Source organism: Calonectris borealis, chromosome 11, assembly GCF_964195595.1.
Source record: "Calonectris borealis chromosome 11, bCalBor7.hap1.2, whole genome shotgun sequence".
NCBI classification, from domain to species: domain Eukaryota; kingdom Metazoa; phylum Chordata; class Aves; order Procellariiformes; family Procellariidae; genus Calonectris; species Calonectris borealis.
The window spans coordinates 4,123,093-4,243,257 of record NC_134322.1 but is presented as its reverse complement, the minus strand read 5'-3'; the positions used below and the strand labels follow the sequence as shown (position 1 = coordinate 4,243,257).

Here is a 120,165-nt window from a genome sequence, read left to right as displayed (position 1 = left end):
TACTAATAAGGGAAACTGTTGACTTAGAACACTCTTAATAATGTTTTCCTATTTCTTTAACACCTCTCCCTTGAGCACTCTCTCCTCCCTTCACAGCGTCTTGGCCAATTACACTCGCAAAGCAAACAGAAAACTCAATATTCCCACAAGCAGGGATTACTGGGGGTCAGGGGCCCTCGTCAAGCGGGGGCTCCGAGGTGGGTCACGGCACAGAAGCCTGCTCTCCTCCAGCCAGCAAAGCATTTTCCCATCCCCGGAGAGGGGGGCCCACAACCAGGCACTGCAGGGCTGGGGTGCCCCTTCTCACAGCCCACTGGAGCTGCAGGGCCATGAATTGGGGGGATGCACCAAGGTGGAAGGGGCTGTCCTCCAAGCACAAGCACCACTGGATGGTGGCACAGAGCTGAAGGACTGTGTCCCGAGGCCCCCAGCCCTGCTGGCCCCCCAGCCTGGGTCTGCAAAACACCCCTATTCTCTTGTAGAAGTGAAACAGTCCCAAGCCCATGTGCTCGGGTTATCATTGCTCTGGACTTCTGTTGTCTAACCCTTCTTCTTTTGTCTCATATTCATGCTGCTCCCAAGCTGCCCTCAAAGCTCTGTTAAGCCATTTGAACTAATTTTCACACAAATTCATCAATGAAAAGCCTCCACCTTTTATCCATGAGCAGTGATAGGGCCAACAACGCAACAGCATTCAGAGTTACTTTTCCCCACAGAACCAATCCTTTACCCAAGTTTGTGCAAATTTGCCTAGTTGCTCCCATTTTGGATGCAGAGCTGTGCAGAAGCATTATTGTAACGCTACTGTCAGAAGCAGTGCAGAGTTCACAGCCCAAAACCTCTGACTGCCTGGAGCTTTAAAAAATTAACAATACAGTTTTGCTAGCCTTCTCCCCAGACTTGGCTGCTCTGCAGTTCCCCCCCTCTGGACCACTCAGTCTTCGTGCTCCCTCTCCATCACCTCCAACTGAGTCAGCAAATTCCCCAGCGCTGTCCCAGGAGGACAAACACCCCCAGCAGGGAGGGAGCTGTGGGCAGTAAGCCTCCAGCACATGCTGTCCCACAGCCTTTAGTATGAGCTCCATAGCCTGGAGATGCGAACAGGGACATTTGGTCAACCGATGTAGCGTATCTATGTTAGTTGTCTAGCCTAGGGGTCACTTGGAGCACCTACTTGGGGAAACAGCCCCACATTTTGGGCTCTTGAGCTGACCTGAAGCAGCAAAAGCATCTTTGTTCTCACAGGAGAAAGGAGCAGGGCAGGCAGGATGTGCTGTGACCATTGCACGGCCACATCTGTAGCGCTGTGCGCTTTGATAGAGTTTGTGCAAGTCACATTCTTCTAAGAGACAGCAAGGACTGCCTTTTCCGCCACAGCCAGCAAAGAAACCTGGCTGCCCACGCCAGCAAATCTGCTCGGAGTCACTAGGTAAGAACCGGCCAGATGGAGGGCCAGTGCGAGGTCTGGAGGGAGCAACCCTTCTGAGTCTGAAACACATCCTGCTCTTTAATCAACAACAGCCACCAATACCTCATCCCAGTCCATTTGGGGCCAATATTGTCATTATTTGCAAGGTCATATGGTGAACCAAGAACAGAATCAGGATCATCCTCTGATGCTAGATCCTTTCTCCCAACAGAGCTGGCAATTGACTTTGGCTTGGTTGCAAGTATTTGTTCATAAAAGCAAAATATTAGCGTCACTCTAGGACTCTTATAACTGCCTGCTTTCAGGCTTTCTGGGCTGGACACCCAGAAGAAATGAGAGGAGATGCCTTTCAGTTAACCTGCTGGCAGTAAGGAGCCCCACCGGCACCGTCTGTGAGCTGTGATGGAGGAAACTGCGCCAACAGCTGGGTACCAGTCCATGGCAAACCCCAGGCACAGCGAGTGCCAGACAGACAACCTCGAAGCTTCAATCTCTGCTGGGACAGTCAAGTCAAATCCAGCTGCTTCCTGGCTCTGAAAGAGAAACCTAGAGAAGAGCTGGGGTCAGATGGGAACCACAGAGGTTGCCACCCACAGTCTACAGCTTCCGAGCGCCTCCTGTTCATCCACAGCCGTGCATGGAGAGAGCTCAAGGAAACACTTCATCCCGCTATCAGAGCAAATCTGTTCTCAGCTCTCTACACAGTCATAGCTGAGCGCAGCCTGACAACAAGGGTTGTGCCAAATGGGATTAAAGAAGCTTTTTTAGATCAACAGATCCCTTTTTCCTACTGACACTCGAGGGGAGTGTGGGAGTGCGCAGGCTGTTTGCTTGGCTCAGTGGGCCATTTCAGCCAGGGTTTAGCACAGCTATGGAGCCGCTGGGTTCCTCAGCACACCTTTCATGGAACACGAGCCCAGACTTCCTCCCGGCAGGAACCAGCCACAGCAGCAGTAAGGGAGGAGGTATGCACTGTGCCCCCCACTGGACCCTGAGATGTCCCTGGGGGAAAACTCCTAGAACTGCTAGATTTGGGTCTTAATTTTTTGTCTCTCTGCTCTGCATTTATAAAAAGCCCAGTTTGTCCAGCATTTAACATTGCTTAATGAGTGCTTCAACCTGGGGCTGCAGTGACCACTACTTATTTGCATTAAAGAAGTTTGGGAACAGCTTTCTATAGGGAGCACTTTTCAGTGGTGCCTCCTGCCAGTGCGCTGTGGTAGTTTTGGAGGTGTTTTAGGGCAATGTCCTTGGGGAAGCACAAAACCCAAAGCTCAGTCTGTGCCCCTGCACATCGTACCTGTCAGGGCGATGCAGCCCCCATTCACTGAGCAGCTTGCCTTGTACCTCGTCTTTTCCAGCACATAGCCAGCACCCAATTAATTCATCCTTCTGCCCTTGTAAAAGTTGTTGGTAGGGGGATGTTGCCAGGTGATGCAAGGTGGGCTGTTCACAGCCCTCAGCCCACGAGCGCAGGTGTTCCTCCTCTCTCTGGTCGACCTAATCAGCAGTACGGTGGTGGACCGTGTTCTGGGGACCGGCTGTCCTCGGGCAGCTCCCGTCCCCCCTTGATAACAGCACCAGGCAGGCAGGCTGAACACAACTAGGGTTAGTGCGTGGGGTAGGGTGCCCTCCCAGTGCATGCTCACAGGTTTTTTTCCTTACACAAAGCCACTTCTTGGCATTCTCAAATCTTTGGGTTGCTCTGGCCATAATGCTCAGCCCCTGTTGGATTTAAGGGATTTGAGATGCAACTGCTCCTCAGTCTCCATCTCCTTTTGTGTTTGGGACGTGATGTCCCACTGCTCCCTCCCTTGCACACGCACACACTGAGCCTGGCCCAAACCCTTCTACCCTTAGAGCTTTGCTTTATTGTTGGCAATGGTGTAAAACAGAGCAGCTCATATGCTTGGGGTGGAGAGTCAGTCTCCTAAGGTGGGATGACAGTGTAACCCTCATTGTTCTGAGAGTTTTATCATCCTTATTTGCATTACAGACACTAAAGATCTAGGTGAGAATGGGGCTTCACTTACTAGCAGCTGCAGACTCTCTGGCTTGATAAATACATGGTTTAAATAGTCAGTACAAAAAAGCAGTAAAGCTGAGCCAGAGAAGATTTAACATCCTTTCTTCCCCAGCTCTTACCCAGGTACACCAGGTACAGCTCTGGTACCAGGGCAGTCAGCAGGAGAGTGCTGCACCTCCGGGGAAAGGGTCACTGGTGACACCCAGGTAGATACCAACCATTGGGACACTGACACGCCGGTCCTCTGGACTGGTACCAAACGCTCGCTCTCAGTAAAATCTGTAGTGCTTTTTTACCGGCGATGTACCAGACACTTGTTTCACAGTTAGAGACCGACAAAGTGGAAATTACCAGTTGCAAGCAACACTTTTGCACCCCAGTCTTCAATAGAATCTTTTTGTTTTAAAGGGCGAAAAAATGGACACAAATGCTGCATGGGAGCCGTGTCCGAGCAGGGAGCAGTGTCCTGCTATTGCCACCTCGTGGGCCCTTGCAGCAATAACCAGGTAACTAATGCACCCGTTTTTAATGGCATAGGTACTCGAGCTTTCTCATCACTGCATGCAGCACGTACAGACCAGCAGTGCTGCTCCGGGCTTTCTGAGGGCAGCTGTCAGCCAGAATTGGGGGGAAGGCCCGAGGCACATTTACTTCCCGTACGTGAGACATTTCCGCCGTGCCCGGTGCCGGCTGCCTTGGTCCGGAGACCAATAGCACTATTTGCTGCGCGTTCCCACTGGCACCCACGGTTCTACCGTGCAACAGGACAGAGGAGCATCCATTCCCTCGGCAGTCAGTAAAATCCTCTCTGATGTGTAAAATGGAGAAACCTAGAGGTTTCTCTGTTCTCAACATTGTGTAACAGAGCAGGAATTTGTCTTCCTCTCACTAACATTCAGTGAAAGGAGTGTGGCTCCTTTCCACGGCCCAGAACAAGGATGCTCAGCTGCAGGCTGGCAGCTCCACTGCCTTGTGGAGCTGCTGGGACCCCACATCCGTCAGGATGCAGGACTAACCTCACAAGCCGTGGCTAAGCTCTGACATTTGCTTTGGGTAAGTCTCTAAACGTTTAAAAAAAAAAAAAATTGCCCACAAGAGATGGAGCAGCCGTATTTGCAATCCGCAGCATAGAGATGTGGCGGTGCTGGTTTACGGTTTTCCTCATGTCGGCCATGAGTGCCAAGGCAGGGGAAGGGGTAAGCATCCCGGCTTCCCTCTTGCTTGGATTTTATGTCAGAGCAGAATCACAACTGCGTGCAGGAGGGAAAACTGCAGCACAAAAGTGGATGTAGGGGCAATTCCCAAGCTCAATAAATGCTGTGCATGCCCTGCAGTATGGTATGGATTACAGGATAGTCCTCACTTCAGGCAAAAGGGACTATTGCTACAGTGTCCTGTTCTCTGCCCAAGTGCTATCCTTGCAGGATTCAAAGGATTCGAAGGGAAAAACAAAGCTCCAAACATACAACCGCTCTGACCTCACTGCTCCTTGCAATAGGGAAATGTATGAAACATTCTTTGGTTGCTGAATAATTCCTCCTTTAAAATAGCAAAGGAACTAGGTAGGATTTGCATAGCCTGATAAGATTTAGCACAACCTGATAAGATTTAGCTCCTGCTTCCCATAGATTCTTCTCCTGAAATACTAGGACTTCTCCTGCATTGTATGCAGCCCATGACATAACCAAGAAACTTACCCATACGTGCTAGCACTAGAAAGGCCTTTTAGCAGCTTTCTTCTGCTCTTTGTTGTAGAAAGCAAACACACAGATCTTCCAGGAGCTCTTCTGGGACTCTTGGGGAGTCTCAGTCAGCCAGGAAAAGCACAAAACCAACGCTGAAATTCAAGGGGGAGTCAGGCTTGCCCAGCAACTGGAGGTGAACCACAGGGTCATTGCCACAGCTGCAGGTCTGCTGGCCTCCACTTGTGGCTACCCTGGCCCGGCCCAGCTGAGTCTCTCCCTGTCCCCTCACTCGCATACTGGGAGCTTTCTAAAGGAAGGTTTCCCAGATCCTGCCGCCTTTGCTCCTGCCTTGGGAACTCATCTGCTGGGCTCAATCTGAAACTGCTGGTGCTCAGGGAAAAGGAGTTGTCCTGGCTACAGAGTTCATCTCAGAGTCCAGGCAAAGCTGGCTTCTGCTGCTTGGAAAGGGCTGATCCCCAGTATTACTGAACTACCGTCTTTTTCCTCCTCCTTGTTCCCTTGGGGCTTTTTTCTTCCTAGCCTTGTTACTGCTTTGCTTTGTGATTCTTGGTGATGTTAGTTTTGTGTTTAGACGGTTGCTGTGTTGCCCCAGCCATTTTGCTCCAGTTTCTCTCTCTGCTCCCTTTTCTCCTCTGGCTCAGCAGCCCTCTCATGCACTCACACACTAAGGTGATTGTGATAACCACAGCTCGTCATTTGCCTCTTCCTGGTAAAGTTGGCCTTGGATCGCAGGCTTTAGCATCCACAACCCAGTCTTTGCTGAGATTTTGAACAGTGCAGAGGACAGGAGGCAGACTGCTTGCTGAAAGTGAAGTTTCTGGCTTGAGAGGGGAGGGACGGCGTTCCCAGGGATTTTCAACGGATACATGCCCAGTAAGAGCAGAGGCAAAGGCAGAACTGCATTCAGGCGAGTGTCCTGCAGACAGAAGATCTCATTTTCTGGGGAAGATTTTGCCCTGGGCTATAGGAGGAGGAAACACTGGGGCTGTGCCCTGCTCCTGATGGCTGGAGAATGCAGTGCCATACTGTCCTTATCATTTTATCTGGTCGCTTGAGGTCTGGATCCAGTTCTCATCAGCACCATGGGAAAAGCTCCCCTGAATTTCAGTGGGAATTTAATCATCTATTTCACTGCTCAACTCTAACTTTTTTTAGACCAGCTTCTTTTGTGGTAGGAAAAATATGGACTTTTCACCACCTGAAACAACTGCCTGGGAGCTGTTTCTTCCCACCCCGGCTCAAAGCAGAGTAATATTCTATGGCTACAAGGACATGCTTCTTGCACTTCAAAGTCCCTGTGGATAGGGTTTATACTTGTTATTCCACTTAATGTTTCTGACTTTGAAATGATTATGGGGTCTCCTCTGAATGCTTTATGGGGTAACAAAACTCCAGAAGAGCAGGGCTCTTTCCAGCTGAGTAAATAGAAGATATTTTCATAAATCTTCGGACTATTGGAACATCAACAACATTATCCTACATGGGTTGTTATGACTTTGTATTTGCAGAGTCGTATGTTGAAGCTTAGACCTGTGCTTTCAGCCTTGTCTTCTATTAAGCTAGAAACCTCAAGTAATCCCACAGAGGGTACTTCCGTTAAATAAACTCTCAGAGCCCTACTTGAAGTTCTCTGTAGTCAGCTAGGGTGAAGATTACATTGCTTTGATCACCTCCGTTTCCTGATTGGGAATCCCGTTCTTTGACAAGGGATTAATGTCAGGGCTTTACCTTCTCTCTTCTGCTTAAGATCTTAACACACTGTGGATGACAGGACAGAAAGTGAAACTATTTTTTTTTCTGCAGGAGTCCTAGTTTTCTGGCCAATGATTTCCCCTCTCCCCCGTTATGTCCCAGGACTCTGTGAAATTTCCCCCTCTCGTGTGTGATGTACCAAATAGCTTACACTTCAGTAGGCAAGGGTGCTACCTTGGGATTACGTGCAAACACGCTGCTACTACAGGTTGGAGCAGAGACAGGGCATGGAGAAATCTCTGCTGGTGAGGTTAAGCAGCAATGCAGGTGACCAAAAACCTGAGTGGCAGGATGGCAAACATAAGCTGAGCAATGGGAATTCAAAGAAAAGAACCTAAGGTTGAACTCAAGGGTCCTCACTCAAGGTGTGCTCAACCCCTGCAGCACAGAGCAGCTGGTTGTGGTACACGAGTGGCAAGAACGTCTAGAGCTGCAACCGCTCATGGTAAAACCCTTCCTCCCCCAAAACACGTTTCAGAGCTTGAACCTACCTCTGCCTCGTGCCAGAGTGGGAGAGGGATTACCCTGGGCTGCTGGTTTGGTATCCACCTCTCAGGCTTTTGGTGCTGGCTGCTCTCAGAAGTGAGTGATGACTGCTCTGACCTTGTTTGGCAACTTCTATAAACCAAGTAGCATCATACAGAAATATGGAGACAGAGTGAAGAGAAAACACTCCCCACTAAAGAGCCGGAGAAAGCAGCCTTTAAATGAGTCTTTCACACTTACATCTCTAAGAAAAACCTGTGCGATGAGTTGGCCAAGCCCTCTGCTGACTTTTCTTCTCCTTATTCACGAAGCTCTGCTCAGGAAAGGTCAGCTCCCTCTCTGTGATGCTGGTCACTCACAGTCCCACCTTGCTGTCTGACACACGCTGGTTACTCTCTGTCTCTAAAGCATGAGCTTCAAGCAGATGTCATAAATTTTGTAAGCAGAAATCACATTCTCAGTGGGAATACAGGTGTCCTGTGTGACCTTCAACAAGTCAGAGGTGTTTATCCTCCTCAAGGTCCACACCTTGGGCAGCCAAAGCTCAAACTCTATAGGCAAGAAGCAAAACCCTGGCTCCATATGGGAGAGCGGGATGGAGCCCATAAAACTGACTGGGAAACGGGAACATTTTCAGTGATTTTGAACATGACCAATGAAATCAGCTGAGAGGTACATTCTCGGCTCATTTGCTGCTCCATACGGAAAGGCTCCCCAGCTCTCGGGCAGCTGACAGCCATCAAACCAACTCTTTTTGGCATTTTCACAACTGGGCTATGTTCTTATTCTCAGCGTGGACTTTTATTTCTGCCCACTGGTTATCTGTTGTTCTTCAAATCCACAGCTGGGGGAAGTGCCTGTGGAGATGGTGTTTTTCTTTCTAAATCAGCAAGTTTTTTTTTTTTCACAGTTTGCAAGTTGTTTGTAGCCAAAACTCACATATCCCTGTTCGATTTGCTTTCCGTCTACTTTATTCTTACTCATAGGCTTAAAAAAATGAATTCAGATAATAAAACAAAAGTATTCTGCTACAGTTCATTATTTGGGCTGAAACACCTTCTCTTATGTTTGTTTGCCCATGGGGAGAGATGGTAAGTCAGAACCTCTGTGATCTTCCCGACTAGGGAGGCAGAAATGGAAAGAATAAGAAATATGGAACGGCTTTTCAGCCGATACCTATCGGCACAGCTCCCTGGTTTTCAGCAGAGCTTTCCTGCTTTTGCCAGCTTAGGAGCCACGTCCAGGTTGCCTCAAACGTGCTTTTATGACGAGACATTTAGGTAACAATCCCATGGCAATCTAACTGGGCAATAGCACCTCAGACTATGTATGAACATAAGCACTCTCAGGGAAAAAATAATTATCTCTGTATTTGCATATTATTCTAACATTCCTCAAATACACATAACTTCATAACAAACCCTAACATGCACAACAAAAACCAACTGAGTAAAGATACAAAAATGTGTTGGCGTTCTACAGTGAGTAGTCCCCAGCGTACGTAGGACTACTTTCAAGCACTTTAGTCAAAGCATAAATCTTGAAAAATACAAATGATGGATGATGCACCCATTAATTTTGCTTCCGCTCCATTCATGAATTGTCCAGGAAAAAAAAGAAAAGTTCATTTACAGCAATCGCTGTTACCTCTTAAGAAGGGGGTGGGTCATCCAGCCTTTTCCAGGCAAGGGAAAAACTTGGAAGAATAAGGAATTAGTTCCTGAACGGGCCCTCACTGGAAAGCTGGGAGGGAATGGAAAGCAGAGAGGAGGACACTGCAAGGCAGGGAAAACAAGGAAATCCTTACATAGATACCTATTTTTAAAAAATATTTATTTATAGTGTGTAGCATAACTGACCAGACAAATTCAGTGGCATTAAGAACAAAAAAAGATAATTGCACTGAATGATACGAATTGACAAAATGAGTTCTGTGGAGTAAAGGAGATCTGTAAATCAAATCCAGAGTAGATTGGTAAATCTACGTAGTAAACAAGTAGAGAGGCAGCATAGTATACAGGGACAGGAGGACCTCACCAAAATTCAGAGCAATTAAATGGAACAGAAGAGTTTCCGCCGATTCCAATGGACTAAGATTTCATTTCCATTCTATAATTCTATCATAAATACTTTGGCATGGTCCGAGTGACATAGCAAAACCAGATGCACAGTGTCCAAGCATTAAACCAGGACCCATTTTGTGAAATGGTCAAAATAATGCATTGAAGTGTCATCTGTGCTCATACACGACTTGCAATTGTTCTGCACTCGCATTTTCAGACTCTTTTCATGATAACATTAAAAAAAAGTTAAGGGCTTTGAACAGACTGAAAATCTTGAAGCACCGTGACATTAATTTCTTTAGCATGACTTTTGTTCCCCATGACCTCAGCTTCTCGTTTCTGAGTTTCTATCGGTAAAAAGTGGAAAATGAAACACATGTAACTTCAGGAATGACAAATCTGATGTTAACACAGGACATGTGTCCAGTCCCACTGTAAGAATCTGTTCCCACTTCTTTCTGTGCTGTGGGTATTTATCCCCAGTACCTAGTGGTTTACGTTCAGAATTTTTAGGTCTCACCACTTTGGTTGGCCATGACAGTAACCCCCTGGAAAGGCCTTCCTTGGCCTGCCTTCCTTCCATCCCCTGACTGCAATGTGATGTAGTTATTTGGTTGTTTACTGTGCTTAGGCTTAATCTTCACCTTCAGGATGTTATTTTCTTCCACATTCTTCTGCACTCACCCAAAATTTGTCTCAACATTTTATGTTTGAATGTACTTATCTACCTCTTACTCTTCTTTAGGACCCTAGTTTCACATCAATTTAAAACAACAGGTCTTGTAATTAGGTTGGATAACTGCAATCCAAAATTTTTCCTAGGCAAAACTCCAACAAAGTTAATTGGCTTCAGTGGGAGACTTCTCTGAGTAGGAAGGGCAAGATTTGGCCTCAACGAGACTATAAATTCCAGTTTAAAACTCAGTAGTTGTTCAGAGGCTCGCTCCTGTGACAACATCATTCTTCGTGTTTCCTTCCCTGAATTCCTTTCCCAGTCATAGCAGGAAAGCTTTCTGGCACCAAAATCAAATGATAACGCCCTGGCCGACTCCCAAAACGCCGTTATGTCTTGTAGAAAGCATCGTTGTCTCCTCTGCCCTCAAAGGGAGTGTAAAGCCTTCAGGACGCCGGGTTTCTATGTTTTGTTAGGAAAGGCCAGCTCTTTTCATGTAGGCAATAAACAGACCCCGATAAGCAACTGTGACCCTGCCAAACTCACCAATTCCTTTAGATGATGTAATAAGTACTTACAGTTCCAATAAATCCACACTGCAGTATTTAAGGTATTCTCTACAGCTATGTAAGGAAACACACTGCTACACAACAACTACCGAGGGAATTCTGCCCGCTCAGCCCGAGCAGCACTACTGAACTGCAACCATGGGTTCAGGAGTCCTGTCCCGCCACTGTACGTTTCCCATCCTTCTCGGAAGCTGTAGGCCATACTCCTTTCTCAGTGTAACTCTCTTTCTGGTAAAACATAAACATTTGGGGTATTACATGGTCCAAAATATAAGTAAAAAATTAAACACAGCCAGCCTAGTTCAACAAATCATATGTAGATATTTTCATGCTACCAGCCTCTGTAACAAAGTACTCCTACACTTTCTTGTAACTGCAGAGAAAACACTTCTTTCTTCATATCTGAGCTCCCAAACATTTCCCATTCGTTCAAACGCTTCAGTCGCTGAATGATATCCCCCTTTGCCAAGGAAATCCTGAGAAAACAAGTCAGCCGTATAGTGCTTCCTGTAGGTCACCAAGTTCCTGCCTGAGCAGCCTTAAGGGGAAAAGAGCCTTTCCGAACCAAAAGCTCTGCACTGAGGCTGTTTTAGCAGTGGTCTCCCTGGTCTCTGTGAAGCTACTGCATTTAGTTCACCAGATGATCTCAGCTACTGTAGAACCACATGGAGAGCTTCTCACCTCTAAAACTTATGACACAAATCATTTATGACCTTGTGAGCTAAATGCATCTGGAAATGAGACTGGTACCACCCTGTTTAAAAGGCCCAGCCTCTCCTTGGAAAGCCCTGGGGCTAAAAATGCTGCTGCACTCTGCACTAGCGTTAGAACAAAAGTGCATCCTTAAGATAGAGGCAATTTTGGTAAGAGGCGCTGATGAAACATCCACTGTTCCTCCACTTCTTACAGCGCAAACAACGGTATGTGGCCTAAGTCACATACTCACATCCAAGTTTGGCTCTAGCCGATGTGATTCCCGATTTTCAAAAGGAGCAGAGATGGAAATACAGATCCTGACACCAAAGGAATACACAGCACTGACGATGTGACATTCCTTGCTAGTCCCATGCTCCCCCAATGCCCAGATACATGCAGGGAACACAGAGGAGCCCCAAAACAGAATTTAGCAGACTCGCTCCTGAGGGAGCAGGACAGCCATCCAACGCTGCTGTGTGAGACAAGCTCACAAGAACAGAATGGATGAGATCTGTTTTTAATCTTCTGGGCTGTAGATGTGTCAGGAGCAGGGGGTGTTCAGCAGTTTTGAAGACAAATAAGAAGTGCAAAAGAACCTGTGAGAAGACCCAATTTTCATTCACTGTCTTCCCTCCCCACTGCACCTTCTGTTCTAACACTGGGCCAAAATGACTGAGATGAAAGACATTTGTGAAACCTGGAGCTCAATGCAGAATCGGGACTGAGTTTTGCTATTTTAGCAGTGACTTCCTTGACAGGTAAATCTTCGAACACAATATTTGATCTATCTATCATACAGCGTATTTTGGAGAAAGACTATATTTCTGCAGTGAAGCCAGGTCTTCACAGGCAAGTAATTTGACTTCCTCCATGTTAGCTTCCACTGGTCTCCAGGAAATGAAATCTAACTCACAAAAAATAGCCATTCTGATGAGGGTTTAAACTGAAAAGTAAAGACTAAAATGCTAGTCACTGTACACCACTGTCAAATTTTTCCCACATTGAGTAATTTTAATTCCTATTGGAGTTCACACTACCTACCTACCACAAAACATCTGTGAATTAAACTGTTTGGTGAAACATATCTTATATCAGATTGAAAAACAACGTTAGAATCAATGGGACACTAAATGATCTGACGCTCTTGAGCTTTGACCTTGATGAACACTGTCAGTCAGTGTGTCCAAACGTCTTTCCAAACACTTAGCAACGATTCAGAAAGTGGGTCAATAACACATTTTGTCATGTTATGCAATTTTCCCCTCCCCTCTAAACTGGGCTTTTTTCCAGGTCCAGTAGCCAACAATAAATCAATCAGAGTCTCTCATAAGCCTTTTGACTTAAATTCTATCCTGTAGGTTGGGTTAAAAACAGAGCAGAAATCACTGCAGGAGGTGAGGCAGGAGGGGGCTAGTGGTGACTGCTGTTTAGGAGATGTTTGCTTGACCCACAGCCATTCTTGTTGCCATTCTTTGTGGACTCCTCTTCATTATCTGTAACAGAATCTTCCTCCTCTTCATCGCTCCGGTCATCTTTCAAGTCCTAGGGAGAAGAAAGCACCGTAAGCATATTCTATACTTGCAGTATTTACTGTCAGATAAGTTACCGGATTGCTATTATCAGTACAGACCTTTCAAAAAGGCCTACGGGTGCTAGACAAGCAAGTCTTTTATTTTTAAAGCGAACTGGGTATCTGGATCTTTGCAATGACTTTGAAAAAATAACCAATTAATTTCATTAGTCAGGTGCCCCCATTTGTAATTGCAAAATGAAAAGATGGTGCATAAAAGTTCCAGAACATGAGACATTCTCCCTTCTTGGAAATTCCCCATCGTCCTCTGGAGATAAAACTCCTCTGTCCTCCATTTGCCTTAGAAAAAAAATGTGCTAAAGGGAACAAATGAAAGGGGAGCTCTAAATACACTAGACAATATCATAATTGCCCTCCAGAAACACCCCAAAATGGAGGCTGACATCCAAGGACAGACCAGTTAACAACACTTTAATCTTGCAGAACGTAATGTTCTTTAGACAAAATTTCTTCCAGGACCTTGGCCCAGTCATTTGACCTCCTCTTGCTTGTTTCCGCTTTCCCTTGTAAAGCGTTACTAGTAATCCCTGAGTGCCGTGGGATTAATTAACAATTGTGAAGTGCAGGGAAGATGAAAAGAATATTGTATAAAAGCTAATATGATAAGTACACTTGCCCAAACATAGGAGTTGAGAGGCTGCCTGCTTCTGACAGGTGTAAACTAAACAGTGACTAGTTGTGCCAACATCTTCCAGTATTCCCTTTGCTTAAAGAGACTTACTGACCCTGAAATATTCTTCCCTACTTGATGGTGTATACATCACGTCAACATTTGCAAAGGGGAGGCCATGTCTATACAGCTATCATATACACCTTGCGTATATCATCCTGCTAAGGGAACTGCCAGGGGGGAGGGGATGGCTGCTCCATTAGCAGGGATGGAAGGGGTCAGCGAGACAGTCTGCCCTTACGAAAATCCCTTCCCAGTTCTATAGGAACAGCTTCTAACATTTGGCAATCATGCTTCAGCCCCAGACAGTCAAACATGGCACTTGCTAATGAATGTTTCCACCACACAGAGAAAAGACATTGTGTCTACCCAGTATTTCACAGCAAAGCTTAGGGAGAGGTAAGACAATTCTGTGCTATTTGTCATGGCACATAAAATATACCATTAGTCTCTTATTTCTCAACTCCTACCATAATCCAAGACCCTACAATGTGTTCAGAAGTTTGGTTCAAACAATCGAGGCTTTGGCATTAAAACCAATTTTCCCTTTTAGTGCAACAAGCTTACAAGAGCAGTACCTGCCTCCCTGGAAGGACTTTCCATACCAACTGATGACCTGCCCTGCAGACTCCGGGTAGGATGCTCTAGTTAAAGGCGCAGTAAATCAAGTAAACACTTCCTTCTGCCTAAGCGGTGGCTGAGATCGGAAATGAGATCAAAGCAGGCACCTAAGAAACTTCTTCACCTCCAGCAGTTTCCTGTATGATCAGCAGCCGCCACTGGTTGTCTCTTCCCGTTACTTGGAAGGTGCCTGGTAGACCAGATGCCACCTTGATAGACTCACCTGACACCCTCTAGTTCTTGTGTTGGAAGAGATGGGCAATAGTCATTCCCTCTCCAGCACCTCATGCTTTAGTAGACCACCTCTCACTTCAAACCAGGAGTTTCCCTGTAGCTGAGGGTCAAAACCTGGGCCCTCACACTGTGGCTGACCATTTACCCATTAGCACCGGAGTCTCTTGTTTGTTAATGGCAACTCCCAAAATTTAACAGCCAGATAGTTGGTGGTGTCAATGATCAGGTACTGAGGACTGCAGGTGTCCTGGTGTCTTTTCGTAATGCAGGGGTGTTTGGCCTGCAGGAGTGTCTGCTGAGGGAGGCCTGAGGCTTCTCTTCACAACAGAGTACGTTGCCTCCAGAGCTGTGTGCTGGCTGGCAGGCGTGTTAGCCCCGGTGCAGACGATCTGCTGCCTGTACAGCCACACCGGGGACCGCTCCATCGCGGATAAATTTGTTCTCCTTGTCACCCGTCTGGACCTCAACTAAGCAGGCAGAGACTGCACGTTCTTCCTGCTCCTGGAGTGAAGTGCCAAGGTCAGAGATGAGATGCAGAAAGCAGAAATCAGTGTTTGTTCCTGCCCATCCGCTATCTGCTCTCGGAATGAACTAACACTTTCACTTTCTTAGCCTGCTGGTCTGAGGTCTTTCTTAAGCACCAAATTCATACAGAGAAAATAAATGACAGTTCAGTAATAAGTCACCCAATTGCAACATCATATCCGTTTATGTATTACACTTCTAGTAAAATCTATAGGACTAGAAAGAAAATTAAAGCCTAAACTCTGTCTCATCAGAAACTATAAACTTGCTGGAGATTTTCTTTTGCCTTTTCCCTAACAACGTACAAAGGGTATCAAAACAAACAAATCTTACTGTAAATACTGTAAAATAAACTTGGCATGCAATCAGTTAGAGAAAAGGAAAGACCGCCTTTCCCCTACAAACAATTTATGAGGTTCTGCCTCTTTCAGATCACCTCTCTTGCTCCTGGTAGTTTTGCAATTTGTATTTGCAGTAAAAGACAAATGTTGAGGGTGTGGGGGGAGGCTTGTTACTTTTTTGCCACCAGAAATGTTTCAGAAAACAAATGCAAGCTAAACCTAAGCACAGTGTCTGATGCAGAATCTGCTAGATTCACTGGAAGTACCCTCATCTTCCTGAGCAGACTCCGGCTGAGGCTGCAAACGTGGGGAGCGACAGGGGAGGAGTGCTTTTGTGCTGACTGTGAATAGACTTGAGTCAGTCAAGTTCGTCAGTGCGTATTTCACTTTGAGTACCTCATTGTGGGCCACAGAAGTTGCTGGTACTCAAGCATATGCTTAAGAATAGCTGGCAATCTGCTTTGCTTCGAATGATAGCTGATACGTGACAGATTCCTGTTTCCTATAGGAATAAGCTGGCATTTCCAGCATGGAACTGGAAACTTGGATAGGATTTGCTTCCCAGTTTTAATGCTGTCAAGCTGGATGCTCTGATTAAAGGCATAATATGTAGTAATTAAAAAACATGTAAATGTTTTTTCCAGCACACTGGAAATCCCTGCATTTGAGATAATGTCTTGCATATTTCAAAGCAGAGGAATTAAATTTCTTTGTATTCTGATGCAACCGTTGCAAATTTGCTTAATTCTGGGAAAGAGTACTACTTCCGAAATTGTAATATTAATCAAGAAAAAATGCTGCTAAATCAAATCTACAAATACTTGCTTTAGAAGAGTCTGGCCATTTTTGTCTAGCTTGTTTAAGTGACAGAACAGAACTTTAAATAGCAATAGCTTCATCTGTAACTAGAAAACCAAACAAACCTGTCTTTGCAAACGGTTTAAGAGACCATTATAAATATATCAAGATATCGTAAGTGAAGTTTGTGCCTCTTAACTTTGACCTTCTAAGAATAACAAAAAACGTAACATTTCTAGGATTTTCCCTGCTTTAATACCAAGATGTTTTCTCTGAGCCCCTCACATCATATATCTTAGTTGTGTTTTCCAACTCAAAGACTCTGCTCTTACTGTCCCTGAGCAACAACAGATGAATATACTATCAGAAACACAAGAGCTGGCAAACTGTAAATACCACAACTGAGGCCATCATTAATACTCAATGCTTTGGTTTAATGGCATCAACTACATTTATTATACTTCAGATGGTTTAGGGTAACAGACAAAATGGATGTGTATATTTTATGTTCTGGATGACTAACCAATTTAATCTTTATAAATGGATGAATGGTTTCAAGGTTTATGAGAAGCAACACTAATGCTATAAAGTCTGCAAGAGAGCCATTTGTAGTGAAGCCAAAGCCGCAAACTTTTATAATCTTTTTTCCTTTGTTTAACCCTTCCACCTGCTGCTCAGTCTGCCTCTTTTAGTTAAATGAACCGTATTTGTTAAGGTAGTTTTGGCTTCTTGCATTTCACTGCTGTTAGAACGTGTATCATTCAAGTCATTAGCACCACATCTTATTAAATGAACAGTAAAGGACCTTCCAAGAGATTTTACCAAGGAAAAAGACTTCTTGAAATTAAGAGATGAGCAAACTTCATAGGCCACTTCCCAGCCTCTTGTAAGCAGAAAAACATTGGTCAAATCCCCATCTAAACCAACAGAGAATTTACTCCTAATTGTGCAAGTTTGTCTCTCAATAAAGCACTCGGAAATCACTTCCCTCTTGACAAGCTCTTGGCACTGCGCTCTTTCTGCTGCAGCTGATGACAGCATCAGGAGAAGGACACGGCTGTGCTGGAAGACAGATGGAAGTGTGGGTTTCCTCCTCCCATGTGCTGGTGGAGAAGCACAGGAGAAGCGGGACTGGGCAGACACCGCCCGCCTCTCCTGGGCACATGGCATCTTTGTCCACGCGCATGTTGAGGTCCCAATGCAGCCACGGCTTTGTATCTGCTACGCAGCAGTTAAAGTGGAAAGTGTAAGAGCAGAGGGAAAGACAGTGCCAAGCAGCATAAAAAAGAGGCAAAGATGTATTGTAGCAACGTGGATTGATCCTATAAACAGTGAGGAAGCCTTAGCAACATGCCTCCTGCTTTCTCAGAAGGGGAAGGGCACTTGGTAGCAAACGCACCATCGGGTCAGCGTGGCTTACTGCAGATTGTCAAGTCGAGGTCTCAGAATGTAAGCTGTTACTATAATGACATGCTCCGAAACAGAAATAGCCACTGAGGCAGCACGGAGAAAAAGAGAAAGAATCTGGCTGAGAGACATCTGAGCAGAAGATGTTTCTGCAGTGAAGTTCAGTTGCTACAAGATTTTTTTTCATGAATCGGCTTCCGATCCAGCTTCTCCCTGACATACTTTTTAAGAGGCATGCAATAACTTCAGCTGGCATTATGAAGGCAATGGTGTAGTGTCTGCTTCACAAATTCATGGTGTGAGTTTGGGAGTACAGTCGTGGGGGGATGTTTGTTTGTTTGCTTTTTCAGCTAACCAGCTGAATGAAAGAGAGGATGAGACAGGCTTGCTGTGCCTTACCACAGGCAAAAGCAGGCAGGATCAGTCCATATCAGTTCAAGCTCTTTCTCACTGGGGTGGGAGATGTACCAGGCCTCACTCAGCTAGGGGGATCAACACCGACTCGAGCTTCTCAGCAGCATAAGGAGATTTCAATTTTGCCCCTGCCTGGACAAGACTAAAACCAATTAATCTTTTAGGTTAAGCATAATTTACGTCCACACAGTTAGCTGGATTTCTTCTACCAGGTACAGATATATAAAAGCAATTCACAGCTGATTCTGGAACTTTAATTATGTGTTTTCTGATTTGGTGAAATTTAGATTTTTGGATTTTCAAATATTTATTCTTATCCTTCACTGGAATTTCCTGACTCTTAAATGTATCTTATATTAAAATCAGAATGTCCTAAATCTTATACCTTAATTCTACCTTAAGAATATTTTCATTTAAATATCTACAAACATATTGACTAGATCTTGATTTTTCAATGTCAAGACAATAAATTCCACAGCACCTGCACATATGGAAACAGCTTACAGTACAAAGATGAAAGCTATTAGTCAGGTCAGCAACCACTGACTCAAATAAAAGAGATAATAAACAAGAGAGATAATAAAAAGTCAGTCCAAATAGATAGAAGGGGGTACTTTTCTAACAAATAATACTATAAAGTTGATGAATCTCTGAGTTCAACATGTTTAATTCAACATCAATAATTCAACTCAGCTGACATATGACTTAATACGTCTTTACTTTCCTGTGGAGACTAAGCAATATACATTTGGATTCAAGCAAACTGTTCTATATTTCCAGCCTGGAAGATTTTATTGGAAAAATATATTTCCCTTTTCAGCTTATACACACTAGGCAACATAAATAATGTTCATCTTACATGGAAGATGCGCTGTTGGACTCTGCTTTCTGCCGTTTTTAAATGAAGATGCAGACTTTCTAGATTAATTGTATTGGACATCTTGTGGCCAAAACTCCTCTTATTTAATCTCTCTTCTATATAATACCCATTCCCCAAGCTTTCCACTGAGAGTTTTCAGATGGAACTCAAAGATGATGTGTGAAAAACAAATTAAAAGAAAAGTTACACTAATTCCACTAATATTGAAAAGAATAGTCTCATAAAACTATATGTTACTATTAGAACATGTCCCTGATTTTGATTGAAGGAATAAATTTAACCTCAAAAAAAATCACTTGTGTTGTCACTCAGCATAACACACCTGTAACTGGAGCTATAATACCCTGACTGTTCAGAAGAAATAAATCGTTTACAGTTAAACAGGTACTCTGTGGTCTCAATAAAGTCTGCTAGCTGTGTTATTGAAATCCACTAACTAAACCTTGCACTCAAGTGCATGTGGCTTTACGATAATGTCAAAAGCCCAGGAGGTACCGAGTGAGTCATAATGTCCCACTGCTTTTTGAATTATTCCAATTTTAAATCCTCAGTTGGCAAAGAAACAAAGAACAATATAATAGGCATTTGGTGCTGTTCTCTATAGTGAGCTTCTTTTTACCCTAGGACAGAACTTGCATTAAGCCAAGGAGTTCAGTGGTATGAACTTTTATCAGAACATGCACTTTTATTCCTTATAAATGCTTTTTTGGCAACAAAACAGCTGATCAGACACTCGTGCTTTTCTCAGTGAGGTACGATACTGCACTTAAGATGAATGTTTTGAAACAACACAGCTGCTAAAAAATATTCCTACAGAAGCCTTATAGCACTATTAAACTAACCTGAAACCACAAGGTATACAGCCATGTAAATGATAGGCACTTCTATGTAATGCGTCCATTAAGGTGCTCGTTTCTCTGTTGTCATTGTTAGGAGGCATTCCATTCCTTTTGTGATGTATGTAAAGGTTAAACATTATCAATCTAATTTTCAAGTCACATACCTAACAAGTAATGTCTTTTCGTTTAACATTCGTATCGCAATACCTAAAATCATTTCAATACAGTGTTTCTGAACACCTTGATATTGAGGCTGGATATAGAATGCTTTAAGTAGCACCTAATGAAGAAAGTTTCTTAAATAGCATTAGAAGTCCCTGATATTTGTATGCTTAAGTCACTTGGTGGGGGATTTACTTCACTGAAGTTCAGCATTCTGAAAGTCAGGTATCTACTCACAGATGGTTATCTAGGACTGCTCTATAACCAACAGAAACGGGTCTCCCCAGAGGGTCACCTGCCCCAGCACTGCTGGGGTGACAACACGGGACACAGTGCATTGCCCACTGCAGACACCACTCTTCCTCCGCTCAGTGAAAGTAACCACAAAATCTCCAGTGAAAGCTTTTCCACAACTTCCCAGTCCCACAGAGTCATGAAATTGTAACTAACTAGATTATCATTATCCTCTAAAATATATTACTGCTTTTAAAAGGACTACTTGGAATTAAGGCAAAATATATTACTGCTTTTAAAAGGACTACTTGGAATTAAGGCAAGCACACCTCTCGGTCCGTTTTATCAGCATCGTGATAGCCATTGGCACAGTACAGGCTTAACAAAACACTTAAGTAAAAGAGGGATCCTTGAACTTGAGCTAGGCACAGCTGAAGTTAGACAAGACAAATCCTGCCCTCACGTGCTTCACACCCAGCACTGCCTGATTTAGACTGACGGACTGATCAGGTTGGTTGGTTTGCTTGCTGATGATGTGAACTCTGCAGCGTGCTGCGCCCGGTCAAAAGTTATTAGACTTTTGTTATGGAGGGGAGACCGGTCCTTTTAAGATTTCCTCCCTTCTTCTCATGTAACAAGGATCATGGAGCGCTCCTAAGTCCTCCTAGGGAAACATATTTTCTTTAAATACAAGATAGGAAATTTTCCTTTCTCAATTGATATTAATCCATCATTAACTAGCTTTATTTCAAGCTTTTTTTTTTAAAAAAATCAATTCAGCAGATTGAATTGAAACGTATGAGAATTACTCGCCTCATAACAAAGTCACAATTGAAACCTCTGCAGCATATATTAAAAATAGTAAATGAAGGCATCAGAAGTTCTATAGAAGGCCTAGGGTTTGCTCTGTGAATTGATTTTTGGCAATTGAAAAAATAAATACATACGCACACTATTATATGTATAGTTTTTATATAGGTGCATATATATATAAAACTAGCAACAAATGGAACATTTCATAAGTATCCTGCTAGAAAATTAAGAGATATGAGCAGTTAACAAGGGAAGCCAGAAAAACTGTCAGCAAATGCCCTTCTGTGAACAGCAAGGTAAATCAATTAATTTTAAAGCAAAAACTTTACCAACATTTGTCTTTTATCGGAATTAGGAACTTTCACATAAAAAGAGTCATTTAGACCAGGGATTTACTGAAAGTAGAGTTGCCTTGTGCCAGACATACACGCAGAGAGAGGGGCGGGGGTGCTTGTTTAGCCAGATCCATTGCTGGTGAAAACTAACACAACCCCATTGACTTGAAGTCGAGCCGTGCTCATTTATACCAGCTGAGAACCTGGCCCTGTATCAACACTGCAGACTTCGGCTGAACTGGCCAGGGCAGGAAGCTTTGCTTGCAGAATTACATATAGTTTTGATTTTCTATTCTTGGAGGCAGTGGTCATCTGCAGCTCCTACTGAAGTCAAACTCGGCAACTTTGGGAACAGTAGACTTTTACTGCAGCACATAAGACACCTGCACAGCCCCATTTATGGCACAGCTAACATAAGGGAGGCAAAGGGAGCATCCACACACCCAATTTATTGGACTATGGTGAGAGGACCGAGTCTGCTCTTGCATAGTTGTGTGTGCATAACAGGGCTGTGAAAGGGTACTTTGTCCTAATGCTCCTCCCCCAGCGTACCCTCACAAGCCCATCTATTCCAGTCAACTGCTCAGAAATTATCTTCTTTAGTTTCTTATTAGTTCATTCCTCCATAATGGTCATAACAGTCCTTAACTTAAGTTCTCTAAACAGAGTTTGTTTAAAAAAAAAAATTAAAATCAAAATTCCAGCAAAGAGCATTGTTGCTGTTTTGAAATCTGAGTATATTTTAGCATATAGTATAACATACCTCCCTGGAAGTCATTGCTCAGCTGCTGACCCCTTTCATGATCTGGAGTAAAAAGTAAAGATTTAAACAGCAATCTGCCTTTTAACTCACAGTGCCAGGAAATGAACTAGTTGAGGCAAAGGAGACCAGACAGCGCTCTTGGATTGGCACGCAACGTTTGTGCAGTAGAGAAGAACTGGGGGCTTTCCTCTTTCACAGACCCTGCTGAGCTACACACCTTGACAATACACGTTACTGAGGTCAGCCTTGACGTCGCATCCCCAGTAAGGGCAGGGCTCCAGAGCTCCCCAGTAAGGGTAGGACAGCAGCTTTTCTCCTTTTTGCCTATCGTTGTAAATACCAGCCAGCAAACCTCTTACTCTTTTACGCTTTCTTCTGCCTGCCTCTCACCCCTCCTCCCTCAGATGAATTTGGCAGCATAAAGTGAGACGTAGCCAGGCTCTGGGTTTAACTAGATTGCTGTAGCAGAATGGGAAATATGCAGATGAAAGAAAGTCATAACAGGAAGTAATTTCCCTTTACTAGGGCATGAGAGCCTTCACGCTGCTGACCTGGCTGGCTAGCTCCCATCTCCAGGCTATTAAAAAGCTCATGTCCCAAAGGCAATAATTTGAATCAACTGGGAAGGCTCCCAGATAGACTGGTTTTCATCTCTAAGAGGGAAAACTTCCATTTGTCCTATTTTGTTCTCCTAATAAGCTATCCTCACGAGTAAATCTGCTATAAATATTTATCTGTTGAGAACCAACAAATTCAACTTCTCCATAATCCATTTTCCTTTAAAATGGGGAAAAGGCAACCCCTACTAATCTAGCAATCTGTCTTGTGTTTATTTTAAACCTTCACTCAGAGAACTCAAACTCCAAAGCGGGACATCAGTGGGTACTGGCCCTTCCCAGTCTAGAAAGTAACCACAAAATCTCCAGTGAAAGCTTTTCCACAACTTCCCAGTCCCACAGAGTCATGAAATTGTAACTAACTAGATTATCATTATCCTCTAAAATATATTACTGCTTTTAAAAGGACTACTTGGAATTAAGGCAAGCACACCTCTCGGTCCGTTTTATCAGCACCGTGATAGCCATTGGCACAGTACAGGCTTAACAAAACACTTAAGTAAAAGAAAACAAAACTTACGTGCCTCTAGTTTAGAAAACTAAACCTTGTCCTCTTGTTTAACTCCTGTAGAATGACATTTTTATGAAATGGAGGACTTCTCACTGAATGTGTTAATACTCATTAAATTTCATTTTCTGATTATAAATGTCCTGAAAACAGATTTTTTTACTGCTTCAGAAAGAAGAAAAAAAAAATCAACTGGAAGTCTGACTTTTTAGGAGTCCAATAAACTGCTGCACATGCCAAAACTGAATATACATTTCATTTCGTGCTTCATTTTCACATCCCAGTAATTGCACAGCGTACAGAAGTGCAGCACTGTTGTGCGTGATCAGGGCCACGTGATGACCCTTCACAGCTCAAGTTAAAAGTCAGAGTTTGTTAGCTGGGAGCGATCAGGCTCAGCTCACCTATGGCATGTCCAGCGCACACCGAACAGCACACAGCTCAAGCACATGAACATTGGATCCAATTCTATTTGCCACAAAAGAGATTTAAAATGTAATCTTAGGCCATTCTACTTCCATGTTACATAGAGCTTTTTTCCCCTCTGTAGTTTTAAAAATAAGATTTCTGTTTAGGATTAAATATCTCAAATTATTGCACAGTTCAATGATAAAGTCAGTGCTGCCTCAGCTGTCAGAACAGCTAAGTGTTCGCAGTCACAGCACTCCTGGGTGAACGGAGGCTGAAGAGTGACTCGTATTTAATAAAGGTAAACCAGTAGATTTTAACCACTTTGGATCCATGGTCTTATTCTAAAGGATATAGGTCTGATTCTAAAGGCAACTAAGGAAAGCAAAGCAAGTGCTAGGGGCTTAAATTTGTCATACAGAAGTCTCTGCTTCCATGGGGAAATATTTAAGGACCTGCAAACCAAAAAAACCCCATTGCTTTAAACAACGTGCTGTGGGCCTGTGTTTCATGAACAAGAAAATTCTCACCCAAGTTCAGCACCGAAATTCCATACTCCCAGGACCCATGTGATTACAAAATAAATATAAGATTCAAATGAATTATTAAAAATAAAAGCTCTGCTTGATGCAAACAGATCAAGCACAAAAAAGTAAGAGGAAAAATAATAAAAGGATCCCAGGGAAGGAAAGTTCTGCAGAAGCTGAGGCGAGTCTGAATAGCCTCAGACTAAACTCAACTAAAGGCATCTGTCAGGAGCAGGTAGTATGGCCTCTGGGAACTGTGTAACTTAATTTAAAAACTTACACAAAGGGTTATAGCAAGTCTCTAAAGAGATAAATTCACAACAAGAAAGATAGAAAGTAACAGAGTCCAACACCTCTGCAGGTGTAAAGTATCATTATTCTTCAATATAAGTAGTGAGGGCATGTTTTATTAGAGCATATTATGTCTGTGTTCCAAAGGACTTTCAGGCTTTGCCTATACATTAATAAGAAAACGTATCAAGTATTCTAGTCCATGGGCACACTTTTAGGGATACAGTTTTAGTAGTATATCTTCTTTTGATACAGAAAAGGGAGTAACTGATTTAAGGAGTCTTTATATGGCTAACCACTTTTCATGGCAAGGACTCTACTGGCATCCCCGTATCAGTATATAAGAAAGAATGAAGGAAGAAAAGTTAACTTGAACTGGCAGAGATTTCTCAGTGCGAGAGCAATCCTCAGACAGGACAAAATGCTGAAGTAGAAGAATGATTGCTGAAAACAGCAGAAGTATCATAAGTATTTCACGGCTCTCATTTCAACCCCAAAATAGTATTTTCTTACCGTTTTCAGCTACCCCTACTCTGTCATTAGTCATTCTTTGAACGCTAACTCTCACTGTTCCCTTAGGAATTTGGACCAAATAAGGAATGAACAAACCATGGACAAGGATACGCCCAACCAAAATCTTTAAAAAGCCTACTTACTCAGTACAAAATACCAAAGGGATATTGAAGATACATAGGTGGCACCAGCTAATTTTTTTTAAAGAGTGACAAGTCCAAAAGCCTGCTTTACAGCCTTGCAGGGTCTTTTCTGCTTCAGGAAGAGGAAAGAACCACAGTGAATCAAATAAAACTGCAGCTGATGACTCCTAAATAATAGTGACCATTAGTAAGAAGCTCATTGCCTTACCTGAAGGCAGTCTGACGGTGACAAAACAATTAAAAGAGGAAGAAAACATATTTCTGGTCACATTACAGTCCATTAAAAACCTGCCATTACCTTCTGCCATTGATGGACTTTGCATCAGCCCTGAAGTATCTGAGTCATGTGGACATCATGCCCATTTCCTACAACTTACACATATTTTTCAAGATTTAAAGCACTGTAGTCTCAAATCCTTAACTCAGTGTGTAATGGTTTTAACATATATTTTACATCTTAATTTGCCATAATAATATGGCTATAAGCTGCTGTCATTCGCTCCCTTTTTCTGACCTTGGAAATAAAATGTTTAATCTCCATAGGATTTTCCTGGCGAGATATTTTAAATCAGTGCATATGTACATACTTCTCTATATGTTTTTTCAATTTTCCTAAAATATTCTCATATGTGCAGACATGATGACTAGACATGTTTCAATGGTGCTTGAAACTTGATACAAGTGGGTAATTTAACCATGTAATTGAACAATATTACAGAAACACACGGAGTTTCCTAGCAACCAAAGGCCTTGGACATCAAGATGGCAGCCAGCAGCTAACATTGCAATTGCCTGACCTAACTTGAAAAGAAATTACGCTGAAGAATGTCCTTCTTCCTCTCGCAGCAGAACTGATCTAAGATACATGGCTACAGGTCTGACCTTGAAGGGCTTTTCTTACATGCATATGCCTTACTCAAATACAGGGTCACAAAGGAGAAAGGACATTTGGGTTCCTTTTTGAGTATTTTTATATTTTCCAGAAGTAAGAACAATCTTCGATTTGAAAAATTTGATACTCCTGTCCCCTCAGGTTCATCCCCGTAGAAAATAAAAAGCTTCTTAAAGCAAAGTAGCTGAGCACAGCTTAGCTTGTTGATGCAGATTTCCCCCTTGTTAGGGCATTTCTGGAGGACTGGGCCAGGAGAAAGGAGGCACAAGTCCCGTGAGCCTGGAGACCAGTGCTGCTCTGTGCTACCAGCTCCGGTGCCAGAGACTCCCATGCCTAAGAAAATAGGACACAGAGGGACAGAGCAAGATCATCTCTTCCCTTCTTTCCTTCTTCCTCATTTTTATTCATCTCTGGCTGCAGTATTTGGGAGGAGGGAAATTGCAAGATTTTTAGTCCAAGTTCTTCTTTGCTGAAGCAAGTCAGTCAGCTGAGCAGTTACCCCAGAGGACTGAGGATAATTGTCCCCTTTATTAGTGCAGAGGGGAGGTGACATCTGAGATGAAGAGCTCCTGACCAGCCAGCCTCAAACAAAAGCCATCTCTTCCTGAGGGGGAAGAAGCTTCATGAGGCTGCAGTAGTCGATGTCATTTCTGTATTAATTCCTGCCTTTAACAAAGCCTCCTGCCACAATCTGAAGATAAGAGTACTGAATCTAGACCCACAGCTCTAAGCAAGATGTGACAAGCTCTGTATAACCCTTTGAATAACAGCAGAGGGGACTTGGTGGGTACGTGACATCCTGGAGACTTGGGTCCTCCTGTTTACATTCCCCACCGAGTCCCACCTTTCATGTCTGATGCAGACAAGTCCTCTAACCTGTCCTTCGACAAGGGACAACAGCACTTCCCACTGAGAATAAATATATTCAAGCCCATTGACTTTCAGAGAGTGCGATGACATGGTCCAGAAGGATACAGCCAGGGGAGACACCTGCCCCTGGATGGATGCTAGGAGCTGTTAACTGCTGCACTATGGTGGTTTTCACTGGTGACCCCAACAACCCAGGGTGGCTCAAGGCACAGAGGGTACTGAAAAATTTCCTTACACCCTTGCTATGCTCAGAGCTTCCTTCCGTTAAACAACAACATCAGTCCCTATTCCCAGTTACATCATGACTTCATTTTTCCATCTGAAGTAGCTAACTGTTGCTTCAAGAAAAATGTCAAAAATTGCCTGTTTTCTGAATGAAAACTTAAAAGTCTTGGGCAGAGAAACAAAATCCTTCTAATACAAGGATGATGGTTTGCTGGTATTTCACTAAAATAGCAACAGCTATTTGTGTGGAGTCTTGTCTATAACAAGTATGTTGGTATAAAAATGCTGCCTTGCAAACACCATTCTTTTCAACGTTGCCTTTACAGCTTTGGAGGCGCTGGCTGCTTTCACAGCCAAGTTTGCCACCGCTATGGAAAACAGGCTGCACATGCAAGCCAGCTGAAGTCATGCAGACTGAAAAGGGCTAGGGCTGCTGCTGCTACCACTGTAAAAATGTTGTTTGGAAACCGCCTTCTCAGAGAGCTGTATAAGGAATCAAAAATCCATGGTAGGGATGCAGGCTTGATGCTTTTCCATTTTTTAGCAATGACTAAAACAAAAAAACTCTTATCTCAAAATAAAGCATTTCTGCCCCTTACAAAGGCATGTAAGCAGGCAGGGCAGAATGGCCTTATATAGCTGGCCTAGTAACGTCCTCTTCACCACTGTATCTGAAGACCTTCTTGCATTGTAGTCCCATAACCTCAACCAATGCGGATGGAGAAGCCTTCCTCTTACTCGGCTGGAAGGCAGAGGGATGTCCCTCTTGATTTCATCAGAAGAATTGTGCTTGTGCGAGAACAGCGCAGAGACAAGGCCAAAATCAAAAGAGAAAATGAGAAGTAAACCATTTTAACGCTCAATAAGCCAGGCCAGAAATAGTTTTGTAATTAATCTAACAGAGGAAAGTAACGTGCAAGAACTACAAGCTTTTCAGTGTCTAAGGGAACATAGGAGCATGTTTTAGAAGTTGTTTCTTCTACAGATTTGTCCCTTACGTACAGCTGTTTGCTGTCTATCAAGGGTTGCGTTTGTAACTGCAGTTTTCTTCTAGAGAAGACATTGGGTCTCCCTATGATATCCAGACGTCTATTTGCATAAGATTTGAAGGAATCCAATAATCCAAGAATTATAGGATGGTTTCTATTATCAGTCAAGCAACAGTTAATAAGGGTAGAAAGGAATACTTCTGTTTCCTGAAGATGCTTCACAGCATTAACTGCTTTAGATAAAAGGACAGAGTCAGCTCAATTAAGTTTTTGCATCTTGATTCCCCCCAAAATACCATTTTTCAATAGCACAACTTAAGTTTCACCTTAACTAGCAAAATACACCTGTCAATGCTTACGCCAAATCTTAAGAGACATTCTCCAAAGTCCTTTTCTAAATGCTTTTTGCTAAATGTTTTATCTGCAATCCACCACACGGCACACTTCATGACAAGAGACCTTGTGAAAATGTTACTGCTTCAGGCAATCAAACAAGACCTAAATGGCAGCAAAGTTGTCTTTATAGCTTTTTCCCACATGAGTTTTCTCTACAAGGTAAAAGCAGATTATGGCAGCACCAGACTTGCACTGTTTCTCTACTCCAGTTGAGTATGACAGTATTTCATTGTGTCATAATATAACACCAGATCAGCTTCATATGGTTTTCTTAACCCAAAACCAGTGTTCAAGTATAGCTGACCACAGATTTAGACAAACCTGAGGAACTCTGACTACAAGTTTTCTGCAGTATTTAAAGATCTCATCACTCACCTCTCCTCTCTTTTTTTGGTATGTCCCTACAAAGTCCAGTGAGAAAAGATTACTTTCACTCTGAACACAGAAATTTCTAAAGAGTTCTGCACCATCTCAGGGCTTCAGTTTTTGGGAGAGCTCACTTCTCATTTACTATCAGAACAAAACATCAGATACAGGCAAAAAAAGGCTCTAGCTGAAGTTTTGATATATTGATCTATGACCTTAGGCGTGACAATGAGAGGCAGAAAGCATATTTAAACATCTCTATACTTTGTAGATCCCTATCAAAAATGCTGACACGAAAGTTCAGGAAAACAATAATAAATTCCGAGTAAATCTATTGGAGGTATTAGCATCTGTTCGATACTTCACACATCTTTCTGCAGAAGTAAAATTGCTTACCTTTAAGAAAATGAACCTTCTCAAAATCTTGAAAATTAAGTAGCCCCAATATAAATGCAAGCCTTGAAGGATCAATAGCTGCCCATTGAATAAAAAATATGCTATGACAGGAGTCGTGGAGTAGTATGTAGGCTGATACAACGTGGCACGAAGAATCCTAAAAAACAAAGTCACTGTTATGGTGCAAGAATCCTTCTCTATGCTTAATTTCACATTCCAAACCAATTAACTATTTCCATAAAAGCTCTTCAAAGAAGAAAGATTAATTAACAAGTCCTGTCTTAACTAGATTATGCATCTCTATTCAAATACAGACTTCAGAAGATGAGAAACTTGAGTCTTGCATGAAAGCATTCTAAATAAGTGTGTCAGGTGAGATGGAGTTAATTTTCCCATAGCAGCCCTCATAGTGCTGTGCTTTGTACTGGTAGCTAGAAGGGTGTTGATAACACACCGGTGTTTTGGCTACTGCTGAGCAGTGCTCACCAGTGGGCTGGGGGTGGGCAAGATCTTGGGAGGGGACATAGCCAGGACAGCTGACCCAAACTGACCAAAGGGATATTCCATACCACGTGACGTCTGCTCAGCAATAAAGCTAAGAGAAAGGAGGAGGAGGGGGGGCATTCGTTATTACATTTGTCTTCCAGAGCAACCGCTAAGCATACTGAAGCCCTACTTTGAGTCCCTTTAATCTCATCATGTTTTGCTTCCAAGCTCAAGAACTCAAGAACAAGAAACTCAGTGAAGCAAAAATGATTGGAGATCACTCGTATAGTTAATCAAAAAATAACAAGAAAGTAAAAGACATCAGCATTTCTGAAAGAAAATACTACAGGAAATTAAAACCTTGTGTTGATCAATGTTCAGAACTATTAATTTAACCAGCTTGAGTCTCTAAGGGTTTGTCCACATGCAGGGAGGGGCATGAAGGCAAACTAGAGCAAGTCAGCAAAACCGTGAATGTGAAACATATTAAACACTTTTTAAAAGCTAAACATTTTAAGCATTAAGCACACTAAGCACCCGTGTGGATACCTCAAAGCAGATTAAATCATAGCACTCCAAAGTCATGCAAGTATTTAGCAAGTTATGATTTATTTGCATTGACTTCATAAATTAATTGGTTCATCTTAACTTTTCTGAATGCTCCTCATGTAAGTGAGTGAGGTGAGGCACTGCCCAAGAACTAGGTAGCGAAAAGAAGGCTCTACAAAAAATTAACTACAATCATATAGGAATTACACTGTACTCTGACCTTGCAGCTACAGCAGGAGGGTTGGAATGAAAGGGAAAATGATTTCTCCTAGTTAAGTAGCTCAATCACCTCAAAAATGCAGGAGCTCATAGCATTTAACTAAAATTTATAAAAATAAGTTAAATAATACATAAAAGCCCTTATTTAGGTTAGAATATTTTCAAGAGGGTCATTTAAAAACTATTTTTACTTAAATTAAATTTTTAAACAAAATGACAGTTTTTGTCAACTCTTCTCACTGGCCTTTAGTAGCCAACAGTAATGAAAGTTCTGTTTCTGCTCTTTAAAGTACAATCCATTCCTTTCCTTTTCCCATCACAACCAATACTAACCCCTCAATGGAAATTAAATAAAAGCCTGTGACTACATTAAATATTGCTTACCAGAAGGGGAACAGGATGATTCTTGTGATGAAGAATGCGATAGAAAAGATGACAAAGAGCATATTGCAGGTTTTCTCCCAGTGAGCGTAATTAAACATTTTGGCTGCCTGCATTGAATAAAAACCATCAAACATATTACAAATATTCTCTGAAATAAGTTCCTTTCTGCATTTTCATAAACAAGGACTCATCTTCCACCTAAGCAGGAAGAAAATGTCCTCCCTGTTTGACATGTAAAGCAATCATACAACTGACACCTAATAAAGCAGTATCAAAACAGATTCTTTGTTTATATTTCTCCTTTCATCTTAAAGGAAAGGACTCTGTATCAAAAGCCTAAAGAACAGCTCTCCGATCAGAATATAAAAGTGTCACGAAAACAAAAAGTGCTCTTGAAAACAGAGGTAATCCCTCATTTCTGTACCAGATTCAAAACGGGCTGAGTCAAAGAGAAGCTGCTGGCCACATCTGCACGCTCAGGAGCGGCAGTGACCCCATATACACAGGCATTCTGGTGCATGCACGTTACTGACCCTTCTCTGTGCCTAATTCAGCTTCAGTTTTCTCCTTTTTGAGAGCTGGAGATCCTAGCATTGGTCTCTATTCCGCTAATAAAGATTACAATTACTGCTTCTCCCCTAGCTGAACTGTACAACTCTCCATGCTTCATTTAGGAATCACCCTGGGCACTGCTGAATGAAACAGCTGTTCTCAAGAGTGAACAAAGCTTCAGGTGCCAAGCCTAAGTTTTAAACAGCAGTTTGATGAACTTTTGAGTGGCAGGGCTGAATTAGTTATTCTGGTACCCAACTTCAGTTTCCATCTGAGTGCTGTCCTACCAGTTGTCAGCTCAACTATTTGTAAGGCCACACAGTTAATTGGACCACAGAGCAGTTCAGGATTAAAAGTAACCCAGCAAAATCTGTATGTATGCGTTTAATCTGGACCAGTTCCAACTGCATGACGCCCAATTAGTTGTTCCAATACAACGGAGAGAGTATCAGGAGCAGAAATTAACAGCAACAGACAACAGCCTACAAGGGCTGTTTACACGGGCACTGCCACCAAAAGAGGTGATGAAACTATGCTCTTCATCTTGGTGTTATAAAACCAGGATAACTCTATTGAAGGAAACACAGTGTGCATTTGTCTTCCAAGAAACCCAGCAGCAAGTCTATGACCACAGTGCTGTGTGCAGAATAGGACACTTCTTCATCTTAAACATTTCTAAACATTGATATTTAGTTCAGGGAAGGGACTTCCCCTTCAGTCCAGGGGAAGAAACTTTTATTCTGCCAGTAGATACCGGTGATATCTTGTTCAGGGACAGCTTGAGTGTCTCCAGCAGAAGTGTATAATGTAGATGTACCCCTTGGGTCAACACAGGGATGTGAATGCTGACAAAATTAAGCCAGTTTGGAGAAGTGGCCAAAATTTTGGCTGCTAAATTTGCTTGAGAATCGGTACCATGACAAGCTGTTCACAGGCTAGCCGACTGGGTCTGATTTAAAGTGAAACAAGAACAATCCAGGGAGGCAGTTGTATTTCCAGTCCCTGTTCTGTACTGAAGAACTTCTCTTTCTCATAATGGATTCTCATAACAGAGTATCAGCTTAAATTATCTAGAAGCTCTTTTTTATCTTACAATTTATGAATCTGTGAAGCCGTGTCTCTGTGGGGATAGGAAGGGATCGTATGAAACTTGTGGCAAAAAGATTAAAACGTCACTGAACATAACCTGGGCAACCACCAAAAAAACCCCCAAAAAACACTGACAAAAAACCCAAAACAAAAACAAAAAAAAGATGGAGGGCAGGGTTACCTCGAGCCAGAAATCTGCAGTATCGTGTACAAACATCACCAGTGTTCCAAGACGCACGTAATTGCCACACCAAGAGCCACTCATCAGCCCAATGGCTGCCAAGTGATGAACGACATGAGCCAGAAAATCCTGTGAAGGAGAGAAGAAAAAAGGTAGAGCCAAGCAAGTCCAGCCCTTGAGGGTCTCCGTGCGGATGAAGTGACAAGCAAGACTCCTCACACACAGAGAGATGCCCTGGCAGCCAGGAGAGCGCGGTGCGCGCAGGTGTGCCAGGGATGGACTGATGCTGCCCTCATGCGGCTGCACCAAATCCAGCATCAGGACAGTGCTTTTCCTCGTAAACGTTTTTCCCCTCCCTCACAGAAACGGAGGTTCTGGCTACAAACAAGCACGGCCACTTGCCTTCCTCTTGTTGTCAATCCCAAGTGTAAATAAGAGAGACCAGTAAAAACTAATCTCAGCCATGTAGTACCAATATTGGGATGGCAGTAGAGTCTGTAATGAAGAAAAACACAGTTAACTCTGAGAATAGCAAACGGTGAATGCCAAGTGAAATTACTTCTTTTTTCCTTTCCCCACTTCTTTTGCTCCTCTGCTGAGTCTTGCTTAAAAAATTAAACTAAACTAAATCCCTGTTCTGGGCTTCATTAAGAAGGGTGTTCTGGGAGCCAAATATTTTAACCTTTACTCAGACCAAACTCTCAGTTTCTGCTGTTCCTCCCCCAACTCTGAATTTTAGCATGCTTTTTTCTATGGTTTTGTCAGGGAACTACACGCAGAGTGCTTCTGCATTTAATTACAAAGAACTTCAAATAAACGAAGCCCTCCATTTTGGTGAACAATTAACATTTTAAACATTTGCACATCCCATGACTAAAATGTCAGCTATTTATGCTAAAATCCTATGCATCTGCTTAGGGCTAGATGCTGAGCTTGGCCGCTCCCTTGGTTCAATACGTTTCCAGGTGGCAGGAAGAAGGCTTGGTTATCAGGTCCCACGGGTAAAAGAAGCTGGGAAAACTCAGCTGGGAGGCAGGATTCTTTTTATTACTGGCCCCTGCCTAGGACAGGAATAAGAAGGCAGTGTGATGGGCCACAGATTTATAAAAATAGGAGGGGGAGGCACACGAGAACCTCTGGTGGGCAAGAAGGCAGTTTGCTTGGAGTCATCTGTTACCGGACTGTTAATAAAATATTTTAGGAAGAAACGAGAGCCTTGTGACCCGTGGGAACAACCAGAGTATTGAGCAGAGATCCCCAGAGCAGGGACTCATATTATGCCAAACCAAATCACTGCAGCACTCCCTCCACCCACACTACCGAGCAATAGGGCCCAGCAGGCACACAGCAGTCTGGCTGCTCGGCATAACCCCCTGCGCAACGCTATTCTGCCCTCGAAGCATCGTCAGGACTGGTGCAACCTTAGAGGTTCTGCACTGAAACCCATAATACAGATAGCATCTACTGTGTGCAACTGGTAACCTGGGATGGGTGGAAATAACAGTGGTCTGGCTGGAGGGCTGCGTTGCAGCACAGGCAGATCATGGAAGAGTCCTGCAACAGTCAGCAGGAGGTACAAAAGAAGGGCAAAAGGCTTTGGTGCCACACCTCTCTAGGTGGCGCCCATTGGGAGGGAGAAGCGCTTCTGCGGATTAGCCTTTCCAATGGGGAAATACCTGGAACTCCTCGAGGCCAAGGGCCCAATGCCAAAAAGCTCACCTGAAACGGATAGCCAACCCACGTCTGCCATATGTCGTAAAACCACGGTTTCTGAGGAAGACAGATGATTCAGAGACTGATCAGCTGAGCAACAATAAGTCGTCTTAACTCAAAATCTTCAATATTAAAACTTCTCTAAGTGGAGCAGGCTAAGAAGCTATAGTCTTGATAACTGTTCTGCACCAATTTCTAAAGGGATCTTACGTCTCAGATTTATTATATTGGTCCCAGCTTTTTGGCTTCTTTTCAGGACACCTGAAATGTTCCAGTTCATCATTTCATCATCCAAAGCAGTGGGTGTGTGTTTTATTACTGCAATTACTCAAGATATGTTGCCACAGTGATTAGATTTTGCTGTGTTTACCAGCCGCACACATCACTGGTTCATGATGATAAACAGTGTTTGGGGAGAAGAGCCAGAGGAACGTAGACACGCTCAGAACTGTTCTGTTGCTCAGGAGAAGCATTAATGACACCCCAGGCAGTGCTCACAGTTACAAGCAGCACTCTCGCTGTTATTCCCAACTTCTGACTCAGCAGCAACACCTCAATAAATAGCTGTGAAATACACCATTGTTGTGACCCCCAAAAGTGCTGCCAGAAAAGGTTTATGGCCTCCATGGAGAAAAACATGGCCATGTGATGCATTTGTAGGTGTTAACAAGACATGTTGTAAAACCATCTGTGTGACTTCTTAAAACTTGCCTTAAAAATACTGATTATTCATAAATTACTGTAGCATAACAGTTCAAAAGATAATTTAAAAATTAAGTAAAACCTCAGTGCATATTGCAGCCTACCATCTAGATTACATACATCAAAGATCTGAACCCAAAGAGCCACTGAAACCAGTGAGTCTTTCAATGGACTTCAAGAAGATCTAGAAATCCGTCCTCATTTTGTTAAAAATAAGAATATCAATCCTTCAAAAAATTAACTTACATCATACAGAAATATAAATCCAGCAATGGAGGATGTAAGATAGAATGAAAATCGCCAGCTGCAAAATTAAAATGAAAAAATAAGAACAAAGCATTATGATTTTTATAGGTATAAAAATTCTGTCCTCAGCCAGAATTACTACTGCAAATCATGGTATATCACAATCTTCACACAAGATGCCCTCACACTCTACATCAAGGGTTGTCACATATGAACTATCTCTGAATTATTAATATTTAATATCTGTGAAATATTGACTACAATTTAGCAATTGACTAATTGCTGAAGTAGTAACTTATTTTACATTATCACAATACAGATATCTTGATTGTGATTACAGCAGTCATTTTCCAGCCAGGCATGAACTGATCAAGGGAACAGTCACAGCAAATGTAATAAATACTGTAAAATTAATGTTTGATAACACCAACCTTTACCACTGTATCAATCCCTCCAGAATATTCACGCTGGACTAAGAACATCTCACAGTTCCCTGACTCGACGTCTTTCAGCCACGTGGCACATACTTCCCAATCTGATCAAACACTGTGAAAGCTGTGAGCGCCAACAGTGACTTGTTTCAACTGCTGTGTTAATTTCTTCTGATCTCTCTTAACACCGATTGTTGAAAACAGGGGAGCCCTAAGAAACTTCAACATCAACTACTGTTAGTTTATGTCTTACTACAGAGGTCTGAATTAACTATAAACCTCAATCTTTGACTAGGTTTGCCAGCATTTAGCCTGATCTAAGCTTTTTTGTGGCTTAAATGGATATCCATCAAGATAGATAAAACTTTCAGGTTTTCACCACCAATCTGGTAAGTCAGCAAAAGGAAGAAAGTTCTTGTGTATCTTAGCGAACCGAAACTGTCTTGTTGCTTACATATGTCAGAGCAGGATGCTGTGATTTGGAGCCAGCAATCAGCGTTGTAATGACTCTGGAGCCTGTGTGGGAGGTATTGTCCTTGGGACTGGGTGCGGCTGGAGACTCAGCCAGAGCTTTCCCACTCCCACCTCTACAGGTGATGGAAAACTTCTTCCTTTTCACTCTTCTCCTTGGCAGGAACAAGCCTGACCTTTCCCAGAACAGCTCTTCAAAAACACTGAGGGATTTCACATGCTAAGAAAGGTCGTGATCACAGAGAGAGGCACATGGCCCCAAACCCGGCGAGAACATTCTATAGAACAAGAGGTGTCCCGGAGGAGAGCAGCACACGGCCTCCCAGAAAACCTAAATTTGCTAAAAAGAAGGAGAGAGCGCCTCAAGAAGAACACTTTACTAATGGGTTGAGAGATGTATAAAAATGAGATTGTGGTCTTTGGCAAACATTAATGAAGTGCCATATGAGAGATGATGATGAGAACCTGCCTGGCAAAAGCAGCCCCTCCTTTCTGGAGGCTGGAGGCTGATATCCCAGGTGAAAGAATGAGATGTTCAAAGACTGAGCCAGCGTTTTACAAGAAAAACAAACAAACAAAAGATGAGGACGTGGAATGACGGAGGCTAGACAAGATAATATGTCTCACGCCTGCAGAAGAAGTCAAGAAAACAATTATAAAATTGCCACTTGATACACTGGTAATAAACAATCGTTTTACTTCTCAACTTTAAAGCATCTTCAGGTGATTTGAAAATAACACTTCAGAACACCCACTGCGCAGACAGAAAAATTCAAAGGTACATGGTGGAAATTAGGAGAGCAAATGGAAGGGGAGAGTGGAACCCACAAGTAATACTTGACTCAGGGTTAACCAAGAGACGCTATGAAAAACAACCCCACGACATGGGGCAGACTTTTTACACAAGGGCTGATTCTGCCCTCACGCCTCCTATTTCAAGCAAGGGAGGTGTGAGTAGTCCAGTGGATACAGCAGGACTGATTCTGTATTGATTGTAAAGTGTAAGTGGTTTTCTGAATCGGATCCAAAGCACAGAGCACCTAACAAGACTGTGCCATTAGTCCCCAGCCCTACAAATATATATTGAACACACTTGGCAATAAACGCACAGTGCTTCAGATGAACTCATTATATGTGCAAGACTGCCAGAGCACTACCTCATTTTGCATTTAGCCAAGCTTCCTTATGAATTTGGTGAACAAAACCTAAAGTAAAACTCATCCAAATTCACCAAATTTTGCCCAAGTGCCTTTTAAGCTCTGAACCTGGCCACCTGGGAGAGCACCAAACAACAGCTATGCAGAAGGATTTTCTTATTTAACTTCAGGAATCTTTTCTCTCCAATCGAGTCTAACAAAAAAGAATTCAGTAAGTGAAGTTAAAGGCTGGTAAGTCTTTTAAGGCAGGGAAGGTTTCATGCAAAGGGCTTTCCAAACCCCAGTGTTGCTTAACTGGAAGCACTAATAGCTTAAGTATGGGTTAGATCTGGCTCATCAGATTTTCCTTGTGATTCAGAAAAATGATCCTGGAGATTGCAGGCTTTCAAAAATTTCATAATGCTTGTAACATTGACTACTAGTGTGGAATAACTCTGTTCCTCATTTGTTGCCTTAAGAATTATATCCAATTAAATTCACTGACAGAGAGCAGAGCAAGGTTCACAAAATTGCACAAGAGAAACCTGTTTGCTTCATTCTCACTCGAGCTGCCAAGCATGTTTTGATTTCAGTCTTTGGCTGTGTATTACTAGAGACATGCATCCATGGCAGGTAGGTCTTTTATCAAGAGCAGGAAATCTCATTGTCACCTGTAAAACAAAGTTAACTGATCCACAACAGCAGAAATAAATCATGGATGTCGGTTTGTCAGGACGCTTTACTCAACTCAGCGAGGCTTCAGAGCGACGCATCTATGTCTATCAACTGGATTTATGCCCAACAGAGGACATCATCAAATCATTATCATATTGGTTCACACTGAAAATAATCTTGATAAAGTATTCAACTTTGAGCTTTGTAGCTGTACTTTTAACCCTGATTCCTTAAGCTAATCTACACTAAAAGAGGTTAAATATTATAATCATGTGAATTTTTGCCAATGTAATTATGCTCGTCAAAAATCCAAATACACAGGACGTTAGTAAAGCTTTTTACACTGGCACAGTTAATTTCAGTATCGAAAAGGGACGAGCTATGTAAGTAAAGCCATGCCCATTTTAGGATTTGCAATTTGTATGAGATTTTGGATAACACTGGAATAGTTAAATAGCAAAATGTTTAGGTATGGGGAAGTTCTCATGCATTTATGAAAAATCAGATTCTTGAACGCTGTTCCAGTTTTCAATCATATGCAGGAGGTTTTGAAACTTTTTACATATTAATTATTATCACTCAAAATTGTTCAATGGCCCGCTCTCATCAGCGTATTTGAGTTCATGTTTTGCACAGTACCCCACGTTCAAGCTGTGACACCTATCATTTAGTTAGGATGCCACGACTCCTGCTCTTGAACTGACTTCTGCACACATAATAGCATCCCAAGATGACAGTATGGATACATACATAAAAAAGAGTGAGTAAGCATTTTTGTTCCCCTATGATTACTGGCAGACAGAAAAATATTTTCTTATTCTCTGCATGTTTTCATTAAGCAGGAGCCTACAAATAAGTCCATTATTACACAATGAAGAAAACTGTAAAATATTTTTGGTGGTTTTTTTCAGGAGAAACTGTTAACCTAATCTTTTAAAGTCATACCATTTGGACAAATGCTACTAGATCCTTTCAATTTCTTTGTGTACGCACAAACCAAAACCCTCGTCAGACAGACCCAGCTTTCTGGAAATGCGTCCCCCTTAAGAGGCACCTAAGAACCTCAATCATTTTTTTCAAAACAGTAAAATACATAATAATCAAAAGCATTGTCTTTTCTTACAAAGCTTCCTGGAATTTCCGAAGCACTGTTGGGATCTCAAGGTTTCGCCGTCTCCTAAACCACTTTTCCACCAAGCGGACTGTACAGTTGCACTTTTTGGCAAGGCCTTGAATCTCTGACTGCAAAAAATGGAATAGTGTTAGCAACAAGATGTACACCAACGTAACTTTCATTTATTTTGTAGTTCATAGATCAGTTTCCCACCGTTGTAAGGTCTTCATTTAAAAATATTACTAATATTAGCTATCACAGGGGTTTACCTTGCAGGCTTCCTGGTTTAATTTTTGAGTGACACCCACAGAAACCCTGGATTTTATATAAATAAAGCAGGCATGAAATGTACAGCTCCACAAACTGTGCTATTGTCTTTCTGGTGGCTTCTGGTAATTTCAGAGATGCAACTTCTACTGCTAAGCAAGAGGTTGGTCTGGAGGGGGGAAGTGCTATGTATCAACACATGTGGACATTGTATCTAATTATAATTAATTATTAGATCATATTTAAATGAGTCTCACAGGTGAGACGTGGGCCTGGAATTAAGGTGACCTGAGGTCTGTTCTCAAATCCAGTGTACTTCTGTGGCACAGGGCAAGGCAATTAATCTTACTGAGCAAAATCCAGACTGCCTTTTGACACCTAAAATAAATTAGGGCTACAGCATTGCCTAGAAATGCATCTAGCTATTCAAGCGCACAGCTGGGTGTCTCTGCTTTACGTGTGCTCTGCAGGTGAGGTGGCTCTGCCGTGCAGCCGTGTTAGCATGTGCTACGCGCAAGGCAGTGTGACTCTTGCACTTCTGGGCGTTCAGCGCCCCACGTGCAGCAGCCTGTAGGCTTCCTCCCTCTCCTCCATCCCAAGGTGCCCTGACCTCCCCTGGGGCTGCTGCAGGAGCAGAGGTAGTGTTCGACTCGCCCCTGGGGAAGCTCTTTCCCAGCAAGGCTAGCATGCAAATAGTGGGTGGCAGCAGCGCTGCCTCCGCCGAGTTAAGTCCAGTCCAGTTAGTCTCCTACCCTCAGAGAAAGCTCTGGTATGTGAGCAAAGGCACCTCAGCTGCTGGGGAGGGCAGGAGCGCAAACAGCCTCTGTGTTCAGCCCGTCCTGCTGGCTGGAGGGCTCTCTACGTGCCACGCAGGAATACCGACTTTGTTCTGACAGACATGTAGCCTAGATGCCCTCAATTGCCAGCCAGGCCTCTGCAGGCATTCTCAGGCACGCTGGTCCCCAAGCTGGACACCTAAAGGAGGACAGCCTGAATCTTTCCCATGTACTGACAAGTATAAAAATGCTGTGCTTCCTTTCAGAGATTAATTGTCAAACTGTACTCATGCAGAAAGAAGGTGTGAAACAGAGAGATCAGGATACTTGCCCAGATAGAGAAGAGCTCATATGTGAACACGAACACATCTATTCCTGATGATATCAGGCAAAAGACACAGTAAGAGAATAGCAGAGTTAGGGATAGAAAGCAAAAGTTCCACGTAACAGCAATTATCAATATCCCTTATTACTAGAAAGCACGTATTTCTTTTCAAAAACAGTGTAAGAACGCTGCAATTGTTTGGTATCTGTACTTAGGTAAGTGAACTTTTTGAGGCTGCATTCACAGCAACGTTTCCCATCAAAAATCAAGTTGCCTCATTTTTTGAGGTGGCAAACATTGGCTATTATTTTTTTCTTGTTCAAATTTAAAACAAGCAAGGTAATAGAAAGATGGCTTTTCTTTCTCATATAAGCCAGGATTAAGTTTGCAGCAATATAACGGATCAAAAGGCTTCCATGCCAGCGTTCCAATATTATTGCTTGCAATAAATATGATACCGCTTTCCAACAACAGATGTCAGCTGATGTTTTCTCCAGGCAGAATGAGTTAAAGATGGAACACTGATCTTCACTGGAAATAATATTAACAGTCTAACCTACAACAGCATGCCAGAAAATTAAACATCTTAAACATATTTTCTGTTTTGGATGCCATATACCCTTGTCAGCAGAACAGCAACAAAAACCCAAATAAATTAAGTCATCTGTCAATCAGCTGGAACTCATCCCATGATGTCATTGCTGATAGCTGATTGAAACAGTAAGACTTGGGATTTTCCAAAACCAAAACTAGTTTAAAAGAATGAGAATCCTTACTTGGGATGGATGTTTTGAGCACTCCCGGAAATAACTCTCTAAAACAGGATTAGGCTGTGGCTTCACACGTCTTACATTCTTTATACCTAAGGCTTTTGCTAGAGGTATAGCAACATATCTGAAAAGACATACCGTGAAAAACTTTAAAAATACAACACAGTTACAAGACCTTAGCTATTCTCATATGGATATGAAGAAAATAAATCTAAAGCAATTTACTTTGCCATAGGATTCAACAGTGCACTGTGAGAGAAAGGAATCTCCCCCTAGGTAATCCCAAGAGAGAACCATAGGATATTAGCAGTTATGCAAAAAAGCAGACCCAAGGACTCAAGTTTGTGGTCATGAAATGCTATAAAACTAAAGGAAAGATCCTGATTTTTGTGTCCTTGTGTTTTTCAGAGACATATTGGAGTTAAGAAACAATTAAGGGAGAGTGAAACAAGAACAGATGCTCTCTCCATGTGAGCTGAAAGATTGCTACCGGGATACTTTCTCCTAGAGGCAGATAGTCACTTAGCACATTGCTTCACCGGGCTACCACTGCCCAAGACACTGGATTCAGCTTGCAGCCTCTAGCTTGTGGCACACAGCAACTCCCGAGAGACTGAAGGCTTCTCTTTCTTTTCCTTTTTCCAATACAAATTGCTGCAGAGCATGCCAAATGCTTCGCTCTTCTACTTGGGCAGGCTTTTCTGCAAAAGCCCCCCTTCACTCCTGCTGATACCAGCAATTGATTCCTTATTACTCATAGCAGCGGTCAGTTTTCCTCATTCATGGGCAGATTCACTGCAGGCCAGATGTGTGGGCTAATTATTCACACGAGCGATTTCCAATAGCAGCGCAGTGAGACACAGTTGGGCAAGCATTTACTCAGGAGACACTGTGAATGGTTATAAAACATATGATCCAAATTACTTTTGATCTGTAACATGAATGATCTTATCTGGTTCTGTTTTAAGTTTGTCCAACTTAAGACATTCCAAATTTCCTCATTCTATCCTGAAATAATTATAAAAACCTACTAATCACATTCTTTAGAGCAAAAAAAGAAAGTCAAGCAAAAAATGCACAAATAAGTCAGTCAAAGCACTGCAAATCTTCATATTTTGTAGCTTTCTTCTGTGGAGCCAACCTCTGCCTGTCCCATAAGATTCCAGCTGCAGAAGCAATCCATCTTTCAGTGCCAAAGTGAGAAAAAAAAAAAAGAATCAGCATAACTAGATCTCCATAAAATGTTCACATGAAACTTTGAGATCCCTCCAGTCTGCCCAGTTTTGCTACAGCTAGACACCTGGGATCTATCAACCTCACACAAATGTCCTGGTGGAGGACCAAACGAAAGGAGAGGTTGGTTTGGAGGACAAATACCTCTACCCTTCCACCAAAGGAGAAACAGCAAAAGGAAACCCAAATGGCTTTGGATTAATTGTCTCTCTAGTGAAAGGAGATAATTAGAATTATCCAAACGCTGTTCTAGAAAAGCTAGATAGAAATATTTTCCTTCTAGACTGGACCACAGCCACACGTACCTAATAGGAAAAATATTTCCCAGTATTTCACCTGCCATATTATCTGTACTAGATCTTACTAGCAAACCACCAACTAATCCTCCTTTATAAAAACATAGGAATGTTGATCTAAAGATATTTTATTTTTAAAAAAAATTTAGCATTAGTGAGGATTAACATTAGCATAAAATTGCATTTCTTACCTTTCACTGAAGAATCGGATAATCAGCAATACAATAGCATATGGTATTGTGGCATATAATTGATGTGGTTTTGGAAAGACAAGTCCATCGCGGTCTACAAAATGTGCCCACGTGACATTGACAGGCATCCAGATATTCTCCCACCAGAACCAGCTGTTGAGTGTCTTTAATATGTGCGCCATGCTAAGCAAATAAAAAGAGAATTAAAAATTATTCCTAGCGTATTAAAAAGAAAATGCATGAAATAAAACATACTGAACGTTGCTGTGTAGAACAGCGGTTCCCAGCTGGCAAGACATTTCCTAAAGATAAGGTACAAGCAAATAGCAGATGAGGCTCGGGTCCCACAAGAACAAGCTGTCGTGGGCTGCATGGGTTGCACGGGCATTGCGGGTCCAACAGAGGCACTCTACAGGAACCTGCAGGCACTGTAGAGGTGCTCAGGTGTCCCAGACTAAATCAAGAGCAAACAGACCTTGCCAACGAAGTGTGCAATTGTGTCAGTTTTCTCAGAAAAAAAAGGAAAAAAAATCAGTTACAGGAAGTTGAAAACCCCTTGGTTTAGAGCATGCAGGTGGGATTATAATCCCACAGAAGATAATAATAAGATTATAATCCCAAAGCAGAAGATAAAATAATAGAGCTAAATTTTGAGCTGGTATAAACCAATGTAGAGCCTTTGAAATCTGCCGCAGGGGGTTAATCTACTGTCTCATTTCAATCATTCACACTGGACTGCTTAGTACCTGGTCAAATCTTTTACAATTATAATTTATAATCTATCATACCAATACACAAAAGATACTAAAGAGAACTGATCTTCCCTAGGCTGCCTTTGTAAATTAAATGTAAGTGGGTGGAGGGGTGGAAAAGAAATGAGAAAGTCCAGGGGGTGACTCACTTCCATAATAATGAAGACATTTCACTGCTAAATTACTGCTGCTTAATGCGCTAATGGCAATATACATCTTGACCCTGATTTTGCAAGCACCTCTGCACAGGACCAAGTATAAAAATTACAGTGCACAACAAGCTTTTTGGGGGATTTGCAAGAAATACTATGATTTAACTTCGACCAAATCCTCGATCAGAACAAAATGTCCAAAATCAGTCCTTGAAGGAAAAAAAAAATTCATTTAAATGAAAACATTTCATTCTTGTAAAAGTCTCATTTTCAAGCTTTGCATTCTATATTATATATTTAGAAATTTCTGTTATCCCTCATTTAGTTGTAATGGCTTTACAGTACAAACACTGTTATATATCCTGTAAAAATATTCTAAAATTGAATAAAAATAGAAGTTATTGTGATGTTTTCCGTAAGACTGAAATAAGTAATCTTTCTATAATTTCTAGGACTAATAAATTTAAATAACTTTTTCCATACTAAAATTTCCTGTAAACCAGAAAAAAAAAAGAAGAGGAAATAACTGATTTCACTGAACCATAGTTTCGATGAGGAAACAGTTGAGCTGGGAGAATTTCAACCAAGCCTCCTCATAGCGTCAGAAATCCCATCTGAAGATCCCGCAGTGATGCATTTATACAGGATCAAGTGATACTGTCAAAGCATGCTGAGGACAGATCGTAGCTCAGGCCCTTTCATGTTCCTCTATATTTGAGCAGGGGCCACAGAACTTCAGTTTTGCCTGCAGCCACACGTAGCTTCCACCCGTGCTGGATCAGGAGCTTAGTGCACTCAAACCGGCTTTCCAGATTTGTACACGGCTGGCTCTGATGCCCACTTTAATCAACAGCTAACGAACAATCCCTGCGATCCACACTGGGCTGTTTCCACTAAGTTGAAGCCTTGCAGGAGGTTTGTGAAACAGTGACTTGCATCCATCAAACAGAGCTGGGTTAACAGACACTGTGAATCAATTTACTGGCCATGCACAGTAGTCAGTATTGAAATATTAATAACCCAGCCATTTAATCTTTTTAAATGCCAAAAGGGGACAGTAAAAACCTACTGAATGAATTGTGTGTCTATAAGCAAATGCAAAAATAAAGGAGGGAGAAATCACAATTGTTCCTGCACCGAGATTTTATATGCCAAGTTTCAGCCTAGAGCAATTTTTTACTGCTGAATTATAAACTCCTGGAAGTAGGGATTTATAATGGGGCTGCTAACAGACCCTTAACTACAGCTAGCAGGCGCCATGATAATGAAGCAGGGCTTTGAAACATGACATTTTAGGTCAGACAGAAAGGCTTGCAGACGAACTGCCCTAGAAGACCAGGAGAGAGACTCATTACACAGTTCTGCTTCCGAATACACCTATATTTTTAAAATAGCCTGCGCATTGCAAACTATCACAAACTGTGATGCAATGAAAATAGGCCAGTCTATTAAAACACAGTGGAAAGAGCACTAACAGTCAGACTACGGTGAGATGGGTTGTGACCGAATATGCACCCAGAACACTTAAACCCTAGAAAAACACAGTAGTGCGTATTTTCATATTGGATTTTTGGGATTTCACTAATTCATGTTTTCCTTCCACACACGGATGCCTTACTGTATGACTACCTTTTCAGGTTTTAAATTAGTTAGTACATCTCTATTAAACTAAGCTCATAAGTACATGCTTAATCTAAAATCTAAGGGAATTCTGGGATTTGGAGTCTGACCCAGAGTCCACAGATTTTGGTAGGAATCCTCCTCACAAACACCAGATAGAGTCACAGAAAAGTGGGTTCTCTGAAACTCTTTCTTCTGTAATCCTCTGTATTTGTACCAGGGCTTGCCTTGCACACAGGGGAATAGACCATCCCTGATGAACGTTGTCCAAGTAATTCTTAGAAAACTGTTGATGAGATTCCACATCTGCCTGCAGCCTATTCTTATGTTTCATTACCCTTAGATTGGATGTTGACCCTACATCCAACCTATGTTTTCACTGCAGCAAATCAGGTCATTCCCCAGGCAATCTTGGAGATTTCCATCTTCATAATAGCAGCTCTTTAAGTAGTTGGGCTGTTTTCCTGTCTCCCTTCAGCTTCACTTCTTGTCATGAGATTTCAGGAGCACCTGGAAGGTGAGGAAGTCCTTCCAAACACACCTGGGCAGCAGTGACCTGAGCATTTTACAGTTTCTCTTTCTGCCCTCTTTGCTTTCAAATGGCTGACAGCTGTGGCTCTGTGGTTAAGTAGTTTTATCCCTCCTTAAATCATGGAAATCCTGAAACATATAGGAACTCCATAAATACTATTTTGTTGCATGCATCATATACAAGCAAGGCTTTCTTCTGTACTACAAACAAGCTGTGGCCCTTTCAGCTTGCTGAGAAATGTCTCATGAAACCCACAGGTACTTTGTATGTTTTTCTGTATGAAAAGGAAGATGATACCTGACAGAAGTCTCCATCTCAGGAAGCACTGCTCAAAGCAAACTAACTGGGAGTAACTCAGCGCTAGCTTTATTTATCACCTCCTTCTCCACAAATACTTACTTGCTACTTCCTGGAAACCTTGATTAAAGTTAGTATTGGAACTCAATTACACTTTTCAAGACGAACCCATCCCCTCTGCTAAAAAGGTTCTTTCAATGCTCCCACAGCATCAAGGATACAAATAGTCCAGCTCTATGGTTTACTCACCACATCTACAGCAACTGCTGTCCCAAATGCTAATCCTCATTATCAGCTTTCTGCACATTATGACTTGACCACTTCATTCTAAATTATTTACTTTGAATCCTTTTGACCCTAAACAATAGCTGTGTAAATCACGAAAGAAGCCAGAGGATGGAGAAAAGGAGACAGAGAGAAAGCACACAGGCCATTTGTCTCTAGTAGGCTTTGTCTGTTAGAAAAAACACAGCTGCCATTTGCTAATCTCTCCTCCTTCCGATTACCAGCTGCCCAGGACAACTGTGGCAGAGTGACTTCTCAGAACCCTTAATTCCACATCTGTGCCAACTCACCAGGCAGAGATTGAATGGCCAGAGAGAGCAAACTCTGCTTTCAGACCACAGCAGGTTAAAGGCACATTACCAGTGCCATAGGAGAGAAAAGAGAACATTTTCCAGTTATTGTTTGCATGCTACTTTTTCTGGAAAAAAGGTTTTGCCTCCACAAAGGCTATTGTTCTGGCATATTACATGTAGACCAACCTCAAGCACTTGCAAATATCTTAAATGATGTTGTCTGTACTGTTTAGTTTTGGTTTTAACCCAAAGATTTTTGGCAGCTTGTTAAATCCTAACAGGTTAGGAAGGCCAGTAACCCTTTGGCCATAGAATCTTACACTGAGAACATCTCTTCCAAGCACCCATAGCGTGAGTGGGAAACGGAAGGCATCCACCACAGGTCCTCCTGTGGAAGGGACTAATAAGTAGGTAGAAGTCTTTCAGCTGTCCCTTCTGCCACCCAGGGGCTATGAGCAGTGATGGTGAGGAAGACAGGTATTTCCTCATACAGGGCCCGAAATCTGGGTGGGTTATCGCTTGGGTGAGTGGAGTGTGTTTTGCAACAGGCTCATTTTATGCTGACAAATTTTCTCGTCTGAGAAGTGCTATGACTGCAGTCCTTGGGACCTGGGTTCATTTCCCTAGTACACCAGCGTAAAACTAGAGGACGCTTACTTTTGTCAGGAGCTGGTTACCACACAAAGGCAGGTGTTCCAGCGTAACCACAAGTGGTGGTAACCAGTTCCAGTGCTGTGATCAGGCTGTAGATACTGGATTTCAAAGGCAGCTGATCTTTTTAGTTTGCATAAATTGTCACAAGTTGTTATTCTCCACACACACACACACTGCTTCCAAAGAATAGGCAGCATATGCAAAGGCCCAGCTTGTCCTGGTTTGGAATCAGCTCTAACAACAAACTTGAAAGCCTACCCAGCCTGAACCTCCCATTGCTAAGAGTGCTGAGCGCAGAGCTTTTTTTTCCTTACCGCTCATAACAGCGCCAAGCAAGCAACAAGATGTGTCAAGTGAGAAACGACAAGCCGAGTGACCCATATTCCGCCCAACCTAGGGTGAAGAAAACCCTGCTTCTTCCCAGATTCTATCCATACACCAGCACCACCAATATTATTTCCATTGACAAAACTGGAATCATTACCCTTGTTCTAAAAGCGCCTAAAAGTCAATCTAACAATAAAATAAAGATATTTTAGAAAACTGGAAAGTTCCCCTGCATCTTGGAAATTAAATACTCCAAGTAAAGAAGTCTAATCACCTCTTTGCTAAGGAAGGATCTCCTCTGTAGCCTAATCTAGTTTTAAATGGGCTAGAGCAAAACAGGAAAGTCAGGAATGATTACTTCAGGAACTGCATCCTTTATAATTAAAGGAAAGCCTACACAGTTGGGAAGTACCAATGTGAGGTTTCTTTCAAAGCTCTGTTCCTTGGATCCTTGATGTATTCAATTAAAAAAAAAAAATCTTGTATTTTTAATGCCGTTAAGCAAAAAAGGGCAAATTTTGGTTTGACAAAAGCTACATGGCTACATTTTGAAAAACAAATTCAGGAGCTGCTTTGAAGTGGAAATTCTGGCTCCTGCAGTCTGGGAATGAATAAAAAGAAACAGAGCAAAGCTTTGATTGTGTTCTCCACACAAAAGCCCTTGCTTGCAAAAACTGCATTTCCAAAACCAGAACTAAGAGAAGCGATATCCAGGTTTGAAGGTTGTATTAGGAGGATTTCCTATCCTTATTTACTGAATAAATTAGAAAACCCAATGGATCACTAACACAAACATGCAAGTGAAAGGAGCCTTAATTTCTCTAAGCATCTTGTTAGACTGTCTACTCAGTGTGATTCCAGAGGTGTAACAGGGAAAGAATGAAATCAGCAAAAAGCAAGAGTAACATAATTCTATTTCTCTCATCATTTTGTAGAACTGGTAAAGCTGGTGCAGTGACTGTTGGGAAAAATCAAGTCTCCCAGATATCAAAAGAGATAGCAAAGCTGTTCCAGGCTGTTAATCATCAACATTAAAGTAAAGCGGTTTAAAAGAGTAAATAAAGATCAGATCCACCATATCACAGGTTTTGGTTTTGCTTAAGACTAAGCAATATATGCAAAAGTTAACACAGAAGTTTCAGCAGCTGATTTGTGTTCTGCTAAAAATAGATAGAACATTGTTTAAAGAATCCCAACTGCGATCACCACCATGGAACAGGTGAAAAAATATGGGACCTACACTTTCTTGCTAACAGTTATGCAACCTTTTTCATACTGAGGATAGCATGAGCACTACCTAAGAGATACCTTTAAAAAAAAAATCCCAATACTACAGAAAAATGAGTTTTAATAAAACTCAAAAAACCCCACATATACAAACCCTAACTTGTTAATGATTTAGTATTCCTGCAAGTGTTGACAGTTGATATTGCACCATACAGTCTTTCAAATGTACAACAGCTGCTTTATACATCTTCGCATGGACATACTCACAACTTGCAAGTTTGAGAAATCACAGGATGTGACACCAGATTAGCTTCTCCACTGATAATTTTTTATGCTAAAAAATTATTAGTCCCTAAGGCAGTAAGAGCAACCCTGACCTCCACTGTTTTCTTCCACACAAAGCCATTCATTCAGGCATGGGTTGTCAGTGGTAGGTATCTGCCAGTTGGAGACATTGCTTGTTCCTGCTTCTTGGCACTGCTTTTTGCATTTGATCGAGCAGTGTTTTGCACGGGTTTGAACTATGGTTTGTGGAGGAGAGAACTGAATGAAGGATATTGGATTGATGATACCATCTCTTTGCATCTTGTCTTTTCTCATCTGGTTTGTCCAAATGTGAAAACATGATTCCAGTTAAATTCCACACAACCTGAACCACAGTGTGAATGACATTTTACCAAGCCTACACATAGAACCAGTGGCAGCACAGAATAAAAGAGCTGTTGGACTTAAGAGGTTCTTATGATGAAACACTGAAATACTCCATACACATAAAACAGCTGAATTAAGATTGCTATGAGACCTTTAACTTCAAATTTACTCCCTAGCTTGTACAAATCTCAACTGTAAACAGTTTAAGTGCCTAGTTATAGGGCAATTAGAGTATTTTACTTCTTTTACTATTCTATCACATTACCTTGTAATTTGGTTACTATATTGTAGCAGGCTAAAATAACACTTTGAATAAATCTCAATTAAGGTGGCAAGTGAGTTTTATATTTTTCCCTGTTCTCTGGGGGGAAAAAAGAGAATCAGACCTGTTTGAAATAATTCATTTTCTGGGTGAAAGTTACCGTGCTCTCTTTCTTAAAGGTAAATAATTTCTGAGCAGCTAAAATGGTTTTAGCTGATCGCAGGCAGCTGAGGAAAATGAAATATAGTTCTCACACTGTACAGTTCCAGTGCAAACTGTCTGCTTTTAAGCTTTAAAAATCCATAACATTGATAGAGTTGGATAAAGAGCTATGAAATATCACAAATATCTGCAATAATTGAGGTTAAAAAAAAAATCATTCTTTGAATAAAAGCCCTATCCAAACTACAAGTTTTTAATAGATGCTTAATTCATAAAAAGTTTGAACAGACCTAGAGGGACACACCAGTTGCTTCAAGAACTTGTTAGTAACACTTGTCAGAATGTAAGGAAAAATCTTTTTAAGTATGACACTTTTCTTTAAATTATTACTATTGGGGAAAGATGCAAAAGTGATTATTTTTTGTAGCTTACCAAAATTATATTTGAAATAAAAACCTGAAGTCTAACTTAAAATGCTAAGTTATATAATGGAGATTTTACCAGAGTTGTGAGCTGCCTTGGTCACTTATTTAAGATAAGGGTTAAGGGCAGAGAAGAATAGAGCAGCATACAGGTACACAGTGGCCAGGATAAGCACATTATTAGAAATACAGCAGTGCCACAAAACATGCGAAGACAGCAGCGTAGTAAGGAACTAGACCTGAGGGTGCAGAGGCAAAGGTTGTTGGCTTCTCCACCTGCACAGTGGATGACTCAAGGTTTTAAATTAGCCCTTGGGAGGTAGGGAAAGGGACAGGGCTGGTACATTCGCGCTCTGGAAAACTGTCCTATTTGCAGCTTCCCGAAGTAGGGTCTTCAGCTATGATGCACACATAGTGGCTCAAGCTTGTACACTGACTTTAATGATCCCCATATACCACCCTGAACCAGCAATTAAACCAAGTCTGTTGTGCTCCACTGTTTTCAAGTCTTCTCCTGTTGGTTATCCCCTCCTTTGCAGTTTAACCTGCTCAGACATTCTCCACCCACAAAGACAACTAGAGGAGGAGCCGGAACATAACTGGTATTTCATTATTTCAGCCACTGTTTGGCGTCCTTTTCATGTCCTAACAAATGCAAGAGAGATCTTCAGCTACATGTGTACCAGCATAGCCTCTTCATCAACAGTGGCACCCCAGCTGAAGATTTGACCCAAGCTAGGAAGCTAGCTAAAAATAGGTATACATTACAAAAAGTAAGATGAAAAAATGAACAGGGTTCCCCCATTTGAATGTTATAGCATTATTATGAAAGAGCCCTTTCTGGCAGCTTGTTTAAATGTGTTATTTATAGCACTAGCTTCTTCAGTTCTTCAACAGGTAAGTCTTATAAAAAACTCTGTTAAACTGAATTTCTTACAGAACATTTTTTTCTTAGCATTTTACAGAAAATTAGAACTAGCTTTTCCAAGCAACTTAAATGCAAGGGTTTTTTTAATGCTATCACATTTACATCATTAGCTAACAATTTTCCTGTTAATAAATTTTCCTCCCTTCCAGTTCAGAAAGAAGTGCTCTTAAAAGCACTTAATAGAATAATGATACAAGAAGTAGAAAAGCAAAACTACTACTGTAACATGTACTACTTCTCTAAAATAAAAAGCAGTTCTCATAGGTTGGAATACTTAGTGGCAACATATAAAATCTCATTAACACCTATTCCACTCTTTATCCAAAGACTATTATAAGAGTTACTCTAATTTTCCCTTATAAAACAGACAATGTTAGAGACCAGCACATGCTAACGATTCAAACCATAATCTGATGGGGGGGGGAACCAAAACAGAAGAGAAAAAAAAGGAAAGAAAAAGAAATTCCTACCTTTATGATGTTGCAGTCAAAGAGAACATAAGCACATTAGCAGGGAAGAGGCATTAAGCTCACCACTTTGACAAAAGTAAACACGCCCTATCTACAGAACTCCTTCAAATTCTTCAGAGACCCACCCAGCAAAGCTGCACTTCAAGATTTCTGACTGAAGGCAATCCTGATGTCACATGTGTCTACTCGGTGAAACTCTGGAGTAGTAATGCCGAGTGCCTTCCCTTATGCTTGTTTCAACATAGTAGGTGAAGAAATGTTGGAAGTCACATGGTATTCTGTTGCACGATGAGAATTCATCTCAAATTATATTGCTCTATACATGCATGGGAGGATGCTGTGCCTGCTGATTGTGCAGAACAGTAAACCCCAAATGCATCACTTCACACTGACATTTTTAGATGCATTATTAGATGAAGTATGGGTTTTCAAATAAAGTTATAGAAAGGTTTCTTCTCCTATTGACCAGCCTCAGGAATACTTCCAGCCTCAATCAACTACATGTTTTACAGAAAGTGTTCCAGTTCCTCAGAAGATATAAAGTGGAATTTCTGAAATTCCTAAAGCAGAGGGAAACATACACTGAGTGTATGTTTGGTTAGAGATACCATACAAACATGTAAATTTTACTTAACCCTATGTGATTTTTTTTTTTTTTTTTAAAATTCCATGCCTAAGGAATAAGGTTGAAAGTCATTCCTCACCAGCTCTCCCCAGTTTCAAATAATAAGTAACAGCGTTCAGAAGTGCTGGCATTACTTAGCATTCTGGTGAGCAGGACACCTCAATGTTGTTGGAAGGGAAGAAGGAAACCTCACCGACAAGCCAGGAGCAGAGAACCTCTTATTAGCCCTTTCTTCCTGCTTGCAGTCAGCAAACAGCAACCATGCAATAGGAACAGACATGTCAAAGCTGGACCAAAGCTCCACCTCGCCCAGCATACTGCCTCTGAAGGAAGCTAATAGCGGATGGCTACGGAAGAGTACAAGAACTGAGTAATAGTAACTGATGATACCCCCAGCCTTCAGTAGTTTGGGGCTCATACACTTCCTAAACCACAGATGGTGTCTATGTAAATAACACTGGAGAGGTTTCCCCCCCGGCCTTGATTTCCACAACTCCCTTTTGAGCATATTGAAACTTTCATCATAATCCGTAAAACTGCAATAAAAGAAGATGTGACCAAGGCAATATTTGGATCCTGTTCATTTATTTCCCTCCAGAGAAAAGTTTGGGTTTGTTCATATAGCCTTTTTTTTTCCCTTTCTTTTTGAGGTATTATATTTTGCAGCTATTGCAAGTCTTCAGTCCTTCCATAAAACTATGAGCGGTATTCAATAAACTGATGCACCAGAGAAATATTAAACATGAAGGATTATTTCAGAAAGGTAGTATTATGGCTTTGCTCTTACTTTAAATTATCTCCATACTTTCCCACATCTGAACCACTAGTATGAACAAAGCAGAACATTTAGGAACACTTTGCCAATTAGGAAAGCCTAGAGCAAGCTGATTCATATATCACTTGGTTAATACTGTGCCAGTAATGTAATAGGTAATTGGCAGAAACACCTCTTATGCCTCAATCCACAATTTCTTCACTGCTACACTAAATTGCAAAAAACACTTTTGTTTGACTGGAGCAAATGTGGGGCTGCTACAAATAACAAAATGGGAAAAAATGTTTTTACATACTTTTTGAGAAGCATTTGCTAGGTAGCACTCACCACCTATGTAGGACTCTATTACAAGATTAAAGATATTGCAATAACAAGCTAACCATACTCTCTTGATCAAAGCTGCCCACTGACCTTTCAATTATTGCTGCACTTTCGTAGTACTTATCCTTCAGGTATCTTAACTTTGAATGCTGCAAAAAAGAAAACCAAACAAAAAAACCACCTTAGTCTGTACGTCTCACTGAGAGAAAAAAAAAACACAAAAACCAAAAAACTAAGTGTTACTACTCCTTACTTGCAGCATAATACCTACTCAATCATACAACAATTAAATATAACTAGATAATGGAGGCATGTATTTGACCCAAATAATTATTTCACATATCACTGGAAATTATGTATGTTTTCTGTGAAAAAAATATTAGAACAAACCACAAAAAATTCACAAAATTCAATTATTTCCACTTTCCAGCCAGTTAAATACATATATTAAATTACACTGAATCCATACATTGGATGTGAGCTTTCACCTGAGCTTCTAAGCAGTTACATAAGAAAGATTATAGTATTAGTTAACTTTCTCAGTAGAGAAAACATCTTGGCAAATCTTTGAGACTGTATTAAATCTTAAACTTCTAGAATCAGAGCTAGTGTGTATGATGGCACCTGCAGGGGAAGAAGGGGAAAAAAAAAAAACCACAAACAACCCCAAAACCTAAGGGTTTCTTTTGTTTTCCTTTATATAAAAAAAAAATTCATCTGGGGAACCCACAGACAAACTAATTAATAATGTTATATGCCATAATTGAAGACTAGATACCTGATTTTGAACAGAACAAGCATTAAGATAATAAATACTTATTGTCCACGAATGGCATTGCAGGACTAAGTCAGGAATACACACAATTTGAACACATAAGCTGAAGTCTTCAAAACACACAAATCTTTCTAAATTATTGTTTCAGAACTTGGTTCCTGTGAATTTTAATAAGAATTAGAAAACTCAATACTTTGAGAATCTGGGCCTTAAATAACAAGGAGGAAGATGACAATTGGATAGAAAGGGGATGTCAGTAGTAATACTGGAAGGATAAAGACAGTGGAGAGAAGTGAAAGAACACAAAACCACACCACTGCTGACCCAAGCCACCATCACTTCACTCAAATGCAGAGAACAGGATTATTAATAGACTTCAAATATGCCTTAGGAAAAAGGCTCCAGGAAGAGACATTGACATTACCTGGCGAGTGCTTTCTAACCAATTTCTCTCGCACACTTAACAATTGAGGGATATAAATACCACAATTATCCTATCTCTTTCAAGTTGTTACAAACTCTTGGCTGTATTTTATTTAAATACTGAACATACAGTGTATCAATAAGCCTCCAGGACAGCAATTAAGAATGCTCTCATACCCAGAAGCACAGAGATGTATGTCTGTTTTAGTGAAGAATTAATTTGGTTACAGTTTGGTCAGCATTCTTTATGCAAAAGCCTAGTTTGTTTTGTCTTTAAATTACCCTTGGTGAGATTTTTTTCTTTCCCCTTGATTTAGCATCACCTTGTCCATACTTGTCAAATTCACCTTTCTAATAGCCAGAAACACTAGAGCAATTCAAATATAACTGCATATCTATACGAGGTACTTTCACTAAGTACATTCTAATACGTTTGGAAAGGTAAATTTGGCAAGAAGAGTTACTTCGGTTGCTCATATTTATAGTAAGCAGTGTGTTAAAACTTGCGTGCTACTCACAAAATCTTAGCAAGAACAACTGTATCTAAGGACTGACTTCTATAGTTCACCCTTTCCACTCCAAATACAGCACTGCTAATTCACTCAAATAATACTCTCGTGTGCTATTACTATCTTAAGATGCAGGAGACTAGTACACAAAATCTTCTGGCTGCAACACTAGAGATATAACAATTAGTCCAACCAATTAATTCAGAGGGTTTTTAAATTCATTTCCAACAGTCCAAATAATACAGGATTAAAAAAAAGATGGCTTGTTAAACCAGTGCTTCCAGCTCCAAGGATCAACAGCCATATGAAAATAAACCTCAACAATTTGTAACACTTGCACATAAGACAACACTGCAAATGTTGTTTGATTACATTACTAGAAGACTCTTACAGCGTCAATCTTTATCCATCCACAGAGAACACAAGTGCAAGATACAAGCATTTGCTTGGTGAAACTGAAAGGCAATCCCTTTGATGCTTCACAGCCAGCAATTCCCCCCTCTGCATCAGGTCATAATTGAGAATTACAGAAAACACTGCCATCATACTGGTCAGTATTTTTAGCCTAGGTGAAGAAAAACTCCTTTAGAGGGACCAATATTCTGTTGAAGATGGCCAAGTACTAGATTATCCCTTGAGGAGATAAATAATTTTAAAAAAAGGAAAAAAATTGGTTGAGTTTTACATTTGCTGCATAATGGATCTTTGCCTAATTCTCACAGCAGCTGTAGTGGTGTCAGCAGAAAGAGAACACCATTTCATACATGATTTTCTTCACGAATATAAATACTGTCAAGAAAGCCAAGTACTGGAGGTAAGTTTCCAGAAAGCATTAATTTCTGCTTTAGTTAAACCCCTACATGAAATAGGTATAAAAGGTCCGTAGTTACAAAGTTACTCTAAGAGCTGACAAACTCAGAAAGATTACATTTGAAGATAAAGCTAGCAAGCAAAGAATGAACATTGTGAATGGAGAAACAAGCATACAGGATTTTGTCATTTGACAACAAATCTTTTTTACTTAACCAGTACCTGGTGTTTTGCAAGACAGGCTTCAAAATCTTATCTTTGTTTTCTATGTAGCTATTACTTCCTTCAAAGTAGCTATGGACATTTGGAAGCTCTTTGAAGCTCCACAGAAAATCTTTCAGGTTTCAACTCTAGCACCAGGATGAGATGGGGCAGATCCTTGGACAACTACGATTAGCAGCTAGAACTCCTGACATAGTTTCAGGATATCAACTTACAAACCTTCCCTACAACCTTTTAAGGAAGCCAACATTCAGCAGTACAATTACTTTTGAGGTTGTGTGTGCTACTTTTCCCAACATTTCACAATTTTTTTCAAATCTTCCCCCTGAAAGGACACCGCTGACTGACAAAACTTACGTTTTGCAGCACAGGTAAATAGGAACCAGAAATAACTAAGGACGTTGTAATTCTCCATGCAAGCTTTTTACCACAAAATATATTGTTGTATTCCTCCCTTCCTTGCTATGTGTAAACCAGCAGCAAGCCAGCTTATCTATTAAAGGGTGTCTCTGACAGTTATCAGCAATAAACTCATTTACACAACATTTAAAAAGACAATGACTTGGAAAAGCTTAAATCCCTGAGATGTTACTCAACCAAGTCCAGGTCCATGCCTGCTGTTGAGCTAGTGATAGTAAAAGACATCAGTATCATCCATTCTGACACAAAAAATTGGCTTCTAACAAAACTTCAGAGTGAACCAGGTAGCCTGAAAGGGTTGTACAAAGTATAACAAGAATTTACAAATCCATTTTGATAATTCTTTAAGGGAAAATACACAGAAGTAAAATTGTAATGACCACAGTATTTTCACTCCTACTGACACTAAAAGGCTGTGATAAATACTTGATACTACTTCAGACACCATCGCAGATTGACTTTGGAGGAAGTACAAACAATGCTTGTTTTGCAGTGGTAAACAGGGACACAACCAAGGCTCCTTATTCCCAGCTTTACAAGAGTATCGTAAGTATAGAAATTCTCAAGGTTGGTTTTTATTCTTGTATTACAGGATTAAAACTTGTATTACAAGTCTTAAAACTAGAATGGAAAGCAGTCATAAAAATATTGGAGGAAATCCAGTTTGAAGAATCACAAGCATGGAACCACCTGGATTCAGCTGTAATTGCAATCAAGCTCTACAAATATTCAAGTTCAAAAATATTCCTTTTAAAAAGCACATCCTGCAAGCAACTTCTAGTGCTAACTGCTTATCTCATTAAAGCATAATTTATTCTATTGATGTTGAAGGTAAACTCCTCAAAACAACTGCATAGACATAAATGGAGACTGTGAACATTTCAGGGTAAGTCCTCAGATAGAAAACTGTCTCCAGACAGGTCACCTGATTTGTTCTATGTCTTGCTTTGACATAATACAAGAAAAGTTGTTAGATATCAATATCCAAAGGTAAGGCACATCAACCTCCTGGTAATAACTGACCTACTTCCTAAGTTCTAATTTAACATTGGTAATAGGTTCTGCAGCTGAGTTAATTTGCTCTAACAAATGAAATAACAGGTCTGCCTAAAAATGTTAGATAGTAAAAACTCAAGAAAAAAAAACAAAAAACAAAACCAAAACCCAACCACCCCACCTTATATACTCACCAATGGATTAAAATACAAATTCTTTTGCAAGGTGTTTTCTTTGTGCTAGACTTTTTGAATATAGCCATAGAACTACTAGCTACCTTCACTGCTCAACATTCATTTTGTGTGCAATACAAAAAAAGTTGACTCACATCAGTTTTACTCCATCTTAGGTCCTACAGTTCATAAATGGTAAAATATCAACACATTAAGGTATCTAGTTGCCAGATACAAACCACATTTACCCATTTTTACCACTAAAACATTCTGAGAATTAAAACAATGGCTTTCTGAGAAGAGAAACATGTGGGAATGATCACTACTAACAACCAACTGGGCACACAATCAACTTCATGCCTGTAAGAATTAAATACAGTTGGATTGCAATTGGATTTGCTGTATTCAAAAATCAAAAGTTATGGCTCCTACACTTCTTGCTAAATTCTACACACTGTTCTGAGATATAAAAACTTTTTTGAAGTAAAAGTTTAGACAGTTGTAATAATCACTAACAAAAAAGACTAGCACTTAACAAAACCGAAATTATCTCTCCATTCTGCCTTTCCCACTCTGCTTATCTTACCAGTGTCTGAGAAATGTTGTTTTAATTTAGATACTTCCAACTGGCAAAGTATAGACCAAGAAATGCTGACCAATACTATGTTCAGTGAAAACAATGAAGTTACTCAGTTAAAATAAACTAGTCAACAAAGGCTAGATTAGAAAAGAAGTGAGGAGAGTGGAAAGGATTTCACTGAAATGTAAGTACCTACCTACCTAAAATTGTGATCTTGAGAAACTCTTGCTCAACTACCTTGCCAAAGGCACTTCCCTTGTTTGAACTGAAAAGTTCCCAAGTTGTCTCGAGTTGCATCTTTGAACACGCCCAGAGGCATTTTAGTCCTGACAGAAATGAGCAACTCAGCATCTACAGCATAACCAAGTTCAAACAGTAAAGAGAAACGAGGCATTCTTCTGCCCTGGACAACAAGAGGTTAGTTTTTAATTAACGTAACTATAAACATGAATGGAAAAGTTTCCATTCATTGACATTCTCACCCACTCCTATACACAAAAGTTATCTCAGGAAGAAACCAAAGCACAACGAATGCACAGAATATTCAAATCTCCTACATGCCAGTGAAGGGGATCACTCTTTCCTATATAACTGCCAAGTCATTACAGCTCTCATCCTGAAAGAATAAGACTGAGGTTCAAACCTTCCTGTCTGAGAATCCATACCATTCAAGGGTCCCTGGAGAGCACTGTAATTTTCAGCTAAATTATCCCATAAGCTTCACCTAGTTTTCTTCCTCTCCCAATAGTGTTGATTCACCAGTTCAGAGCTCAAGACTAATCTAGAAGATGGCCACAGAGATTTGGGGGTCAGAGTCACCTGCTCCAGAGACTGTTCGTCTTAACTCATTATCTATTTTAATTTAACACTAAACAGCTATTTAAAAGGAAGCTAGAACTTACTTGGTTCTCAATCAGAATAGAGCACGTACCTTCAAGAGACGATCCTAAAAGGAAAACTGCTTCTTACAGTTCTGATGAGATTTTTACAGTAGTCCCTGTCGTCAGTACTTTCCCATTGCCTAACCCCTGTAAGATCATTACAGGCTGCACGTTAAGTGTGACAACATTAGGTGGCTTCCTGCTAAGTGCACACACTGGTTTGGATCCTGTTCTGAACTAACTCTCCCCAGGCAAAGTCTTAGACACTTACTTTTCAGGTTATTCAAATTAGATCTAATAAAAGATGTAAGTGTAAGAATTTAAATTCAATATCCATCTCACTGCACTGCAGACACTTAATTTCTAGTTAAGTTTCTGATTTAACAAATTTATTAAGTATACATTCTATACAAAATATGTAATTGATGTTGATGCGAGGAATTCTGTTGGCATTACCTAAACTTGATTTTAGATATAATGCTCCACTCACTAAAAAAGTGTGCCACTACATAGGCAATATATGCATTAGTCCCACATCTACCTTTCCTTTTAATTAAAGGAATATACCACAAAATATTAAGAAAAACTAAATTCAACTTTCAGTGAAGCGGTAACGCTGCTGATTAAATCAGGCAAACAGTAAAAGCTAAAAAAAGTACATCCTAGACATCAGTTAAGCACGTCAGCCAAGAGAAGTGTGGCATGAATTATTGTGATTGCAGTAGCACATCTGAATGTCCATTTAGAGCAAAGCACCGATGCAGAACATACAGTATAAACACCAAAACTGTCCCCAACTAAAATATTTTATTCAGCTCAACCTCTAAGCAGTCAAGTGTTGCATTAACACTGCACTGTAGTCCATAAATCACTATCAATCTGGCAATGACTTCATATATAGAATGACATTAAGTATAATTGACAATACTTTAAGTATCATATATTGTTGATATGCTTTCACATTAGTCATTTATTATCAAATTTTGAATACCTAACAATTAATCCTTATACACCATACACTGACATACATACCATGAATAAGCCTAGGACCCTAAGGTAATGGATCATATCACTGAATGCAATTGCAATTTTTTAAGGTGTCAACCTGTTTATCCTGTTTCAGGTTAAATACACTGACAGGTGCAAGAGGCATGAGCTTTAGAAGTCATTAATCTCATGGAAATGTTCCCTAACATACTATTTAAAAAATCACTAGAACACTTCTTTGGATTAGTGTGGATTCACATTCTTACTGATCTTCTCAATGTGGCTCAGTAGTTTCAACAACGCAGATGGATTATATGGGAAAAGATTTCTTCTCTGCAACCTAGAAATAGCTTTTTGCAGTTCTTCCAGACATTTGGTGCATTTGTAAAGCATTATTCTTAGGGGAATGATGTTATCCGAAGACACCATACAAGTCAAACAGGATGAGGTATCAGATCCCTTTTGTTTCAGAGACAACACTTCAGACTTGAGTGTATTCTGTTTATCACCTGTGTAGCTGCAACCAGTTTCCCGTATCCTTTTCTCAACCTCTTTATTTAAAGGCACCTGCTTTGTGTTTACCAAGCACTCTTTTCCATCTGATTCTAATTCAGAGTCTTCTGAGCTGTCATAATTAACAAGGCTTTGAAGAGAACCCAGCAGAGATGTACTATCAGTGCATACCAATGAGTTAGACTGGTTAGACTCTGCAACTTCATTATCACCTTGCTCTGTTGTAAACACTAAGTAATTGTGAGAATCCGCCAAAGATATCAGAGTCTGTGGTTCTGGTTCACAACAAGCAATTTGCAAACTCTCATCAGTCATACAGCTTTGTTTTTCTTGATGGGGTGGCTTGACAGAAGAAATTGATTGAAAAGTGCCATGTTTGGTATCAAAATGGTTACAGACATCTACAAACTGATGCCAGTCTTTTCTAAGAAGCTTTAAGTACCTTACCAAGTACTCCAGAAAGCAAGTTTCTGATGAAATCAAAAAATCTAGAAGTACTGTGGAATCAAATGCGATTTTTTCTAGAAAAAATAAAAAGATACAGTGAGGATTATATCCACTTGCATGCGTAAGGAAGTTCCAGGTTTCCTCCTCTTTTTGGCTTAAGTTATTAGCAGCATCATGCCGTAACCTGAAAAATAAATCATGAAATGGATTAAATTCAATGGAAGTTTACAGTTTTTTTTTTAAAAAACAGGTATGTCCAGAAAATGGTATTCTTCCTCTTTTTTGATTTTGTCAAAAATTAAAAACCAAAAAAGAAGTTTTTATATTAGAATGAGAAAGAATGAAGGCAGGTGGGGCTAGGAGATCGGACAGTTTAGGAAGCCAAAGCACTTAAAGCAGGCCTTCTTAAACAGCACTCCTCCTTAGGAAACATTCTGGAATAAACAAAGTTACTTACAATACATGAATTGTTATTTTAATACTTTGTAAGACTGAACAAAGATTAACTTGCAGGATGCTAAGCACATCGGAAAAGAGTGACCTACTTTTATTTAGGTGTCTAAGAAGAATTGTGTTTATCTAAGATACTACTTCCAATATCTCCACATTTGAAGCTTGAGGGACCTTTTATAAATTAGGATAATATCTTGTACGGTAATTTAAACAACAATGAAGCAGTGAACGTTCAGGACAAATTCATGAAGAATACATTTCAGTTGTTAGCAATAACAGTGTTTATGAACTAGCTAGAATTAACATGGGTCCAATCCTTAGAGGGCTATTTTGCCAGAAGTCCCTGAATTCTTGAAGTTTAATTATAATATCCCATTCTTGTCAAACTCTCAGTGTTGAAAGAAAACAGCCTTGCCCTTTTATCTGAAGTGCCCTTCACCACTATTTTAGATTGTGAAGTCAATTATTCTGAATTACAGGATATGATAAAGTATTTAATAGGAAACTGTTGCACAACTCCCTCATTTCAGTCCAAAAAACACTTAATCAAAATATCAGCAAAGTTAACTGCTCTTACACCACACATTATTACCCTGTCCCGAGGTTTGTTTTTTTTTTAATTATTAAAAATATTTTTTTCTTTATACAAAAGCAATCAATGGAAATGCTATGTATATCACAATAACCTCACTAAATTACAATTCTTCATTGTTCTGTCAAATAGAATGTACACTAACCTATCAAATTTTAAATAAATGAGTAATAAAGCTTTAGCAGCTTCCCACATATCATCATCTTGCTCTATGAAAATCAAGGACAGCCATTCACAGTGATGTACAACTGGGTGAGACTGTGGGGAAGACTTCAGATGACTCCTCCAGAATATCAACAGCTCGGACATGAAACTCTGAAAGTCTCCTGAAAAAAAGCAGTAACCGTGAGTTTTGCTATACATTTTTTCTTACTAAACAACATACTCTTTTTATTTTTTAAATTAACAGTGCATAACAGTTCATGAATGCATTTATCATTCCTTAGCTCAACTGATTTAACACAGCATCAAATTTTATAGATTCGTTCTTTCTTCTTGGTACCAAAGAAATCAAGAAATATTTGCAGAAAACCATAGGCGGTTATGTAACCTTAAATTCAATGTGAATGGCTACTCTGTTAAACTCTAAACATACCAAAGTTTAGATGCCAATGTTAGAAACTATAAGTAACCTGCAGAAAATTAATTTACTCATTAGGTACAGGACTCCTGCCCCCCCTGGCCCCAGACAGATAAGGACACAATTTGTTCATCTAACATTCTTCATTTCTTTGGATTTCAAGGAAGAATAATCAGAGGTGACCTAGAAAGTTTTGGGCACAACAGGGTGAATCCTCTCACACCTAAGCTTGCAGATTAATGAACAAGATTACACCTCCAAAAATTTGCATATATCAGGAAACCTTCAAAAATGTGACTATACTACACAGCTGGGATTTATACTTTCCTTTAGCTCCCCAATTAGGTAGCTTCATTGGTACATTACTAACTAAAGAAAGGTGAATTGTAATCAAGTCAATGCCACAGATGTAATGATCCAATAAAAGTACTTTGCTGAGATTTCATCTCAGGTAGTTCTTCCCATATGAAATAATAAAACAATTGTAATGTTTTTACAGGATTGAAGCAAAACCCCCCAGTGTGATTCACTGTAGAAATTAACTGCAATGATCTACAGTTGATGGGAATAAATTGTCATTTCTACAATAAAACAAAATATGGAGTAGCCATATTCTTTATAAAATAAATTCTTCACGGATGATGTACTTTTTCAAGTACATATGGGTTTGGGATAAAGGTACCTTCATGAGATGGTCTAAAATCCTTGCTGAAAGGATTAACGTAAGCAGCGTTTTTCCTGCAAATCCTCATTTTTCCCCTCCCTCTAAACACTGCATTCCTGGATGGGAAAAGCACCTCAAAATTTATGCCATTTTAGTGCAGTAGCTTACTCATAAAAATAACTTCGTATTCATATGACAGACAGACTCTTTCCCTTAAGTCAAGAAACTTACCTCTTCAATACTAATGACATACTATAAAAAGATTCTTTACGTCTGAACGTACGTACCAGTTTTTCATGTAACACAGCATACATTCAACGTTTAGAAAACAAAAAAAATATAGTGACGTATATCTTTACCCCAAAAGTACTCCTTAATTAAGAACTCTAATGCTGTGGAAGTACACTATGGCTCGAAGAGCACAGTTGCATCATTTATATAAACAGTGATTATCACTTTTGAAAAATTTCCTGCAACATGGGAATCAATTCTTCTTACAAAACCATCATTATGTGGTTTTCCTTAATATTTGACTTTAAGATTTGTTTTTCCTCTTAGCAAATAATAGGAACAGCAAATTACCTCTGTTATTAATAGTTACTATTCGGACTGAAATTCTTCTCTATAAATCAAAGCTATCTGGAAATTACTCTCAAAATTGAAATGAATTAAAGTTAAGCCACTGTAATTCATGTTAATAAAAAAAGATAAGATCAACCAGCTTCCCGGAAGGGAATTTAGCATATTAAAGCATTTTGGTGCTTGTTTTAACCACTTAATTTAATGTCACTAAAATAGAAGCACCATTCCTTTCAACTTGAAATTCCTCTTGACAGTTGGAGTATTTGAATCTAATTAAAGAACTCATTTTTGTGTCATGAATCTGGAAAAGAAAGGAGAATTTTTTTCTTTAAGAAAGAATTTTCATAGAGACATCTAAAATAGATTTAACCTACATTTTTTCTATTCCCTTTTTCTCAGACAATCTCAGTCTCCATACATTTTTCAGAATGTGGACCATAAGTAAAATATTCTCTACAAATACTTAAAAAACTCTAAGAATGCAACTGGCATTACAAATATAACATCTTCCAAAATCTGGAAAAAGTGTCAGAAGCTGTCTTGCAGAAGTCTGTGGCTCTTTTGCAGTCAAATGAACTAAAAATTGATTTTATGCTTACTACATAATGTAGAAATATAAAAAGTAAAATAACATTTACATCTAGAACTTGTATTAAAATGCCTCAATATATTTAAGATGCTGTAAAATTTCATCCTTGTTTAAAAAGAAATATAAATTGGTTTTTTACTTTTTGCCACATCATCAATTGGCTGACAATACAGAACACCCATTCTCACTTGTATTTGACTAGAAACACTGCTTCAGAACTGCCTTTCCATTTTTGCCATGAAGCCTGTAATCCAGGGACAGCAAGCTGCTTTAATCATAGAATTTGCACATCCACGTTCACCTGGCTTAGCATCAGAAGATGTGCATCATGTGCCTCTCAGAGGTAAAGAGGCAAGCGGAAAGATGGGATTCCAGGAGTGTCTCTCAGGCAAAAAGCCTCACCCCACCACGTCAATACAGCATAGGGGAAGACTACTAACTGGCTACTAGCGTGACACAGCAACATGTCCTCTCCCGTCAGGAACGCAAGTTACACAGCATTCCCTTGCCATCCCACTGCCTGCCTTGTGGCATAGCCCTAGCACAAGAGCCAGATCTGCTCTTCTACTAATCTAATTCATCTATTCAGTAGAACAAACATACTCAAGTAAGCAGGTATGAAAAGTATGCCTAACACCTACTAATTCAAAGAACTAGACCTATAAGTCAGGGTGAAGAACACAACTACTATACCCTCCCAACTCCCATAATTTTCCTGTCTTTTACTTTACAGCTTCATTATTTTTACCTTTTCTACCACTGCTGGTTTTTGCCCTATTGCATAATTTGTCCAACAGTAATGCCTAGTACCTTCAACCAAGATAATGGTACTTGCAGGTCTACCTCCACATTAGAAAACAAAAAAGAGAGTGTTACCTGCTGTTCCTTTTAGTTCCCCACCCTGAATAGAGTAGATGCTTCTGCTATGGACCCTCTTTTCCAACTGGAGAAGAGCCTGGTGTTCCCAAGCTAGCTCAACTATTTCAAATATTAACGCATGTTCTTAACAGGAAAAGTTTTCAATCCCAAATGGAGCTGTTTCAAGCCCCCAGTATTGCAGGGCTAAGGACAGGATAAAATGCAAGGAGACAACTAATTAGGCAGGACACAGTGATAGCAGGTTTCCTGGGTGGGTCTTCTTTTTCCTCCCACCACCACTAATTTAGCTGAATTCTATTTGCAGTCTTAATGATAATGTGACTACGAAATCTGAAAGCTTTAAAACTCTTGCTGCTTAATGAACAAAACTAAAAGAGACTATTACCTTTGATTTCAGCTTCTGTAGCAGAGTTCTGAAACTTGAATTCCAGTGCTTTAAGCACAACCAGACTTAAGGCTCTGAGAACAGTTTGGTCAGAACCACCTTGAGTATCATCACCAGGAGGAGCTTCACTGCCTCCAAAGTAGCTGGCCTTTTCACTGAGCGGGATCTGATTAAGCCAAGTCAAATTCACAACCTGCAGAATGGCATTACTCAGTGCAAGCATATCCTCATACAAAGATGGGTTTTGTAAGAACAGTGATCCACTTCCAGCATCTTCTCTAGACTTGCAAAGGACACATTTTTTAAGGAGCATTATGAACAACTTCTTGATTAAATAGTGAATCGATGAGCTAATGAGGTTCAGGACATAAGAAACTTTCAAAAACAATACTCTCTGGCATCTAAACGGTAGTTCTAATTCAATTCTGGAAGCCAAAAGTGCTTCAAGCAGATCTATAAAACTGATCAAATTGTTTGCAGCTTCAGAATAAGGTGAAGTATAGTGGTGACTGTCAAAATGATGGAACAGAATGGAATTATAAAATCCTTCAAGCACGGCATCGAGAGGAGCCAACAACTTCTTCAAAATACCTACAGCAACAAGAACAACGTTATGGAGTGTAACACAGCCAGCTAAATCCTCAAATAAGCAGAAAACAGGCGATTGTGACTATTCTCAGTTTTTAAGCATCTTTAAGTCACTACATTTTTAACAGTACTTTGTCACCCTCGTTGTAAAGAAGAAAATAGCTGTTCTTCAAACAAGCTGCTCTAGGTGAGATTACAAGTAATGTTCCTCCCCCTACTGGGCACTTGCATATCAGTAACATCACAAAACTGCTACGGTACCTGCTTTGGGCAGAACTTTATCTTTCAGTATGTCCTTGATAATAGTTGTAAGAGTCCACAGACATTCTGCTACGTGGGTATTCACAGGGAATCCTGAAAGAGTCTTCAAACTAAAGGTGAGCCAGGTGACATTTAATGTGTTCTAAGAAAATGAGTTCAAAAAATAATCACGTATGCTTTACAATTGCTATGCAAATTAAATTAAATCAAATCATAATACAATGATTTAAAATTGTACATTAAAAAGATTCAAATGTAGGCATAGACAAAACACAGGTAGAAACAATATATCTGTCCAGTGCCTTTTAAGTATGTAGGCCTGCATTTACAAACAAAGTCACATATGCAATGCAATAGAAATTATCTGCATTTTCCAGAAAGGGAAAACCAAACCTCCTAATGTCATGTGACCTACCCAAAATCAGGTGATACTATAGACAGACAATATGTGAATTCATAATTCCCAGACCCAGACAACTTTGCAGGAAATATTACAAACATATTTCTGAGAGAAATCTATATTCAGAGATGCTACCATGGAGGCTACAATACATATTCACCACATATACAGCAAGTAAAAAGACCTCAAGTGTTTGGAATATTCAAACAAGAAAATACAGAAAAGTATTTGATTAACTTTCAATAGGTTATTACTTATTTTTGTCTACTGCATCACCTAACAGATCTCAAGTACCTGTAAAAATATTGATAGTGTAGATTATCAGGTTTTTTTAAATACCTGTATTGCAACCTTAAAGAGAGTATTTCTTGCCATCTAGACACATTTTACCTTAAAATAGTTTCATAAAATTCCAGAGTTTTATATATAAAGACATTCCACCTCACATTACAAACTTCTGCTACACATCTGATCTCCTTTCCTTCTATACTCCATGCCCCTCCTAAAACACCTGAAATACTCTCCTGGAATATTTATTACGTCTCTTTCCTGTCCATCACTTACAACCTAAAACCCCTTAATATACACTTTATGGGAGAACTATCACATAGTATAATCTTGTATAACCTTCACGTTGTAACTGATACTGGAGCTAAACACACTTCAACAAAACTGTGTGGCGTTTTGAGGGGACTAACAGAGTCTGTATGCTGCACATCAGCAGACTGCAGATGTGCCTTTCAGAAAGCTAGAGCAGAGTAGACCTGTGCAGGCCACAGATGGAGGAAAGGAGCAATTCTGATGTCACTCTGTGGGTTTACTTACGAAAGGAGCCTCTTTAGAAGTACTTTTAGATTTTACAGTAGTCATATAGTGACTGCTTTTGTGCCATACAAACACTATAAAAAGTTGTCTCTAGAGTCAAATGGAACAACTTGAAGGCACATATCCACTAAGTCATTTTTTTAAGCTGTGAAAAGTTATACTCACCTCTTCCTTCAGCTGGAAATACACAAGAGATGCTAAACTTTTTGAAGCCATGTGAGATAACAGCTGATCGTAACTACCGAGCAGACAAATCTGCAGACATGTAGAAAGAAAAAGTATCTAAGGCATGTTCCTTTTTTATTCCTCCTTTCACAAAAATCTTTCAAAAGTTTATAAAAGCTTACCAATTTTGAGTCAATTTTTGCCTCCTTCAGAAGAAGGACGAAGATCTCACAGTACTTCTGTCTCATATTGAATTCAATTTCCTGGGACTCTGCTTTAGCAACCATCATCTTAATCAAGGTTAACTGAAGCAGCATCACTTCTCGTGGACAGAATGAGGAGTTCATGTTTGCAAAGCTATTTGATGTATCATCTGTTGTAGGGACAACCACATCTGACATATCAGTGTCCTGATGGCTCCTAATACCACCATCAGTAGATGGCAGATGCATCCGATTACATAATTCATCTCTTTCTGGTGACTGCTCAACACACAAATTAAGTAAAGAGGTATAATGATGGCTTTCCTTTGCTAGTGGGATGCCTACCAGTACTTCCTTATACATCTGCTGCAGAAGAGACATCTTCATTACGAGAACATTCAGTATTCCAGAAAATGCCGTATGTCTTCACTGATTATTCATGGTCCCTGCAAATCAGCTTTGAAGTTATTTTTATCCAGCAAGAGAAATAGAAGTACTATTCCGCATTTCTCTTCTAAGTTACCTAGAAATAAATATTTTGCTATTACTGAACTTAACAGATAACTAGAAAGATACAAAAGAAAAACACACATTTTTAGAGTTAATACTACCATTATTCAACTTATTTTGAAAATACAAATCCACTGTTTAAAAACAGCAAGAGTGACAGTTGCACAAAACTGTCCCAGTGATACATTAAAATGATACAAGAATTACCATGCTGTGAAGAAGCTTACAGTTCCAATATTATACTACTGACACCAACATTAATTTGCTGGAACTAACAAAACCAAAGATGACTATTACGAGGGATTAATTCTGAAAGATATGAGAACTTGGATCAAATCTTTCTCTAAATTGCTAAAACTACTAAAACCTCATTTCTTCTGTGACAGATTCCTCCAAATTTGCAGATTTTCAACTGCAAATTTTCATCTGAACTGGCAACGTTTATTGCTCTATTAAGGCTGGATATGGCAACAGCTCTCTCAAAAAGACAGAACCCAAAGGACAAGTCTTGTCTTCCTCTGCACATAGGCTCAAGGTGAGTGGCGTGAATACACAGGAGGGGAGAAATGGGCTCTTAATTTAGTAAGGAGGACCGAAGAATTCCTTTACGTCTCCACGTGTAGAACTCTTATTCTGTGCACCTACATCTTGAAACACAAAACAGGTTTTCAAATAATGCAAAGGACCAACAATGCCACAGGGCTGGTCTCAAGGGCCCACTGACTGAGAAGTTCAAAATTAAAAAATACTTAAAAAACAAAGTGTAAAACTTACTAAGAGCCAATAAAAATACTTAACCATATTCAGGAAAGGTGTAAAAAAGGAAATCTTTATCACCATGTCAATAGAACATATCTTTCAATCACAACACTGGAACATTTACTATAGCTTAAAAAGAAGAGCTATTAAGAAATCAAATCTCTCTTTAAAGTGTGAGCACCTAAGCACCCACAATTTTCTAACCATTACGTAAATGGCTAGACAGATATCCTATCTCCCCAGAAAACAAAAAGGATATACTTAACAACATCAGGGTTTCTTCTTCACCTATATTAAGAGTGATGTTAGTCTGTAATATTTATCTTTCTAGAACAGTTTTAACATGTTCTCTAACCAGAACTCTTTTAACAAAAAAACCCAAACAAACTCATTACCTTGATCTACTGTGAAGTTAGGAGCAGGACTTATATTGTTTATAGGATCCCTGTCTTTAAGTCTGGCATAATGAACCAGGTAGACTCCTGAAGCCATCTGTCTGTAGTTGGCTTTTATTTAAATGTTACATTTCCCCTTTCTTACCAATGGAAGAAAACAGCTCAGTCTCCCAGAGTAAGAAATTCTAAAGATCTTCCCATCTATGTATCAATTACACCTGCACTTGTCATCACACCAAATATTTTAAATTAGTATTGCTTTTTAGCAGAATATTAGAAAACAAGGACACTATAAAATTCATTATATGAGGCATTTTTGTTTAGTTTTTAACCTTCACAAGTTTTTAAAACACTATCAAAAATTGAGAATTACACCTTCATTTTCACAATTTAATTTTTTAACTGCAACTGAAATATGCATTGACAAAATGGCTTCCTAAAGGTGCAAAGGATTAGGGGTAGACCAAGATATGCTACCCGGACTGCTCACTTCTCCCACCATCGGGCAGTATTTCCTTCAGAAGCGCATCTACAATTAGAGAATAAGAAGTTGCCTGCAGGGACTGATCTACAATTCACTCTGGTGTGGTATTTTTAAAGACACATTCAGCAATGGCTGACCTGACAACTCCAAAATGTTATAGTATATTCTTCACCTAACCCTCACCTGATAGAACTAAGAACCCTTCCCCCACCCTTTCCCATATTCCACATTTTAGATGTTAAGAATAAATCTGATACTTCAGACAATAAATTCCTTCGTTTGCAGAATCTATTTGGAATTCTACTTGAGGTGGAAATTTATGACCTGAAACCTCATAAAGTTTCTTCAGAAATCACTCTGAATATTTTATATAGCTATTGTTCCTATCTTTGAGTTCTATTTCTTCCTAAATGAATACCTAATAAAGTAAAATTATCTCAACACATTTATTTCTGTGTTCAAGATCAACTTGAATTATCATCCTACATGGTAAAGAACAGATCTTTCATGCACAAATTCATACGATACAGCAAAGTTGTTAAGGCAGAAGAGATTTAGAACTCCTCTAGGACACGCACTATGAGATTTTACCTTCACCACATGATACTGGTTGTGCTTTCCCTGATCCTACCATAATACATTTATATTATAACATTAATTTGCAGAACACTTTACAAAAACATCTATGAGGTATGTCTCACTCACACATGACAACAGTTCATGAATAGATGTCCCTAAAGGAAATGAGATGTGAGGGGGCTTATTCTGAAGAAATTTACTTCCAAAAGGGGGAAATGACTAAATTTGTTTCAGACATAGTAAAAGAGCACAGGGAAAAGCTCAAAGCTGAAGAGTAAAGAAAAGCAATCACAGTCATACATAAGAAATGACAAACTCCAACCCTTACTTGTATTATTTATTTGAGTTATTCAGGACAGCATCTAAAAACCAATTAACGTAACGCCTCACAGTGCCAGACTCCTGCATAAACAATAGGAAACAAATGTAAAAACCTTACATATAGGCTGATCAGGCAAAAGACAGAAAGGAAAACTATACAGAAAAAAAGACAAATAAATATTTTTTATACATTATTTTCATGACTACTTTAGTTAGGCTTTAAAATCAAAACCAAAGTCACGTGGAGCTGCAAATAGAATGAGAGAAAAAACTTGACAGAAAAGGAAACAAAGAACTGGAGATGAAAATTCAGATGGCAGCTGAAGCCTGTGAGGTTCAAGGACCATCATAAACCAAGCAAGTGAAGTTTAAGTGGTTGCAAACGCCTCCAGAATATCCTAAATCAGAGTTATAAAATATGTATATTTCTACAGGGTGGGATACTTAATTTAGCACAAAGTCATAGAACGCATTGATTTGACTGGAGTAACACTGCTGATATCACATTTTACTTTTTTTTTTACTAATACAAATGGCTTACAATGACACACAATTACTCAGAGATATTAGTGAAGAGGAACGATTAGAGAAAGCTATTGTCAAGTCCCTATATTAATCTTTCCCTGTTATATATACTATTGAATGTTAATTGCATGAGTCGCAACTGGGAGAAAACAAACTATCAAAAAAACCCTATTTTCATTAAAAAATTAAATCGCATAAAGCAAAATGAAACCAGTCCATGACTTTTGGGTATGAGTCTGAAGGCTCTGAATCTCCTTACAATGCAATGGTTGAATCATTTAAGAAATAAAATATACTTTGGACTATCTGTACCTGCAATGACTTCGTAGACTCATCTCTCAATAAAGAATATGCTTCCGCTCAGTGCTGAAATACTGAAAACGCCTCTAAAATAATGTTATTTCCTTCCAGAGGTTGCAAATAACCTCTGCTGCGAGCTGTCCAATCCCTGTCTGTAAACTGTGACACCTAAGGGTGCCAGACGCTTTATCTGCTCTTCTGCAAGCGTCTTTAGCCACTAGAGACAGGACTAGACGGACCCGATCCCACCTCACTGGCCCCTTATTGTACCTCTTACACTGGCGTTTCAGAAATGCCAGCACTGGGTTACTGGTAGGAGGACCTCGCTAAAAGCGACAATCCAGCCTGACAGGGAACGGAGGTGAGCACACGGACGTGTGTAATCAGTGCCCCAAAACAGCTGGCGCGGAGAGCTCCGCGCCGCCCTCCGGGCTTGCAGGCCCTCTCCCCCTCACCCTCCTCCGGAAGGCCCCGTCAGCCTCCACAACCCCCTCCCGCCGGCCTGAGGGCCAGCCGAGGCCTTCTGCGCCGCCGCTCCCTTCAGCGCCGCCTCCGGTTCCCTCCTGCCCCTCAACCGGCGCGGCTCCGCGCTCCTTCACCCACCCAGGCCAGCCCCGAGCCCCCTCAACCCGCCTAACCCACCCGGCGGCCCTTCGCCCGCCCGGCGCCCCCTCAGCCGCGAGCCCCCTCAGCCCGCCCGGCGCCCCCTCGGCCCGGCTCCCCTCAGTCGCGAGCCCCCTCAGTCCGCCCGCCGCCGCCTCGCGCCCCCCGCCGCCGCCGCCGAGGCCCCGCCCCTTCCCCCAGAGGCGCGCGACCATCCCCTCCAGGCCCCGCCCCTCGCCCCCCCACCCTGGAAGCCCGCGGCCCCGCTTAGTCACCCCGCGCCGCCGCGCGTACGGGCCCCTCCCCTCCCCTCCTCTCCCCTCCCCGTCCCGCCGCCAGGCAACCGCTGCTAGGCAACCGCCGCGACTCACCCGCCCCCGGGAGACAGGGCGCCGTAAGGCCCAACTCTCCTCCGTCAAAACGCCGGAACCGCCGCAGCCGCCCCATTTCCCCTCCCCTCCCCTGTCGCAAAGCCCTCCCCCTCCCTCGTACCTTTACGGCAAGGGGGAAGAGCCATGGGCGGAGCCGCCGTCAGCCCGGTACCCAATCAGACGCGGCGGCGGCGGGCGGTTGTGGGCGGGCCCAGCGCGGCTGTAGCGGATTGGCGGCGGGGGAGGTCAGTCCCTGCCCGCTGACCCCAGAGCGAGCCGAGGGGGGCGGCTCGGTGCAAAGTGTCCCCACACGGCTCGGCCCCCTCCCGCGGCCGGCCCCGCCGCTCCCCCCGCCCCGCTGCCGCCGCCAGCGCGGGGGGCGGCTGCGCACGGGCGCGCGCCGGCCCCCACTCACAGTCCCCCCCCGTCAGACAGGTAACGGCCGCGGGCGGCGGAGCCCCGTCTGCCCCCAGGCTCCCTCACGGGGGGTGGGGGGGAGGGAGGGGGCGCGACCCCATGGCCCGCCGCGGGGCCTCCCTTCGCCGCTGCCGGGCAGCCCCTCCGGCCGGGCTGGCCGCCGGCCTGCTCCGCCCCGCTCCCCCCCAGCGGGCTGTGAGGGGGCTCCCGCCGCCCCCCCGCTTCGGGAGGGGGTCATCAGTCCCCCGCCGTCTCTACCCAGCCCGGCCACGGGGGGTAGGCAGGTTCCGGGCCACCCCGCCCGGCGCCGGGCCCGCCGTGCTGCCGGGGGAGGGGGGCTCCCCGGGCGGTGAGGGCGGAGGGAAGCCTCGGGCCCCTCCGGAGCGCGTCCGCCGGTTTCCCAGCCCCCGGCGGCGCCCGGGCTTGCCTTCCCCGCCGCTGGGCCTTGAAACTGCGCCGGGGCTTGGTGGGCTTTTTTTGTGTGTGTGCGCTTGACGGTTCCTGAAGCATGAACTCCTGCAAGGGAGTGATTTTAATTTCCCAGCAGCTCTGCTTTCTGGGTTACTTCCTGTCCCATTCTTCAGCACTTATCTTTTACTTCAATTCCCTGGAGGAGCCGGCTTGACAGGGCAGCGGTCCTGCCGTTATTGTCCCTCCAACTCTTTAGTGTCCCGAGAGAGAGCTGAGATCCCGATTTAGGTAAATAACCCTTTCCTTCCTAATTTTTGAAGGCTCTTCCTATTTCGACCTGCTATTGCTTTGGTATTAACCATTTTTGTTCTCCATTTCTCTCTTTTATGTCATTGTGTGGCTCAGTTCTACTTTTGTTTTTTAGGTTTAAGCTGCCTTAAAGGAGAATTAGAAATTGTGACTCCAAGGAACAAAATAAGACAGAAGAGAGAAAACAGCACTCAAAAACCCCCCAGAAAGGTGATAATTCATGTAGACTCTCAAAATCATCCTAGACACGTGGTTTGGCTGGGATTGGGGCCTCTTGTGTTTTTGATGGATTTGAATAGGTAGCATTAGATTTCTTTGTTCTCTTAAAATCTACTTGCTATTGAGCTTTAGAAGTTTGAAAGCTCTGAAGCCCATTTGAAGTACGATTCCTCTTTCTTCTTCTAGTGCTTTGTCATTTTCTAAATTTAATCTGCAAATGTTACTTTTGATTATGAATTGCTACTTAATGGTTTTTTGTGTCTCCTCATCTCAAGAATGTCACTTAAAATTACTTCACTCTTGGTAGTTAAAAGGGTCTTTTCTTAGAGCTTTTTCACAAATTTATGGGTGCAACACTGGATTTGTTTTCACTCTGATTCTAAAATCTGTATTGGAGTGGGTTGCGGCAATTTTGTTATGTTGGTTTAGTTGTACCTAACTTTTGCATGGGTCAGGGTTTTTTGTATTGTAACGGAGCTGCAAAAATTGAAATTCATTTAATAAAACAAATGTGTTTGTTTACAAGTACTTACTTTTTGGCTTAGATCACAGAAGATGATAATGCTGTTAGGTGCTTAAGGGAAAAAATGAAAGGAGTCATCAAAAACTGAATCCTGCTGGTAGGAGGAGGGTTTGGTTTCAGGGGGAGAGCAGTTCGTAGGGAGAATTGCTTTTTTACGTGGTAAGATGAAGAGATGGGTTCTAGAGGAGAGAGAGTGGGGGGGTGAATGATGTCAGTCAGCCTTTTTCTGCATCCTACTGTTAGTGTGCTCCAAATAATGGAGTTTCTGCGCGTTCTTTTGATGCAGAGTCTGTCTTGAATCTATTCTAATCTGTTTCAAATGCAGATGAGTTTGTGTTATTTTGGCAAATATATCCTCTATATAGGTCCTTCTGGTCTTTGTTGCGTTTTCAGAGATGTCATTGGCTGTACCAGAATGTTTTTCATTGTCAACAATAATTTATTTTTTAGCATTAGTTGCAGGGGAAAGAGCAGTACCTGTTGCCAACAACCTTGGTCAGGGGTGGATCATCTTTATAATATAGGTTTCTTTAGCATATGATAAAAAGTAGCTGTTAGATGTCAAAGATTAAGTAGAAAATCCCCCTGTAACAAGTGCAACAAATTCTGAGATGCATTTTGAAAGTACAGGAGAGAAATATTCCATGTTATTTTGATAGCATACTGCAAAACCACGAGTAATAGTGGAACATGTGGACATGCCCATTGTGATTGCAGGAGGGATTTTTATGCTAATAGGCAAGACAGATGTGCACTAGTACAAACTTACCAGTGCAGTTATGGCACACCTGTTTCATCCAAAACTGATTTATTATAACACTCTCTTTACAACTCATCCAGCGCATCTAACGTTGGGTCTTGCATTAATGTAGCTACTCCAACAGGACACTTCTTGGTGCCGATAAGTCATAAGATCTTTGGGATTTGTTCACAGAAGGAAATGTAAGTTTTCATTTGATTTGTGAAGCTCCTCCCTAATATGAAATGCCAGTGCAGCAAAGTTTGATTCAGATGCAGAGACTGGAATTGAGTTCACAGGAATCAGGGAATTAGCTTCTGGCAGAAATTTGTACATGGTCAAAACAAGGAACAGAGATAAACGATGTGCTGAAGTCCTGCTCTTGATCTCTGGAAGAAATGCAGAATATTGCAAGTATAGCTAGCCCTTTAGATACAGTTGCACATCCATTTTCTTTTTATCTTCAGGCTATATACTCATTTTGGTTTTGTTTTGCCTTATTGTGAATTCTGAACTCTTAAAGGAAATGTGCTGACTGAGAGGCTGTTTTCCGTTGTTCCAGCGTTTGCTTACAGAACGATACTATCGCTGTGAAAAACTTACTTTATCCATTGAAGTCATCCAATGAATTTTGTCCACTTGGATTCTTTTAGGTTATATTAAAAAGAAATACAGAGCAAATATAAGTCTTCCAGGGATTGTTGAATGAAATAAATTCTATAAGTGGCACTCATTTTGTTCATCAGCTTTGCTATGAGTATTAGGGTTGAAGTGACTTTAATGTGGTTTGAACTAGCCATTGTTTTCTGCTTCTGTCATTCTATGAAATATTCTTGAATGATAGCAAGTCATGTTAGAATACATAAATCTTGTATGTTAACACTTGCTATGAATTATTACTTACTTTTAAGGCTAAGCTTTCATCTGACTTTTACTGTTTAAAACTTAGTAACAGCACCACTGGAAGTTAAAAGAGAGATTGTATTTTATGCTTGGTACAAGGGGATCTCCAAGCATGCTTCAGAGTACAAGCTCCCTGCAGTTTGTCAGCGCACATCTTGAGGGAGGAGAGTTGTGGTTGTGCGAACCTAATGTAGCATTCTCTACTGAAAAAGGTCCGAAAGGTCTTGCTTTAGCACTAGCATTGAGGTCCTTGATTTAGAAGGTTTTACAGTATTTCCTTCACTGGGCTCCACTTACGGTTAAGGTTGCCACTGTAGGGGTGGGAATTTTGAGATGGCTAACAGCTGATGCGTTACCAGTGCTTTCTGAAGGTGAGGTCTCTTCTTTTGCTCTCCAGTTTGCAGACCTGAAGTTACTTGAGCTGGGTGATTTCACTAATTCTCCATCAGGCCCAAAAGTCAGACCTCACCACCTTTCTGTGAAATGGATAATAGTTGGTAAAATGATACCTCTGTGCTTCAGTTTCAGCCACCTGCAGAATGTAATGACACAACAGCTGCTTATTAGTATATAACAACACCAGTCAGCATCATACAGTGCTATAAACACCTGAAGCTGATGGAGGACTTCTAGATTAACTCTTTTAGTTATTTTAAATTTAGTACGTCCAAGCTATGAGATGGCATTACAGAAGCTCTGACGAGAAACATATAACTTTTAATGACCACTTCTGAAGAGTGAAGGCTTCTTTCCTTTGAAGCAGCAGTTCCTCTGTCATGTTTTGGATTCATGCACTGTTAACTCATTGCTTTCAGACCCAGCAATTCGCATGTGATGGTGATTTTCATCTCAGCCACTTGGATACCTTGTTTGATGTCTGTCTGGGATGTAGCATAGAACATCTAGCAGAAAATATATTCAGGATTATAAGGCTCTGTGAAATTTTAATATTTCACGTGTTATTTGCAAACTTTACAATTGTGATACGAGAACACAAGTAATAACGTGATTGTTTGCCTTACTCTCTTGTCTGAAGAGCTCCTGAAATAGGAAGCTGAGCGACATATGAAGATGATAGTCACATTTAGTTTCTTTGTCAAACACATATTGACCATTTTTAAAATGCCATTTGAGTGAGAACACATTTAGCTTGTTGGAGTTTTGAAATGGGTGGGAGAACTGGGTTGTGAGTATAATGAATGCTAATGTGATTATCCTGATTCCACAGGGCTTTCTTTTTTTGTTTGTTTATTTGATTTAAATGTCTTGGAATACTTCAACCACAGGCAACTAGGATCTACACTGATTAGGTGTATGCTAGATATTAAATGTTGTGTAATGGTACACCTTCCTTGTGGTATAGAGTTAGGCTAACATCAGTAAATTATGGTCCTTATTCTGCTCTTGGATGTGTAATCTTAGGCCTTAGGAATCAGGTCTATCTGTTAGCCCATCTGAATGAGCAAAATACTGTATTATAAGGTCTTGCTTTTAGTACCAATCTTGAACTTTCTTTGAAGTAAGTATATACATATGTCAGAAATAATTTTCCACATGATGTTTGCAATGACTTTAATGAAGTAACACATTGATGTAGAAAAGTCTAAGATCTCTTTGACAACATGAGACATCAATAGATAATGAAGATGCTTGTCTTATTTTTTTGTATTTAGTGTGCTACTTTACTACAATTATTAGTATTTTAAGCAAACTTTGTTAAGTCATTGAGTAAGTGAGCTTTACTTTCACTAAATATGACTTCTTTTTATTAAAGTTGCAGATCTTACTCTTGCCATATGCAGCTAATTTTCCTTTGGGGGGAAAAAGCTTGTTACTTTTTTAGTGGAGCAATCTGTTACCTTGTCTGTAGTCTGTGAAGTCAGTGCAATTCTAATTTGCATCAGCTAATAAAAAATGTGTGGGTTTTAAAGTGAAAATCATGCAAAAATTAAAAAAAAAAAAAGGTGAACTAACCACTGATCATCTATGCAAAAAAACAAGGCTAGAAATGTGATCAAATTAGGTCATGGCAGTACAATTTTGTGCAGGGCTGTGAGCATATCTGCAGACCTTGTATGTTTTATCTTGGGAAGCAAAGCTCTTGCAAAATGTGCATAAGAGGGATGAAGAGAGCTTTTTTTCATCCTCCTCTTCTGAGCTATCATCGGGAAAGCAAGATTTTATGTTGCATTAAGTGACAGAAATTTTAACTTAAGCTAAAAGCTGCACAGTTCATATAATTGTTCTGGTGCAACTCATTTGCAGAAGAAACAAGGCACAGTTGGTTTTGTGTGGTCTGCTATACAATGAAGTAATTAATGCTTTTATTATTTATTATATTATTGCAGTGCTCACAGATGATAAGGGGTCCTGTCGCGAGAAGCTTGCAGCCAAAGTGAACGCAAGGTCAGATAGAGGTGTACAAAGAATTAATGAAATAACATTGATGGGTGCAGGCTCCCAACAGTGCTGTGAGAAATGGCCAAACGTTGGGACTGATCCTGTTAACTGCAGACGGCAAGGAAGGAGGATAAAAATGAGGGCTAGTCTGAAGGAGGAAACTGGATAGGGGTTGTAACTGGCGTTCAGTAAACTTTGATACTAAAAGGATAGTTTTTATATATGAAGAAAAGGGTGAAGATTTTTGAGGTGGTGGTATTGCTTGTATTGTGAAGGTATCTTTACCCGTTTGTGAAACGCAGCGTGTGTTAGTCTGATCTGTCATGTGAGGGAGAGCCTACTCTCTGGTGGCGCTACAAGTCCAGTTGAAAGACAGAGACATCAATGCTCTATGTTGTCAGGTTTTATTCTTTAGATAGAGAAGCATAGATGGGATGGAAATAAAAAAAAAAAAAAAAAAAAAAAACAAAACAAAAAGACCCAAACAAAAAATGAGTTGGGAGGAGCTAAATGGATCCTGAAGGTTTTTTCTGGCATCTCAACATCTGAGGGAGATGTTGAGCAGTCAGGCAGAAATACCTACTGTAACCTCTGCATCCATTCTTGTTCCATGGCAGGAGCAGATATGCGTAATCCTTAGAGAATAGTTTGACCATTTCTTCAGGGTTTACTCCAGAGAGGAAGCGCATCTCTCCTTTCTCTTGTTTTCCATAAAATATTCTCTGTAACCTTTTCCTCATCTGGCAGAAGCAAACTCTCCCCACCCCAACCTCTGGAGGACTGTCTGATAATGAAAGAAAACACACTCAAGGACTTTTTCTGGCATGACTGCATTAAAATGTAGCATTCTAGCACAGGTACAAAGTAAAAGTAAGTAAACCTCTCACTTTTACTCTTTGCAACTGATAAGAAATATCATTTTTTTTAAAGGGGTAGCAGGTTTTGACACACATGGGCACACAAGATTATGAACAGTGAAGACAATGAAGAGTGGGACATCCATCAAAGAGTGACAACCTCTTATAAGGTAATTCAGAAACACACTGAATTTATCCTGTTGTGCTTGCAAAATCAATTAAGTAGTTGTTGTCCTCCATTTTCATAGCACTATACAATCATTATAACCAAGAATGTATGGGTACATTTCCCCTCCACCACTTCTACTTCTTCATTTCATTTTTTTACTTGCATGGAGAAAACCAATATGTGGCAATCCAAATGCATACTGTGTTCTGAATGAGATTGATTACAGTTGCAAAACATTAAATATTAAGTGCCAAATGGCTAATAACTTCCAGTAGTCTTCCTTTCGTCTCCAAAGATTGATGGTGTAAATGGGGATTTGCAAACAGGAATTTTAAATGATCTATGGAGCAGAAGTGAAAATGTTTGCAAAGCTGGTGTGTACCTAGAACTATCCCAAAACCTTTAATGTTACAGTTAAGTATTCTTGTAATTTGAATTTCATTGCTTGCCATAGGGGTGAGATAGAAGAGTAGATATTTACAGAAACTGCGCAAGTGATAAAAGGAGCTGCTTATGCCTGACTTTGTCTTCTGCTTTGTATGTTTTATTACTTACGTACTTCAGTACTAGCTAATTTGAATAAGCTCTGCTAGTCACATGCAACATATGGGGCCAGTGCCAACTTTTTATAATGCTGCATTACAAATATACCCACCAGCTGAGAAGTGTGATATAAAGAGCTTTGCTTTTTCTTAACCAACTGTCTTCATAGATATTTGCAGGGGGCATACTGCTGTCCCCATAAATGAGAAATCCTATTTCTCTTCATCTGTTTAGTCATCCTATCTCTTTCTGTAGCATTTTGAGTAACTAGTTTGACCTTAATTTTCAGGATCATGTGAGACCTCGCAAGTATTAGTCCTTTACAAGAAGGGACTGTAAAAATGGCAGTAGAAAATTTGTTTATATTAACTTTTGATCAGATATTCTCAGTTTGAGAGAAAAGTTTTCATATCTTGTTTTTGTACACATTCAGAAAGTAGGGCCAAAGGGCTCTAATTTTTTTTTGAAGGATCTCTCCCTGGCTTGTACTTATCAGTCAGCTTCTACTATCAGTTTTCACCTGTAAATCCAAAGAAAGATCTTGTTCTTGTAGTTGGAATTTCATTAACAGTACTACTAGTGGTGTGATCCAGAATGAAGTCAAGCTCATTGTCTTATAGGTGAGCATGTTCTGAAGTGCTAATTGGAGATTAGAAAAGAGCTTAGCAAAAGCTTATTAGAGTCAATAGAAATACTTCCATTGTCATCAGATTAACCAAGTTTGATTTTGGAATATGCTGCAAAAGCTGAACTATTGAGTTAGCAGTTGCCAGTTTGTAAATTCCCTTTTCTTCCAGTGTCAGGTAATGGAGTTCATACTGTAAAACAAAACAAAGCCAGCACCTAAGCCATGTACAACCTATTGAGCTAAAAAGTCTTCTTTCATAACCCTATGCTGAAATAGTGATTGTTGCCATACATGGTAAGTTGAAGCATTTATAAATGTCAAAGACAGGCATTTGCTGTATGTGAATTCCATATTTGCAACGTATAAGGAGGGTCATTGCAGCTACCTGTTAATTATGAGTTTATATCTCTCCAAGAAGCAGATAAATAACTTCTTTGGAATAGGCACAACTAGGTTATAAAAGAGTGAACAGATATCTCTGCCTTTATCTGGAAAGATGGCAGTGATTGATGTTTTCACTTTTCTCTTGTCTGTGTGTATATGTGGATCACAGGAAAACAAGTGCCCAGTGGGATATGGGGAGTTGATTGCAATGTCTTTTGAATGACCTATGAATCATGAGGATCTGGAAATCCTTATGATATTTACGTAAAAGAAGGTTTAGGTGATGATGTGTGTTGACATCCTCATAAAACAAGGTTGTTGTAAATTTTAAGTTTTGCTTAAAATTCATTTTAGTTTTTAGAACTTTTTCTTGTACTTTAATCTTGATTAACTTTACAGGAGTCGAAATACATTTTCTTTCTCTTTTTTTTATCTTCTAGTTCTGTGTGAATATCCATTGCAACAGTTTTTGAATATTTTCTGAGACTTCTGTTGCTCAGCATTATCTTTCTAACACTCTGCTTTTATTCTCTTTCTTCTTATATTCCTTTCCATTCTAGCAATACCTGTTAATGGGATATGATACACAATATATGTGAGAATGTAAACACTTAACAGACTTCATGTACTGTGGAAGAAATCCCTAAATACCTTTATTTTTTTTTTTTGTCCCCAGCTGGGTAGCAAGTAGAACTGCAGATGAGTACTTTTCAAACAGAGCATGGAGTATAGTACTACTTTCTTTCCCAATGTATGCTTGTATCTAGGCTCTTTTACAATGGCTATTTTAGATAGCCTTTTGGCCCAGCTCTCTCATACTATATCAAGGTAATTATAAACTGAATTGTTCTGGTATATGTTCTCATGGTGTTTGACAGGGCTATATTAACTGCACTTATGTGTTTTCAGGTCTCGTATATTATCATCTTTGTGTTTGATCTTTGGAATATAGAGGTTCTTTGGAATCTTTATGTACTAATAAAGAAGTTCAGTACTAATAAAGAAGTCTACAAGCCAAAATACAGACAGTAGACTTTAATTTAAAAAAAAAAAGGGGGGGAAAGAAAGTTTTCAGTTTGAACATTAGTGTTACTAATAGTCACGTGCAGTAGGTCACAGAAAAAGATTATATCAGGAAGATGAAAATATTTTCACTGAAGCTTAGAGGTGGTACATTTCTAGGAAAAAAAAAAAAATCATAGTTCAGTTGCTCTAGCAATGCAGTGCTGTTTCATACAACAGTTTAGATCATCTATTTAACCAGTATCTCTGGGGTTAATGATATTAACCATGTTGTGATTTTTAAATGAATGTTGGGTTCTGGAAATTTTTCATTTTGCTTGTTGCTCAAGCGCTTTAATTGTGGACTGTTGTTTGATTTCTGTCATTTCTGAAGAAAATGTTTACTATTTATAATGTGTAAGTGTCCTTTTCTTTTGCAGTCCAGTGATGTGAACCATGTACTATGATTTTGCTAGCAACAGTGAGATTGTTTGTTTTTTATCCTATGTGTAAGATGACTTTGCTCTGCATATAGAGAGTAAATCTTAGAATTGCTTTTCATTAATACTGACTTTTTTCTAGATACCTCTTTCCTGGTCCCAATCCTAATTTATTCATGCTTTATATTGATTCAAGGTGACTAGTGTGACCTCATGACGCTTCTGTAAAAGCCAGATTCAGCTAGGATGTTACACCATCACTGTCGGAGAAACCCTGAACTACAGGAAGAGTTGCAGATTCAGGCTGCAGTTGCTGCTGGCGATGTTCACACCGTGCGCAAGATGCTGGAGCAAGGATATTCTCCAAATGGTCGAGATGCCAATGGCTGGACCTTGCTTCATTTCTCTGCAGCGAGAGGGAAAGAGAGATGTGTCCGTGTTTTTCTTGAACATGGAGGTGAGTTGCCTAGAGAGAAAAATCTTGATACTCATCTCACAGCTTTCTGTCCCAATTTCCATTGCAGGGCTTTCCAGCACTGGTTAGGTATCAGACTACTTCTGAATCTTCCCCCCCCCTTACTTTGGAGTAGTACTTCATCTCTGTTTACTTCTGATGCATACTCAGTGAATGAGATAATAGATTAGCTTTATATCTTAATACCTTCCCCCCTGCTCCCCCACCAGAATTGCCTAGGAATTGTTAGAAGAATAAATAAGCATAATGAAAATAGGGCAGAAGGCCTCATTATAAAATTAAATGCACTCACAGCAGTCACTATAGGCTTTTCTTCTCTGTTAGGGGGTATTATTAGAGGAAGGCGGGTCCTTGAATTGAAATCCTAGGGAAGGTTGTTTCATAATTCTCAAGCAACTTAACAAGTCGCATTAGAGACTAAGCTTCCATATAGGCTTTAACAGAGTCCACTAAACTTTATGAAAACAGTACTCTCTGTGCAAGGACTTTAGTGTTAGTTAGTCCAGTTGAGTTTACACCTCTCCTGCATCCATCTGTAGTGAAACTTTATTTCAAGAACTGATTAAGTTTTGTTGGTTTAAATGATATACTCACTTGGGTGGTCATTATTACCCCTCAAATGGTACAGTCAGAATTTCTTTTTGCTATATCTTCTTTCAAGGCCACCTAAAGTTTTGGAAGTAGATAGTCTTAATCTTTTAATGTGCTACTGGAGAGGAAAAATAGAATCAGTAGATGTTCTCTACGTTCTGATTAGTGCTCTTAAAGAACAGCATCCTTTATTCTAGCACTGTTCTTATAAAATGAATTATGAACGAAGATGTTTTCAGTCCCAAGGAAACTGAAATTATCTTTTTGATGCTTTACGTATCTGAGGCCATATGGGCCCCTTATGTGTGTTGCAGTATTTGTCAGATGTATGGATCACCCTTAAAATTGAATGGCATTAATAGGCTGTGGTATTTGCACAATTAGTAATATGTTCCTTAAGAGCAGTAGTGAAACACAGCTTGACCAACTGGACACTGTTGATATACCTACTACAGATTCTAACTGTATAATATTGGCAAACCCTTATCGGAAGAGGGGGGAAAGCTACTAAATTGCACTAATAAATAAGTTTAAATTCTACTTTTTAAAGGTAACGTGGATAATCTCAAGCCTTCAGTTTGATAATTCAAAATTTTTAGGCTATAAGTCTCGAAATATGTTGGTTTTAGCTCTGTAAACTTGAAGATGATCTGAAAAAAAAAAAACCCTTATGTATTCCTATGTATTTTCATTGTATAGGTTTTGATATTAAATAGCTGCTGATGCAGTATTTTGTTTTTATTTTTGCTATTACTCTTTCCTATACGAAGTACCAGCTGAATCTGATGCCATGTGAAAACTGCCTGTAATGAAACACCCTTGTTCTGGAAGCAGTATAGTGTTTAATCACCAGGACTAGAAGGTTGAGTAACAAATAGTGTGAGGGTTAGTCATCTACGGCAGCTTTCCTGTAGCTGAGTCTCGCTTCAGAAAATTGGCACTGTTTTGTGCCTTGCCTTGTTTTCCCTCAAAACAGAGGCATAAAAGATAATGAGTATTTAAAACATCATAATGTCACAAATGAGCTATTAAACAGTGAATGAGCTGACTCTTAAAAGCCGAGTTAATCATGCCTGCCTCATTAGTGAGAGGTTTGTGTCTACCTTTCTTCACACAGTCTCCACCTTTCTCCCTCTCAAGAAATGGATTATTTTGATGTTGGCGCTTAATCCTTGTGGACCAAAATGATATTGGGGTGAAGGAAAGAGTCATGCAACGTAACACAGGCCCAACTCCTGCTAAAAGCCCTTGTGAAGTTCAAAAGTTTTCCAGGAGATGGCAGCAAAACATTGACTGAATAGCAACAGACAATGTTTCGGTCTTGTTAAAATTGTTTACCTAATCAAGGGGGAGACTGGTACTATTAGCTCACTAGAAGTCCATACTCTTAATGGGAATTACAATATTTTTATCATGAGGTTTTGCTGCCGGGTTTACTTTTGGAAGGTTAGTTGTTTGTGTTGCTTGGTTGCCCAGCTGAGAGGCTTTTTTCCTATTCTTGTTGAGACACCTCTTACATGACTTAGTGTTTTTTTTTTTTTTGTTCACTTTAGTGGTCAAAAGCAATGAAATTTTGAGAGGAGGGAAGGCATGGAAAGGTACTTAAAGGGCATCCTTATTTTTCAAGTAAATTGTTGGCTTTGGATTACAACAACTTGTATAAGAATGTGTATACATGCACACACAAAAGTGGGGCATATCTAATTGAACTTGGAAATAGCATAGACTAAACAGGCTAGCGGCAGTATTCTGCACCTCACTTGGGAGGTAGAAATGATTGACTTGCATGCCCTATGCAGCATGGAAGAGAGAAGGCCCAACAGGAATTTATTTTTTTTTTTTAAACTTTTTTTGTGGAAAATGGCCCTGGCTGCTGCTGTCTTCTTTCCATTACATCCATCTTTCTCCCTAATTCTGCCACAACAAATGTGTTGTCCCGCTGCATCTTAATTCTCATGCTTATGCTGCTCACTTTACTTAGCACCAGTCAGGGGATAATCTAGAACAGACTGAGCAGTGTGAAGAAAGAGACCCTGGGAGTAGCAAACATCACTTTGAAATATTATCTCTGTCTTTAGTGACTTTGTGGGTTGTACTGATTCTTTGCAATATTTTGGACATCATCATAGTGCAGGTTAGGAACTAGCTATTCAGTCACTGACTTCATTTTCCTGCCAACCTGTGGATGCTTCGGCAATTACTTTAACTCAGGTTAGTGTAACTTTACAGAGCGCTGAAACTTCTGCTTTTCACAGAAGACTAGGAAGGCTGTCACTATTAAGGGACTAAACTTTCCTTAATCTTTCCCTCGTTATTTCTAGGTTCCTATTCTATGCACTAGAGGCAGTTCTCACATTCTATTTCTCTATGTAGTCAGGCTGCGTTAGTTTGTGTGTTGGATTTTTCTTTGTTTTCCTCCCCTCAGTCTTCACTTTAAATTTTAAAAAAATCCTTAAAGTTGCTGGATCACCTTTGCAGCTGTATTCTGTACTCTTTCTTGCCAGACCTTTTATTTTGGTATGACGTCTATCTCGGTGTGTTATCTGGATATGGTCACAGTAGGTCCATATTGGGAAGCTTATTCCCATTGTTTTGTGTTAGCACCTTTGTGTGTTCAGATGCGTTCAGACTAAACTAGCTTGCAACTTATATTGTATTGGGAACTTACAGCAGGTCTGAATTTTGAGATGCAAATTGGTGTCTCCCACCCTTTTCCGCTCTCCTGTTTGAGTGTGATGGCAACCAAGCAGAAAACTCTGCCCTCTCTATGTGGTGCAGGAGAGCAAGTGCTCCTCTTGAGCAATGTGTGTGAGCACTGGGTGTTCGTAGCCTCGGCCAAGTTTGTTTTAAACCTGCGTGGTCACAATATCCTAGTCTTTTTTTTTTCTTCGCCCCCGTCCCGACCACTGCTACTTTCTTTCTAAAGGCAATATGTATAGATGAGGAAATTAAAAAGAATTCAACATGCCAGGATGCAAGGACAGGGCTGTCAAGGGTATGGAAGGTGGACAGACACACTTATGCTTGTCTACACTTAGAGATGATGTGCTTTGTGCACAAATGTTGTATGATTACAGAGCAGACAACAACACAAGCAACTGTGAAGGACAGACCCGAGCAGTTGTTTCAATAGACACACAGGAGTATTGAAAACATGTCAACTGAAGGCTAATGTCTTGTGCAGGTAGTATCTCTCTTTACCAGCTAGGAGACTTAGGTTAGGAAAGTGCCTCAAACTTCCAAACTGTAGTTTGTACCTTTTAGCATCCGACAGGCAACAGCTACGGATGGTGGAAGGAGAAGTCTCACAGCCTGACTTGTTCTCTAGCTGAGAAATAGTAATGAGGCAGGCGCCTTTCCTTTGGTAATTAATTTGGTACGTGTGTGGGTGTATTGAGGAAATTAAGTTTAAGTAAATTGATTTGATTATTTTAATTTTTAAATTTGTAAATCAGACTTGAGTTTTTGTGCTATGATGCGGGAGGGAAATAATCTGTGTAATCGCTTGTATTCTGCACTAACATTTTTCCTGACTCCTTCCATAAGTGGATGCTTACATTCTTGTAAAATCTTAAATTTTTGTAAAACTATAAATTCAGAACAGATTCATCATCTATAAAAACAGACTTTATCAAGATAATCTAGAATAACATGTATCCTACATGCTTTGGAAATCCTGCAGACCACAGAGAAACATTTTACCTAATACAGTATTACACCCTAAAAACAATACAATCCTGCCAGACCACAAAACATCCGCAATTTGGGACAGCAGATGTTTCTACACATGCTTCTTTTTAAGACCAAGAAGCAACACAAGGGAAAATAAAAAAGTTGAACATTGAGAAAGAAATGTAATATTGTAGAGCTGGAGGAAAACTGGATGGACAGAGAGATTTGAGTAATTAGCCTAAGAGTGCTAGGAAGATGTGGAAAACTATTTGTCAAATGGAAACATATGTATATGAAAGAAAAAAGTCTTTCGTGTAACTCTTTCTTAAATATAATTTTACTTTTTCTTAAAAATAGCATGTTCATGAAAGAATTAGTTTGAAGTACAAAAAATCCTGTCGTGCTATGCCTGAAAAGACTAACATTCAACCGTTTGATTATTTTTTTGCAGCACTGGATTACTGTAATGCCTTCTAATTATTTTTTAATTTTATTTTAACTTCAGCTGATCCCACAGTTAAGGACTTAATTGGAGGCTTCACTGCTCTGCATTATGCAGCCATGCATGGCCGAGCGAGGATTGCACGCTTGATGTTGGAATCTGAATATAGAAGTGACATTATTAATGCAAAAAGCAACGATGGTTGGACTCCCCTCCATGTAGCAGCCCACTATGGCAGAGACTCATTTGTCAGACTCCTGTTAGAGTTCAAGGCTGAGGTTGATCCGCTCAGTGATAAAGGTACTACACCGCTTCAGCTGGCCATTATCCGAGAGAGGTCAAGCTGTGTGAAAATCCTTCTGGATCACAATGCCAACATCGACATTCAAAATGGTTTCCTGTTACGATACGCTGTGATCAAAAGCAATCACTCTTACTGCCGAATGTTCCTTCAGAGAGGGGCGGATACAAACTTGGGTCGCTTGGAAGATGGACAGACACCCTTACACTTGTCTGCTCTTAGAGATGATGTGCTTTGTGCACAAATGTTGTATAATTACGGAGCAGACACTAACACAAGGAACTATGAAGGACAGACCCCACTGGCTGTTTCAATAAGTATTTCTGGAAGTAGCCGACCCTGTCTGGATTTCTTACAAGAAGTGACAAGTATGTATGTAAGAGAAGTTAATCACAGGACACAATGTCCTCTAAAAGCCTCCTTTGAATTTAGCCCCAGAAAAAAATGCTTCCTCTCTGCCCCTTGATGCTATTTAAATGTACTAGAAAGTTTCTGGGAAGGTGAAGGGATTGTGATACTGGGAATCTCTTACTCGGCAAAGGTGCTAATGTTAAGTATGTTTTGTTTAAATATCTACAGGAAGCATTCATTTTAAAAAAGTGAACTGTAAAATCTCATTTTATTAATAGCCTTAGCACATAAGATGTTTGGGATTTAGGGTTTTGTTTTGTTGTTTGGTTGGATTTTTTCGTGTGTTTTGCTTTTTTTTAATTGCCATGCAAATATTCTGCAGTTGCTGGCTTTTTCATCTGGCACTACGACTAGGGCAGAAAAGAGCTTTTGCTGCTTTGTGTTCTCCCCCATTCTCTCTCCTCCTCTCTCCTACACCAGACAACAAAATGGCATAGTTTTTTCGTGCAACTTAAACGGGTTTCATGTGCTCTGTAGCTTTGATTTTGATTTTGTCGATGATTTTGAAATACGAAAGAGACTTGAACTCGTCATGGCTTCTGATATTTAAAAAGAGTATTAGGCTCCTAATATTCTGGTCACTTTTGATTAGCAGTTTTTGGTGTACTAGATCTACTGAAAATTTTCTCTTCCTCTCTCATTCAACATTGAATGCTAGAATAGTGTTTCATAATTATAGTATTGCATAAAGCATTTAGGAATTGCTGATTATCAATTAGCAGGAGTTTGCCAATTCAAACATGTTAAGATGGCCTGATAAATTATCATCCAACTAGGATGATCTTTGCGCTACAGAGGATGGGGTATTTCATATATCCTTTTTTCCCCTATAGTTCCTTTTATTTTTTTGGATGTGGTAGTTTTTAATGAGAATTAAGCACTCTATATACTCTGCAAAGAAATTGAAATTTAATGTGGGCTGGGGGTGAATCAGCTGAGATTTGTTGTCAGTAGCTGACACAAATAAGCATTTGGACTTTCATTTTTGTCTTCATGATTTATGGTGTTATTTTTGCTTTTATCTGAAATCTAAAGAGAAATTTTGGAAGGGTGGAAGTTGATAATAAGAAATGCTAGCAACTAATATATTTTGTTTTAATTTGCCTGCCCCTTCTTATTCAACCGCTTTTCTTTCTGGTTTCCTTTATTGAAGCCTCTCACTATATAGTAGCACTGTCAGGGTTGTTATTAGATGATAAAATATCCAGACTTGCAATTTTTCACAGTCTTAGAATGTACCAGTAAGCATAAAGGCTTAGACTGCTTAAGTGTTTCCTCAATGACTAAAGACTAATTTAGAGAGTTGGAAACCAGTACTGTAACTTACTTTTAGGTTGCAAATTCCATACCTTAAGGGTTTAATGTTAAGTGAGAAGTAAATTCTGCTACAAAAAAGTAGCTTAAATTTGTGGCCAGTCTAACAGTGTTGGAACTATCCCAGTTTTGTGCTGATGGAGGGAGAACTGGGAAAGCAGGGAGGACTAGTGCTGACAAAAACACTTCAGCTTTGTGCTTCTGAGCAAAATTATTATGAATATATGTTTACAAACAGCTATAAACAGACTCTGCTGCCCTTATTATAAATATCCAAACACTGTCTTCCACGGTTCTCATGAATAATCACTTTAATCCGATGGTGTAGGAGAGATGAAATGAATGAAGAGCGAGCTGGGATTTTGGTAGTGGAATTCCCAATTAGATCAGACTCTGTACAGGGAATTGTTGAGATCTCACGCTGTAGCACTTCGGGGAAGAATCTTGTTTCTGAGTCTATTGCAATATGTATTTACTAGAAGAAAAATTTACAAAACTTTTAGAGAATTCTTGTAGTGGAAGCCTTCCTGAAATTATCTCTTGCGGTTGGTAACAGTGCCTTGGTTGTAGGGCTTAATAGGAATTTCTAGTTTGTTTATTTGAACATTATACTAAGTGCTTAATATAGAAATCTGTAGCTGTAAGTTTTGTATGTGCATCTGAAGTTTTGAAGAGTATATTTGATAGTAAAGCAGGAATTAGTTTTTATTTTTGCAGTAGGTTAAAATTTTTAGCCTTAAAGATTAATACACGTGAATTATGAAAGTTATCAAACCAATCTGTGTCTTCAAGTGAAAGCGGCTGCATGCTTCCTATAAACGGGATACTGTTTAGCAGTCTACATGTAAGATGTAAGTAGCTATTTTTTTTTCGTACTCGGAAAACATACTTGTACAGTTTCAGTTCCTCAGAAAACATCATATGTGAATTTCTTTTTGTTTTGGTAGGTATTGTAATCGGTAATAATCGCAGCCTTTAGCCCAGGTCCCCGGTTGTGAATAACAGGCAAGAAACCAAGCTCTCAGAAATACTCAGTATTGGCCCTAGGAGCTGCAAGAAGATATTGGATTTGGGGTTTTGACCCGGAAGGTCTGATATTCTTCCTGGTTACAGGTAGAGATTCCTTTGCTCCTAGAATAATTCCAAGAGGAAGGAAGTTATTCTGTAGTTTGTCTCAGTATTTAAGCACGAAGCTGGAAGTTAGGAACAACAAAGTTTTTCATCATGAGTCTGCTGTTGACTTGGTGTTTAGACGGTCACTTACATCTCTTCCCCCCCCACCGCCGCCCTTTTACAATATAAAAATGAGTAAAGTCTCCCTGTGAAAAAACAATATTGAAGATGAAAATTGCTCAATGATTTTATTAATCACCTTCCTTTTCCTTATCTGTATTATACTTTCCTACTCCGAAAAACACTTATTGGCAACCACCATAGTACTCGAGATCATCTGATAAAAGAGGGTTTTTTGGAGCATTTCAGTATAATGCTTCAGTTTTATGAGATCTGGATCTGCCTCTTCAGGAGTGTCAATGGGTTAAGCTTGGAATACACTAATGCAAAATTAAAATAGTGTAATATTAAAATATATATATAATTTATACGAAGATAGAGATACATACAGACTTTTTTTTTGGTAGTGTATATGTGTACAGAATTAACATGTACAATTACAGTCCTGGATGGAAAGATTTATGTTGAAGCTGAAGTTGAATGGGATTTGAGAATGTTAAAATTTATAAAGAGAATGCTGGAGGTAGGAAAAAATGCAAGTATTGAAAGATACTTAAAGCTTTAAATAAACTTTAAGATACTGGAAATTCAATTACGATCTCAAAAAGGGGAATAAAAAAAGCTTGAACCCTTCCCCCTCCCCATAGCTCTCATTTAATTTAATCACTGTTCAGATAACGTAGCAGACAAGAGAGTCTATGACTAGCTATGCAGGTTGCTTGTCTGTGTCGAGGCAAATAGCTGAGTAAATGGATATGGCCACAGTAGTGTAATATGGCATGTATGTTAACAGGTATCAAAGAACTAATTTCAGATCTGGAACAAGATCTAAAGGTCACCAAATGAATTAAACTACAAATGTTTCATTTGCATTTCTTTTTTTAATTTTTCAAAGGGCAAATCTTTGGCTTTGACTAGGGAGTGTAATTTTGTGTTTAGATTTATATAGCACTGTAAATGTGCAGAAAAACTTAGACAAAAGTCCGGTAAGGAAATCCTTATACATTCTTTGTCTCTATCCCTTTGCTAAATAAAGATAACTTTTCACTAGGTTTTTTTTTTTTTACTGGAAGAACATTTTAAAAAGGATCTCTGCATCGTTTAAACTTTTATGAATACAGAAGTGTCATAGTGAATTAAGTAGATTTCTACATATTTTATAATGTGGATAATTTCAAAGGAAATAGTATCTTCATGTTTGTTATAACATAGAACAACTTTACTGGAATTGCAAGCTTTGTCTGCTTGCTTGGGTGCTGCTGGAAATCTTGCACTGATTAATGTGGTCTGCTTTGTCATCCAGAGTTATGCAGGGAACTAGGGTAGGAGGGTTATTTTATAGTTTTCATTTTAGCTGGATCAGTGATAAAATAAACAAATACCATCTGAATCACGATTACTTTCTGCAGATTGCAGGTACTTATTTGTTAAAGACAGTATAGTTTTTGATACCTTTATAAAGACATAGCCCAATTTCTTTCTTTCTAGAAAGAGGGAAAGTACCTTTCAAATAATTGTTTAACTCTCAACTCAGAATTGCCTAGTGTGGTATTGAAAAATGTAGCTACTAAATCAGAGTGCAGTTGACTGTTTATATTAAGCAGTTGAAGCATTTTTATATATCTGTAGGCAGATGTATACTTTCGAAGAGTTTTTTTAAGATGCCTATGTAAAAAAAAAAAAAAAAAAGAAATAAATTTTTAAAAAATACATATTTTTACATGTGGCATGTAAGGTACAGCCACCCCCCACTCCCATTTGCACACTTATGCATCTTAAGCCTGTCTTTATGTTCAGAGCACTTTATTTACTGTCTCCTAAAAATCAATAGCATTGAAGAGATGGCTTTGAAATTCTTAGCTGAATTTCCATAGCAATTTCAATAAGACTGAATTTATAGAAATGTTACAAAATATTTTTTAAAAAAATTATACAAGCATATTCAAATCTTAATTAAATTGTTAAATACACCTGTTATACTTAACATTGAGCTTTACTGGCATCCTGCTTTTCCATATATAAATTTTCAGTCCAAAATACACTCCTCCTTGGTACGTATTTTATGTGCCAGAAATACTGAAATTTAATAGACATCTAAAACTCACGGTGGAGAATTATTTTTCAAAGAGCAACAAAAACATGCTTCAAGCTCAAGTATTCTAGCAGAGGCATACTGAACACAAAGTTAAACTAAACTTTTAAAATAACTTGTATGATATCCAGTTAGAAAGAATTAAAAGCACTCTTTGTCCTGTTGAGCTAGATACTGATTCAAGGAGTTCACTTTCTCAATGAACACTGTCATTCTCTTTCTCTCTAAATTCAGCTCTGCATGTCTTATATTAATATATTTCAGACCTACAGATACTTGATACTAGCTTTTTCTGGCATTTTGAATGCTGGAAAACCAAATATCCTCTCTAGTTATTCTGCTGTTGTTTTTTACAGGGTACAAGACAATGCATTTCCTAAATTCCTAAATTCCCGTTCAGGTTAGCAGCAGCCATTTACTAGGTGATCGCATCCTTTCAGTATGATCCTGTTTGTGCATCCTCATCAATGTGTTTTTCTGCTGGTGGGTGTGAGTTTTCAGCTGAGAAGTGCAATTATCTTTTTTAATTCCGCCCCCCAAAAGCCAACAAAATCGTAACTAAATTTAATTGCTGGCAGTAGCTGAGTTCATTCTCAGTTGTGAAATAAGGGATGGATTTAATAGTTGTGGATATAAATACTTATTCTGATACTCTAGAGGAACTGAGCTGCTGCCAGCCATAAGTCAGCCTGGTTTCAACTTTTTTTTTTTTTAATGTTTCACAAAACTCTTATTTTTAAGTTTCCTTTGTAGCTAAAAGGAAACTACCGAATGGTTTCTTGCTACCGTTTTCAGCCTTTCACAATTCCCAGGGGAGGCAGAGGCTCAGTTTGAGAAATACCACTCTAAGCTTTTTTCCTAGAGAAATGTATTAATATTGCAGAGAAAACTGGGCGGCTTCTGAAATATGTCACTGATGTTATTTTTAATTTTTTAACTTCTTCAGAAACTGCCTATCCACTTCAAACCAATGACACTGGTTGTTTGTTTTTAAAGTACTTTTTTTTTTTAGTAGGTAGAATAATACATCAGAGAGGATCTTCTTGCCGCCTACAAGCGTATTAATTTCAGTTACTCGTAAGTTTTCTCTTGGGTAACAGAACAGGTCAGTTTATGATTTTTGCTTTGTGCAGGTGCTCTTGTATCTTCAGTAGAGGAAACTGGTAGGGATTCCCCCTTTCCACCTTGATAACACTTTTGCTTAAAACTGGGTGAGAGTCCCTAAAAATCAGTGTTGTCGAGGTACTAGGTCTAATATTATGCCTTAATGATCCTTAAATATAGACCTATTAGGTGAGTTAGTGTTTTATTTCTTGGGGAGCATGGTCTGCATAGGAAAAACAGGGAGGCACAGGTCTAAATGCATAAGCTGCGGAGCAGTTGTAACAATGACATACAGTTCTTTGTACAGGTAGTAAATCCTAAATGCAAGTTTTGTCTGTCTCTGGGATAGAATAGCAAACTCCCAGATAGAATAGCAGAAAAATCTTGAAACTGCAAAAACGAAACAATGGAGTATTGAGTGGAAATTCAGAATTGATTGTAATAATTTTTTGCTGTTAAAACATGCATTTTTTTCCCTTGCTTTACCAGAGAAGACCAATCTATTAATAATAATTTAAAAGGCTTATGTCATTATTTAAGTAAAATAATTATTAATTATTTAAAGGGGAAAAAAAAAAAAGCTCAGGAACTTACTTTGTTAGCAGTTAAAGAACTGAGTTAGGAAAATGTTTAAATTTTATATGTACTGAAGTCTGCTGCCTCTAGAGAGGAAAAAAATCAAAAAGCAATTCCTCTTTATTATATAACCCTATGTTTTACATTTTTTCTGTTTGGAAGAAACTTTTCTGTCGTGTTTGGGAAACTATACACAAGAACTATGTTGGTGGGGATTTCTGCTTTCCATTACAGCACATAGCACGAGCTGTGGAAGACAAAAGATGAACTATACATTTCTTTTTCCTGTAATTAATACTTAAAGCTTGCAAAAAAAAATCAACTGAAGTATCTAACTTGTTCTGGTGAACACATTAGCAAACCTTCAGCTGTACAACGGCGGCAGGTGTTTGCTGCCCTGATGGTAACTCGGGTGGTGTAACAGCCTAGCAATAACCCGGCTGCTCCAGAATAGCAGCGCTGCCATCATCAAGGTGTCCCTTTGAGACCAGATCGGGGATATGTTGGGGGTTTTTTAAGGTGATCAGTAGTTTTGTCAGTTTTGCATGATAGTGGTAATTAGGTCAATCTTACCTTTTATGTTTGTGGGTTTTTTTGTTTCTTTCTTTTTTAATTCTCTTCGTTTCTAGCTTATTTGCCTAAATAACTTTCCAAACTTGTGATGCAGGATATAACCAAAGTTGCTACTTCCTAGTCATTTTTAAACAGAACTTTATTCATCATTTAACTTGTCTTACTTTGCCAAATTACTAATAACATTTTTCATTTGCCAAACCAAGGTTCACTGACATCGGTCTGTAATCCTTTATTTTTTTTTTTTCTTTTTCATTCAGAGGCAACCAAGAATGAGTAAGTGTTCTAGACACCGTTTCTTATAAATCACAAATGCATTAATAACCCTGGAATTTGCAAGGCGTGACCTAAGACACTAACAGCCACTAGATGTAGCAACTAGTGCTTAACACTGGAAATGTCCATTGTTAACACATTCCCAGGAAATATTTTTAGGCTTATCAGGGGAAAATGTCATACATTTGATAATCGGGTCTTTTTGAATTAACTGATGACCAATTTCTTCTGGGTATTTTAAGTTGTCTGTTCCATTTTGTTCTCAAAAACCCCATAGGATGTTAATTAAAAGGCATTCATTTCTGAAACCAGAAATCAGTGTCTCATAGCTGTGTTATTGTGTACTCTACTACAGAAAATACACATACAGATCTGTAGTCCCCTATACCCTCTAACGCTGCTGTTTGCAGTTAACTTTTGAAAAGGTGCATCCTTTCTGAACCCTGTTTGCATTCACATTTAAAGCATTAGAACTATTTCTTTATCACTGTAAAGATTCCTCTGCTCGGTTTCTTACCAAAAGTAAGTTTTCTTTCCCTGAAGCTTGAGCATTCAGCTGTTGTCCGAGTTTATAAATTCATTCCTTCAGGTGGAAAAAAAAATTGCTAAGAAGAAACCACCAGTGGACAAAGTAACTAATGATCTGTATTCTAAGTCATGGCTGAAGGATATAATTAAAAATAAATTGACATTTAGATACTGTGGTGATCCAGTATAATAAAAGTATTTTAAACTTATATGAAGGAAACTCAAATTTTCCTGTTCTTTAATTTCAAATCTAATTTCTTTAAAAACAGACAGAGACTATTTTCAGGCATTACTTCTGCTAGATTACCTTGGATAATTTTAGTGCTTAAGATAAATCCCAGTATATACCTGTCTGTCAGCCCATTTCTATAGAAAAAACATGCAGGGGGAAAAAAGGAGGAACTCACTATAAAGGGTAACTGAAACCATGTACAAAATGCCCAAAGTAGAAAACAGGAAATAGTTTCATAATCTCTTTACTCTGTGCTTACCGGGAAAGTCTAATAAACTCATAATGTCAATGTCTATTTAGCTGATAGAAGGCTTATTGCTGAACTAGGAGGAGGGTGGGAGAAGGGACAGGCTCCAGGGCCAGCTCTGGGGCTGGCTCGGCCGAGGAAGACCCTCCTGTCCCCTCCGAACAGGTTTGTGCCCGGTGAGCTGACAGCATCCTACTGTCCACCGTAAAGCCCGCCTGCATCGAGCCCCGTACAGAAGGCATTTTCTCTTTCAAAACGGTCCTGCTTAATTGGTGGCAGCTCAGGAAAGCTAATTGGAAATGTCCATCTAAGTTATTTAAAGTCGCTTTTGTTGTTTTGTACTGCTTTTTAAGGAAATGATTGATTCAAGCAGTCAGCTCAATAAAATTGCCATGCCTTTCTTTGCAAAAGCAAGCACTGTCTTTTACCGTTAACAATTATACAGATAATAAAAGACTGCAGTAAGTTGCTCTGTTGGCAACAGATTATCTTGATACCGGCATAAGCACCTACATTGTTCATGGTGCCAAGTATTTTGACTCGTACAGCCATCAGGTGCCCTAACTGTGTAAGCCTTCCCCCACCCTCACCCCCCATGACCCAGTTAAGTCGATGATCAAAATATTGATTAGCACAGCTTCAGTGTGTTACTGGAATAATTTCAAAATTATCCCAATGAATGAGGAAAAAGCACAAAGGCAGGCAGCTTGTTTGGTCAGAGGTTTGGAGCGGTTCCTGTGGTGGGAGGTTATTAAAGTGTCTTCAGCTTTGGGAAGAGGTACTGAGCATGAGTGGAGGACGGAGATTAATATAAAGGTATGTAAAATCATGACTGGCGTGAGAACAATTATTCTTTTTTTTTTTTTTTTTTTTTTTTGTAACTCAAAGAATGGTAGGCACGCAATGAAGCGATCAGGAAGCAGATCTAAAATAAATAAAAGCACTTTGTAGTTTTCCAGCCAACGCCTAATTATATTGTGAAATTTGTTGCCACAGGATGTTTTGGATACTGAAAGTATGAATGGGTTCAAAAAACATTAGACAGATTTACAAAGGGCAGACCATTCACAGCTATTAAAGACATAGATCTATGTGCAATCTCTGGTTTAGGAAGGCCCAAAGGCACCGGTGCTGAAAGCTAGAGGGGTATATTGGGACAGGATTTCTCAATGTCTGTTGTTCTGCTCTTTCTTTTCTTCTTCCTTGGGATCCATTGCTGGATACTTACAGATACAAGGCTAGATTAATCTTTCGTATGTTATGTTGCATGGGGGACCGTTTTTCAAGGTGTTTGACTTTGAACAGTTTCCTGTTAAGAACGAATTTGAAAAGGAACCGGTTATTTTGAAAATCCTTGCCAGAAATTCTGAAGTTCATGTGATGTCAGTAAAGCTTTTCCTCTGTGGACAGTGGTTAACTCATATTTTCATCTCTTTCTGTTTGGCGAGGTTGTGGCTGCATCCAAAGCCTAAAGGCTTCATCTTTTCATTAGAAGAGAAAAAAATCTTTGACTCTGCCACGCGATTCTTGAATAATTTTTATAAAGCCTCACTCTCTAAGGAGACTGCCTAGTCCTGTTACAGTTGAATGTAGAAGTTTTTGTCTTAATGTTTGAAAAGAAGCAAGACTGAGGGTTTTTTTCCCCCAGGTATTACAAGGATAGAAAAAAAGCCCCAAAAAGTTAAATGGAGGAGTTACGCTGTTCTACAATGCTTAAGCGTATGTTGCCACCTCGTGGGAATCCCCACGTGGATAATGACACTTTACACTGGCATCAGTAAAATTATGTGCATGTGAAAATGTTTTTAGGATTCATCCCTTGATTTCATTTAATCATTGTTCATTAGAAAGGTATTAACTTCCACCCTTTTTTCTCTTGTAATTTTCCCCTTCCCTCTGCCTCTTAGTATGCAGCAAACATCTGTGATTTTACTGAGTAAATGATCTCTTAAAGTATGTTTAAAATGTGATCATTTTACTTTTATGTGTTCCTTTTGTCTTTTCAGGACAGCCCAGAAACTTGCAAGATCTATGCCGAATTAAAATCCGTCAGTGTATAGGCCTTCAAAACCTAAAACTACTTGATGAACTACCCATTGCCAAGGTCATGAAAGACTACTTAAAACACAAATTTGATGATATCTGATATCCATGAAGAGAAGAACTCTGAGCAAGATTAGTTATATTCCAGATACTGAAGAGGCTTGTTGCCTTGCACAAAGTATATCCTATGCAAATTCTGATTTTTCTGTGAAGTCAGAAGGCAGGTATACACTTCCTTGGGTTTTTTATACCACACGCTAGAAGGTCTTAATTTTTGGTTTCTTGGTCCAAGTTTACAAGGTCCAAGCTTTCTATACAATATTACATTTTAAAAATTGCTGTTGGTTTTTAGTTTGTTTGTTTTCACATTAAGTGTGCAGACTTGCAGTGGGGATGGAAGGTAGCCTCTCAAGGGAAGTGGTTGGTTTGAATTGGTATGCTGAGCAATTATTCAAGAAAATAAAGTTTGGAAATCAAGGCACCAGTCCTGCAAAAGGATGCCGAGAGAAAGACCTTCAGAGCCCTGTGTCTGTTAGGACTCTTGTCTCTGCCAGGGTGTATGTTTTTGCAGGATAGAGGGAAGAGTTGATAATCAACATGTCCTAGGGTACTGTATGAATATAATTTGGAAATTAAAGAAAAAATGCAGTTACCCTATTCGATTTGAGGGTCTATACATTGGCTTTTTTTATATTATTCTTTTCCTAATTACTGTAGTTGGGATACCGATAAAATTCAGGCCCTCTTCTTTCCTGACATTCCCTGTTAAATGAGCGGCTGTTTGTAAGTCTATTTTTAACAGTGACAGTACACTACGAAGAGGCATAACCTCTATATTTTTTACATTAACTTAAGAGTAAACAAATTTAGATTTTTTGAAGCCAATGTATTCTGTTTCTCATACAGTGCCTCCTGTGCAATAATCTTTCTGATGTATTTTCCCTTTATGTGTGATTCCCCCCCCCACACTATTCCTCATTTAGTCTCAGTGCATTATTTGTGAGAATAGGGACTGCTGCCTCGCTGTAGCGTTGACGTGACATTACTAAAGTGATGCAGCAGTTGCTATTCGTTATTACTCCCTGAATTTCATGAATGTATAACCTGCTTTATTTCACTTTCAGTTGAAACTTTATCTACGGGTCCTCAGCCAAATTGTGTCCACTTAAAAAAAAAAAAAGAAAAGAAATTGGCCAAACCCTTTTATTTTAAAGATAGTGATGGATTTTTTTTTTTTTTTGGTTGCTCTGAAATTCAGTTTGTTTCAGGTTAGAGAGTGGGAAATGCACATAAGTTATTAAGATGCATTTTATATGTGCACTAACAAGAAAAGCCTCATTCATATTGAAAGTTTAAATTTTGCAGACATTAAGTGGTTTCCAATTAATCTGAAAGCAGCAACTGAAAGGAGTACTGAAATTCGGCTACTGAATGTGTTTTTCATACTAGGTATTAAAAAGATCTGTTAAAGAGTGTTGTTTCTGATCATAAAAAAAAAAAAAAGAAGTTGCTATCAAAAAAAGATTGGGCCAAAATGTGCAGTTGTTTCGCACTCTTTATTTTCAAGGGATTACAGAGTCGTCATAAGGTTCTTGCCAGTGTCCTCTACTTTTGTTTTGCCATCCTACTGGCTCCGAAAGAGCCTCTCTAATATCAGGAGTGCTTTTGTACCAATTATACTAATGGAAGCAGGAAGATGAAAGGAACAGTGGTGGCTTTTAAGTTTAACACTGTCACTTTCAAAATATTTAATATTAAAACTATGAAAAGCAAGGTGAAGCAGGTATACTTATATTATTAACTGCGTTAGTTCCTTTTAATATCTTATAACCCTGGACTGCAGTTCCTTGAGCACGAACCTTATCACTGATAATGGATGCACCGGAACTATGGCAAGCAAGGAGGATTATCTCTCCCTATTGTGCCTGGCATTGCATCAGGTTTCCAAACAACAAGTGATTTTGGAGATTCATGGCTCAGAGGATTGGTAATGGGATGTCGAACCTTTTTATCTCCAACTTGTATCGGTTCAAGTCCAGCCTGCTTGAGCAGTGACCAAAAGTTCATGTCTCAGCAGCATGAGCGAGCATGTCCAACCTAAACACCACGCAGTCCGTGCGGTGGTCACCTTTAGGCAGTAGAGCTTTATAGTGCTTCCTCCAGGTTGTACGTAATGGTGGTGGCATTGTAGCAGGGACAACCTGAGAGCGTGGGTGGGGTGTGCGTGTGCGTGATGGTGTCTGTCGGCTCCTATCGAAGCAAGAAAGATCAGCCGTTATGATCTTTAAGCTCTGCAGTACTGAGACAGGACAGACGTTAACAATCGACTGACAGGTTTTAAGCATGAATCTTCAGTTTTGTGACATGAGATCAGAACCTTAAAATTGCTTCCTTTTCTTTAAAAAATACTTAGTATTGTTCACTACATTTGTAAGTTGGTCTAAACCAATGTCCTTCCCCACTGAATTTTTACAGTAATATTTTCTAAGGTAATCTAGAGTATATTTTAGTTGCAATCTATATTAAGGCAAATTATTTGTTCTGTCTGTTGCTGTGACTGAAGAAAATTATGGAAGACTTTGTTGGTAACAAGAATGCTATTTAATGAAGAAATGTGTAATTCCATTATTTATTGTTTGAGGTTTGTTTTTTGGTTGTTTCTTTCAAGTAACTGACATCTAAAGGGAACACATACATTTCAGGCCAGTAAAAAGGCTTTCTTTTAAATTGATTTTCACCCTATCCTCTCTCCCCTCCCCAAGGTGGAGGGAAGCCCTTGCCCTTTCTTACAATGCTAAGCCATCTCTTGTAGCTGGTTTCTCTGACCTTGATTCAGCAAAGCACCACAGCACATGTGTGTCTCTGAACCGACTGATAGTCCCGTTCGCTATCTTAAGTTAGACATGTGCTCGAGTGCGAGTGAAGTATGATTATTCCTTGTTAATCTTACCCAAATTTCAATAATGGGGAATCTGGTCTTTTTTTTTTATTACTATTATTTTAAATATCGTGCAGAAATACTTTGAAGAACAAACTGAACTTTGTTTTTCATTTGGACTAGATTATGGAAGGAGAAGTGCATAATATAGACTTGTTATGTAGCCTAGTTCCATTACCTTAAAATTCACAGTTGAACACTTTTAATAAACCTTAAAAAATTGGCAAATACACCAAAGAATCAATGAGTAAAAGACTCTGATCATTAACAAACTGCAAACCTCATCCTTTAAAACAAAGCAGAAAGTTTTTGTAAATATTTATGTTTATAAATGTACAGCAGAGTAAGAGTGTTTTTTAGATTATTTAATTACCATATTTCTAAACTATTTACATTATAGACAATACTTGTTAGTTTGAAAAGCTCTTGAGTGTTTTTTTGTTTTGTTTTGGGTTTGTTTTATTTTTTTAAAATTCATTATCACTCATGCTTGGAATAACTGGCTTCCTCGGGATAGCGTGGAAAATTCTGTTTTCTGGCTCTAGTTGGCAATTGTAGGAGAACACATCTGGACGAACTCATCAGATAAATACCCAGAGGCAAAAGAGAATATGTAGCATGTTTACCAGGGTGGACCTGGGCTAGATGAAAAAATTCGGATCCTAACTTTCTTGGTTAAATCGGTCAAGAGCCCCCAGTGACATTGTGACAAGAGCAACTTGCAGCCTGCCCACAGGTCTAGCTTCCATGCAACACTGTGTCACCAATTTCATAAGGTATTTTGTTCTTCCTTTGCAATGTAAGCTTTTGCTTTGGGTCAATTCGAATTTAAAAAAAGAAAAAAGTTAAACCTGGTTAAAACCTTTTTTTTGTTTATGTTCTGTTTATTTCTAATGTAATGTTTTAATAACATGATACCACTTTACACATTTTCTCTCAATGTTTGTTTGTCTCTTCTACTCCTTTTCCCTTCTCTGGCGCACAGGATTCTGTTAATGCATTTGGTACTCAAATTTGCCCCCGCAAATAGGAATTCAGATGTCTCATGAATTGTAATGTGATTTTTACTAGTCAATATGAGCATAAAACTTGCTCTAGAGCTGGACTTCAGAAAGGGGATCAAACTGGTCTTTAGCTATGAGTAGCTGGGTTTTCCCTGCTCAGATTCCAATGCAGCCACTTCAGGGTTTTCTGAAAGATTCACCTTTCCTCCTCAAGTTCATGTGCTGAGTAAGATACAAAAACGGACCAAATAGAGGTCATATTTTGCAGTTGAATCTGTTTGGTGTCCATTTACTACTAATAAAAGTTGAATAAGGGGGATGTATATGAATATTCCTGGCACACAAGTAGCAACTGGAAGCATTGGGTTTCAATCATGAGAGTAATGTACAAAGGAAAGTGGCAGTAAGGTTTTGGACCCTAAAAATTTGGAGAAGGAGACTAGATTACTGGTAAAGGGTAGTAGGGGGAAAAAAAAAAAATGTTTTCCATTGCTCAGTAGCAAACTATACAAACATCATGGGAGTACGAACGCTGTACAGCCAACGGTTGTGTTTAGAACTGTTGATGATGGTTACTAACAGACTGACCAGACTTTGACTGGTGTTTTTACTGAATGCTGTGTTAAAGACTTTGTTCCTGTTTATATATCATATTTCCTGTTTGAGTGTTCACTTGTTAAGTTTAAAACGATTAATGACTAAAGTTACTACTTAAAAAAACTGATTTACAAGCTGTTGACAAATGATGTGTTTAGAATATACAATCTTTCCATATATTGGTGTAAGTGTGCGGTAAGGAAGCGTACTTATTTTATATGGCAAAACACTTTTTTTTTACCATAGTGTATATCAAAACTTTTGTACCTTTGAAAGCAAAAGTAATGGAGCTTGTGAAAACAAGCAAAGAACAGGCTCTGCCATGTCTTTCCCCAAACAGCCTGGACTGAAGCATTTAAATTCTCTTTGCTCTAGTCTCTCCCCTCTGCTTTGGTTGGGGCTACACCACCTCAAAGGTTTTATACTGTTCTTTGAAACTGGAATAGTATTGGAAGGTTAAAGTTTGTTCTTTTCCTATATCACTGGCATATTGAATCTCTTCTGTATGATTCTACTTCTTGACTTATGTTATTAGCCAAAGTAAAGCTCAATATGTGATTTAATCCCATGACAATAAGAAACGAACCAGATATATACATTGCTTTATGAAACCATGCTACCAGGAATTCCTCAGCCAGTGCATTCCCCAGGGATCCACAACGTGCAGCTGGAACAGCAAAAAGTTGGGATCGAAAGCTGCATTGACTTTTATTGAGAAATCTCCAGCTGTCTAGTGAAGAAATCGGAACTTCAGCTGTTTCCTCCACATCTGGGATCTCTAGTGCTGCTGACTGCTGTTTGTGAGGTCCCAGGTAAGTTTTGAATGCTGTTAAGGCTTGTCTTCGTGTTTGCAAGAAGGGTGTTTGACACATCCACAGAGGGTGCTTCTAAAGGGTCTGAAAGCATTTCTATACCTTCTCTAAACTTGCCAGGTTTTTCTGTATAGTGGAGTTTGTGTAGTCTTCTAGCAAGTGTGTTTGAGAGCGATGGGTGCTACAGAGAGTATTTCCCAGGCTTTGACTTGATCTGTTGCAGCGTTTTGCAGACCCCTCAGCATCCATGAAATATTCCTAAAATGTCTGGGAAAGGTGAATGAAAAGCAAGCTTATAGGCAGTAGGTTATACAAGGGTAAATGCTTTTAAGAGAAAATTTAAGTCTGCAAACAACTGATGTACAGCAAAGAGCATCTATTCTTTGTTAAAGACCACAAAATTGTTCATAACTCTTCTGTTCTGACTTGCAAAAATAGTTTCTTTGCAGTCTTAGTACTCTCCAAATATATCGGAAGATCATCTCCTGTTCTGTCACAAGTAACTAAGAGTTAATGGAAGTATACTAAATTCTGTCCTCATTTCTGACTTACACCGTTGTAACTCCACTGAAGGTGGTGGTTACTTAACACTTAATCTAGTGTGAAAGAGCAAATAATTGATTTGGATGGCCAGCTCGCAGTCCTGCTCCTTGCTTTATGGCCTAATGAGGAGAGTATTTTTGGAAAGTATTTGCAAAACACTTTATGAAGGAGCGCTAAGAGAGATTCTGTAGTTGGGACCAAATTTATAAGCAACCAGCAGACAATCCTGCACCCTCCCCCCCCCCCCCCCCCCCCCCCAAAAAAAAAACAAACCATGGCCTGTTTTGATAGAGTTGCTTAAATGCTTTGATATCTAGTCCTGAGTTGGTGAGAGAGATTTCAGTTTGATTGTCCATTTTGTATCTTGAGAAACTTAACGTATCTGCTTATTCTCTAATAAGCAGATTAGTTAAAGTAGATCTGCAATGAAATGTAAACTCATCTTATTTAAAGGTTTGCTTAATTTTAAAGCCATTACAGATTCAATTTTATATACGTCAGTGTAACAGCAGGTTCTTCAGTTCTTTGCTGAATGCATGCTTGCTTGCAGCCAGCAGTCTGCATTCACAATGTGTTTAAAATAGCAGGCTGCAAATTTGAGTAGCATCTTGTTGGCTGAAACAGTTAGAGCTGCCCTTGTCACTGATATGTCTAAGCCCAAAGTGTGGCTGGGAAAAGTTAAGTGTCTATGTCCTGTTCAGCTACAAGCTAATTATGTATGATTTTTAGGTTCTCATCTATTACTGCCTTGCATTTGCATGGGATAACAGAAATTTAGATTCAGCTTCATCTAGTGCTTGATTTTTAAGCCTCAGAGACCGCCCAGCTGCAGGACATGTTATGGAAATGTGACTTCCAAGCTGTGCCTGTCTCAAGCAACTCAACTTGAGATCCATCCCCTAGCTGTCTGGATATTGCTCATCTCATAATGGGTTTTGATATAGCTGTTAGGAAGCAAAACCAAATAATTTTAGAGAGCAGTCAGTCTGAAAATAAAGTGATCGAAATGTTTGGTAGGAGAATGAAGTTGAGATGTGGGACTGTGTGTGAGAGAGAGCAGAGAACGTGGCTTTTGATCTTACAGAAATGTTTGGTATGTGGGTTGTTAGGCTCAGAAGTTTGAATGTCCTTAATATGAAATAATCTGCATGAGTCTGTTCCTTTTCTACTTTGTGTGAGCTGTTTAATGGTTAGTGAGCCAGAAAAAAATCACTGTGTTTTCTGATGGTTCAGGCACCCTCCTGATGAGTGGAAGACTTGGATTAAAGTTCCCACTCTGAACCAGGCAAAGCAATTAAGGATGGGGATTTGCACTCGCGTTCCAACCTTTTAGTGCTCTGATTACAGGTTTGTAAAATTGTGTCACAGAGAGAGCGTAACAAAACTGTTACACAATCTCCGAGGCTGACCCTGAAAAGTCATGCAAAGCAGGTACCCAGCTGGATGGAGCTCACCCTTATGTCTCTCGCATTTGTGAACAAACGACTGATGTTTGTGGCAGTTTTTTGTACCTACTGATCTGTAATCTACCTGGAAAAAATAATTCAGACCTCTTCTGGTTCCCTGAGCACCTTACCTTGAGCTCTGGTGGTGTTTGTATTTATGGGCACCTGCCTGCTTCCAGCTCTAGTCTTTGGTATCAGTGCTGACTTCCTCTTCCTCTTCACAACCTGTCCTCCACACCAGGTCATTGAGGAGGGCAGGGAATGAGACCTTCCCCTCTCCGAAGGAGACCACCCTAGCAGGTGGGATTTCAGGCATCATGTGGCGGTGACATTCGCCAGTCCCAAATCTGCTTGGTAGTGCTCAGAACCACCAAGGAATGGATGGAGTGATCACTGCAGGCATCTGAAAGAGGGGAGGAGTCTGGGTGAAGCGTATGGAAGGATATTTAGGCTAAGTCCACAAAGAATGAATATGTATTTATTTGTGTAAGTTGAGTGTGTAAGTAGGGTGGGCAGCTGAGATGGTATCCAGGAGCATCGATCTAAGATTGTGTGGTTAGAAAAATGGGATGCCGTGAAAGCAGATATAAAGCAAATGTTAATTGAGATGTACAGAGCAGGATTGAAAAGGGGAGGTAGGATATTGTCGGTTGTGGTTTCGAAATGTCTGGCGGCTTTCACCACCTTTTCAGGAACGTGTCATCGCTGCAACTTTGGGATATTGTGGATGTAGTGTGTCAGTCTTAATGCCATCCCCTCTGTCCTTTGACGGTCTCAGGGGCATTAGTTTCCAACCGTGTCAGCCTCTTCTGTACCATTTTCTCACTGTATGAAGGCAGAGTAGCTTGAAAAGGAAAGGTGGTGAGGAAGAGGAGACTGGGCATGATAATTAAGGTGGCAGTGATAATTGTAATGTGTGCCTCGAGCGGTGGTTGGGGGGGAAGATCACACCTTTGTTGCAATGTAGCTGAATTTGCTGTTGATCTGTTGTTAATCTAAGTGAAAAATCTAATGTGGCACTAGTTTTTGTGATAGTGCTCAGGACTCCTATATGCTTTGTTTTTATTTTATTTTAATCTACTTGCTTGGCTAAAGAACCAATACTTTTCTTTTTTATAAAACCAAAATATCTTACCCTGCATTTTCATTTACTTCAGTTCCAATGTTTCATCCCAGATCACTGATTTATCTTGTGGTGTTGTTTTAAGACTCAAAAACGCTTAGCAAACTTCTTTCTCATCACAACCAGTTACTATTTTAATGGATCAAACTGACTAAGGGCACAACAAAAATCTTATAGTGACATACCTGCATTATTAGTACTGTATCCTGTAACTCTGCTTTTAATTTGTTCATGTCCAAGTAAATTAAATGAAGTGGCTTTCTTTACGAGTCTCATCAGTTGTTATCAACCAATATTAGAAAACACTTTAAACGATTCCAAATAAGACTTCTTTGAAAGTTGATCCAGGTATGGGCAATTTCAATCTTACCTGGTAAATAGCTTCAGATAACCTCTGCTGCTAATTGAGCCTTGTGTTTTGTGTTTTCTTCTTCCCAAGCTTGGGTACAACACTGATTATTTTTCCCCTCAAGACATGTTGCCAAAATTTTTGAAATCTATTTTGAGCGAAGAAAAACTTTGCTGAATTTGAATTGCTTTTGCAATTCATTGGCCTTCCGTCTTGGTAAGAGAACAGCTTTTAATGAGAGCAGACCCCTTGTTTCAAAGGACATTTTTAATGGTCCCTACATTTTGCCCAGACGTTCAATGTCTTATCTAGAACCTTGTTAATTTGTAGTTATCTTGTCAATAAAGTGGCTTTTTGTCAGATACATGTAGTATAACAGTTATTAGTTATATTTGTATATACAGCTGAACTTGCTGGCTTTGAGTATTTCCTGTGCTTCATAAATACTTATATAATCTGTTGTGCAGGCTCAGCTGTTCTTAATTCTAATGTGATTCATATTGTGCTTAGAAATCTGACATTCTTGGCTTGTCAGAGGTATTAATATATGTTAGTGCCATATCTATTGAAAATTGACATATTTTTACAGCGCTTTAATTTTCACTTCTTTATATTGCAGCATTCTATATTGAGCAACACAGCATTGTTTGCTTTTAAATTTCCCTCTCTCCTTCAGTCCTGAGAAACCAGAAATAATTAGATTATATCTTTCTCTTGGCTTGCATAGTTTTCACTTGTAGTGAATTATGCCATGCAAAACTGTATCCCTCCAGTGAGAATTTGGTTGTCATTGTTATGAGCTACATCTGGACTGTATAATACTTTGTACTTTGCACTACAAAGACTCTTTGCCTATGGCTCGGAGTCAGAAACTGTACCTTGCCAGCAAGTAGGAATAGCTCTTTCTTCTAGCCAAAGTGCCATGCTTATCCTCCTCAGGCCTTTCTGCTGTGGACGGAGCTGTTGTACAGACAAAAACGCTGCTCTAAAGCTCCAAAGGTGGTACCTTGACTCTCAATAGACAGCCAAAAGTATTACAGAAATGTTGAGCTCCGTGTGGACAGGTCCCCTTTCTTCAGTGGGTCGTGGGAGACCAGAAAGAAAATTCAGACTTCCGTCTACTTGAAGCAAATAATCTATCCCTATAACTGAATGAAAGTTTATCTTCAGGAAAGAAGTTTGAATGTACCTTTAAGGTCCATATCATGGCAAATCAAATTACTTACTGTTCAGCCACTTCTGTGTTTAATTACCCACTGCAGAGGAGCTGAAGCTTTTGTTTCCAGGTTGAGTCTTTCTGCTGGGAAGTAATTTCTCTGTACAGTCTTTATCTTGCTGATGATATCACTTTCTTGTATAATCATGGGCGTAGTAACTGATTTACTATTCAGACATCCTCTTTAAAATGAGACTTAAAGAATTCGTGCCTCTCACTCCCCACATTGTTTTTGTTGCTGTCATCTCTTATGCCATGCTCTTTATCGAACATTTGCATGGTATAGACCCACCAGTTCTTTACTGAGGTTGTTTGATTCTGAGAAAGCACGTAAAACCAAACTTCCTTTGGAGGATTCTCTTGTTTGTGAAGTAATGAGGAAGCAAAGCCACTTGGTTGCCCAGAGGAGAACATAAAAATGTATGGATTTTGGTTTTGGGTGCTTGGTTAGTTGTTGGTTTTTCTTTTTTCCCCTCCAGCCTATCTGCTAGGTCAAGAGAACATCAAGTGCTCTAAGCAAAAGTGCCCCTGTAGGCAGAAATCTTGGAGATTGCTCTAATTGCTCACCCATAAAATTTTCCTTGCATAAGAGCCATACTCGGAGCTGGTGCTGGAAGAAACACTCTCGTTGAAGCATAAAGCTGTACTGATCTTAAACTGAAATAGCATTTAAGTGCTATCTTTTTCTGTCCACGCAGAAGAAAATGCACAGCTCATTTTTGAAGCTTCATCTCTCGTTTCCTGTCCTCATCCATGTCCTCTCACATCTCTTTTTCCCAAATATATTATAGTATCAGCAAAGTCAATTATTCTGCAACAAAAAAATCTACTTTGAAGTGAAATCCTAAATATCTGTTTTGTATATACTATTAAGAAACTTAGGTTTTTATTATGGAGCATAAATGAAGTCTGGATATGGCTCCACAGCTTGCTATTGGTCTCTGTGTAGTGTGATCTCTTGTAAAGGCAGGAGATGAGCTGATGCTTAGTGAAGTTCCCTTGACTCATCTGTCTTACCAGAACATAGCGCAGCATAGATACGTCATGTTTTTAAGTAGCATTTATTCTCAAAGTAGCTAGTCACAGCTGCCTTTTATTCCTGCTGTGCACAGATGTGAGGTTACAGTACAGTTCTTCCCCCAGAATGATGTATTGCTATCGTGACCTTGACTTCTGCTCTTACGGAGGTTCACGTCCATAAAAATCACTTTGTTCAAGAGCAGTGGCTGTAACAAATAAGCTTAGCTAAACGATCACTTTTTCACTTTTACTGATTTCACTCTTCTGCTTTATGACAGAGGTTAATACAGAGAATTAGATTTCAGTGACATTGTTTAAACCTCTTTATCCTTGTCTAATTAAACTGAATACTTTAAAGATGATTCATATTGCGTGACACCCTTGCATCTAAATACTCTTTCTTTTAGATGGAAAGGAAATGTGCAGACTAGAAATTCAAATCAGCCTTCCTTTCAGTTATTGAGAGAGGGTGTTTTTTGTTTTTTAGCTAAGAACGAACTATACTTTTCCAATATCTGGTGTGATGATAGCTAGCTCCCAGATAGGCAGATTCCCAGAAAATGTGCCTTAAAGAGTAGAGTTCAAAAGCTGTCAAGGTAACCCCAGTTTCAGTGCAGAGCAACATCGTTACCTGTTGCAGAGTGGCACCAACGAGTTTTGGAGGTTGCGACTTCACCCGAGCTGCATGCTTATTGGCGTGTTGGTAGGACCCAGGACTAGGTACAACCTTCCCTCAACCCCACCACCCATCTCCCCACGCATCCAACTTTCTGGTCTTGAGAGCTACGGTGTACCCCGGTGAAGAAGTTTATGGGAGGGGGCAGCAGGACTGTTTGATGCTCCATGTAATGTTCCTCCCACCACAGGACAGCTGTGGTCTTGTGGCAGGTTCTTTTCCTCAGCTCAGTCAACAAGGAGACATTGAAATGAAAGTTTTCTGCCTTATAATGAATACTTCTTCCTAACCTACCAGGAATTAGTTGGTTTTGCATAACGTTTTGTGTACTGTCCCTTCCAGAAGGTGTGGTGTGAGTAACAAAGGCAGGGTTGAAAGTTACTATAGTTTCCCTTCCTCCTCATTGCAGGACTTAATGATATAAAGAGTGCAGTATTTCATTGATGTTTATTGCTGTTTCTGCTTGTGGGCTTTTCACAATACTGTGGTCAGGAAGATGACAAGGTAAAGGATGACTAGTGTAGATCTGCTCCCTCTTTTAGAATAGGAATAACCCCCTTTTCTGATTATATTTCCTCTCCCCTTCCGTGGAAAAGTTGACTCAGAAATCCATCACAAAGGAAATAAGTTCATTTGAACTTCTATTGAACCTTGAAAAGCCGCTTTTATAAAGTCCTATTTGGAGGCTTTCAACAGTGGCCCTTTGACAAGAGCACGAGGCAAAACTGGAACTGCCAGTCCAAATACTCCGGTATCAGTGGCTTGCCCTTGCCTCTTGCACCGTGTCACAGATGGAGAATGAGACCATTACTCATTCTTGGGGGTATGCCCTGTGATCCAAGTCCTCAATAACTGTAATAGTAAGAATCTCTACCATACAAGGAGAAATTACTGTTCGTTAATTGAAAAAAATGCCAGCAGGAATCTGCTTTACTCTATTTGGAGGTGAGAGATGGAGGAACCAGCTGAACGCGATGACTTATTTCCCTGTGCCTTTACAAAATTTCTGATGTTCTTCTAAGTAAGAATTTGTACATTCAGCCTTCATTTTTGGTAGCGTATTGAATGGTGATCATATGCACTCAGAAGAAAGACTTTTTTTTTGTTTCTTCCCCCTTCCCTCTTTGAGACAGCATAACTCAGAAGAACAAAAGTCTCCAACAGATGCAGAGATGAAAATGTGTCTGTTCTTGGTCCCATGCTGCGTGTGTTTCGGGAGCAAAACAGTTGTTCTCTGTTCTCAGCACAACGTGAAAAAGGTACGTGGTGCTGAAAACAAGAGCAGCAGTTTTATAGCTACATTAGGAATATAGAATAGGTGCCCCTGAGTGAATAAAACTGTCATTGATTGCATCATTGGGCTTTTTATGCCAAAAGAAGCTAGGGTTGCTCTTGTCAAAAGTTAACATTTAAGTTACCGTCAGATTTGCAGGCATTGTTCTGAATTCAGTGTAAACCATAGATACGTGGTCTTGTTCCAAAGAGGCTGCATGGTCTACACTCAGTTATCAGAACTTTTTCTTACTGTGCAAGCAAAGAGAAGTTGTTGAGCAAAGATACTGGTTCCTTCAGCTGAAAAATCTTTGTTTTCCTTAATGTAAGGTGTTAAATCCAACCAGATTTTTTTTCCTAAGTCGCTCAGTAAAATACACAAAAAGCACCCGTCGTCACGTGCAGAGCGAAGCCTCCTCGCGGTGCAGGGTTTGCATGTGTGCAGCCTGACGAGCCTCTGAGCCCTGCTTTCTTCTTCACCCTTCGCATCCAAAAGCAAACACTTCCTCTGAAGGCTAGAATGGAAAAGCTGTTTCTGCATTTTTCATCTTTCATAGGGTAAGTGGAGGCCTCTAGATAGTTAAAAAATATCAGTGTATCAAACTGGGTCCTACTTCTTAAGCAAGAATTACGACGGAGATGAGATTAGGAGTAGGCTCAGGCTGTGCTTACTCTTGGAGGAGTGGTTTGGTGCAGAAGAAAACAATTGGCACATTGTAGTTTTAGTTGGGCAAGGTATAATTTTTAAATAAATAACCTTTCCCTGGTTAACTGTGATACTGAGCTGCTCATTTCAGGGCTGGTGTTTGTGTGCTGCTGTCACGCGGGACAGGCTGCCCGACTCCGCAGTCTGTAGGCTTTATGGATTGCACAGGTTATTCAAACTTTGTTCTCCATAACTCATTCTGCTAAACTATAGCTGATACCAAAAATTTTTCTTCACGTAATACAACTCGGGATGATGTGGCAGGCCTTTATTTTGTCCTTTTTGATTGATTGTCTTGTCTTGAAAGAGAAGTTTTTAAGAGCAACCTAATGTGGCTATAAAAGATTTCTACCTGGTTTTGGGCATGAGTTATAGAGGTCTGAGACCCAATTTTCAACAGCAAGGTAATTCTCTGAAGTTCAGAAAAATCTCTCTGAGTTCAGGCTGTCAAGTTATTTTAGTAAATCAAGTTTCTGTACACTGAACTAAGGGTATGTTTTTAAAAGACATTTTTAGTAGTAGAGAAATAATGTCATATGTGATAGGTCTGCTTTATGTAACACTTGGTTATGTGTTTCTTGTATTTAAACAGTTCTCAAAATAACAGGTGGCAATAGGAAGGCAAATAATGGGAGTAAAATAAGGCCACGACTTGAGTTCTTACATCAACATTGGAGTTTATTTCTCAAGGCTTAAAATCTGACAAGTAACTTCTGTACTTGTCCCTAATTATAAACCAGTCTGCATCCATGAAACTCAGCACTCTGTCTCTGTAGCTGGTTTATCTGGCCAAAAACCTGACATTCCTACTACTGAAAATACTTTTTTCATTAAAAATACAGGGAGTGGGGGAGATTTTGCAGATAATCTTCAGACAAGGTCACTTTTGGCATTTTTTGAGTGAGTTGTTTTTGCAGCTCTCATACTGTTAAATGGAACGAGGAGCCCCGTCGAGGCCTGGGAACCGGTGCTAGACTGCTGCTGGCAGCCGCCCACGTGGTCCTCGCCCGTGCCGGGGACGGGGCACGGTGTCATTTGGCCCTGCCACGGCTATTCCTTTCTCATGGCTCCCCCACAAAGGCTGACTCTCAGTTTTGTAGACTAAACAGAGAGATGTGTAATGGCCGTTAGGGTCAGGAAGGACAAGAAACGAATGGGTTCAGACAGAGTATTTTACTGTAGATTGCTAGGTTGTGCTTGAGGATGAAAATGTGCATGCCTAGTCAGAGTCTTTAAAGATGTATAATCTCTATAACGAAGCCTGCTCTCAATTAGCAGCCTGTTTTAATTTGAACATTTGCATTCTGAATTCTGCCTTCTGGCTCCTGTAACTCAGGGCCGTGTATTTACAACAGTTGCTTGAATCCTAAGGGTTTTCCCCTCAAACCACCATTTCTTGTTGAGGCTTTCTAACACTTTTTTTGAATATCGGCACAGTGGTTAATGGATTGTTCCCTGCCTGAGTTCACTTCAGGCAGTTATTTGCATCCACTCTTTTTGTAATAACAGAATTAAAGGGTGTGTTAAAAAGACTTACGAGCAGCAAATGAAGCAATAAGCAAGCAAATAGCATTTGTATGCAAATTCTGTAAGCGCTTTGTCATGTTCTGGGATCTGTCAGCTACCTCCATGCTTCCAAACCTTCATCCCCATCAGTCCTCTGTACTGAGGCTCTATGCCAAAGCCTGGTGAAGTCAGTGGCTCTTCCCACTGCCAGTGGTGGGCTTCTGACTTGGGTCTGAGACAGGAGAGAAGCAAGATGTGACCAGCCACTCCGATTTCACCAGGAGCTTCCCAATATTAGGAAGACTTTTTCTGTGTTGTGAATAAAACCAACTCACAATAAAACCAACTCAAAGAATAGCCCAGCTTTGGAAACTCTTGCATTGTCATCTGCATCAGCCGCTGTCTTGATCTAGTGACCTTAGGAGCTGAAAACACTGAGCCTGTACTGCCCGCATGAAAGAGCCAGCCACTCTAGCTGGAACTGGAAGAGATTAACAGTTTTTGTAGCTTCTGGCAAAAAAAAAAAAAGGACAGGAAGCACGTTGACCAGTGTGTCAAAGCTCAGTTTCCTTGTGTAGAGATGTGAATCTGTTGGGTTCACAGTGAAGTTATCCCCTGAGTTTGCAGAGTAGGTGATTTCCATCCTTCTCCCTCATCCCTCATGCCTGCAGTGTCTGGTGTAAGCTATGAGAGCCCTGGGTATTCCCTCCGTTCCTCAGCCGAGACAGGCTGGAGAGCTTCCAAACTATGTCCCATCAGTGCTGTTACCTTTTTATTGCTAGGAATCGCAAGGTGCTGTAGTGCCAGGAGGAATGAGTGAAATCTGTGTTGGTTTTATATGGCTTTTGAGTTGTTCAAATAACTCTAATAAGCTGCTTTGCATTATAGGTATCTCAAGAGATCTCCTAAGTTTGGCTCTTTTTCCTTAAGCTTGATAAGCAGGAAGGATGGTCCCTAATGGGAGGAGAGGGAGAGAAGGAGCAAGGAGACATGTGGCATGTGCAACCTGGAAAACTTGTCTATGAGCTTGACTTGACTCATCTAGGGAAGGAAGCTGATGCTAATGGCTCTGCATGAGATAACAAATTATACTCGAGCATGTGTTTTCTGTATTCATTACAATATGTAATGGGGGGTGGAGAAACAGGATGTATAGTGTGCGCGTATTTCTGGAGCCTCAGGAGAGCTACCCAGATGTTGAAAAGAAGTAAGGAAGAGTTGGAGATAAAGGAGAAAGACCTCCAGGGTGGGACTGTAAAAGCTGATCCAGAATAGGAGTCGTCATGTTTTGCTCACAGTCACACCAGCTGGCTTCAAGTGGCAGGGGAGCTTTCCAGATAAGCTGTGGACAGTAGGAGCATAAATAAGGAATTTGTTCCAAAAGGGTGAAATAAAAAACTGAAGGATGCAATACACCCATAAATAATTACTTATTTATACAAACAAGCTCTCCTTAAAACAGCTGCTGGGTAGATTGTCCTAACGTGAGCCGTAGGTGTGGTGTGAAATATGGTGATAGTCTGCTGTTTGTTGATAGTTGTTGTGCATCTTCAACAGGACGTTTAAGGAAACACTCTTGTAATCACATTGCCATGTGTAGCTGTGCGCTGGAGATGTTTCTGATCCGTGTGGTTAGCTGTCAGGGGCTGCATTAGTGACTGATGTAACTCGGTACGCTTGATCGCTGTGTGCTCTCAGCATATGGTTTTGAATGAATTATCCCATTCCGGTCCTTCCCCGAGGCTTTCCCAAGACTTTCCTCCTGTCCTGTGTAGCCTCTCTGGAAGGATGGCAGTGGGGTAGGTGCAGCAGCTCCGCTGACCCAATTTGGTTGCCTGGTGACGCTTCCGTTTTTCTCATTGCTCCGGTGACATTTTGATGTATTTTAATTTAATCTCTGATCCTGCTAAAACCAGAGTTCAGGATCTCTTCCGTTGGCTGAGCACGCAGTGCTTTCTTGCCCTAACCAAAGGGCATGCTTTTCTCTACACACACACACTTCTGCAGGGGGAAAAAAACCCACAAATTAAAAGAAAATTTACAGGCTTCCCCACTATTCCCTGTCATTTTGTGTGTTTGCAAAAATCCAGATGCCGCTCTATTACTAGGTAAGGAAAGCCCAGAACATTTGGCTTTCTTGTGAGTAACACCACATTTTAGTTGTCCTGAATTTAGTATGCATAAACTCTATTTAGTTATTTATTCCCAAAAAGGAATAAGAAGAGATAAGAAGTTAGAAACTCATTTCCTGCTCTCACAACTGGATTTTCGGAAGTGAGTTGTGCCTTTGCAAAGCCCTTCTTGGCAGAAATTTCTCGGATGCATCAGCCCTGCAGAGAGTTTGCATACTGGAAAACGCCTGTGACTTGTATCAGCTACTCACGGTCCGGGCCGCGGTGGGGTGAAAATGTATGCTTGGCAAAATGCACGGACACTAAAAGACATCTAAGCGTGTTACAGGCTTTTCATTGCATCTCCCAGGTCTCTTGCTGCAGAAGCACTGAACCGTGTTTGGTGCAGTATGGTCACAGTCACGATCTTTCTTTCCAGAGTCCCGAAGGAGGTCAATGCTCACCCTTCCTCTGCTCCGAGGAAAGCAAAGATAATCTGTAGGGGTACATTTTGATGGCTTCAGCTAAATACTTAAAAATGGCAGAATTTTATCCGAACTGTCGTAACTTCTTGCATCTGCTAATGTTGGAGTCAAGTGGGTGGATGAGAGAGTAAATCAGCAGAGAGCTGTGAAGCTCGGGATGATGGGCAGTGCAGCGCAGCTGACAGATAATGGGATGATATCATCCATTTCCTGGAAAATGAGATGTTTCTGGCCAAAGCATTCCAGACCCCGAGTGCTTAAGTGAGCTGGAGAGTTCCTGGAATATTTTAAACAGATATTTCAGTAGTCCAGGTGTAACGTGATTAAGGATGAGTAATGGCAAGATATGACTCAAGATCAAGATTTCTGGTAACTTTTCTGTAGGCAACAGTAAGAATTACAGGCAAGGAAAGAGAGGGGGACGGAGAGCTATGGTCAAGATGTGGGAAAAATTTAACATGGTCATTAAGTGGTTTAACCTTTGTCACTTTGGGAGTGGAGAGCGTTGTCTGAGCTGTGTTACCATTAAATGCAAGAATGTTTAGGTTTAGATTTTTTTTCCTCTCTATAGGAAGACTCATGAATTGGAAGTATTGAAACACCCAAAAATGTTTTAAGGGAGGGGAAGATTAGGAAACAGTAGACAACTTGCACGTCCAACAGGTGGTTTGGAAGAAGACTGCATTGCTGAGCTTTTAGGAAGGGTGACTCCTGCATTTTGCATAGTGGAGAAGACGATTTCTGGTTACTCATTTCAGTTTCCTTCTGCTGAGTTTGATGTCTACGTTCAGTTATAAGTCGTGGACAGAGTCCTTATGAGAGAGGCCCAGCATCAATGCTGGAAGGTTGTAAGAGACTTTCTGGATATTATAGACGACTCAAAAGACCAAGAGGGATTTTACTTGCCAGTTGCTTGATTTCAAACTTAAAATGAAGCAAAAACTGGACAGGGAATTTGCACACCTACTTCACTGGTGATAAAGGAAAATGCACAACAATGTTTGGCATCTTGGGGTGGGAGGATGAAGGAACTGCTCTAGCACTAAGATAAGGATTCTCATGAGCAGACGCACCTGGATCTCTCTTGCTGAAGCAAATACTCCCATAAGGGCAAGCTGTTTTGAGCTCCTCTGCTGAAAGGAACTAGGAAAAAATCAGGATTATGGAGGCAAAAAGAATACACAATGTCAACATAAATGAAGTGAGCCTCAGGTGAATCTTAGTAACACATCCAACAACTTTCCATCACGATCCTCAGAACCATAAAAATAAACCAGGGCTGTACATGCTTCATCCAGCTGCTGAAATCAAGGTGCTGGTATGTTAAGATAGAACCTGCCTGTCTGGGCTGCTAATAAGTAATTGTGCTTAGGAGGATCTTTAAGAGATAAATACATGCCCCCACCCCACGCCCAGTGAAATGTCTCATCCTAATAGTATTCTGTGCTTAGCATATCTGGCAAATGTGAGCTAATCTTTTTCATTCTTGTAAGATCAGTTGGCCAACAGTGAGTCTCTAATTATCTTGATATTGACTGGTTTGACTTAGTGTTTACAGATTGTCGCCTATGAGGAGACATTGAATGTGGGTGGATGGGGGTCGGGGAGGATAGAGAGATGGTTGGGACTAAGTACAAGTCATATTCTGTTTACCGGGAAATTAATACCTTAGTGAAGCCCCATGATCCATATTGCGCACTGGGGTCTTCTAAATGTCAAAGGAAATCAGTCCCAAAGGATGGGGAAGTGCACACAGGAGAACCCCACTGGTGTATTTAGCAGTGGGATCCCAGCTTGTCTGGGGAGGGCAGGAACATGCAACGAGCTCTGCTTCTGGTTTCGTGCGGGATTAGCTAGGTGTTGCAGGCGTAAAGAAAACGGAGCCTTCTAAAACTTTCAAAGTTTCATTTCGAACCAGCAGCTGTTTGTCAGTCTGAGTAGTTGCCTGGCAGGTGGCACCTCCTGGCCCTCTCCTTCCTCATGTGTGTCATCTTCATTATCACTAAATTAGCTGTATTGTCCTGTAGGATCTTAGGGTATGTGGTTTTCCTTTACCAGAACCAGAAATATTAAATGATGGGATGTTGTCATTACAGAAGGTGGAGGTAGGAACGGAGGTGGGAGCAGAGCAACACCCTGAGAAGGAGTAAGGAGATGTGGCAAAAGCCTTGAAGAAAGCCAAGGTAAATAATGCTCATATTGCCCTAAAACGGGTAGCAGGTAGGAAACGAGATCTGGAATCATACGCTGAATGTGTAAATATGTTCCTGGAAACGGCAGATGAACAGGCCCTGCCATGTGGTGGCTCCATTGGAGAGCAGCGCTGCTGAACGTGGGGTGCCAGCAGCAGGACTGGTGGTTTCTGGCAGTGTCCAAAGTGTAGGAAGGGTGGACCTTGATTTTTATGAGTTTAAAATCAGTCTTTTGCAAAACTCTAAAATAGTAATCCTTCATGGCAGGCAATGGCTTAATACAGTTTAATGACCTTGTAATGGGTAAAAAATGTCTAAATTACTTCTTTTAAACTCTCTTTTGAAAAGCAGTGGGGGTCTGTATGTGGCACTTAAATTCCAGGAGAGCACCTTTGGAACAATCCATGTTGCTTTCTAAAATACTGTTAAGTAGAAAGCCAAGAACTAGACCACCTGATTATGTGGCTAATAGTTTTTAAAATAGAGTTGTTTTGAATTCTTACACGTTATTGAAAAAAAAGGAAACAAAATGTGTCAGAGGGTCGAGTGAATTAGTCTGTTCAGATTTCCGACCGTGTGAGTACGTGTAATAGCAAAACACTGGCGGAAAAGCCCTGTCTTGTGAAGATGCTCCTTGA

The 120,165-nt window shown here is 40.2% G+C and overlaps 2 protein-coding genes across 10 annotated transcripts; one reads left to right on the top strand and one right to left on the bottom strand.

Annotated features, from left to right (window-relative positions):
* Positions 1-9,213: 9,213 nt before the first annotated feature.
* On the bottom strand, positions 9,214-73,577 carry LINS1 (lines homolog 1). 3 transcript variants are annotated; one of them, XM_075159825.1, is made up of 20 exons: positions 72,517-73,116; positions 71,687-71,760; positions 70,773-70,824; positions 68,611-69,154; positions 68,429-68,518; positions 67,039-67,180; positions 66,190-66,780; positions 62,656-62,836; positions 61,466-61,649; positions 53,820-53,878; positions 42,975-43,157; positions 41,261-41,378; positions 39,126-39,244; positions 35,290-35,347; positions 34,348-34,398; positions 33,031-33,123; positions 32,629-32,757; positions 30,807-30,913; positions 29,169-29,325; positions 9,214-12,942 (listed from the first exon to the last, which is right to left on the bottom strand). In XM_075159825.1, the coding sequence occupies exons 4-20, from the start codon at positions 69,016-69,018 to the stop codon at positions 12,811-12,813; spliced, it is 2,802 nt and encodes a 933-aa protein (XP_075015926.1). In that variant the 5' UTR covers positions 69,019-69,154; positions 70,773-70,824; positions 71,687-71,760; positions 72,517-73,116; the 3' UTR covers positions 9,214-12,810. The 3 variants fall into 3 exon arrangements, with proteins under 3 accessions (XP_075015926.1, XP_075015928.1, XP_075015927.1); XM_075159827.1 differs by lacking the exons at positions 9,214-12,942; positions 29,169-29,325; positions 30,807-30,913; positions 35,290-35,347 and having other exon boundaries at positions 72,517-73,112; XM_075159826.1 differs by lacking the exons at positions 9,214-12,942; positions 29,169-29,325; positions 30,807-30,913; ... (8 more) ...; positions 70,773-70,824; positions 72,517-73,116 and adding an exon at positions 73,479-73,577 and having other exon boundaries at positions 58,555-61,649.
* Positions 73,578-74,461: 884 nt separating this feature from the next.
* ASB7 (ankyrin repeat and SOCS box containing 7) lies at positions 74,462-105,680 on the top strand. 7 transcript variants are annotated; one of them, XR_012675197.1, is made up of 8 exons: positions 74,465-74,594; positions 74,731-74,825; positions 80,330-80,426; positions 83,619-83,879; positions 88,666-89,271; positions 99,496-103,246; positions 104,695-104,883; positions 105,004-105,680. XR_012675197.1 is itself a non-coding variant. In XM_075159822.1 (7 exons), exons 5-7 carry the CDS (start codon positions 83,669-83,671, stop codon positions 99,633-99,635), a joined length of 957 nt encoding a protein of 318 aa, XP_075015923.1. In that variant the 5' UTR covers positions 74,464-74,594; positions 74,731-74,825; positions 80,330-80,426; positions 82,657-82,808; positions 83,619-83,668; the 3' UTR covers positions 99,636-101,004. The 7 variants fall into 7 exon arrangements, 3 of the variants coding, with proteins under 3 accessions (XP_075015923.1, XP_075015922.1, XP_075015925.1); XR_012675198.1 differs by lacking the exons at positions 104,695-104,883; positions 105,004-105,680 and adding an exon at positions 91,576-91,741 and having other exon boundaries at positions 74,462-74,594; positions 99,496-99,575; XM_075159822.1 differs by lacking the exons at positions 104,695-104,883; positions 105,004-105,680 and adding an exon at positions 82,657-82,808 and having other exon boundaries at positions 74,464-74,594; positions 99,496-101,004.
* The last annotated feature ends 14,485 nt before the right edge of the window (positions 105,681-120,165 follow it).

Coding starts and splice junctions, on each gene's coding strand:
- LINS1 (XM_075159825.1), bottom strand. CDS start 69,018: ATGAAGATGTCTCTTCTGCAGCAGATGTATAAGGAAGTACTGGTAGGC. Junction 67,181..68,428: donor ATTTCCAGCTGAAGGAAGAG/GTGAGTATAACT, acceptor TCATTTTCTTAG/AACACATTAAATGTCACCTG. Junction 34,399..35,289: donor GATTTATATTTCTGTATGAT/GTAAGTTAATTT, acceptor TGTCTTCCTCAG/AAACCGTGGTTTTACGACAT.
- ASB7 (XM_075159824.1), top strand. CDS start 83,669: ATGTTACACCATCACTGTCGGAGAAACCCTGAACTACAGGAAGAGTTG. Junction 83,880..88,665: donor TGTTTTTCTTGAACATGGAG/GTGAGTTGCCTA, acceptor TTTTAACTTCAG/CTGATCCCACAGTTAAGGAC. Junction 89,272..99,495: donor TTTCTTACAAGAAGTGACAA/GTATGTATGTAA, acceptor TTGTCTTTTCAG/GACAGCCCAGAAACTTGCAA.